Below are 111,730 nucleotides of genomic sequence, written 5' to 3'. Positions count from 1 at the left end.
CCTTCTCTGCTTGGAGCCTCAGCCCTGAGCTGGACAGCCCTATTCTTCCCAGGGTCTTGTGGTGGCCCTGGGCTTTTGCTAGTCACAATGGATCTTTTGACCTTAAGCGTCACCTTCCGAATAAACGGAACAAAGAAGTTACAAAGGGCGGCGAAGCAGAAGAGTGAGGCTAAGGAGAGGAGGTGGGAGGGCCTTTCTGCGCGTTTACAGCTCAGAAATTTAGGTACAAGCCGGGAGGCGGTGTTATGCCCGGCAACTGTCGGGAAAGCCGCTCGCCTCTTTGGGTCGCATTACTACGACGTTAGGCCGAGGGAGGGAACCCAGTCCCCCTGAATGAAAACAAGGCGCTGTTTCCAATCTGAGACAGGCTGCTGGTTCTCTTTTTCCTCTAGGGGCAGGAGAGGTTCCCCGTGGTAAAGTCTGACCTCTCTTTTTTCCACTAGCAGCCCGATCTTTTTTTTATAGAGCACCACCTCTTACAGGCTTCAGAGCATTCCAGCCAGGTCAAGGTGAAATATGCGGGAGTTTCCCTCCTTATTTTTTTTAATAGTTTCCATCTCCATATTTGGAGTAAAAAAACAAGTAGGAGGGTTTCTCGCTCTCTCTCTTTTTTTCTTTCTCTTTTCTAATTGTTAACTGAGTGAATGGAAAGTACCTGGTTAATAAACCACGACGTTAAAAACTCCCCCTTTTCAGGTGTGGACTGCACACTGGGGCCCACGGTATTAGCTAAGCAAGCCAGGAACCTAGTTGGAAAATTACAAGTGTTCTGGATCTACAAAGCAAGTCCTTTTGAGAGACTGAATGAATGACCCAAACTTGAAAAAAAATGATACTTGTAAATATAATTCCACTATTGGAAATGTACTCTAAGTAGATAAAATTAAATTCAGCCCAGCTTCATTTTTTCTTTCCTCACTTCCAAGTTTGAACATCTATAGTTTTGCCTTTGGTGGTCCTAAAGGACAGATCCTGAGAAACAGCTGGAATGGGGGTGAGGATTTGAAATTGGAACACAAAAGGAACATACTGAAGCTCTGATTAGTGACTGTTCGGTGAAGCAGCATGTGTATTTTCCAGAGATTAGTTTTTTGGTTTTCTAAGAAATGCAGCCACCTTTGAGACAGTCCAGTACTACAATAAAGCAAAAAGATCAATCCATAAACTCTGTAAGGATGTGTTAATATAAGTACACTCTGCATTGTTGAGTGACTATCACATCAGAGTTTCATAACATTTTAAAGTCTAACTCTTAATGTGGACATGTAAATGGAAGTTACATATTAAATAAGATATAAATTTATGCAAATAATGAGTGTGAAATTGAGAAGTGAAATTTTTAAACTCTGTATTGTTAGATGTCACTATGCTCTATATACTAAGTCAACACAACTGTGTAGCAAGAGGAATAAAACAAACATAAATCTGTAAGATTGTAAATTTGAAGTCCTTTGGAAAGAGTTTCATATTGTGTTATATGGAGCTCATGCAAATATATGTCAGGATGCCAGTTTTATGGAGACATGGAAGAATAAGCACACCTCCATATATCATCACTCCCCAATTGCAAAGAGGTCATAATCCTGGTTATCAAAATAAGTGAATATTCCAGCTGCAAGACTGTGATCCTTGCAAGCTATTTACTAACAAATTATCTGTACATTTGGGGCTATAAAGACAAAAGTGAATTCTCCCAAATCTTGCAAATCAGCTGTAAGGTTTTCTAAGACCACATATAGCTAGTCGCTTGGGGCAAAGTTTGCTTGTTTACAACAAAAAACTGTCACCACAGCTCACCTTTTTCCTGTAAGAAAATATGTACAGTATTTATTGTGAATAAATGTAGTATTGTTCTCTTCATATATTACCTGAAGAATTCTAAGAAAGAAAAAAATGTTTCAGAAGATAGTGACCTGAGTAATTTTTGTTTCTATCATGTTCTGCTGTCTTTGAAATTTCTGACAGCTGATATTTCATTATTTGTGTTAATGAAAGCAAATGAAATTCATGTATAGTCTAAAAATAACATTTTAGCTATTCATTTTGGGCTTCCTGTAATCAGAATCCTTTAGTTGTAATAAGTCATAAGATTGGATGAATTAAGTTTCTAACCTACTCCTTTAACCTTGATATCTCAGTTTATGGTGAGAAATGAATAAGCTGCAGACAGTAAATAGGAGTGAGAGAGACATCTGAGAGACTGCTCCTTTTAGTGTGTGTTCAGCCTTTAACTGGATATTGCTGCTTCTGCTAAGTAGCTTCAGTTGTGTCTGACTCTGCAACCTTATGGACTGTAGCCCACCAGGCTCCTCTGTCCTTAGGATTCTCCAGGCAGGAATACTGGAGTGGGTTGCCACGCCCTCCTCCAGGGTATCTTCCTAACCCAGGGATCTAACTCGTGTCTCCTGTGGCTCCTGCATTACAGGTGGGTTCTTTACCGCTGAGCCACTGGGGAAGCCCATTGACCCCATGGTTACAACCAAAGCCATATTCACATTTTAATATTGTATCTTCCTGCAGTCGAGATCAAAGATATTCGAAGTTTTATTCAGAGGTTTTAAGTTCATGTTCACATGTTGTCTGTGAACTTGTTTCATCTACAACTTTTCGGAGATGATGAATGATTGAGCCAGTGGGATATATTATTTTGACTGTGATTTCTAGATTCTTCCAATGATAAAGAATAGAAGCCATCAGGAAGTACTTCTCACTGAAATGTTACAGAAAGTAGTGTTCCTCATGCTGTGAACTGAAGATTGTCTATAACATAATCACCTGTAGAGTGATTCTTTACTGTACTATTTCAGGAGATACTGAATTCATAGATGTGGTGTGATGCCCAGCAATATGCATTGTTACTAACTTCTCAAATAGTGCTTTATATACTGTGGCTTAAGAGCCCCTAACATGATAGATTAATGCAGAGACTCCTCAAAGGACTCGTGTGTGCTTATTGATAAACTCTAGTGTCAGATGCAAAGACAAAGAAAAATGAACTGCTAGAGCCAGTGTCTCTTTCCAAGGTAATTTATGGATGAAAATATCCTGGATATTATGGATATTAATTGTATGAGACATTAATATTTTTGGAAATAAGACTTCCATTATTGAGTTTAAGGAGATGCTGGGTTAAGCTTAAATCCTCTGCTGGAAAAATTTTCAGGAACTTAAATAGGCTTCCATGGTGGCTCAGATGGTAAAGAATCTGCCAGCAATTCAGGAGACCCAGGTTTGATTCCTGGGTCAGGAAGAAACACTGGAGAAGGGAATGGCTACCCACTCCAGTATCCTTGCCTGGAGAATTCCATGGCCAAAGAGCCTGGTAGGCTACAGTCCCTAGGGTGGCAGAGTCAGACATAACTGAGCAACCATCACTAAATAGGCCAACATGCAAATAGATTCTCCAAAGGAAGAATCCTTTATTCAGGGAACATCTCACAGACTAATTTTACATAAAGAACACTGCTGAACTAAAACGATTGTAGAAATGTGGAAACAAAAAAAACAGCTTGGTGAAGAGACTGATTTCACTTCTTCAAGAGAACTACTGAGCCGGCATGAGTCAGAGCTCTGATTCTTCACCACCACCTCACATCAGTGATGACTTTTGGTTTCAAGTAAGAGAGTCGGACTATCCATAAGTTAAAAAAAAAGGAAATTATTGCAAGGAAATTGAGAGCTCACAGAATCAGCAGAAGGGTGAGAGCCTAAGATTAAATAAGGCCAGAAACCAGGGAAGATATAAGTAGTAGCAGTTAAGTATCCAAAAAATAAGAATGCTTTATTTTCATCCTTTCGTCTTTGGACCACTTGCTTCGAGGTTCAGAATCCTGGTTGAGAATATCTAATTTTTGAGGTCTTTATTCACATGCCAGTCCTCTGGCTTTCTGAGAGTGGAGAGAAGGAAGGAAAAACTCTTGCCTTCAGCTTCCTTAGTGGAAAATAAAATATTTCAACAAGCTGATAACAAAATTATCTTAGGTTGATGAAGGAAGCCCTGTAAAGTGACAAATACTCATTACTCACATAGCCTGAATTCCATGGACTAGTCCTTTACACTACAATTGGATTTTGTTCATGGTATGGTTATAATTTAGCTACCTTACCTATTAACCAATGCTTTGGTTGGCAGTATTATTTATTTTCATGGGTACTTTAGAATGAAATATTTTATCTGTGCATAGTCAAATTCTAGCTTCCTATTATCTTTCTCTATGTAGCGTGTAGCAAATTAAAGCATAGTTAACCTTTAATTCATTTCCCGGATGATTATAGAGATGTGATGTGTGATTATAGAGATGTGATGTTTTAATTAATTTATTAGCTTTGTGAAAATTTGTATTCATAAAGTTTGTAGCAGACCCCATTGTTAATGACATTCATGTGCCACCACAGGCATATCACTTCATTCTACCCAACCAGAAGTGCTGGGAAATGGACACTTCTGAACACTGTCTCAAGGGCTGACCTGATGGGAAGTGAGATGTAAATACCCCAGCTCCCTTGTTTCTTGAAAGGAGTCACATTGGGCCTTGTGTTCCATGTTAGTGCTTCTCAAACAATTTTGGGGCCAGTTTTTCACTTTCAATCTATCATGGATTGGAAAAAAGTAAAATGAATTACAAAATGATATACAAAAATGTCAAGTTGTTATCAAAGTTTCTAAGTTGTTACTTTTACTTTTTATATATAATTTTTCCTGGATGTGTCCAAACACTGGTACTGTCACCCACTGTATTTTGAGTAACACTGAGCACTATTTCCCTAGGTTGCCTGTAGGACTAGGCTGCAGTTGCCCACAGAGATATGTGTATTCAAACATCCTTCATTCACTGCCTTTCCCTCCTTCCTTTCTCCACTGTTCCCTGATATTTCCTTATCTCAGGGTCCTCTTCTGGAGGAACCTAAACTAAAACAAGTAATAATCAGTCTGGAAACTACTCTGTGGTGTTCTCCATGTGTGAATTTGAGTTTTATTCTTGTCTAGCTAACAGGCAGCCTGCAGAATAAAAATCACAAGGGCTTTGGAATCTGTAAAAAACAATTCTTAATCTGCTACTTAATAGCTGTAGAATCATGGGCAAATTATTTAATTTCCCTGAGACTGAATTTATTCATTTATGCACTGATGAAATTAAAATAGCTATCAAAATTGCAAATTAAAACCAGGTATCATTACAATTCTATTAAAATATTCCAAATCTAAGACACTGGCAACACCAAATGCTTATAAGGATGTAGAGCAACGGAAACCCTCATTCACTACTGGTGGGGATGCAAAATGGCAGAGCCATTTTGGAAGAGTTTGGTGGTTTCTTACAAAACTAAACCACACCCTGCTGACATTATCCGTCACTTGTACTCTTTGCTGTTTATCAAAAGGAGTTGGAAACTTTATCTCCACACAAAAACCTGCACATGGGGCATTTATAGCAGCTTTATTTAATTGTTAAAAGTCAGAAGCAACCAGAATATCCTTCAGATGAATGGATAAATACAGGATGTATATCCAGATGAAGTATTATTCAGCACTAAAAAGAACTGAGTTATCAAGCCATGAAAAGACATGAGGAAACCTTAAATGTATGTTCCTGAGTAAAAGAAGGCAATGTGAAAAGGCTACATACTCTATGATTCCAACCATACAGTATGCTTTGGACAAAGCAGAAGTATGGAGACAGGAAAAAGATGGTTGCCAGGTTAAAAGGGGAGGGAAGGGTAAATTGATGGAACATGGGAGAGTTTTAGAGCAGTGAAACTTCTTTGTATAATGCTACAGTGGTGGATGTATGTCACTGTACATTCCATGCAAAATACAGCAAGAGTGAACTCTAATGTAAGCCTTGGACTTTGGTGATACTGGTACGTCAGTGTAGGTTCATCCATTGGAGTGCTGTGAAATGGAATGTCGATAGTGGGGGAAGCAAAGTATGGGAGGGTATGGAGCAAAAGGGAACCCTCTGTACTTTGTCATGCAGTTTTGCTGGGAACCTAAAACTACTTTAAAAAGAGAATCACAGGGAAATGAAACCTGTTAGAATCCATCACATATTATCCCAAGAGCTTTTGTAATGGTAATTTAGGTTGCTTTAATTTTACAATGTAAACAACATTGAAAATACATAAATACTTATTTCAAGACTTGCATATTGTCATAAAAATAACATCAAATATCTTTGGCTTTGCTGAATACATAACTTTCCTTTTCTGGAACTATACAATTCTTTACCCACATTAATAGATGTAGTGAGCATGCCTTTATATAGAAGTTTGTAATCCTAGCATTCTTTATGATGGTCTAGTTTAATGTCTCCTTAATCAAACAGATTGTTTCGCAGTCTTTTCAGCCTGAAGTCATCCTGTACAATTTGATATAATAACTGTGTGAAAGTTTCACATATTTGTACATGACAGGGACAACATACTTAATACTGATTTTATTTAACATTTAGCACGTTTAAACTCAAATGCACTCAGGAGGAGAAATGAATATATATTTTAAATCTTATTGCTTTATTGCTCAATACTCTAAATGTATAGCAGTGTTAAGGATTCACAGCTGGTTCTCCCAAATAAAGGTATCAGCAGACATTGTAAAGACAACATTTCACCATTGACATTGTTCATCTGTTGAGCCACAATGGTATGTGGACTGATTTGCACATCATTACACAGCTTAAAGCTTTTCTGAGCTTTGGTAATTCAGAGTAAGCCCACGACTAAATTCCCTCTCTCAGTATTTTCTCATGATCACATCGCCTCTGGAGAATGAAGTCACTACAAAATTTAAATTATTCTAATCAAATTCACATGGCATTTTTAAACTTGGAATGCTTCCATTTTCATCCCCCTTCTCCAATTTCAAAATTACTTCATGTTTCACCTTGAAGAATGTAACCTTTTACAGTGCTGAGGAAATTCTTTGCAAATTGCATGCAGGATATTAAATTTAAACATTTATGTAATAAATATGTTAATATTTATTGAACATTTACTACATGTAAAGTGATAGGGCCTATGGAAAATACAAGCATTAGTAAAACCCAGTCCCTTTTCTCAAAGATATTAGAACCTGATTTGGAAGTGATATGCAAAAATAAAAAAAAGATGACTGAGTTGGTAAATAGAATAGCTTAGAAATAGGATCTAATAACCATGATAATGTAATTTAACAGAAAATATACTTGGAATATCAATGCAGAGAGAGTGAAAAATAGTGTTGGGACAGTTGTGAGTTATTTAAGAAAAAAGCACCATGGATTTGTAAACATTGCATTTTTTAATTTTAATTTTTCCATGTGAAACTAAGCCTTTTCTTTCTTTTTTTTTCAATTGAAGTATAGTTGATTTACAGTATTATATTAATTTCAGGTGTACACCATAGTGATTCAATATTTTATGTATTAAACTCTACTGCCTACAATGCAGGAGACCTGGGTTCGATCCCTGGATTGGGAAGATCCCCTGGAGAAGAGAAAGCCTACTCACTCCAGTATTCTGGCCTGGAGAACTCCATGGACTGTATAGTCCATGGGGTCGCAAAGAGTAGGACACGACTGAGTGACTTTCAAAAAAAAAAGTTGTTATAAAATAATGGCTAAATTTCCATGTGTTATAGAATATATCCTGTTGCTTAACTATTTCGTACTAGAAACTTACTTTATACCAAAATGCATTCATGATGGATTAAAGCTTAGTGTAAAACTTTTAAGACAACATATACACACATATATATTTTTTTTTCTGGCATTGGTACTAAAAGTTCTTTCTAAAAATAGTGTATCTAATTTCAAAAGAACAAATCAACAATTTTGATGATGATTCTTTAAAACTTAGGTGTTTATAAATATTTTTTAAAAAGGTAAAAATACTTAACACAGACTATGTTCATACAAATGGATAAGAAAATATGTAGTCTACAGTAGACTAGACATATATGCAAAAAAGCATCAGCATATGTTTTAAGGATAGGGAATACAAGTGCTTAAAAACATGGGGGAAGGTTCAGGGTTATCTGTTATCCAAAAATTATTAATGAAAAAACAGATGCCATTTTTACGCATTAAATGCTCAAAGAATTTTTAAATGACAAGACTTAGTCTAACAGTAGAAGGTTGAAATAGGAACTCATTAATGTTAGAATGGTAAATTGACTCAGATTTTCTTGCAATTAGTTGGCAACGTGTAATAAAATCTGGCAAAGAGCCGACTCATTTGAAAAGACCCTGATGCTGGGAAAGATTGAAGGCAGGAGGAGAAGGGGACGACAGAGGATGAGATGGTTGGATGGAATCACCCACTCAATGGACATGAGTTTGGGTAAATTCCGGGAGTTGGTGATGAACTGAGAAGCCTGGCGTGCTGTGGTCCATGGGGTTGCAAAGAGTTGGACACGACTGAGCAAGTGAACTGAACTGAACTGAATAAAATCTGGCTCAGATGGTAAAGAATCTGCCTGCAATGCAGGAAACAAAGCAAGGTTCAATCCCTGGGTTGGGGAGATCCCCTGGAGATAAAATATCTGAAACATTAATTTCTATCTGGAAAATTTGCCTCCTAAAGAGTCATAAATAAAGTTTTTTATAAAGATGCACATTTCAGTATGATATAAATCACAACAACAACGAAATGCAAACTGTTTTTCACTCACTAAAAGAACCCTTTTCAAAGCTAAAGTAGCAGAGTATCCTGTTTTAGACATGCCCTAGGTATTACTGTTCTCTCAGAAATATATGCTGTATAACCCCTGTCTTCCATTAGTTAACAAATTTTATTAATCCCACCGTAGTGAAGTTTCTGCAGTCTTTTCCTTCTTGTGGAATTCCTTTATTGCTGCCTTAGTTCAGGCTTTTCTCATCTTTCTCTTGAACTTCCAGATATCTCATTCCCACAGTGCTATGAGAGTTTTCCTTCTAAAATACAAATCTAAACTCAAGATTGCTTTGACTATTTGGTGTTCTTTGTGTTTCCATACAAATTTTAAGATTTTTTGTTCTAGCTCTGTGAAAATGCCATTGGTAATTTGATAGGGATTGTGTTGAATCTGTAGATTGTTTTGGGTAGTATAGTCATTTTAACAATATTGTTTCTTCCAATCTAAGAACATAGTATATCTTTCCATCTGATTGTGTCATCTTCAGTTTCTTTCATCAGTGTCTTTTAGTTTTCTATGTAAGGGTTCTTGCATCCTTAGGTAGGTTTATTCCTCAGTATTTTATTCTTTTTGATGCAGTGGTAAAAATGGGATTGTTTCCTTAATTTCTCTTTCTGATTTTTTGTTATTAGTATATAGAAATGTAACCAGTTTCTGTATGTTAATTTTGTATCCTAAAACTTTACTGAATTAATTGATGAGTTCTAGTAGTTTTCTGGAAGAATCTTTGGGATTTTCTGTGTTTAGTATCATGTCATCTGCCAACACTGTTTTACTACTAGTTTTACTTCTTCTTTTCCAATTTGGATTCCATTTCTTTCTTTTTCTTTTTTTTTATTATCTGATTACTGCGGCTAGGACTTCCAAAACTATGTTGAATAAAAGTGGCTAGAGTGGGCATCATTGTCTTGTTCCTGAAATTAGAGGAAAAGCTTTCAGCTTTTAATCACTGAGTATGATGTTAGCTCTTGGCTTGTCATATATGGCCTTTATTATGTTGAGGTATGTTTCCTCTGTGCTCACTTTCTGGAGAATTTTTATTGTAAGTGGATGTTGAATTTTATCAAAAGCTTTTTTCTGCATATATTGAGATGATCATTTGGTTTTCATTCTTCAACTTGATAATGTGGTGTATCACACTGATTTGTGGGTATTGAAAAATCTTTCCATCCTTGAATAAATCCCACTTGACCATAGTGTATGGTACTTTTAATGCATTATTTAGGCTCAGTTCGCTAGTATTTAGTGGAGGATTTTTGCACCTATGTTCATCAATGATATCAGTCTATAATTTTCTCTTTTTTTAATATCTGTGTCTAGTTTTGGTATCAGGGTGATGGTGGCCTCATAGAATGAGTTCAGAAGTGTTTCTTCCTCTGCAATTTTTTAGCATAGTTTCAGAAGGATAGGCATAATTCTTCCCTAAATGTTCGCTATGATTTTCCTGTGAAGCTATCTGGTCCTGGACTTTGGTTTGTTGGGAACTTTTTAATCACAGGTTCAAATTTAGTACTTGTAATTGGCATTGTTTGTATTTTCTACTTCTTCCTGATTTGATCTTGGGAGATTGTACTTTTCTAAGAATTTGTTCTTTACTTCTAGGTTGTTCATTTTATTGGCATACAGTTGCTTATAGCAGATGCTTATGGTTATTTGTATTTCTGTGATATCAGTTGTCACTTCTCTTTTTCATTTCTGATTTTATTGATTTGAGCTCTTTTTTCCCTGATGAGTCTGGCTAAAGGTTTCAATTTTGTTTATCTTTTCAGAGAACCAGCTTTTAATTTCATTTACCTCTTTCATTTTTTGGTGTCGATTTTATTTCTTTCTGCTTTGATCTTTGTGATTTTTCCCTTATTCTAACTTTGGGTTTTGTTTGTTCTTCTTTCTCTAGTTCCTTTAGGTGTAAAATTATATTGTTTATTTGGGGTTTTCCTTGTTTCCTGAGGAAAGGTTTTATTGTTATAAACTTCCATCTTAGACCACTTTTCTTTCATCCCATAGGTTTCGGATTGTCTTTTCATTGTCATTTATATCTAGATATTTTTTGATTTCCTTTTTGATTTATATTCATTGATCCATTGGTCGTTCAGTAGCATATGGCTTAGCCACCACATGTTTGTGTTTTTTTTAAAGCTTTTTTCTTGTAGTTGATTTCTAATCCCATAGCATTGTGGTTAGAAAAGGTGGTTGAAATGATTTCAACTTTCTTAAATTTACTGAGGCTTGCTTTATGGCCCAGCATGTGATATCTCCTGAAGAATGTTTCATGTGCACTTGAAAGAATGTGTATTCTGCTGCTTTTGGATGGAATGTCCTATAAATATCAGTTAAGTCTATCTGGTATAATGTGTTATTTAAGACTTGTGTTTCCTGATTAATTTTCTGTCTGGATAATCTGTCCATTGGTGTAAGTGGGGTGTTAAATTTTCCCCCTGTGATTGTGTTACTGTTGATTTCTCATTTTATGGTGTTAGTATTTGTCTTATATATTGAGGTGCTCCTATGTTGGGTGCATATATATTTATAATTATGTTGTTGTTATTAAATATATCTTCCTCTTGGATTGATCCCTTGATCATAATGTCATGTCCTTCTTTGTCTTTTATAACAGACTTTATTTTAAAGTCTATTTTGTATGATGTAAGTGTTGCTACTCCAGTTATCTTTTGACTTCCATTTGCATGGAAAATGGAACTGGAGGAATCAGGCTTCCTGACTTCATACTATTCTATGAAAATAAACTCACATACTTATGATCAATTAATCTGTGACAAAGGGGGTAAGAATATACAACGGAGAAGAGACAATCTCTTCAATGACTTGTGCTGGGTAAACGAGACTACTATGCGTAAAATAATGAAAGTAGGATACTCCCTAACACCATATACAAAAATAAGTGCAAAATGGATTAAAGACATGAGTGTAAGACTGGATACTATAAAACTCCTTGAGGAAAGCATAGGCAGAACAATCTGATATAAAACACAGAGTATCTTTTTGTATCAATATCCTAGGGTAGTGGAAATAGAAACAAAAGTAAATAAAGGAGACCTAATTAAACTTTTAAAAGCTTTTGCACAGCAGAGGAAACCATAAATAAAATGACAAGACTGCCTATAGAATAGGAGAAAATATTTTTAAATGATCCAACCACAAAGGATTAATCTCCAAAATATACAAATAGCTCATGCAGCTCAACAGCAAAAAAAAAAAAAAAAAAAAAAAAAGCCAATCAAAAAATGCGTAGAAGGTCTAAAAAGTTATTTCTCCGAAGAAGACATACAGATGACCAAAGGCACATGAAAAGATGCTCAATATTGCTAATTAGTAGAGAAGAGAAACAGAGTCAAAACTACAATAAGGTATCATCTCCCATCGATCAGAATCATCAAAAAATCTACAAATAATAATTGCTGGAGAGGGTGTGGACAAAAGGAACCCCTCTGCACTGTTGGTGGAATGCAAACTGGTGCAGTCACTATAGAGAATAGTATGGAAATTCCATAAAAAACTAAAAAGGGAGCTAACATATGATCCTGTAGCCCCACTCCTGTGCGTATACCTGGAGCAAACTGTAATTCAAAAAGATAGAGGCACCCAGTGTTCATAGCAGCACTGTTTATGGCAGCAAAGACAAACCCGCCGAAGTATCCATTGACAGATGAGTGGATAAAGAAGATACGGTGTCTGTACACAATGGTATATTACTCAGTCATAAAAAAGAATGAAATGATGTCATTTGTAGCAACATAGTCTTAGAGATTATCATACTAAGTGAAGTAAGCCAGACAGAGAAAGACAGATATTACATGATATTGATTATATGTAGAATCTAAAAAAATGATATAAATGAACTTATTTACAAAGCAGAAATAGACCTATAGACATAGAAAGCAGATTTATGCTTACCAAAGAGGAAAGTAAAGAGAGGTATAAATTAGGAGTTTGGGATTAACATATACATACTACTATATAGAACAAATAGCCAAAAAGGACCTACTGAATAACACAGGAAACTATACTCAATACTTTGTAATAACCTGTAAGGGAAAAGAATCTGAAAAGCAGTATGTATGTGTGTGTGTGTGTGTATGTATGTATGTATGTATATATGTGTGTGTGTGTGTGTATGTATCTATATCTGAATCACTTTACTATACATCCTGCCTGAAACTTGCACAACATTATAAGTAAACTGTATTTCAATTAAAAAGTAAATTAAATAAGACTCTTGGCAAAGAGAAAATGATTTAGTAAATAAGTAAATAAACTTGTTATTCTTTTCTTAAACCTATCTATGGTTCATTTTATGCCATTCCCAACCTCTCTCCAAGCCATGAAAGACCCTTAGCCTCAGGTATGAAACTCTGAATTTTCTGAAAGCACATTCTAGGTACTACTTTCAGTGGCATGCTCCTTGCCTCCTTCTGTTTCCAGCTACATGCTGTACAGAACAGAATCTTGAGTTTTATACAAGCACTTCTGCTTGGTTTTTTTGTAGTGTTTTCCCTCAGCTGAACATTTTTTTTTTCCTGATTTTTCTTCTTTGTCCTACTCTATTCTCAAGAATTATTTCTATTGCCATGTCTACATCTTTCTAGATTGCTGCTGCTGCTGCTGCTAAGTCACTTCAGTCGTGTCCAACTCTTCGCGACCCAATGGACTGCAGCCTACCAGGCTCCTCTGTCCATGGGATTTTCCAGGCAAGAGTACTGGAGTGGGTTGTCACTCCCTTCTCCACTTTCTGGATTCCTCTAAGCATAATCTAAAATGTTTTTCACTTTGAAGTAATCTTTAAAGGAAAATTTTTATTTAAAATGTTATGTGTTTTTATAACAGAAAATATGAAGAACATATTACATTTGCATGGTGAATTTCATTTGCTTTATTTTTATGTAGTTTTGTTCATACTGGATTTACAGGTTTTGTTGTAAATCTCTTTCTATGTTGTATATTATTGTTAAGTGAGTTTGTAGTTCAGTCTACTTAAATACATTCCTGATTCCACTAGATTTTTGGCAGTGAAATAGACAGTATGCTTAAACCGGGTAATTTGAAGAGTATTTGACAATAAAAGGACTATTCACAAACATGGGGATAGAGTCCAGTAATAGTGTTTTATCCTTGAGTTAGAAACTGTGGGGAGATACATCATTATCCTTAGGCTTCAAGGGGCAAAAGAAGGGTGTATTGCTGGACCTCAGAAGTACTTAGTGTGTGGATATTTCTTGACAAGTTCTGTCATCTTTGTTGAAAAGTCAAAGCCAGCCTGAGGTCATCTTCAGGGAGGGACAGGAAGAATAACTACCCCTACTTCATTCTCTCCCTCTTCTCTGATCAAGACACATAATTGGCAAAACCCATCCTTTAGCCAGGCAGTAGTGGATTCTAGAAAGACTAGCACCTCAAGGCAGAGAGCAAAGTATAGTGGGAAACTGGTGGGACACACAAAACAGGGACTTGGCATACTCCTAAGATAGGATGTGAATTGTTTATTGTTTTTCTGCTACTTTAATAATAAACAGATTTGCATAAACATTTATTCAAATTCTTGAATAATAAGATTCTTCCTTAACAAATTTCCAAGGTGAAGCTTTGCTTTTTTCAAAGGACCCAGAAAAATAAGAATTAAAGGGCTTGATGAGAAGCTTTGCCCAGTTGAAATCCCAACCCTGGGAAATGATTGTGACTTTTAAAATGACATCTTAAGGCAGGCTCCCAGCAGGAAATAGAAAGCACAGTTAAGCTAGGTAATTGAAGTTTGCAGGATGGGTTTTATGGAAGGGAGCAAGTGATGGTATAGTCCCTTGGGCCTTATAACAGTGGGGAGCCTTTAGGACCCTTGTCTTGAAGGGTCAGGAGGAGGAAATAGTTCAAGAAATGCATCCACAAAGGGCATGGAAGATCTGTGTATAGACGGCCTCCAGATCAAGAGAAAGGAGCTAATCAGTGAGCCAGCAGGGAATAAGCAAGGCAAATAAATGCCCAGATGTCAGTTTCTTCCTATCCTCCAAACTCCTGCCACACAAACACTGTAGAAGCCAGAGATGAAGTAACTCTTTAATGCAGTCCACACTGACCAGCTTTCTGGGACACACAGAGGGTAGAGAAGGGGGCTGGATGGGTGAATGGAAAATATCCAACACATTTAGCTTTAAAAGAGATCAAATGACCAAGGGAAAGGAGAGTGGCTTTATTAAGATAGTCTTAATCTATCTTGGCAAGATTAGCAAAAGAAACATGAGACTTGCTCTTTAGTCTGAATTTCACATCCTTGCCTGATGGTTACACTTTTGTATTTTTGTTAGCTGAGGTCTTTTCCTCTAAAATACACCCCTATTTATGCTTGGATTTCCTGAATCGTCTAGTCTGTGAAACACAAGTTTCAGCATCAAATATGAACACATTTTGTTTGGCCCTCATACTATCCACTCATAGAGTGGTTCAAAGAATTATTGCTTTTTGTGTGTGTGTGAAATGTTTTAAAATCAAGAGATTTCAAAAAACCCTACTCCAGCTTCTCTTGGACAATCAGAATGTGGGGCACAACTAGGCTTACATTTCTTCAAGGCAGTGAGCTAGAATTGCATATTTGCTGCCACCTAAGGAGCCGAGGCTCCCCAGTTTGCTTCAGTCTTCACCATTCCCTGTTGTTTCTTTGAGAGTCAGTTACCATTTTTCACTGTAATCATGTTACTGCTTTTCATTTACCTAGACTGGATTTGCTTATCTATGTTACATGTCAGAGTCCTGAGGACATTTAAGTTTGATACTTGCACCAAGATAAGTTTGACCCAGGGCTTCCCTGGTAGCTCAGTTGGTAAAGAATCCCCCCGCAATGCAGGAGATGCTGGCTCAATTCCTGGGCTGGGAAGATGCACTGGAGATGGGATGGGCTACTCAGCCCAGTATTCTTGGGCTTCCCTGGTGGCTCAGCTGGTGAAGAATCCAACTGCAATGTGGGAGACCTGGGTTTGATCCCTGGGTTGGGAAGATCCCCTGGAGAAGGGAATGGCTGGCTACCCACTCCAGTATTCTAGCCTGGAGAATTCCATGGACTGTGTAGTCCATGGGGTCACAAAGTGTCAGACACTCAAGCAAAGATATACATATGACAGGTCTGTACAAGTTTTGTTATTTACATAAAGTGTTCAGTAAGACACTGGGCCTGGCACCTTTAAGAAACTATTTATAAGTATTTTTTTTGAGTGTTAGAAAGGTTAAAAGATAATAGGAGTTTAAAGAACTTAAAGGTTCATTTTACCCAGATAGCTAACAATGTGTTTCTAGATAAGGGAGAGATGTAACAACTCGAAGCATAATTGCCATACAACCTTCTTTAGAAGGATAGCAAGAGCTTGAAAAACCATTCCAGAAACCTTACTCTGTTTTGGTTTTCTCTTATCTATTTTAGGTCCTAGGACAGAAGATTTCAAGATATACACATACATTTGTGTTTTAAAGAGGGTGAAAAAATAATTTTACTCAGTAAAAAAACACATTAAAGATTCTTTCTGGCTTTGGGTTTAATGGGAAAAATTAAAAACAGTAAAGTTAGAACTTGATAATTTTTGAGAAATTTAATTTATTAAATTAGTGTTTTCCTTCAACAAATACATTTTTAAAAGAAAAACATTGTTTTGATTTTTTTCTTTTTACCACAAGTGTAATGCAATAATAACATGTTCAGAAAAGCTTATTGTCATGACAAAATAACACAGTTATGCCAAAGTAATTATTATAATAATAGCCTATTTCACTTTTTTCCCTTCTCCACCCAACTCTTTTTTTTAATGAGCAGATTTCCATTGCTTAGCATCTGAGGCAGATGACCATGCATTCACTGACCTAGTGTCTCTTTTTTGGGGGGTGGGGCAAGACAAGTCCCAGGTAGAAGGAGATGAATCACAGCATGACAACGTCCTATCAAAAGCTTCTGTCTCATCTTGAATTATGTAAATTGTATATATTATTTGATTGATCTTGACATTAAGGTGGTAAAATTCTAAGAATACTGACTGATATTTTTATATCTACCTTCTAATGAAAATCTAGTAAAGGTACATAGCAGAGTGATCCTATTATACTTGAACTGGCTGTTCAACATTTACTAAATGGTGCTTCTTGCTGGCCTAACAAGCATTAACTGAGTCTTAGGATGTGCTTCAGTCCCAAAGAAGTGCAGAAGAGTAAGCTGAGAGTCTGGCACAGGTACTTTTCTTGCCATAACATGGCAGGCTAAGTGCCCGAGAGTGCTTAGGCCAAAGTTTGTCAGTAGGCAACGAGGAAGGGGAGTGCTGACATAATCACCTGTGAGGATTTTCCTATTTCACTCTTTAGACTCCACCTATACACACACACACACACACACGCACACACACACACATATGTATATATACATACATATATATATAGGAGTCACAATCTCCAGGTAAAGAGGCTAATATTCTACATGCTAGAATCACGTAAGTAAATTTTAAAAACTCCTGCCATCCAGCATTCTTTGAATCAGAATCTCTTGAGTTAGAGGTTGAGCTGATATTTAAATACAGTTGGTATTTCAAAAGAAAAAAGAAACCTGACAAATTATTCTAATTTATAGCCAGGTTTAAGCACCACAGTCTCACTTGTGTAGGTTGAGAATATTTACAGATAATCCTGATGTTCCAACTCTAGTGCCCCTGTTCATCCTTTTCCTCCATTGCTTATTGAGAAATCCAGACCTATATAATGAAGAGAATCATGGGGAAGAATGGGGTATCTCATTGCTGGGCCAAGGTCAGGGTCCAAGGCCTCAATCTGCTATTTAATCTCGATAATACTTTTTTGGAGTAAGAGGGACTGTGCCGTGCATTGTACAATGTTTACCAGCATCCGTAGCTTTTACCTGCTAGATGTCAGTTGCGTTTTCTCCGCAGTTGTGGCAAAAATTAACTGTGTCCAGACATTGCCAAAGGTCCCTTGAGAGGCAAAATCACTCCTGGTTGAGAACCGCAGGTCTAGGCAATAAACTAAAGCAAGACCTAGCAAGTAGGCCTGGGACTGGGGGAGACCTGGCTGGATATAATTTGAAATTCTTAAATGCAAACCAGAATGTGTGAAGATTTACCTGGGGCTTTATGTTTCATCTGAAGAAGCCACATATCATTTTGAATTTGTTCTGGTTATTTATTGCCGTGTAAAAAGCTACTGTATCTTAGTGGCTTAGAACAGTGACAACATTAATTTTATTCACAAATCTGAAATTTGACCATGGCTAGGTGAGAGACCTTGATTTTGCTTTACTGGGGTGGCCAAAAAGTGGAGAACAAGAATCATCTAAAAGCTCACTAACATGTGTAATGGTCGATGGCTAGCTGTCAGTTGGGGCTGTAGTGGGAGCTATGGCTGAAAAATCTGCATGTGGCCCTTCCATGTGGCAGTGTGGCTTTCTCACAGCATGATGATTGGATTCTAAGGACAAGCATACCAGGAGAATTAGGTAGAAGCTGTACTGCATTTATGAGTTGTCTTGAGAGTCATATAACATCATTTCCACTGTAGCCAAAGTCTGCCCGGATTCAAGAAGGAACATAAAACCTATCTTTATGTTCAGATGAACAGATGCCAATGTCACCTTATAGGAAGAGCATTTAAGATGGTGTGCATTGGTACAGTCATCTTTGGAAAATTCAAAGGCAGATCGTTTAGGATTGCTTACCTGGTGTCTATCACAGAGCTAGCTAAATATTGTTCTATGAAATACCTATATCGATAAGCTGGGGAATTTTTGTTTCAGATGCCAATTTCTGGACCTTTCCCTTGAGGACTCTCATTTATTAGGTCAACTTTAGACATCTGGTTTTTCAATAAGTCCTCAAAATAATTCTTATGTATATTAATGATGTTCTTTGTTTATACAGATGCTTTCATCATTTACACATTTCCATTACTCCTTTACACATTTTCTTCCATGAAACAAGGTGGAGATACAGAGAGAGGAATGTAGCTAACTAGAAGAACTGTTTCAAACATGTCTTTGGGGTTGTAATATGCATATATTGCTTGTCAAAAGACACTGTGAAAGTAGTGTTGCTGACTGGAGTTTTGTGAACATTTGATTTGTTTTAGTTCTCATGCATGTCAAAATGAAAAGAGGAAAGAGATAACATTATAGTCCAAGTCAATAGATATGGGATTTTCTTTAGTCTATAGTTTTGTAGTCAAATTTTATAAGATTTTATGTTACATGTAAAACTATACTTTCAGCATCAAACAAAAAATGCAGTGTTTATAATGATGGAGTTGTGTCATAAGGAAGGATCCTTTGTAGATACTTAAAAAATGATAATGTATATGGTAATGTGAATACCATTTTCAAGGAGCATCATGAGAAATGTGGGAAATGAAATGCTAATATAGGGACATTTCCTTGACTTAAATTTTGCTGATCAAGCAACTTCAGTGACCTAAAATATACTTGAGAAAACAGCTTGTCAAAAAAGCCTCTGTGCAATCAGAATACAAAAGTTCCTACTTTACTTGAAGTCTGCATACTATTAACTTGCATGAAAATCTATCAAATAGTAGGTCTCCCAGCTCTCAGCAAAAGAAAATGTATAGAATGGGTCAGAAGTGGATGTCTTCAGATTGGCACAATGAGGACAAGGACAACTAAGACAGCAATAACACAAAACTTCATGATTTTGAAGGAAAATAGTTTTCAGATTTTTAGAGTAGAGAAAACCCACTTTTATATCTCATTATTTTAGGGGTGTCACTAGGTACAGCAACTACTTTTCATCATGGGGAGCCTGAGTTTTTGAAAAGCTTCAATTATTTTAATTATATACTAGAAAAATATTTAACAGCTTTAGAAAAAAATTCTCATAATCGGTTAAAATTAAATAAACTTTGGTACTTTGTGTAGATAAACCTCCATTATTCATAAAATTATTTTTTATAGATTGCTTCCTTTGCAGAAAATGCTAGATAAGAAGTGTTTATTGATGTACTCATTCTATTAAAATATTTTCTTTTTAAAAATTATTTGTGTATTATTTATTTTTTGCTGCACTGGTTCTTCACTGCTGCCTCTGGGCTTTCTCTGGTTGTGGCAAGTGGGGGCAACTCTCCACTGCAGTGCATGGGCTTCTCATTGTGGTGACTTCTCTTGTTGCAAAGCACAGGCTCCAGAGCTCGCAGGCTTCAGTAGTTGTGGCAAGTGGGCTCACTAGTTGCAGCTCACCGGCTCTAGAGTTTTGATAATTAGGTTTAATTGCTCCATGGCACGTGGAATCCTCCCAGACCTGGGATCAAACCCACATCCCCTGCACTGCCAGGACTCCCAACCACTGGGCCATGAGAGAAGTCCAAGATAATTAAAAAAAAAAAAAAAGACTTTTATTTTTTTTACGAAATTAAAACCTTGTATGTGACATAAAATCTAACTTAGATGTCTAACGTGGAGAACTATATCAGCCTTTCAGTTATATTCATATCTGGGAGGGAACAGAACCAAGTAGAACCAAGCAGAATGAAGGGTCATTTAGCCTACCACCAAGTTCTATTGAGTCTACCTCCAAAATTCATCTTCAATGTGTTCATTTCTCTTGCTTCCGCTGTCACTACCCTTGTTCATGTCACATCAGCCCTCCCATCTGTGCTTCTGTAGTAGGCTGTTATCTATCTCCCTCTTCACTTGGCCCATTCCAACCCCTTTTTCATGAAGTCATCAGATCAAGTTACTTCCTTCTCTAATATGCTAATGTGGCTTTTCATTCTATTTCAAGTAAAACCCAGCATCCTTACTCTGACTCTTAAGGCCCTGTATGATCCAGTTCCTTCATACTTCTCTAATCCCATCTCACAAAACTCCCCTTTGCTCATTATGCTCTGTGTCCCTTGGCTGGAGATAGTTTTGCCTGATTCAATCAGGTGTTTCTTAGGAGGCGAGTAAAGGAAGTGAGAATAGGATATGGAACAGGGAATTATTAACTCTGGTATCTCATTTACCCTTAAATATACTCAAGAGATTACACCCGTTATTTCTGTATTCTATGGAATTTGAAAGATTTAGCACACACATTACATTCAGCAGTGGTTCAATAAACAGGTTAATTGCATTTACCTTGGAAAGCTGGAAATGAGAAACATTTTCTTTATTCAGGCTTCTTCTTTATTTACTCCATGTCATCCAACTAATGATAATTTTAATACACATTATGACAAAAAGAAGCCAGTTTCTTAAAGCATCAATAACTGCTACATTTTTCTTGAAGCCAGAAACCGTGACTTAAATATTTTTATCTGTAAGATGAGCTTAGGAGTGGAAGTGATACATAATAAGGGCACAGTATTTCTTTAATGAATAGAAAATTTCAAACCACTCAGAGGACCTAGTTTAAATTGCCTTTAAGTACCAAATAGATTAAGAAGTGGTTATAATTATATAGGCTGCTGATGCATGTATACAAAAGTGAAAATACCTTGTGAAATAAGTCTTTTTACCCTATACTTATGTGAAAGTATGTGATGTTGCAGGCAAAAGTTTTATTATTTATTATTACATAAGACCTACTGTCTTATGTAGGTCTTATGTAAAATAAAACAAAAAAGAAGCCTTTAGGTGGCGGCCAAGAGCTATGATTATGAATTCCATAGCCTGCTTTTATGAGAATTTATGATCTTGTTTGAAAGTGGTCATGTTAAACCACAAAAATTCAGTGCAAAGCAAGTACAAGAAATAAAAATAGGCCTGAAAGGAATGGATTTGAATGAGAATATTGCAATCAATCAATCAAATCTCTAATTTTGATTAAAAAGTTGGTATTTTGATTATGAATATTAGGAAAGATAATTGTATTGGTATTGAGTCACGGAATTTATTATTCTTGGCAGTTAAATAATTGTTTTAATTTTGAAAGAAATCATCTTCAAACAAAATGGTAGCCTTTTAAGAACTCAGAGAGTGTAATAAAGATGTCAAAACTGTCCAGATGCTCATTGTGCATTTGGAAACTCCACTCAAATTTGACAAAAAGTCTCAAAGAAAAAAAAAAGAGGTCAATGAGCTAATTCATTCTTGCAACATCTGCCAAGCAATGGCTTCTTGGAGCATAATGTATTCTTTTTTTCTTCTTTTGCTGCTCTCTCAAATGAAGAGGTGACCAAATCCATTAGACACCTCTTTCAGTTCTAGAAAAAAAGAAGGAAAACTGAAATACATTTTTTTAAAGCATTATGATTTTCTGATGGTGTGCACTAGTTTTTCTTCTCTGCTTATTCATTTCTTCAGTATGCACTAAGTTAAAGAAGAAACAGTTTTAAACATCGCTATTAGATATTGCTCTATATAAGGTATAATTTTAAAGTTTTTACATTAATGATTAGTTCTGTTAGCATTTAGATTCATTATGTACATTTTTGACAATGTTTTTGGCAACATAGACTTTAGATATTTGCTTTCATTTAATCAGAACTTTGGTGATGAATTGTCTCTAATTCAGTTCTTATCCACCTCAGTAGCACACATTTAACATCAACAGTATGCACAGAAGCATGGAGGAGAGAAAACAAAAGACAGATTCAGTATCTATGGAAATTGATAAGCTTTTCAGATGCAACAAGAGAACAGAAACAAGTAAAAACAATATAGCAAAAACCATACATTGTTTTTGAGCAATAAGAAAGGAGAGAAGGAAAAATATGAGTTGATATTATTTAAGAAAAGCTCTATAGAGAAGATAAAATTAAACTGGTATTAATAGTTTCCCAGTACATTATTGGGAAAGTAAATATTTTAATTCATAAGAAACTTTATTTTAATTACTTAATGTTAATATTCCAAAATTATACTGTAGTAATGTAGATGTAACAATAGCATTGAACAGTTTCTTTTCTAAATATTCTTCACTGTGTTAGTCAATGGAGATGGTGACAGTTCAGTCGCTCAGTCTTGTCCAACTCTTTGTGACCCCATGGAAGCACGCCAGGCTTCCCTGTTCATCACCAACTCCCGGAACTTACTCAAACTCATGTCCATCGAGTTGGTAATATCATCCAACCATCTCATCCTCTGTCGTCTCCTTCTCCTGTCTTCAATCTTTCCCAGCATCAGGGTCTTTTCCAGTGAGTCAGTTCTTCATATCAAGTGGCCAAAGTATTGGAGTTTCAGCTTCAGCATCAGTCCTTCCAATGAACACCCAGGATTGATTTCCCTTGGGATTGACTGGTTGGATCTCCTTGCAGTCCAAGGGACTCTCAAGAGTCTTCTCCAACACCACAGTTCAAAGCATCAATCCTTCGGTGCTCAGCTTTCTTTATGAGCTTTCAATATAAGAACCCCATGAAGAGAAGGAAAAAGGAGATGGTGACAGCCCCACTCAAAAAAGCATTTAGTGTGTGGCTGGATTACACAGAAAGCTGCACAAGGAGGACTACTCCGAAATTATCTTAGTCCTTTAGCAGTTTGCAATGTAAAACTGTCTAGGAGTAAAATTAGGCTGAAAATCTGAAAAGTGAATGTATGGGATTTATAGAAATATTTTCTATATCACTATGAAGGTATTCAAAATTATATTCTTGAAGCTAGAAATCCGAGAGTTGGCTCTTACACTGTCTCTCATGGTGAATATGGTGATAAAGTTGTGGTCAGAGTACATCATTTCTCTGGAAGTATCTTCTTTCTATGTAACATGAAAGAGGAAAACTATGTCTCTAAATTTCCTCTTAACTCTAAAATGTTACATTCAAGGATTTTTAGAGACTAAAACCCAAACATAATTCAACATTATCAAAGTAGAAATTTTTTTCCATCTCATGAGTAAAAGCATGGCATTGTTTCAGTGAGAACTGCAAAATAAATCTAACTGTATATAGTACCCATGCATAGGTCAAGAATGACTCCCTAGCATTGTGCAATGTTCAGCCTGCATGACTTGTATGTTGGCTTTATATCAATAATAAGGAAAAGAAGGTATAGAAAATTCCTCTGCAGTAAAAATTTTATTATAGCAGAATATAGAATTTTATAAATTTGGTTTTGTTTCCAAGTCATGGTCCTTTTTAGAATCTGAAGTCTTTAAGCAAGATAAAAACTGTTAAATGCAAAAGCAGTAACCTGAAGAAAACAGAAAGGGCAGATACTTTACCTATGGTGAGTGATAATGATTGACCAAGGTTTTGAGTGCTATAAAACCAGTAGATATCATGGGGCATGAGTGTTTTCTGATGGGCTTAAAAGGCTGAAAATTAATCAGTGACTGAGTGTGACTTTTAGGTGCTTAATAAATATAATTTACATTAAAAATTAATTTCAAGTATGACAAAGCAAGCATACATGAATAATCTGCCACTGTGCTAACAGATATATTGTAAACTGCAAGTGGATCGAAATTTGGCTACTTTGGTTGAATGGGAAGGAAAGTTGATAGCCTCAGTTGGTTACATCTTTATTCTGCTTTGTCAGTCGACCAACCGTATATGAAAGTTATTTTATCTTGAGTGGCAGCAACTCAGCATGCTGAACTTACTAATTTCAAAGTTCTGTTCTTCTTTACATGATTAGGGTGAATAATGCCTGACCTAGGCAAATAAAAGTGACAAATCTCATTGATTCTACTCACTGCGAACTTACAGGGAGGACAAAGAGACTGGTTAACAAGAAAGCAGTCTACTATTTAAGATGCTATTTCCTAAAGCTGAGTTTTTCTTCCACTTTTATCATAATAAATTGCTCCAGTCATAATCTTTGGCAGAAAGTCTGGGATTCAAAGAATCAGGAAAAAGTAATACATGGAAAGAGAGAGAAAAAGAATTAATCCAGAAACAATACATAATAATAAAAAAAAAGATAGAGCAAAATTTACAAATTTCTAGGAGAAGAGGAGGAACAAAGAGAAAAAGAAAGGGTAGCAAGAATGAAAATAAAGGCAGGTAAGGAGGCTGAAAATAAGGATAATACAGAATAGGTAAAGATTGAAGAGGAAAGACAATAAGAAACAAGAATGAAGCCAGTGAAAAGAGTGACAAAAATGTAGAGCAGGAACAGCAGAACAAAATGGGGAAAAGGAGGTCAAAGCTTAAGAGCAAAAGCACAAAATGGCTAGAGGACAGCAGGCAAAGAAGTGAGAAGCAAATGGAGAAGGTGCAGTTGTCTGGATTATAAAGTTGGAAGAAAAGAAGGCAGACAGGAAGGCTGGAGGTTGCAAAACAGAAAGCCACCAGAGCCAGTGGTTTTCCTTTGTCTTTTTATTAGTGGACTTCATGCCACTTGAATGGAACTTGCAGATGCATGTGAATTATTTTACTGGTATCATTTATCATTCCAAGTCCTGCTATAATGATGTTAGGGATTTGGCATAGGGGTGTGAGCCTTAACTGAGGCTATCAACTTCCCTTCACATTCAACCAAAGCTGTCAAATTTCTGTCTACTTGCTGTTTACAAGCTCTATTCAAATGGCATAAACTGGCAGTAGGTTGACTAGTCAAAATCTGGACATTAAAATAAAGAACAAAAAATGATCTGTTTGTATTAAAAAGATAGTTGTATGCTCATTTGCTCAGTCTGATTGTTAGTGTATAGGTTGGGTTGGTTGGTTGTTTCTCAAATCAAGTTGACTTAAATTTAGGCAGTTTCATGAAAATTCCCCAAATTCTTGAAACATGTAATACAAATTGTCACTATGAGAGCCAGCCAAATTGTTAAAATAAAACAAACCATCCAGTCACTATTTTAAAAGGCCTTTTGCCCAGGTAGTGAGTTTTAAAAACTGATTTGGGGAAAAAAGTCTACTTAAGGTTGCAATTAAGGATACCAAGAATGATTTGTTATTAGCAGGTCAAAAGAGATCAGAAGTAGTTTGTTAGCTTTTAACTGCAACTTGAAACCTAGATATATTTTCTGCTTTTCTGTCTTTTCATTTTGCTCTTTAATAGCCACTGAACAAACTATCCATCCTGTGAAGTTTTATATCTTCAAGTTCATCTCTGTTTAGGTGTTCATTTTTATTTCTCCATGGGAACAACTGTGTTGCCAGGGAAACTGGACAGCCCAGAATATAGATAGTACAGAAAGCTTTGTAGGAAGAATCAAGCTCCTAACACACAGTAAGCTACATAATGCAAATACTTTTAACACTTAACAGATTATGGCATCTCAGAAATAATAATTTGATCCTATGGCTTATCAAAATTTGTAAAAATAAGAGGAAATTTTACTCTTTTCTTATTAGAAAAAATATGAAGATTTATTTTTCATTAAAAATAGAAACTGTCAAACAGATTAATTGTGGTGATTATTTTCACTGAATAAAAAAGATGCCTTCAAAGATTTTCTTTATGAGTGTTTTTTGTACACTGACATTGTCATCCCACACCACATCTATGGTGAAGTATGCCAGACCTCAGATCAGGGTAAGAAAAGTAAGCAGGAGAAGAGGGGGCTGGGATCAAGGATCTAAAGTGGGTAGGTGACCAGCATTCCTAATTGTAATATCGGAGGTTAGGAAAACTAGGATTGTAGTCCAGAAATGATTTATAAGGGGTTGGAATCTGGTGGAAGAGAACATGGCAACAGTTCCTGGCAGTGCTATCTTTTAGCTCCAGGCAAGGGAAGGAAGGAGCTCATTTAGTTGGAAAGCAGAGCTCTGGTCAGTGTCCAGGGAGCGGGTGTGAGATGCCAGGCCAGATTCTAGTCAAGGGCAGGTCCCTTGTTAAACCAGCGGTAATTTAGCTTAGAACACTGGTTGCAACCCCAGGTGTGGAGGATGTTAGCAGGGACAGGAGTCCCATAATGCAGACTGGACAACAGAATTGTTGAGTGGGAGAGTGGCTACAGCTTTCTGGGAGCATGAATGCCTAGGACACTCCACAGACACTGGATTCTGGGCTCAGTAATTCATGTTTAATTCCAGCCTCTACTTAATGGTTTTGAACAGAGCTCTTAATAATTTGCCTGGTTGCTTTAGGATTGACTTGGAGACTGAGAGGGGCAGAGACTGAAACAGCAAAGTTTTAGGCAACTGGAGAGGCAGATACAGTGATTGAAAACAAGATGAGACTTGATATGCTGCGAATCAACCCATAATAATAATTGTACATTCACGATTTAATGTTAGTACAACTGTGTGTAGGAAACATTTGTAATTCAGTGGCAAAAGGAGAATGTTCACACAGACCCCACATTTAGTTTCAAGTTTTCAGTGGTATGTCATCCCAGCAATAATTTTATATTACCTTTAAGTAAGCAAAATATCTGATGTGACAATGACCCCTTTAATAAGTAACAAAATAAACTTTAGTGAAAGAGTTGACTTTCTAAACATATGCTTAGGTACCATCTCCTTAACCTTGTATTTTCCAGTCCTACGGTAGCTATTTAGCAGAAGCTCAAAGCTACTGTAGGGAATCAATGTGAGCGCACCTTGGTTCATGAAGTCTGGGATCAACAGACTGTCAGCTCAACTCTAAAGCTTTCTGAAATAATGTAGTCATGCTGTGTGTGCCTCATTGCACTTTGAGGTTATGGTTCATTCAATTTTGTGGAATAAAGCAGGTTTCTATGTAAAGTAGCATTTTCACCTATAAGCTAGTAGCAGTAAAAAAAAAAACAAACCTAATTTTTAAGTAAAATCCAGTGTCTCACATAACTTGCATGTAAATTCCCCATGCCACAGTTAGAAAAATCCTCTTACTAATATAAAACAAAAAAAAAAATGTGGAAAGTAATAGACAATTGTTATTTTTAAAGGAAGTGAACATCCAAAAGAGGAAGATGTGAGGTTAAAGGAAACATTGGAATTAAAAATGATACTGGCAAAGCTAAGAAAGAATGAAAATAAGCTGATGAAGATTAAAAATTATTTTTAAATTGTAAAGCTTAATATATTGTGTGATGTCCCTCTTATGATGTGTAGGTTGAGACAAAAACCAATGCAATATGTTAGATCCTTTTTCCTCATGGCCCTGCCTGTTCACTGTAGTCAGATAACAATGTTCTCCCTTTCTCTGTATGCAGTTATTTAAAGATTTCTTTCAAAGAATTGTTGCCTCAGTGGTGGATAAGTATCTGTGTGACAAAATACTATTTAGTGATTTCATACATAGTATATATGTGTGTGTGTGTATATATATATATATATATCTGTACAGAAATCTGACAAAATACTGTTTAATCATTTTACTTTATTAACCTGTGAGCAAAAAATAGTTTGCCATTTCTAACATGGGCAACACTGTACAGGTACTGATCTGGGCACTTGGAATATATAAATGAGTACAACATAGCAAGTAAGAGGGATAGTTCAAGATTTACAAAGTTGAATTAGAAGCAGATATGAAGTGCTGTCAGAAATAAACAAAGGCAGACACTAAGGGGTAAACATAGATTTTAACCAGTAATAGCTATTGCAATAGGGAAAGCAGTCCAGCATGCACTGCTGCTGCTGAGTCGCTTCAGTCGTGTCCGACTCTGTGCGACCCCACAGACGGCAGCCCACCAGGCTCCCCGGTCCCTGGGATTCTCCAGGCAAGAACACTGGAGTGGGTTGCCATTTCCTTCTCCAGAGCATGAAAGTGAAAAGTGAAAGTGAAGTCGCTCAGTCATGTCCTACTCTTAGCGACCTCATAGACTGCAGCCTACCAGGCTCCTCTGTCCATGGGATTTTCCAGGCAAGAGTACTGGAGGGGGGTGCCATTGCCTTCTCCGGCATGCACTGCACTCAACTTTAATTTGTACACAAGTGGTTCAGGGTTTTAAATGGAGAATGAGGGAGTAGGGAAGAGAGTGATAGAATTTTTTCAGGGAAGTAAAGAAAAATTATAGAAGAAAGAAGGGAGCAATGGTCCATGTGAAATCCATTTGGGTTTGCTACCTGGCACTTATCAAAATTAGGGTCCTACCCTCCCACAGAGACAGGGAGATGGGGCCCCTGTTTTCAGCTGTTGGCTGGAACAAGTAGTGATTTCCTTTGGCAGTATTGAGCTTTTTTGGGCAGGTACTTTGAGGGAACTAGGGTCATCCCAGGGATGCGGCCTTGAGCTGTTAGAAACTATACTAGTGTTTATTCAAGTCCTATAGGCCAAGGTTGAAACCTCATTGAGCAGAGGACTCAGAGGAACCTGACTAGAACTGAGTCAATGAGAAACGTCTGTGCTAGGGAGAAATGTGCCTGGGAGGTCCCTCAAGACTCCATGTCTGAAACCGCTAGAGTGAGGCATTAATTTTGACAAGAGACACAGTGGGGAAATTAATGGGGCCAAATTTAGTCAGGGCAGGTGGCTTGTGGAGTGGCAGGAAATTAGGTTGAAAGGTAATCAGGAGTGAGATAATATCAAGAGTTGGGATTTTATCCCATAGTCAAGTGCTTCCCAAAGGGTGGGGCTGGTCTACAAATGACCTTTTGATGGTACAGGGGTGCTGCATTAAATCATAATTAAGTCACACAATGAAAAAATAATTTCCTTTGCAATTATCATTTAATCTCTCTAAGGAGGAAAACTTAGGTTGATACTAATCTGTGTCAAATGGTATTTGCTAATCGTCATTTTGAAAAAGGAGTGGATTTCTACGAAAAATCTATTGGCATTGCTTTATTTTTATTGAATTTTTTTTACATTATTTTTTTTCCGCTTATTTTTATTAGTTGGAGGCTAATTACTTTACAATATTGTAGTGGTTTTTGTCACACATTGACATGAATCAGCCATGGATTTACATGTATTCCCCCATCCCGATCCCCCCTCCCACCTCCCTCTCTACCCAATCCCTCTGGGTCTTCCCAGTGCACCAGGCCCGAGCACTTGTCTCATGCATCCAACCTGGGCTGGTGATCTCTTTCACTATAGATAATATACATGTTTCGATGCTGTTCTCTTGAAACATCCCACCCTCGCCTTCTCCCACAGAGTCCAAAAGTCTGTTCTGTACATCTGTGTCTCTTTTTCTGTTTTGCATATAGGGTTATCGTTACCATCTTTCTAAATTCCATATATATGTGTTAGTATACTGTAATGTTCTTTATCTTTCTGGCTTACTTCACTCTGTATAATGGGCTCCAGTTTCATCCATCTCATTAGAACTGATTCAAATGAATTCTTTTTAATGGCTGAGTAATATTCCATGGTGTATATGTACCACAGCTTCCTTATCCATTCGTCTGCTGATGGGCATCTAGGTTGCTTCCATGTCCTGGCTATTATAAACAGTGCTGCGATGAACATTGGGGTGCATGTGTCTCTTTCAGATCTGGTTTCCTTGGTGTGTATGCCCAGGAGTGGTATTGCTGGGTCATATGGCAGTTCTACTTCCAGTTTTTTAAGAAATCTCCACACTGTTCTCCATAGCGGCTGTACTAGTTTGCATTCCCACCAACAGTGTAGGAGGGTTCCCTTTTCTCCACACCCTCTCCAGCATTTATTGCTTGTAGACTTTTGGATAGCAGCCATCCTGACTGACGTGTAATGGTACCTCATTGTGGTTTTGATTTTATTTTCATTGAATTTTTAAAGGTAATTTCTTTTATAGTAACTAGTGGAGGTTTTCATATTAATAACATGAAGATTGCTTTTTTTTTTTGGAAGACTGCTTTTTAAATACTTACCAGTTAAAAATGCTGAGTCCATCGAAAGGCAAATATTAAATACACTAGCAGAAGAGTCAAGATGTATTCCTTTTCTTGGAATTGCTCAAGGGAGAGAATGGTGATGTCATTCATTAACTAAGATAGAAATTACAGAAAAATGACCAGTGTGAAATAAAGAAAATTTATTTCAAAACCAAGAATAAGAAATGTCTTGCCAGTTGTTACTCGATGTCCAAAAAAATTTATTTAGACCTGTTGTCTTCCAAGGTCCCATTGCTTTAAGATGAGAGCCAACATACCCTCACATTCTTTGCTATACAGTCAATAAAAGCAAGCCATGAAAACAGCCTTATTGCAAAACCTGCCTTCTCACTACTTTGCTTTACCTACATCATGCTCAGGTAGTTTTTCTTTCTGCCAGGCATTAAGTCCAGACTATGTCTTTGGTTTCTAGTGTACTTTGGCCTTAAACTTTAGGATTTTCTTTGGTCCTTATTTTACCACTTTCACTTTGGGGCATTTCTGAATACTGTCCCTAGCCATGCCTTGAACCTTTGTATATCAGATCCTGGCACTCGTTCTCCTGCAGTAAAATACTGTCTTGTATATGTGTGCTCTGTGTTACAGGATGATCCCTCCCTCTTGCATGCCAGCTTAGTAGTGGAACTTTGTAACACATAGCTTTTTGTGTGTTATTCATTAAGGTATCTGGGGTAACAAATGCCAAAGTTTTCTTCATCTTTGGATATCAGCCATTTTCTTTTCTTATTTTTTAGGGGGGGCAGTAGTTTAAAGCAAAATCTCTGTTGGGAGCAAGACCTCAAATTTTTTTTCTTTGTTTTGAAATAGATTTCTTTTTCTTTTGAGTTTCTCTTTGAGGCATGTTTCTAAAGCTATTCTCTCTGTCTTCTGAGATGCTGTGTTTTATCATATAAAAACACATATCGTATATGGCTGTCATCACCTTGAAGATGACTTTTCTTTGCTGAATTGCTGTGGTGAGGTCAGCATGCCTTTTAGTTTAAATGGGTCCCTTCAAATTGAGTCTTAGATTATCTAAGACTTTAAATGAAAAATTCACACAGTTATATTTTAAATTCTTTTTGTAATCAAATTAAGTACTTTGTGGTTTCTCATTTTCAACATTTTTGGAAATTTTGTTACATTTGGAGATAAGGTAATACATGCACATTTTAAAATAAGTTTTAAATTTTCATATGAAACTTATAAGTATAATTAAACCCAATAATAGATGCTCCTTTCTACTGCTTATTTTTCAATTATGGGCTTACTTCTACTGAAATATTGACATAGGTGCCTAAGAATTAAAGGCCTGAAAATAGATAAGACTTGTAAAAACACAAGTACATACTTCCTGAAACATATGTAAAGAAATATTTCGTCTTGACATATTTTATGTTAACTTTAACACTTCCACTTTTTAAATAGATGAGTCATTTCCTCTGTCTGGAGGATGACTGAGTGGTAAAGGTCTGGATAACTATATTAAGGTCACAGACATTTGTCAGAGTACAGGATCCAAGTTCAATTTCCAATTTCATCTTGACTTAAAATAAGGTGATGCTGTTATTAAGATAAATCAATGAAGGAATAACTGACTTCAGTTCAGTTCAGTTTAGTCGCTCAGTCGTGTCCAACCCTTTGTGACCCCATGGACTGCAGCACGCCAGGCCTCCCTGTCCATCACCAACTCCCGGAGTTTACCCAAACTCATGTCCACTGAGTCGGTGATGCCATCCAACCATCTCATCCTCTGTCGTCTCCTTCTCCTCCTGCCTTCAATCTTTCCCAGCATCAGGGTCTCTTCAAAAGAGTCAGTTCTTTGCATGAGGTGGCCAAAGCATTGGAGTTTCAACTTCAACATCAGTCCTTCCAATGAACACTCAGGACTGATTTCCTTTAGGATGGACTGGTTGGATCTCCTTGCAGTCCAAGGGACTCTCAAGAGTCTTCTCCAACACCACAGTTCAAAAGCATCAAATCTTCAGTGCTCAGCTTTCTTTATAGTCCAGTTCTCACATCTGTACATGACTATTGGAAAGACTATAGCCTTGACTAGACGAACTTTTGTTGGCAAAGTAATGTCTCTGCTTTTTAATATGCTATCTAGGTTTGTCTTAACCTTCCTTCTAAGGAGTAAGCGTCTTTTACTTTCATGGCTGCAATCACGATCTGCAGTGATTTTGGAGCCCAGAAAAATAAAGTCAGCCACTGTTTCCACTGTTTCCCCATCTATTTGCCCTGAAGTGATGGGACCAAATGCCATGATCTTAGTTTTCTGAATGCTGAGCTTTAAGCCAACTTTTTCACTCTCCTCTTTCACTTTCATCAGTAGGCTCTTCTTCACTTTCTGCCATTAAGGTGGTGTCATCTGCATATCTGAGGTTATGATATTTCTCCCAGGAATCTTGATTCCAGCTTGTGCTTCATCCAGCCCAGCATTTCTCATGATGTACTCTGCATATAAGTTAAATAAGCATGGTGACAATATACAGCCTTGACGTACTCCTTTTCCTATTTGGAACCAGTCTGTTGTTCCATGTCCAGTTCTAACTGTTGCTTCCTGATCTACATCCAGATTTCTTAAGAGGCATGTCAGATGGTCTGGTATTCCACCTGACCCCCATTAGAACGTCTGTTTCAGAATTTTCCATGGTTTGTTGTGATCCACACAGTCAAAGGCTTTGGCATAGTCAATAATGCAGAAGTAGATGTTTTTCTGGAATTCTCTTGCTTTTTCGATGATCCACCGGATGTTGGCTATTTGATCTCTGATTCCTCTGCCTTTTCTAAATTCAGCTTGAACATCTGGAAGTTCATGGTTCATGTATTGTTGAAGCCTGGGTTGGAGAATTTTGAACATTACTTTGCTAGCATGTGAGATGAGTTCAGTTATGCGGTAGTTTGAGCATTCCTTGGCATTGCCTTTCTTAGGGATTGGAATGAAAACTGACCTTTTCCAGTCCTGTGGCCAGTGCTGAATTTTCCAAATTTGCTGGCATATTGAGTGCAGCACTTTCACAGCATCATCTTTCAGGATTTGAAATAGCTCAACTGGAATTCCATCACCTCCACTAGCTTTGTTTGTAGTGATGCTTCCTAAGGCCCACCTGACTTCACATTCCAGAATGTCTGACTTTAGGTGAGTGATCACACCATTGTGATTATCTGGGTCGTGAAGATCTTTTTTGTACAGTTCTTCTGTGTATTCTTCCCACCTCTTCTTAATATCATCTGCTTCTGTTAGGTCCATACCATTTCTGTCCTTTATTGAGCCCATCTTTGCAGGAAATATTCCCTTGGTATCTCTAATTTTCTTGAAGAGATCTCTAGTCTTTCCCATTCTGTTGTTTTCCTCTATTTCTTTGCATTGATTACTGAGGAAGGCTTTCTTTTTTTTTTTTTCATTTATTTTTATTAGTTGGAGGCTAATCACTTTACAATACCACAGTGGGTCTTGTCATACATTGACATGAATCAGCCATGGAGTTACATGTATTCCCCATCCCGATCCCCCCTCCCACCTCCCTCTCTACCCAATCCCTCTGGGTCTTCCCAGTGCACCAGGCCCGAGCACTTGTCTCATGCATCCAACCTGGGCTGGTGATCTCTTTCACCCTAGATAATATACGTGTTTCGATGCTGTTCTCTCGAAACATCCCACCCTCGCCTTCTCCCACAGAGTCCAAAAGTCTGTTCTGTACATCTGTGTCTCTTTTTCTGTTTTGCATATAGGGTTATCATTACCATCTTTCTAAATTCCATATATATGTGTTAGTATGCTGTAATGTTCTTTATCTTTCTGGCTTACTTCACTCTGTATAATGGGCTCCAGTTTCATCCATCTCATTAGAACTGATTCAAATGAATTCTTTTTAATGGCTGAGTAATATTCCATGGTGTATATGTACCACAGCTTCCTTATCCATTCGTCTGCTGATGGGCATCTAGGTTGCTTCCATGTCCTGGCTATTATAAACAGTGCTGCGATGAACATTGGGGTGCATGTGTCTCTTTCAGATCTGGTTTCCTTGGTGTGTATGCCCAGGAGTGGTATTGCTGGGTCATATGGCAGTTCTACTTCCAGTTTTTTAAGAAATCTCCACACTGTTCTCCATAGCGGCTGTACTAGTTTGCATTCCCACCAACAGTGTAGGAGGGTTCCCTTTTCTCCACACCCTCTCCAGCATTTATTGCTTGTAGACTTTTGGATAGCAGCCATCCTGACTGGCGAGTAATGGTACCTCATTGTGGTTTTGATTTGCATTTCTCTGATGACAAGTGATGTTGAGCATCTTTCATGTGTTTGTTAGCCGTCTGTATGTCTTCTTTGGAGAAATGTCTGTTTAGTTCTTTGGCCCATTTTTTGATTGGGTCATTTATTTTTCTGGAATTGAGCTTCAGGAATTGCTTGTATATTTTTGAGATTAATCCTTTGTCTGTTTCTTCATTTGCTATTATTTTCTCCCAATCTGAGGGCTGTCTTTTCACCTTGCTTATAGTTTCCTTTGTTGTGCAAAAGCTTTTACGTTTCATTAGGTCCCATTTGTTTATTTTTGCTTTTATTTCCAATATTCTGGGAGGTGGGTCATAGAGGATCCTGCTATGATTTATGTCGGAGAGTGTTTTCCCTATATCCTCCTCTAGGAGTTTTATAGTTTCTCGTCTTACATTTAGATCTTTAATCCATTTTGAGTTTATTTTTGTGTTAGAAAAATAATGTTGTTAGAAACACAACAAAAAAATGGTGTTAGAAAGTGTTCTAGTTTCATTCTTTTACAAGTGGTTGACCAGTTTTCCCAGCACCACTTGTTAAAGAGGTTGTCTTTTTTCCATTGTATATCCTTGCCTCCTTTGTCGAAGATAAGGTGTCCATAGGTTCGTGGATTTATCTCAGGGCTTTCTATTCTGTTCCATTGATCTATATTTCTGTCTTTGTACCAGTACCATACTTTCTTGATGACTGTGGCTTTGTAGTATAGTCTGAAGTCAGGCAGGTTGATTCCTGCAGTTCCATTCTTCTTTCTCAAGGTTACTTTGGCTATTCGAGTTTTTTGTATTTCCATACAAATTGAGAAATTATTTGTTCTAGTTCTGTGAAAAATACAGTTGATAGCTTGATAGGGATTGCATTGAATCTATAGATTGCTTTGGGTAGAATAGCCATTTTGACAATATTGATTCTCCCAATCCATGAACACGGTATGTTTCTCCATCTGTTTGTGTCCTCTTTGATTTCTTTCATCAGTGTTTTATAGTTTTCTATGTATAGGTCTTTTGTTTCTTTAGGTAGATATACTCCTAAGTATTTTATTCTTTTTGTTGCAATGGTGAATGGTATTGTTTCCTTAATTTCTCTTTCTGTTTTCTGATTGTTAGTGTATAGGAATGCAAGGGATTTCTGTGTGTTAATTTTATATTCTGCAACTTTACTCTATTCGTTGATTAGCTCTAGTAAATTTCTGGTAGAGTCTTTAGGGTTTTCTATGTAGAGGATCATGTCATCTGCAAACAGCGAGAGTTTCACTTCTTCTTTTCCTATCTGGATTCCTTTTACTTCTTTTTCTGCTCTGATTGCTGTGGCCAAAACTTCCAAAACTATGTTGAATAGTAGTGGTGAGAGTGGGCACCCTTGTCTTGTTCCTGATTTTAGGGGAAATGCTTGCAGTTTTTCACCATTGAGGGTAATGCTTGCTGTGGGTTTGTCATATATAGCTTTTATTATGTTGAGGTATGTTCCTTCTATTCCTGCTTTCTGGAGAGTTTTAATCATAAATGGGTGTTGAATTTTGTCAAAGGCTTTCTCTGCATCTATTGAGATAATCATATGGTTTTTATCTTTCAGTTTGTTAATGTGGTGTATTACATTGATTGATTTGCGGATATTAAAGAATCCTTGCATTCCTGGGATAAAGCCCACTTGGTCATGGTGTATGATTTTTTTAATATGTTGTTGGATTCTGTTTGCTAGAATTTTGTTAAGGATTTTTGCATCTATGTTCATCAGTGATATTGGCCTGTAGTTTTCTTTTTTTGTGGCATCTTTGTCTGGTTTTGGAATTAGGGTGATGGGGGCCTCATAGAATGAGTTTGGAAGTTTACCTTCTTCTGCAATTTTCTGGAAGAGTTTGAGTAAGGTAGGTGTTAGCTCTTCTCTAAATTTTTGGTAGAATTCAGGTGTGAAGCCATCTGGTCCTGGGCTTTTGTTTGCTAGAAGATTTTTGATTACAGTTTCGATTTCCTTGCTTGTGATGGGTCTGTTAAGATCTTCTATTTCTTCCTGGTTCAGTTTTGGAAAGTTATACTTTTCTAAGAATTTGTCCATTTCTGAGGAAGGCTTTCTTATCTCTGCTTGCTCTTCTTTGGAACTCTGCATTCAAATGAGTATATCTTTCCTTTTTGCTTCTCTTCTTTTCACAGCTATTTGTAAGGCTCTCTCAGACAAACATTTTGCCTTTTTGCATTTCATTTTCTTGGGGATGGTCTTGCTCCCTGTCTCCTGTACAATGTCATGAACCTCCATCCATAGTTCATCAGGCACTCTATCAGATCTAGTCTCTTAAATCTATTTCTCACTTCCACTGTATAATTGTTAGGGATTTGATTTAGGTCATACCTGAATGGTCTAGTGGTTTTCCCTACTTTTTTAAATTTAAATCTGAATTTGGCAATAAGGAGTTCATGATCTGAGCCACAGTCAGCTCCCTGTCTTGTTTTTGCTGACTGTATAGAGCTTCTCCATTTTTGGCTATAAAGAATATAATTAATCTGATTTTGGTGTTGTTATGTACTAATAACTGACTTAGTATATAACAATTTAACTCTTTCCCATGTTACCATATCCACTAGAAACAGGTGATATCTCAAGTTTTGAGTTTCTGAAATTCTCTTACATGAGACTGTAATGAGCTTAAATTCTTACAAAGGCATAGCTTCCTTGCTTAAATTTTGGCTAGTTTGAACATGAAGGACCAAGAATTTAGGTTGAAGAGTGGTGTCATAGCTCTAACAAAAGAAATGTTAAAGAAAACTCATATATCTATGCCAATCTGTAGTCCAGCATTTTAGCAAAATAAATGTGAACTTCACCTACCCAACTTAATAGATGTTGTGAAGTCGAGAAAGTTAGTTATCTTTCAGTTTCAGGATTCTTGTCCCATTCATTTGTTGTGAAGGTTCGATTAAAAAGTTTGTTGAATATAGTAATATTTGTAAAGTGCCTTAGATATCACCTGGCATATAGTTGTTTTTAATTTTCCCAAATCACCTGTCTTGTTCCTCATTCCTTCCTTGAAAGAGAGAGAAAATATTTTTCTTCTCAGTGTCACCCATTTCTTGATAGAAGATGATACATTAAAATCTATGAAGATGAATGGTAAATAATGACAGATAATGGCAAAAAGCAAGCAGATTATGATCTGGGTGAAATATCAGACCCTATTAGGCAAGACTGTTTCCTGCATTCACATGTATTACACATATGAGACAGAACAGTTTTTATTTGCTTAGCAGATGTAGAACACAGTTTGGACAGTTCTTGAGAAGTTCTTATATGAGGTAAGTTTTTGCAGGCATAGTGTTGGCCTTACCAGGGGTTTAGGAGTAATGTGTGTGATATAGAGATAAGGTTGTTTGAATAAAAGGGAGCAGAGGACAGAATGAAGAGATGAGAGGGATGAGAATGGGAACAAAGCAGAGGAAACAGGAGATAGAAGAAAGTCATTCTGTGAATAATATTACTTTCCTCAAAACCAGTGAAGTTACTATACTCCCAGAATGTTTATTGTGTGTGTTTTTTTGTGGATATCAGAAAAGTGACATGCCTAAATCTATGGTAGGCCGACAGGCTGTATGGATTTAAGAATGGAAGCAACAGGGACTTAAAAAAGTAAACCCTAAGAGATTTATGGGCTTCCAAAGTAGATGCTAGTGGTGAGGAATCTGCCTGCCAGTGCAAGAGACGTGAGACACGGGTTTGATCTCTGGATCAGGACAACCCCCTGGAGGAGGGCAATGGCAGCCCACTCCAGTATTCTTGCTGGGAGATCCCACAGTCAAGAGAGTCTGGTGGGCTACAGTCCATAGAATCGCAAAGAGTCGGACATGACTGAAGCGATTTAGCATTCACAAGAGATTTATAGGTATAGTAATAATCTTCACAAGGAGGATTTGGAGCATCAAACTGAAACCAATGGTTTGACTGAGACTCATTTGGGTCTCTGTGTGTGAGAGTCTCAGGTAACACTGGCTTTATACATGGCCATGTAATATTTCAGATGTTAATATGTAGAGTTATGATTTATATTAGTGCATATTTGATAATCTGTGATGTACATGCCATCATTAGACATTATTATGAATTAGAATTATTATGAAATAGAATTTTCAAGTTCTTAATTTTTTGTAGTAAATATCTTCTTCATATATTAATATGAAGCAAAATCCTTTAATGGAATCCTAATTCTGATTTATTCTAGAGGTCACATTATATTTTTCTTTCATGACAACAGATCTAGTAATGGAGATCCCACCCTTGTTCCCATTTACCATCATTTTAACGATATTTAATATTTAATCTTTGCTGTATTCATGAAAGCTCTGTTATGTACACTGACAAAAGATTGTTCAAGACTTACATATATACCTATAAAGGCAAAGATAACCAAATGAACAGCAAGGCTATCAAATGAAACCTATCATAGTGGAATGAGAAAAAGCTGTTGCAGAGAGTGACTTTTGGAAGAAAACATAGAATTGGTTGATTTCAGTGCCATGGCTGATGGGAAAAAATTTGTTTACATGTATTCTATTAAGCATACTTGACTGACTTTTAAAATAATGTGCATTTTCATATGATGTTTAAATCAAAAGAATCTGAGAAGTGTTGGATTCTTACTCTGAATCTTAACAGATCTGCATGGAAAAGACATAATTTTTGTGCTTAAGGACACTCTAGAAAATGGCACATGCCTTCTTTTTCTCTCTCACTGACCTGGCTCAGATGACAAACTTCTGGGTTTCTGTGACAGTCTCATAGTCATCTTTCTGTCTCTAATATTTCTCTCCTATGATTTATTCTCCATGACTCTGTGAGTGATGTTTTGCAATACATTGCTATTAGGTGAAGTAACTCAGTTGTGTGTGACTCTTTGCGACCCTATGGACTGTAGCCTACCAGGCTCCTCCATCCATGGGATTTTCCAGGCAAGAGTACTGGAGTGGGTTGCCTTTCCTTCTCCAGGGAATCCTCCCGACCCAGGGATCGAACTCGGGTCTCCCGCATCGTAGGCAGACGCTTTACCGTCTGAGCCAGAAAAGGTCATAATACATTGCTATTAGGATTAAAACAAAAATCTTTACAAGGCTCATTGTTCATCAGTCTCCTTTGCTTGTGGGCAGATCCTTTACCATCTGAGCCACCAGGAAAGCCCAACATAGGTCTGTTTAAATGCAGTGCTCCTGTGTCTTCATTAGCCATTTCCTTCTCCAGGGGATATTCCCAAGCCAGGGATCAAATCCAGGTCTTCCACATTGCAGGCAGATTCTTTTCCATCTGAACTACCAGGGAAACTTTGTTTATCCATACAGATATAATTGCAATTCACAATGCATGTGCTATGGATGCTGTCTCATCTTTGGGCTTTTATGTAAGCATTCAGAACTTTCTTTCCCATCTCCGCAGTGCCAGAAGTGGGGGTAAGGGATTAAAAAATAGTCTGAGTGGTAGTTGGGAGACAAGTTTTTGGCTAGGTGGAAATTAATGAATTGGAGACAATCAGAGCAACAAAATAGTCTTAAAGGTAAAATAATCCTTGACAGTATAGAAGATAGCTATAAGAAAAATACAGGTAATTAATGCTTGTAAGATTTCAAGAAATTTTTTTTTCTTTAAACTTTGGGTGGAATGTATTGAAGGGAATATTGGATGATGACTGTGTGTTAGTTGGGTCATGGCTGGAAACAAAATTCCTCTCAAATGATTCAAATGAAGAGACGTTGATGCAGTGGTTCTTAACCTTGGCTGTGTTTAAAACACTTAGGGAGCTTTAAGAAAACTGATGCCTGTATGCTGACCCCAAAGGTTCTGGTTTAGTTCGTCTGGTTTATGGACTGGCCATTGGTAATTTTAAAATCTTTCCAGCTGATTCTAATATGCACTTCAAATTGAGAATCTCCGCTTTAATGAAAGGACTGATTTCAGAGGTGTGAGTTGTATCAAGAAAGGATGGTAACACACCAGAGACTAGTAGTGAGGAGGAGGAAGAATCATTACTACCCTTATAGCCAAGGGACAAAGAACATAATAGAAACATGATGACCCAGTGAGAGTTGGACTTGTGGAAAAGGGGCCGTTTTTCCAGAGTGTAGTTTGAGGAAGACACAGCTACTTCTAGACACATTGCTGAAGCAGGGTGTATTTGTCAAGGTTTTCCAGAGAAACAATACTAATAGGATCTCTATGTCTCTGTCTCTACCCCAGTATATACACACATACAGATTTATTTTAAGAAATTGATTTGTGATTATGGAGGCCAATAAGTGGGTCTCCAATACTCTAATACTTTGGCCACATGATGTGAACAAATGACTCATTGGAAAAGAAGACCCTGATGATGGGACAGATTAAGGGCAGAAGGAGAAGAGGGTGACAGAGAATGAGATGGTTGGACGGCATCACAAATTTAATGGCTATGAATTTGAGCACACTCTGGGAGATGGTGAGGGACAGGGAAGCCTGGCATGCTGCAGTCCGTGGGGTCATGAAGAGTCAGGCATGACGTGGTTACTGAATAACAAAAAGTGGGTCTCCAGCCTGTAGACCTGGAAGAGCCTGTGTTGCTGTTCAAATCTGAAGTCTGTCAGCTGGCTGAATCCCCTTTTATTAGGGAGAAATCAGTCTCTTATTCTATTTAGGCTTTCAGTTGATTGGATGAAGTCCACCCACATTGTGGAGGGTGGTATGCTTTAATCAAAGCCCACCAATTTAAATGTTAAGTGAAAGTGAAAGTTGCTCAGTCGTGTCCTACTCTTTGTGACCCCATGGACTATAGAGTCCATGGAACTCTCTGGGCCAGAATACTGGAGTGGGTAGCCTTTCCCTTCTCCAGGGGATCTTCCCAACCCAGGGATCGAACCCAGGTGTCCCACGTTGCAGGTGAATTCTTTACCAGCTTAGCCACCAGGGAAGCCCAAGAATACTGGAGTGGGTAGCCTATCCCTTCTCCAGGGGATCTTCCTGACCCAGGAATCAAACCAGGGTCTTCTGCGCTGCAGGCGGATTCTTTACCAACTGAGCTATCAGGGAAGCCTAATTTAAATGTTGACCTCATCTAAAAACCATCTCACAGAAACATCCAGAAAATGTTTGTCAACATATCTGGGCACTGTTGCCAAATTGATACATGAAGTTAATGGTCACAAAGAGAGGGATTAGAAAAGTAGCCCAACTTCTTTCTCTCCCTCTTCTCTTCCTTTGGTGAAACAGCCTCCAAAACAATATGGAAAAGAATGAAAAATGGATCTGAAGAGGCAAATGGAAGATGTTCTGCACATACCACTAACTCATTTATCATGATTTTACCATTATTTTGGCAATGTCTTTTCTATTGTTATTATTCCAGTTTAGCTTGAGCAATATTGTAACATTTTATTTATAAAATGTTTTTATGTTTAAAATGAAAACATAAAAAAAAATAAAAACAAGCTTTATGTTTAAAAAACATCTTATTTATAAAATGCTTTTATTTGTATTTATAAAATTTATTAAAACATTTTATTTTTAAAAAAGCATAGTAATGATCTAGTGGTTTCTAAAATGATTTTCTAATGATCTTTGCTAGAATAGTTTCTCTTTAGACTAGGGTAACATAAGGAGGCTTGTGTCATAAGCACTAGTGTGGTTTTTATTAACCAGTAAGAGTAGTATTGAAATTTATTGTCAGTTTAAATGAATGTACTATCCTATTAAATTTTATGTTACATGGTGTGACTATTTTCAGGTTTTTAGGAAAAAATTATTGTGTATTATATACTTGATTATGTTCAGAGTAAAAAATATGTCTGTGTATAAAGTTGTAAAGAAATAGTATTTGCTATACTACCTAGATGGTGGTTGCAATAATTCAGGTGAGAAATAATTGGTGTCCAACTATGCAGCTATAGAAGTGAAAAACAGAGCTTTGATTTAGTCTAGCAGTCTCACCTATTTCTTGCTTGTGTGTTACAATGGACTCAATAAATGGAGGAAGAACATGTTGATAATGATGTATCTATAATACATTGAATAGGAGATAGTTGAGGAGCAAAGGAAAATCTTCTTGAATCTTGGAAGAGCATTGTGGGATTGTTGTTTATAGATTGGACAGTCATTGTACGCCAATGATGGATGTAATAATGGCCATGTAAGGGCTGTTTTCAAAGAGTGTGCTGAAAGAAAGCAAACACACATTAAACTTTGGGAGCCACTAATATTTAAAGAGTGTACAGAGAACTAAATGAGGAATGCTCAGAGAAGTGAGAGATAAACTAAAAAATAAGAGGACTCAAGAAAACGAAACTAAGAAAGGATTTCAAATATGAAGTATTATCAAGTGATAAGAAGTTAACCTTAGTGAGAACAGTTTCCAGTGTTGAGGTGGAAACTGAACTATAACAGGCTGAAGAAAGAGTGTGAAGTGAGGAAATGGAGACTGTGGGCAGATAATTCTGTTAAGAAGTGTGGCTGTGAAAAAAAGGAAATGGAGCAGCAGCTGGAGAGGATGAATGGAACTTTCTCCCTCCCTCCCTCTCCCCCTCCCTCCCTCCCTTCTTTCTTTTTCTTCTCTTGTGTGTGTGTGTGTGTGTTTAATGGAACAAAAGAGTTAAAATAGTGCTTTGTACTCAGAGTTTAATATTCTTGTGTGCTAAGTCGCTTCAGCCGTGTCTGGCTCTGCAACCCTATGGATTGTAGTCTGTCAGGCTCCTCTGTCTATGAGTTCTCTAGGCAAGAATACTGGAGTGGGTTGCCATCCCCTCCTCCAGGACATCTTCCCAAACCAGAGATCTAACCCCCATCTCTTAGATCTCCTGCATTGGCAGGCAAGCTCTTTACCACTAGCGCCGCCTGGGAAACCCTTGAGGTGAGTTAATTTTAGAGTTTGACTAGACCCAGGCTATGACTTGTGGAAGTTAAATGATGGTAAAGATCTTTGGGATAGAGGAGGTCAGTTGTATAGCTCAGATGTGGAATAGGATGTTGTATAGGAAGGGATGAAGAATGTAGGTCACATAACAATATTATCATTACATGGCAGGGAATTACCCAAGGGTTAGAAGATGAGAGCTGCAGGTTCAGGTAAATGGATGTAAAACCACACAGCATGAGCTTAAAACAAGAGGGGCTTCTTGAATGAAAATAAATGTGTGACAAATAGTAAGTGGCAGTAGGTAGCCAGGAGGATGCCAGCGCTGCCATAAGGGCTGAGATGTTTATGTTGACATATGGGAGAATGCAGAGTTGCTGCTACAGAAGTCAGCACGAGAAGAATTGACCTCCCTTTGAGGTTAGGTTGCTATTTAAAAAAAAACAAAAACAAAAAAACCGCCATTCAGGACATGTCCTGGGAGAGGTTAAAGATGTAAAGATATAGAGGATTTGGATTTGCTTGCTTCTTTTTCAGAGTGAAGAGTTCCAAAGACCTATGGAAGGATGTGGAATGAGGGCAGAACTGGAGGGAAAGGAGCAGAAGGAAGATGGCCCACTAGGGCTAATGGTCTTACCTGTGATATCTAAGATGGAGAGGGGGGTAAAAATTTGTAGGTTTGCCAAAAGTGACATAGGTGGGATTCCATTTATTAATGGAAAAAAATTTGATTTCTAGTAATTTTGGTAGTGGCTTGAACCCAAGTTTCCAGTTATCTGATTTCATAGACAGCTTGCTTCGTATAGATCCTAAGATGATCTAGCCTGCCAGGAAGCCATGGTGATCAATTAAGGCCTGTTGTTGCTTCTTAGCCTCTAGCATGTGTCAGATGGGTCTAAACTTTAGGAGGAATGAATAGTTGTTATAGTCAGTGGCAGTCATTATAGGAAGCATGACTAAATGTAGTGATTCCATTATTCTCACTTAGCCCTCAGCAGGATATTTTGGAATCTGAGAGATGCTTATGGGAAACCTGTGGTTCATCAGTGGGATTGTTGAGGAATGCTTGTTTCCATCTCTTTCCTCATAGGAGTTAGCTGAAATTCCCCAGTGGCCTCATAGCACAGAGTTAGTCCCTTTCAGTTCTAAGAGGGAAGAAGTAGGGATTTTCCAGGAGAAAGGAGAATCCCCAGACTCAGTCCCACTATTCTTTATTATCATGAACAAAGGGACAAAATTCCTGAGGTCACTGTATGTATTTTCATGCCTCTCACTAGAACTTCCAGAGAAGGCAATGGCAACCCACTCCAGTGTTCTTGCCTGGAAAATCCCAGGGACGGGGGAGCCTGGTGGGCTGCCATCTATGGGGTCGCACAGAGTCGGACACGACTGAAGTGACTTAGCAGTAGCAGCAGCAGTACTAGAACTTCACAGGGCATGTATTTTTATAATCCACGTCCTATCATCTCAGCAACTACATCTGGGTGTTTGTATCTTATTGCAGTTTTGTGCATTCATTTCATTCTTACCTAACAGATTATAACTCTCTTAAAAACAGTTTTTTGGACATTTTTTTTTAGAATATGATTCAAAGTATATTTAATTCTTGATTTTTACTTCTTGTTTTCCCCCAATATCTAAGTTGTGACTATGAGAGTAAATATTTTGGATTCTGAAGGCATATTGCCAAGTTAGGATAATTATTCTTGTCAATAGGCATTTATGGAACACACAGGGGATGTATACTCCTATTGTATTTGAGATGAAGAATGACTAAGTAAAGAATAATCCATAAGAAAGAATACTGGAAATGAAAATTATTGAAAATTCTTCAATATCAATTATTCAACATATCTATTAGAACATATTTTGAAACCACTGAAAAAAGAATCAAAATCGTACAAATGTATTGCGAAAAGAGTAGAACAATATGTTCCAGCATCATATTTCATCTTCAATTTAGAAATTCTTTTAGGAAAATTATATTTGCATTTTAATGAGGCATTGTATTGACAGCAAGTTCAGTGCTATTGATGACCACTAAGAAGGTTTACCTGGGCATAATATGATTCTGGGGAAATGGTGAAGTAGGAGGCACCAAGGGATCATCCCACCCAGGCAGTAGTTACACAGACAGAATTTGGCTGATGTAACTGTTTTGAAACCCTGGAGTCTAATGAAGGCTTGCTGCTTTTAGGGGAAGGCTTGGACATTAAATCATGCTTTGTTGCAATTTCAGCATTTAAGAACTACCCATCCCACACTCCTCAGCCCAATGGCAGATAACTGTGCACGTGTTTTTGAAGCAGCTTACGCATAGCTTGCAGGAGCCAGAGTGGCGATAAGAACTCTGTCCCTCAAATATCAGGGATTTATATTCTGGTTGCTGATTGCTATTTCTGATCATGAATGTGCAGACACAGAGGTGGGCAGCTGTATTTGTTGCACCACATCTTATTGTTGGAAGCCCCTCCTGCTTCCAGATGAAGTGAATTCCAGGAGAATTAAAGGGCCAGCATCCCCCTGCTCTACACTTTATTTTTCTTTTCTTCACATTTTAGGAGCCAAAGATTAAAGATAAGACTATTCAAAAGCAACCGTGTATATAGGGAAAATTAGAAAGCCGCCATGCACTCCCAGAGTTCCAGAGAATAGCAAGGAGAGATAAGAAAGTCTTCTTAAGTGAACAATGCAAAGAAATAGAGGAAAACAGTAGAATGGGAAAGACTAGAGATCTCTTCAAGAAAGTTGAAGATAGCAAGGGAAAGTTTCATGCAAACATGGGCACAATAAAGGACAGAAATGGCAAGGACCTAACAGAAGCAGAAGAGATTAAGAAGAAGTGACAAGAATACAGAGACGAACTATATAAAAAAGGTCTTAATGACTGGGGTAACCACAATAGTGTGGTGACTCATCTAGAGCCAGACACCCCAGAGTGTGAAGACAAGTAGGTGTCAGGAAGCATTACTACGAGCAAAGCTTCTGGAGGGATAAAATTTCAGCTGAACTACTTCAATTCCTGAAAGATGATGGTGTTAAAGTGCTGAGCTCCATATGCCAGCAAATTTGGAAAACTAAGCAGTGGCCACAGGAATGGAAAAGGTCAGTTTTCACTCCAATCCCAAAGAAAGGCAATGCCAAAGAATGTTCAGACTACTGTATGATTGCACTCATTTCCCATGGTAGCAAGTTAATGCTCAAAATCCTTCAAGCTAGTCTTCAACAGTGCATGAGCTGAAAATTCCCAGCTGTACAAGCTGGGTTTAAAAAATGCCAGAGGAACAAAAGATAAAATTGCCAAAATTCGTTGGATCATAGAAAAAGAAAAGGAATTTTAAAAAATCTACTTCTGCTTCATTGACTATATTAAAGCCTTTGACTGTATGGATTACAACAAACTGTGGAAGATTCTTAAAAAGATGGAATACAAAACCACCTTACTTATCTCCTGAGAAACCTGTATGCAGGACAAGAAGCAACAGTTAGAACTAGACATGAAACACTGGACTGGTTCAAAATTGGGAAAGGAGTATGTCAAGGCCGTATATTGTCACCCTGCTTATTTAACTTACATGCAGAGTACATCACGTGAAATACTGGGCTGGATGACTCACAAGCTGGAATCAAGATTGCCTGGAGAAATATCAAGAACCTCAGATATGCAGATGATACCACTCTTATGGCAGAAAGTGAAGAGGAACTAAAGAACCACTTGATGAGGGTGAAAGAGGAAAGTATAAAAGCTGGCTTAAAATTCAACATTCAAAAAACTAAGATCATGGCATCTGGTCATCACTTCATGGCAAAGAGAAGGGAAAAAAGTGGAAACAGTGACAAATTTTATTTTCTTGGTCTCCAAAATTAGTGCAGATGGTGACTGCAACCATGAAATTACAAGATGCTCGCTCCTTGGAAGAAAAGCTATGCCAGACCTAGACAGTGTATTAAAAAGCAGAGACATCACTTTGCCGACACAGGTCCATATAGTCAAAGCCATAGTTTTTTCCAGTGGTCATATACAGATGTGAGAGTTGGACAGTAAAGAAGGCTGAGTGCCGAGTAAATGATGTTTTCGAACTGGAGAATACTCTTGAGAGTCCTTTGGACTGCAAGGAGATCAAACCAGTCAGTCCTAAAGGAAATTAATCCTGAATATTCATTGGAAGAACTGATGCTGAAGCTGAAGTTCCAATACTTTGGCTATCTGATGTGAAGAGCCAACTCATTGGAAAAGACCCTGATGCTGGGAAAGATTGAAGGCAAAAGAAGAAGGGAGTGACAGAGGATGAGATGGTTAGATAGCATCACTGACATAGTGGACATGAATTTGAGCAAACTCTGGGAGATACTGAAGGACAGGGGAACCTGGCATGCTGCATTCCATGGGGCTGCAAAGAGTTGGACATAACTTTGCGACTGAACAAGAACAACAATGATTCAGTAATCCTACTTCTGGGTATACATACAAAGTAAATGAAAGAAAAGTCTTGAGGAGTTATTTGTACCCTCATATTCATAGCAACAGTATTCATACCAGCTAAAACAGGAAAGAAACAGAGTCCATCAACGTATGAATGGATGTGTACAATGTGTTATATCCATACAATGGGGTATTCAGTTCAACCTCAAAAAGAAAGGCTGTTCTGGCACACATTCCAACACATTCCAGCATGTTCCTGCACAGTTCCAGCATGCAATCAATCCTGACGACACTACGCTTAGTGAAATAAACCAATCACAAAAAGAGAAATAGTGTATGATTCCACTTATGTGAGTTACTTAGAGTAATCAAAAATCATAGTGAAAGAAAATAGAAAGATGGTAACCAGGGACTAAAGTATAGGGAACTGTGATGGCAAGATGTTGTTTAATGGGTATAAAGTTTCTGTTTTGCAAGAAGAAAATCGTCTGGAGATGGATGGTGGTGATCATTGCACACCAACATGAATGTGCTTAATAATATTGAATGTTTTTTTTACTAAAAAAAGGATTAGTTCTGAGTTAGACATAATGTTTTAGAGTCATTGAGTAGATGAACTGTGGAAGCCACTTATTGAATTAGGTCACTTGGAGAGAGGAGGTACAGTGAGAAAGCAGAGCATGAACCAAAGTTTTCACAGTCCAATTGAGAAAGAGAAGCTTATGAAAATATCTGAAAAATAATTACCAGAGTAAAAGGAAGAAAACTACTGGGCAATAGGTAGTGGCAGGCAAGCCTGGAGAAAAAGAGATGGCTTTAGTAAGCTCAGTAAAATCATATATATGAAATAATCATACATAGGAAATATATGTAGCCTAATACGGCTACATATTCTCTTTTTACATATGTGCTTAGTTTATTCCTGAAAACTAACTTTCAGTAAAATTCATATTACAGTATTTATACAAGTTATACATATATCTCTGCAGCCTTGGGTATATCTCTGCAGCCTTGGGTATATCTATAGCTATGTTAATATCAGCACTTATATTTATGTCTATATTTTAAAATATATTGTATATTTATATATACCAATCTCTAAAAAATTCTGGGAAATATATTTTTGTTTTTTTGTTTTTTGGGGGTAGCAACATGTTTTATCAAAAGGAAGGATGACCCTTATAAACCAAAGTATAATAAACCAAAGAATAATACCTTCAAGAAAGAGCTGTTGTAAATATTATCGACGTTCTACAAATTAAATAAGTTGGAAATGGAAAACTGGTTGTATATAAGATTGTCACAAGATAATTGGTGAGCTATAGAAGATGACTTTTAGAGGAGTGGTGACAGAAGTCAAACTCAATGGATTGAGGAATGAAGGAACCTGAGAAGTAATGAAGATAAACCATGTAACACTTTCAAGAAGGTCAATGGTAAAGACAAGGAAGGAAATCAACAATAGTTTTTATAGTGTGTGGGAGGAAGGATTTTCTTTATCTGAGTACAAAAATTTAACATTTGTGGGATGAGGGAAGCTGACACTGGAAAAAGCCATATTTAAAATAGAGGTGATAAGATAAATGGCTAGACTAACATCTCAGAGGAGATAAGAATATTTAGATTTAGAACACAGATTAGCCCACCACAGATAGAGTACTCTTTCGTACAAGGTAGGTTGCAAGATTATGAAAATGGGTGTCATTACTGGAAAGTTAGATGTGTAGAGGGGGAAGCTTGAAGATCCTCATATGTGATGGCCTATAGATGTCTGTGAAATGGGAAACAGAAGTTTGTGCTGAAGATGAGAGTGAGAGTCATGATCCTCAAACAGTGCTAGAGATTTGGGACAGTCCCTCAGAGAATGTGAAAGGGAGTTTACCAGGAATAAGACAAATGAAAATGAAAGGATTGATGATGAAAGCTATCATGTTTCTAAGTTACAATCATCTATCAAAAACTAATTTGAAAAGGCAAGCACTTCTGCTACACTGAAAAAAATCACTAGATTTGGAATATGAAAAATTCTTTTTAGTAACATATAATATGCTTTATTTAAGTCATATTGATGTTTCTATCTACAACTCTGACCCACATTATATGAAAAGTCAGTGGCATATTTGCCCACCATGAAAAAAAAATGGCAGAAATGGAAAATATAAGAGTAGATGTGTTGATGATCTCTTAATTCCTGAAAAATAAAATTAACTGAAATAATTAATTTAGAAGCAAGCTCTGTAGATGGACAGACTGAATTTGAATTTGAAGCTTCAGTAATTGTTAGGCAAACCTTGTCATTGCTCTTCTCCTTGTATCTGCAAGAGTTAAAAAAAAAATGCCATCTTCAGTGGGTTTTTTGAGACCTATGAAATAATGCAAAATGCTTTTTTTAAAAAATAATAGTTGACATAATAAATGTTGAATGAATTTTAGCTATTTAAAATTTTTTCCTAATATCAGTTCTCAGGTAAAATGAGGACAGAAATCTTTGTCCTCTACTGAGAGGTTCATCCAAATAGTATTTCCTTTGTTCTTGCTATGTTCTAACATTTGTTACATTATGGAAAGTCTAACACCAAGTATGACAATAGAAAGTGATATTTTCCTTTGGGCTAGATGCAGCGGCCAGTAAGGAAGAAGAAGGAAGGAAAAACTTCCTCGTCCACTTCCTTAAAGATAAATCACAGTACTTGCATGGATTTCAAAGGGAAAAAAGATTCATGGTGAACCCATAATTTTAATTTGCTAGAAATGAGTGATGCTGGGAAAGATCAAAGGCAGGAGGATAACGGGACAACAGAGGACGAGATGGTTGGATGGCATCACTGACTCAGTGGACATGAGTTTGAGCAACTCCTGGGTGATGGTGAAGGACAGGGAAGCCTGGTGTGCAGCAGTCCTTTGGATTGCAAAGAGTCGGACAGACTGAGTCACTGAACAGCAGAAAAATCAGTAGGTCAATGAGTAGAGCTTTGGCTTTCTATAAGAGTAGGAGAGCCGAGAATAAAAGTCAGTTTTCTTAACTTCTCAAGTACTGGATGAAATGTAGAAGAAAACAAATAATGAACCAGAAGGCACAGAGGTGAAGTTTTGTACAGTGAGAAGTACATTCAAGATAACATGACCTGAGCAACACTTGGAAATTCATTTATCTACAATTAACCTCGACTGTGCTTCTTACACCTAAAGTTTCTTACAAGTTTTTGTTCAAATAATGAGCATTGTTATCATTGTTATTTATTTATTTTTCTTTTATTTCTTTCTTTTATTTTCTTTTCACCATGAGCTAGTGGTACATTCAAATTAATAGGATTCTACCCCTGGCATTTACTGACCCATGTCTGGAGAGATCTAATCTTCTTGGATCATAGTAAAACTTCTTCCCCATTATGGAATAGAGCAATTGATAAAATGTCAAACACTCTGCTTCCTCTAATTAAGAAGACAGTGTAGAAAACCAGCACATTTATTAGATATAGAGTTAGAAGACTTTCTTAGACTCAACTGTGTGGTTTCACTCAAAAGTCACTTTCTCCCACAGCTCAAAAAAGCAAAACAATATTTACTCCTAGGATTGTGAAGTTCAAGCAGGATAATGTGTTTATGAAAGTGTATCATATCTGAAAGGCTATAAACCATGAAGTATTATTGTAATAATATCTATTTATATCTAGCTTTAAAACAGCTCTCCACTTTAAGAAATGATCCCCCCCAAAAGTTTTCCTCTAGTAAAAATATCAGTGTCAAAATTAAACTTTCAAAAATACACAGGAAATAGTTTTCAGTGACTTTTGTAACAATAAAACCGAACATATTCACAGATTCCGATTACTGGTAATTTTTTGTAGCCTAAATATTATGGATGTAAGTTTGCAAAATTAATCAGCAACTTTCAGATAAAAATGGCAATCTAAGAATATGTGCTTCTCCAGTTTTCCTACAGGGCACTGAAATGACAGAACGAAAAGCTATAAACAAGGGAGTAAATCTATAACCACTCTAGGATGGAGTAGAGGGCCAACAGTCAAAAATTTCTGCAGATTAGAAAGGATTTGGATTTAGTTACAAGAAGAAACCAGAGCAAATACATTCTCCAGTAGAGACAGGAAAGTACTGCTAAAGAAAAGTAACAGTTAGTGGGTTTTTTTCCCCCAGTGCATCCTAGAGAAATTTCAAGCTTGTAGTTACCAAGAACAAGATGGCATTTACTCTCTGGATCTCAAAATCCTGGGAGAACAGCATTATAGAAACAGTGAGAATCTTCTAGGGGGAAGAAAAAAGGAGGATCTTATAGAAGCGGGGATGGAGGAAGATAAGAAAAGCATGTTCAGAATACCGTTAAAGACTCAAGTAAAAGAAAAGTAGAAAAGGCACAGTTTTTCAGCTTCTTTGCTATTGAAATTTTAGACTGGGTGTATTTTTGTTGTGGTGGACTGTTTTGTGCATTATAGGATGTTTGCTATCCTCTTTGGACTGTATTCACTAGATGCCAGGAGCTCTTCCACCCCCACTGCCCATAAAAATGTCCATAGACATTAATGCCCCCACTAAAAATGTCCATGGACCTTGCCTTCAGATTTAGATGTTAGAGATGTTTTTCTATTTCTTTAACATTTGTTAGATGTTGCTAGTTATTTATTGCAATATTATAATTTATATAAATCATATGATTTATAAAAAATATACATTTGGTCCAGATGACCAAAATATATATTTCTTCTTTGGTCTTTATCCATAATTCCTTGCTTATAGCTCCCCAAACCCTTGGAATTTCCTAAGTGTTAAGAGTGATTAGAGTGGCTTTTGATAAGCATCTTAGGATGGGTTGCCAAAGAAACCAGCCTTGTGTTTAGAGGGTGGTCCTCCTACCTCCGACCTCAGGGGAGGGGAAACAGGCTAGAGGTTGAATCAATCACCAGTGGCCAATGAGTTAATCAATCATGCTTATGTAATGAAGTCTCCATAAAAACCCAAAAAGTAGAGGATTCTGAGAGTTTCCATATAAGAACACTTATATGTGCCTCAGTGCCAGGCCCCAAGCTCCACAAGGACAGAGGCGCCTTTGTCTAAGGTTTCACTTTATCTGTGTTTCATTTGGCTGTTGATTACTATCCTTTAATATCCTTTGTAATAAATCAGTTATTTAATGAGTAGATGGGTTTTCCTGAGTTCTTGAGCTGTCCCAGCTGTTCTAGCAAATTAGTCTAACCCAAGGAAGGGACCATGGAATCTCTGAAGTACAGACTTCAGTCAGAAGTACAGGTAACCTGGGCTTGCTATTGGGGTCTGAAGTAGAGGGTGGACTTGGCGTGAGCCTTTCACTTGTGTAATCTTGATTCAGTCTCCAGGTGGATAGTGTCAGAACTGAGTTGAACTCTCAGACACCTGGTTGATATCAGTCCAAGAATTGCTTGTTGATATGGGGATATATGGGCTTCCTGTTGTGGCTTAATGGTAAAGAATCCACCTGCAATGCAGGAGCCACAGGAGACATGGGTTCAATCCCTGAGTCAGGAAGATCCCCTGGAGGAGGGCACGGCAACCCACTCTGGTATTCCTGCCTGGAGAATCCCCTGGACAGAGGAGCCTGGAGGGCTGCAGTCCATAGGGTCGCAGAGTTGGACACTACTGAAGTGACTTAGTAGGCACACCACATGGGGATAAACAAACACACACATTGAGATTAAGTCCAGGAGTCTAATGTATTAATCTTGATCATATTCTTGGTTTTTCTTAAATATTCTGTGATTTTTCATTACCTCTTCATACTTTTCACTGATTTACTAGGTTGATTGGTAATCAGCTGACACAAATTTTGTCTACAATTCTATAAGTACATTTCCCCAGTTGGCCTCTTACCTGAGGGCTGTTATGGGCACTGTGTCAATGAGGGCAAAGTATAGCCTTGAAGAGTTCCTCTCTGGTAAACATAAAGTAGAGTGGAAGTCTTGAGCATCTCACAATTAGTAAAAAAAAAAAAAAGGAGTTTAATCTGAAGGTAGAGAGCTTCAGTATTTATCACTTGTAAGCAAGTTTCTTTCCTTTTTAAAGTTATTCTTCCTCACCCATTGTGGACTTTACCCTCCCCCTCCAACTTTGTTTTTTTTCAGGATTTCCATATCTGGCATGGTACCCCACCCCATGAGTCCTATTAGAAAAGACTCTGCATTTTAATTTTAGAGCAGATTACAAACACTGTCCCTACAGGCAAACAACTACTACTGATAGCTCAGTGTGATGAGCTGGGAGGAGGTATTTCTACTCCAGCTATCTAGTAAAGATACCTTTAATTAAATTATCTTTACTTAATTAGTTCATATATAAATATAGAGTATAATTAGTTATAAATTAATTTGGTTAATTGGATAATAGCTACTCAGTTCACACCTCTTTCCTGTGCTCATTCAATCCAAGATTGGAGTTTTTCTGAGTCTCCATTAGAAAGACAGTTCTCACCTCAGTAGTTTTTCCTTTAGACTGGGTTGCTCTATTTTGGTTTCTCTGTCCATTTTATTCCATCTCCCTTCTGTCTATAAAGCTCGTTTTGCTTTTACAAACTGCTGAATGAACCCCATTTGCTCTCAGAGCTTGGACTCTACTACTTTCCTTCTTTTCTAGTCTTCCAGTTATCTTCAAGTCCTCACCACCGTGAGACCATCAGCATCTGAAGAAAAATAAAATAGAAATAAAGAACCCAAAAAAGTCAAAGAAAGTACCCAAATTCCAAAGCCAAATAAACATACTTGCAATAAGAATGTTTAAACAAGATATAAAATCAATGTATATTCCCCAGACCATTTATATCAAGGTGAAAAAGTTATTTCTTCAGTTTCTTTAGAATAAGCACTATAACTTGAATGTCCAAGGAAGAGAGAAAATAGTTGAATTACATTAGACTCTTGATATTCTTTAAGTTACAATTGAAAATGAGTTTTTTCTACAAAGTTTCTGTTGTCTTGAGAGACTGTGATTTTTTTATCTGTAGTTTGTCCTCTCCTCGATAATTTGATTGGTAGTAGATATGGTTTGTTAATTATCGGCTGCATCCAAGTGTTTTTAGGTTGCCCATTGCTTTCTTTTTTATTAACTCATTTGTTACTATAGACAGAACTTAAGGGTAGGCTAGGCAAATAGCAAGTAAACTTTATTAGATTTTACGCATGAGGAAATAAATTATTCTATATTACAAAGTATTCCAAGGTATATATTTAACAAATTATAGCAGACATTCTAATTATTTTCTACTTACTCACAGCTCCAGTTGATGATTCTATTTAACTACAGTCACAGTTGGCTGACCAGATGTTTATGATAATCTGCAGTTACAGACAGACTCTGGGAAGAGTAAAAGAGAGGAATAATCAATTAAAAGTTTGGAATTAAAGTACTGAGGAAACTGGGTCAGTCAGAATTCAGCCAAGAATTTATTGGTGATTATACAGAGCTGGACTTTTAGCCATGTTAGGCTGTGGTAAAGATGGGTAAGCAGAGGAAGATGATAAAAATATTACAGATTGAACATATTCATAGAATAAAGTAAATACATAGTGTACACAGTTCTGAAAGAGGGAGTAATTTTAGTTTCTAATCTTGTAAGCCCAGCTATACTTCATTTCTGTCTTAGTATTCTGAGATATTTCATATTGTCTAATTGACCTATTTTTGAATTTTGTTAGTTTGAATATGATTTGCTTCTTGCAAATAAAGGAACCTGGTTGGCAGCAATGATCTGATTATCCAATGCTAGTAACAACATCACTGGATAAGTGTTGGTGATGAAGGTGATGAAGACAACCAATATTACATATTAAAAAGGAGCAATGAGATGACCAATAGATTCAAGAAATTAAATCTGGCAGACAGAGTGCCTGAAGAACTATGGATAAAGGTTTGTAACATTGTACAGGAAGCAGTGACCAAAACCATTCCAAAGAAAAAGAAGTGCAGGAAGGCAGAGTGGTAGTCTGAGGAGGCTTTACAAATAGCTGAGGAAAGAAGAGAAGCAAAAAGCAATGGAGAAAGGAAAAGATATACTCAACTGAATGTAGAGTTCCAGAGAATAGCAAGAAGAGATAAGAAGGTCTTCTCAACTGAGCAATGCAAAGAAACAGAGGGAAAAATTAGATGGGAAAGACTAGATATCTCTTCAAGAAAATTGGAGGTATCAAGGGAATATTTCATGCAAGAATGGGCATGATAAAGGACAGAAACTGTAAGGACCAAACAGAAGCAAAAGAGTTTAAGAAGAGGTGGCAAGGATACCCAGAAGAACTATACAAAAAAGGTATAATGACCAGGATGACCACAATGGTGTGGTCACTGACCTAGAGTCAGACATCCTGGAGTGTGAAGGCAAGGGGGCATTAGGAAGCATTACTGCAAACTAAGCTAGTGGAGGTAATGGAATTCCAGCTGAGCTATTTCAAATCCTAAAAGATGATGCTGATAAAGTGCGGCATTCAATATGTCAGCAAATTTGGAAAACTCAGCAGTGGCCACAGGACTGGAAAATTCAGTTTTCGTCCCAATCCCAAAGAAAGGCAATGCCAGAGAATGTTCAAACTACGGTACAATTGCACTCATTTAACATGGTAGCAAGGTAGAGTTCAAGCTAGACTTCAGCAGTACATGAACTGAGAACTTCCAGATGTATAAGGTGGGTTTAGAAAAGGCAGAGAAACCAATGATTAAATTGTCAATATTCCTGTTGTGTCATAGAGAACGCAAGAGAATTCTAGAAAAATGTCTACTTCTGCTTTATTAATTATTATAAAGCCTTTGACTGTGTGGATCACAATGAACTGTGGGAAGTTGTTAAAAGTGGGAATACCAGATGGCTTTACCTGTCTGCTTAGAAACCTGCATGTGGGTGAAGAAGCAACAGTTAGAACCAGACATGGAACAACAGACTGGTTCAAAATTAAGAAAGAAGTATGTTAAGGCAATATATTGTCACCCTGCTTGTTTAACTTCTATGTAGAGTACATCCTATGAAATGTAGGACTGGGTGAATCACAAGCTGGAATCAAGATTGCTTGGAGAAATATCAGCAATCTCAGATATGGAGATGATACCATTCTAATGGCAGAAATTGAAGAGGATCTAAAGAGCCTCTTGAGAGTGAACGAGAAGAGTGAAAAAGCTGGCTTAAAAGTCAACATTCAAAAAACTAAGATCATGATCATTCCATCACTTCATGGCAAATAAAAGGGGAAAAAGTGGAAACAGTGATGGATTTTATTTTCTTGGTCTCCAAAATCAGTGTGGATGGTGACTGTCACCATGAGATTAAAAGACACTTGCTCCTTGGAAGAAAAGCTATGACAAACTTAGACAGCATATTAAGAAGCAGAGACATTATTTCGCCAACAAAGATCTGTATAGTCAAAGCTGCAGACAGTATATTAAAAAGCAGAGACATTTCTTTGCTGACAAAGGTCCGTCTAGTCAATGCTGTGGTTTTTCCAATAGTCATGTAAGGATGTGAGAGTTGGACCCTAAGGAAGACTGAGCACCGAAGAATTGATGCTTTCAAAAATTAAATAATAAATAAGGGACTTCCTTGGTGGTCTAGTGGTTAAGAATTTGCCTTACAAAGCAGGGGATTCAGGCTTAATCCTTAGTTATGAAACCAAGATTCCACCTGTTACAGAGTCCCTAATCCAAGTGCTGCAACTACTGAGCCTGCATACTCTGGAGCTTGAGTGCCACAACTAGAGTCTGTGTGTTGCAACTGAGAACCACAACTAAGACCCAACAGAGCCAACTAAATAATATTTTTTTTAAAGAAAATAATATTTAACTGGATCCAGCAATAAAAGCAAGCCTATATATTTAAAAATCCACAAGTGATATCATATTTTTTGTTTCTCTTTTATTGTTTCCTGTTTTACCCATAAAGAAGAATTGGGTAAGTTATGGAGCTGTTAGAATCATTCATGCTTCAGTATATATTCTTTGAAATTATTTCTTAGGAAATTATACATACTGAGACATACATAATAAAATGAGGATTGTCTAGAATGTTGAAAAGCAAAATGTTCCTCTCTCAGAACACGTAGAAAATTTTAGCAACTGTTATTGATGAAACATGCCTATATCATTGAAACCAAGTCCACCTGAAACTGAGTTCCCAGCTGAGTTTATGATTAATCTCTATCCAGAACTTTGTTCACTTTCCTGTCTTGCCTGTTCCCCTCTGGATTGAGGATTAACAAGGAGAAGGGAGGGGTACTAAAACCAATCAAGACATTGTGAGGTCTTCCCAGGTATAAAAGCTCCTCCTGTCCCACATTACTTGTTTGGAGAAAAAAAATAAAAGTCTTCCTAGTCCTTCTTCGAGTTCCAAAGAGCAGGCTCAAGCACTTAATAATTAGAACACTAGAGTCACAGAACTCCTAATTCCTCCTGAAGGGATATAGATGGCAATCTGATGTATATCTTTGCGTTGTTCTGTAGAAACTAAGATTCCACCCATGTGGAAGATGGTCACTACATGCTGACCTCAAGCACTTAGACTCCTGAGTGCTTGGAACCCGAAGGCTGAGATTCCCAGAACATCACCCCATTACCTCACCACCAACCAGAAGAAAGTCCATGAGCTGGTTACATATCCTCCAACCCTCTACCCTCACACTGTCTTTAAAAACCATAGCCTGAAAGCCAGTGGGGAGTTTGAGTCTTTTGAGCGTGAACATTCTTCTTGCTCGGTGCCCTGCAAATAAAGACTTCCTATCCATGCGTGTGTGCCAGTCGTGTCCACCTCTTTGTGACCCCATGGGCTGTAGTCCGCTTGAAGCCCTTACTTTGTTGCCAACACCTACTTTCAATTTTCAATCCATAACATCACCAATAAGCAAATCATCCACAAAGCCAACAGCACTTCAAGTACACACATAGTAAGTTTATTTAGTGATCTGATTTCCTGTCCCTTTCTTGGAATACATTGGTTTCAACCTCTGGATTTTCCCTAAGATTCCTCCACCATGTGTTTAAACATCTTTTGGTAAAAAGTTGTTGGCTATTTTTAAAGGAATATGTTTATAAGAGTAAGATTGAGTAAATGCGTATCAGGAAGGGCAGAAAAATTTGTACCTCGCTAATCTTGGGGGAAAAAATATTTTATCTATACATTAGATTTAGATTTACCAATCTGAGTCCTTTTGAGGACTTTTACTCTATGATATGAATAAAACTAATTTGGGTTTTGAGACTCACGGAGTAAGTGCCTCCCTTTCCTTCCTGATATTTGTGTTGGAGGAGATGAAAAGCCTTGGGTGAGATGTGGTACTTTACACAGCTCTGGCTTCTTGATCTGTAAGACAGTAACTTTATTGTCCATCATTCTTGAGTTCTTTTTTTAGATATTAACATAAAACTACTTAAAATCAATGTATTTCTTACATCCTGAAAAATTTAAGTGAAAATAGGTGGGCAAAAATAGTTAACAACACATGAATATAGAATAAAAGAAACAAGTAAAGGAATGATTATTATGTTTGAATGACCTTATCAATGAAGTTACAATTGCTTCTCTGTAGTCAAGGCAAAGACTGAACCCTAATAGTTTACATATAATTGTCATTATTATTAGTTTATTAAACACCTAGTTTTTCAGGACTTGTAATCCATACCCACTCCCTGCTGGAAGCACTTGAAAAATTATCAAGAAGATCTTTATTTGGGGAACATAAATGGAATATGTATTCTTTTTTGTGTGTGTGTGATTTTAGTAATTTAATAATATGGCCTTTGATAAAAAACTTGGAACTTAAAGTTATATTTTCAACCTGTAAAGAAACTTATATAGGACACTTGTTTATTACAATTTGCAAATATTTAAAATTTCAGAAACAATCTAAGTTTAAAACAAGTTCAGTGGAAACATATTATATGTTTGTGGGAGATTGTTTCTCACCATGATCACAGCAGCCCCTGGTATCCTCTGTACTCTTTTGCAATGCGACTTTGGCCCTTCACACATCAAGAGATAGTCTACGTACTTTTTTCTTGACCTCAGCCTTTGGATTTATTTTGGCCAATAGGATGCAACTTTTAAGCTTAGTACTTAAGGGAACTTGTGGATTCTTTTTCATTCATTTAGAAGCCAGTCACCATCTAGAGAAATTGAAGATACTCTATGTGAAAGGGAGGTAGAAAGAGGCCCTTGAGGATAAAGGCCAAATAGAAGAGAAAAGGAGGGATCTTAGCTGAAGCCAGCAGCAACTACTAAGATGTAAATGAAGACATCTTGGATGTCCCAGCCCTAACTGAATTGCCAGCTGATTTGCCAACTAAAATGCCACATGAATGATCCCAGTCAAAAGTAAGTGGAGCAGAAAATCAACCCATAGAATTGAAAGAAAGAAAAGATCATAGTTGTGTAACTGATTTTTAGGATTGCGTATTTTTTGCAGATATAGATAACTTACATGGATTTTTTGTAAACATTTTCCCCCCAGCATTTGACTTGTTTTATCATCTTGTTAACCTGTCTTTTGCAGAGCAGAAAATTTTAATTTTTATGAAGTCCAGCTTATCAATTCTTTCCTTCATGAATCATGCCTTTGGTGTTATGTCTAAAAAGTCATCATCAAACCCAAGGTTATCTAGATTTTCTGTTATGTTATCTCTAAGGAGTTTTGTAGCTTTGTGTTTTACATTTAGGTTTATAATCCACTTTGAGTGAATTTTTGTGAAGGGTGTAAGATCTGTATCTAGATTCATGTGTATGTGTTTGCGTGTCTTTGTGTATGGATGTACAGTTAGTTGTTCCAACATCCGTTGTTGAAAAGACTACCTTTTCCCCATTGTATCCTGAAAGAGACTGTTTGAATTAAAAAACAGCATGACAAACAAAACAGGTAAACTTTCTGTGGTGATGGTATGAGGAAATATAGATATAGTACCAATCAATGAAGTACCAACTTCTGAAGATATATCTGAAGAATGGCAGACACAGATAACCACTGGGCTATACTTACAGGATATCCAGTGAAAAGTTCATGATGATAGTTCCTGAGTCTCTTCAGTGTAACGCAAATTAAATCTTGTCATTCGTGTGAGTTAAGAGATGGAAGCTATAAATGGAAATGTCCTAGAGATTTTTCAGTCTTTAATTTCTCCTTTATTTTGTTAAGCAATGAAGAGCTTTCTAGATTTCCCCACCTTGGCAGTGTTCTCAATTTTTGTTTCCAACCCTGAAGAAGGCAATTAAGAAACCCATGGGGCTCCCCATGGAGGGAATGTGAGCTGAGATCCCCAACAGAAATGGGGACATCCAGTGGGAATTCACCCCCTTCCAAGGGAGTGTCCCTTTCCACCTGGGGAATACCTGGGGTGTTACTCGCCCAATTCTAAACCAGTGGGGTGTATGTGGATATACATAAGGTTTTCTTGAACTTGTGATGGTGCCTAACTGCTCCATGTTGCCAAAGTCTGATTATGACTTCAGATGGCAAAGTTCCTGATTGTAGAGTTGACTAGTATTTATTTTCTCCTTCCGCCCTACGGTTGTGAGACATGAAGTGCCCAGCTTTGGTCTACATCTTAGTTTCTACTTCCTCAAAGACTCAAGAAAGAAAAAAAGAAAAAAACAAGGATGGAAGGAAGGAAGGGGTAAAGAAAGTTAATAATCAGTGAGTAAGGAGATGATGAGCAATCTGAGTTCATATGTATGTTTAGATTTTGTGTGCTAGGCTGCCTCTAACTTGTCAAGTTATTATGGTTTCTTTGCCAAATCCCCAAAATATGAATTAAAAATAGTGTGTTGCTTTAATGTGCATTATTGCTGAGTTGTTTTGTGGCTTCATCATGAAAATCTGGTTTCAAAAACAGTATGAAAGTGAGGGTTCTCAGCAGGATTGTGAGTTTTCATTTAAAAACCAGAAATGGAAACAAGGAAGAATAACACACCACCAAAGAAAAATGAAACCACTATATACAATATGACCTAGCCAAAAACAAAAGTAGAAATGCATTTTATAATTTGTCAGAGACTTAAGAGACATACAGCAAGTGTATTTTTGACCCCAAATTAGCTGAATTTCATCTTGTTTCAGATTTAAAAATGAAATACTTTCTCACAGATCTGGTTTAGAGTTCTTGAAACCAGTAAATGCTGTATGTTTTGTATTCATTTGGCAGATAAATAGACACATTCCTAAGTATTTGTATAAACAAAATTATTCAACTAAAAATTCCCTGTGCTTAACTAGAGTACCATTTCTTCAGATGTTTTTCCCTTTGAAGTAAAATGTTGGGAAGAAAATGCCATTGATATAACTATCACTGTAAATAACTCATTGTTGCGTATTTGTAAGTTTAAAGTTCCTAGCCTTATGACTGTATGTTTTATGCACATTCTTGTAGCTACCAAATAATGAATATAGCATAGTAGGTCCTTAGGATAAGAAAATTTGATTTTTTGAGAGTAGACAATAGTTTGGATTTTCCAATATAACTTAGTACTTTTATAAAACTTTTAATTTAGATATTGTTTCACACTTCCAAATATTGTAATACTAGTGCAAAATTTACAAATTGTTTATATTTTGCCCTATTTATAACTTTCTCTTGCTTCTGTTTCTGTGTGTGTGTATAGATATATACATATACATGTATATACACATATAAAGGAATTTATATGTGTACATACATGTATATATGTATATACATGTATATCTATATAGATACATATACTCTTTATGTATGTATATTTATATAAGTATGTATGTATACATATATATATATGTATGAGGATGTAAGAGTTGTCAAGTGTATATAGGATTTCTATATGGAAAAATTCAAAGCTTATGTTCTTTGGCTTATAGTGATCAGATAATCAATATATTGTGTACAACTTTGAGGTGGGCTTTCATGTCCGACTCAATGAACATGAATTAGAGCAAATTCCAGGAGAGAGTGGAGGACAGAGGAGCCTGGAGTGCTGCAATCCGTGAAGTTGTAAGGAGTCAGACACGATTTTGCAGCTTAGCAACTGAGCAACAGGCTTTGCTTTAATATAAGGAGGCATTTTTCAGCATCTCAACTGACATAGATATGATACTTTGTTGACAAATAAATGCCTCTGTTACTAGATGCTGAGGCATAATTCATTTTTATTGAGGATATGTAAGAGAAGAATTAGATATTTTCTCAGTTCCTGTAATGATAGGAAAGAAAACCATTTACATTTACAAAAGAGCCTCCTAGTTTTTGACTTACGAGTTCGATTTGTGGAGAAGTGGGGTAGATATCTTATGTGACACTCTGTATTTTAAATTTATATGAGAAAGTGGCAAATACAATGGAAACAAATGATTGTCAATAAATTACTTTCCAAAACACCTTCAGATCATGATATGGAGTTAGTATAAACTCTTACATCTGTCACACCTCTGAAGGGAAAAAAAATATTTATAAGTACTGTCTTAAAGAATTATAAGTTCCTAAAATTTAACCAAAAAAATAAATCAGTACTTAGCAGAGAGCTAAGAAAAGAGTAAGTTACTTATAAATAATTGTTGAAATAAAAATGAATTAATCACCTTGGTAAGTTTTAGTCTTAAATGGATTTTGTAGTATTTTAAATGTTTTTAAATGAATAATCCATGTTTGGATTTTTATACTAACACTCTATTAATTAGAACATTTGATTTGAACCTTATTCTTGAAACATGCCAGATAAAGCTAACTTAGCTCCTCTTTTTTAAATCTGCCAAAAAAAATTATCTAACAAACTAACTTCTGTTTTGTGTCATAGAGTGGCTCACTCTCTTTATGGGCCTCTGCCCTCAGCATGCCCAGCGTCAAGAACTCACACTAGTGCGCACCACTGTTGTATTTTGCCCATGCCATATATACACATATATGCGTATACATGTATAGCTGCATATGCAAATACTTGTATAATATTTATGTGTATCTATATCTAATACTGGGCTTCCCTGGTAGCTCAGATGGTAAAGTGTCTGCCTACAATGCGGGAGACCCAGGTTCGATCCCTGGGTCGGGAAGATCCCCTGGAGAAGGAAATGGCAACCCACTCCAGTATTCTTGCCAGGAAAATTCCATGGAATGAGGATCCTGGTAGGCTACAGTCCATGGGGTCGCAAAGAGTCGGACACGACTGAGCGACTTCACTTCACTTCATATTTAATACAGAGAGAGAGGGGTTGTTATTAGCTGGATCTTCTAATATAATAAGACTTGACAGTTGCTGAGTATTTACTGAGTGCTAAGCAATATGCCAAGTCTTTAAATGCTTTTCTTTCTAAATGTTCATAAATGTTTGAAATCCTATTGTTACCATCATTTGAAAGATCTCAAAGCTAATATGTGGTAGAAGTTAAGTTCACAATGTGAACTTCTGGCTATTCACAGTGTGATTCTGGCTATTCTTAACCATTGTACCTTATGACCCACACAAAGACAGTCTTCACCATTTTCATACCTAGACACAGTTTCATGTCTCCATATCACAGTATTCTCCTATGTTTATCTATTTCTATGTCTGTCAAGAGTAGTAGTTGTCTAATGGGGGTAATTTTGCCCCTCTGATATAATCAGCAATATCTGGAGACTATTTTCATTATTATATCTGAGAGGGTATTATTGGCAGAGGCCAAGGATATTGTGACTGTCCTAAAATACACAGACTAGCTCCCCACCCTGACAAACACATAGCAAAGAATTTCCTGACCCAATATGTTAATAGTGACAAGATTGAGAAACCCTCAACTGGAGAGATAAATATTTGAAGAGAAATGTAAATGTTTATATGTGTATTTTTACATAATTATGTTTCTTTAGAGGACTGTTTGAGTTGTTAGAAGACAATGGCCTTTAAAATGTTTTAGAATTCTCTGAACAGGTTATTTTGACCCACAAAACACATAACTTTATTTCTAATTCAGAGAACAGTATTGCCACGTTATCCTTGATACTGAACTGTGTTATATGTCCCAAATATCTTGACTTAGTGTTGTCGACTATGCTCATTAAAAACAAAAAGAAAACCAAGAAACTTCAAGCATGTACAAGAAACCTGTCATGAATTGATCTTTATCGTAGTCTATCTGGTATTATTTGACCTATATTGTGTTGAGAATGAGGTGAAATAGCCATCAGTAAATAAACAAGTCTTCTCTACACAGTCATTTACTGCTTTTAAATGGCTTGAGGCCATCTCCATTCCCTTAATTGGCTACAGCAGACCACAGTTCACAATTCAAAAGGACCAAGTCATCATCAAATTGCAGTGCCCTCTGGCCTGTCAAATTTCTAGTAATGTAAATTTCCTGAAATCAGGTTCATATTTGCAGTGTGGGTCATCAACAACCATAAACAACTCTGAAGGAAGAGTTATTGGGAATGAAAAAAAGAACTAAGAAGTATGGAAAAGGTATATATGAGTATAAATTGATGCATATGCAATAGTCAAAAATTGATGTTTTCCTCTATAAATATGGCAATTTCACATAATTAGACCTAAATTAGTTTTGGTACTTGAACATATAAGGCATAGTGGCTCTGCATTAACTTGTTAGTTGTTCAGATTGTGGTTCTACATCTTCTTGCTTCTGAACTTGAGACCATTGTATAACCTGTTTAAATCTCAGTGCCTGGAGCCTTCAGTTTGCACATTTATTGAATAAGCATATTTTATTTGTCTTTACAGCAGCAGGGAACTTACCTAGTTTTTTATAGTTCCATTCCCATTCATTAGACAATGTTGACCAGAGTGGTAGTGGCCAATATATTTTGAACATTTGTTGAATGAATGAATTCATGGAGAACAATAGCATTTATCTCATGGACTTGTTATAAAGCTTCAGTGAGGTTATGTATGTTAAAGTCCTAAGTATATATAGTAAATGTTAAATGTTAGCTGTGATTATTATTAATTCAAACAGAAAAAAAAGATTCCAGATAAATTTCAGAAGTTGTTTATTTTTCATGTATTTTCATCTTCACTTTGAAAATACATTTTTTGGTTCATTTTCATTAGTTTAAACTTCTCTCTGATCCTGGTGAATTTGTGTGTCAGACTCTCATACCACACTTTGAGAAATGTGGCCCTAATTCTTTTGTGCATATAACACTGTGTAAATTGTTTAGTAAATGAATAAATAAATAAGTTCACTTCCCCTTTTCTCTTTAGTATTTCTACTCTAGACTGTGGGAGATTAAATTTTCTTCAAAAATATCTGTAACTAGGCAGGTTTCCATTGCAAATAGACACAGTTCCAAGAAACCATCTAGTATCTTAAGGTTTTAGCCACATTCTCTCTTACAAAGAGTCCCATGGTTCCTTGGCCACAACGGCCACATCAGTCTTCTTGAAGCATGTTTATCTTGGGCAGTATCACATCTCTCTGTGCATCATGTAAGGGTGATGATGGCATTGCAGTATTCACTGATTCATAGCTTGTTTAAAACCGGTATTCCCTGTGGTAGACCAGGGAGTATTTTTCAAGCTTTTGAGAAAACAAAGCAGTTGGGGCTTCCCCAGTGGCTCAGACAGTAAAGAATTGGCCTGCGATGCAGGAGACCTGGGTTCGATCCCTGCGTTGGGAAGATCCTCTGGAAGAGGGCATGGCAACCCACTCAAGTATTCTTGCCTGAATAATCCCCATGACCAAAAGAGGCCGGTGGGCTACAGTCCATGGGGACGCAAAGAGTCAGACATGACTGAGCGACTAAGCACAGCACATTAATGAATCGACTCTCAAAATTTTACACTCACCTTTACTATTGCTTTATTTTGTTTCACTGAGGTTGTTTTTAATAGAAAATTCCATACCCTGCAGCCATCCCTGGACCATTTAAAAGAGTGGTTAGTATTCAGAGTTGTCTAGTTTCATAATCATTTGTAGAATTTAAAGAAATTACACCTGCTAGGCTCAATCCAATGGAAATTGTGACTCAGTAGGTATAGGAAGGGGGTCCAAGTATCTAAACATAGATGGCATGTTGTTGTTCAGTTGCCAAGTTGTATCTGACTCTTTGCGACCCCATGGACTTCAGCACGCATCAGACTTCTCTGTCTTTCATTATCTCCTAGAGTTTGTTCAAATTCATGTCCATTGAGTCAACTGTCTCATCCTCTGTCTCCCACTTCTCCTCCTGCCCTCAATCTGGATGGTATAACATCTTTGTTATAATCTTTTCCTAGAACAGGGCTTCATTAAACTTAAACTGAATACTAATTACCTGTGGAACTTATTAACAACATGGATACCCAGGCCCTATCCTCAGTGAACCTAATGAAGTAGTTCCAAGACGAAGCAGCCAAATCTGCATTTTAAGTAAGTGACATGGTCAACTTGTGTTTCACATTCTCTTAGCACATTTTAAGAAATGTGGTCCTAAATTTTTGCACATGTAGCACTTTGCAGATTGTTGGATGGATGAGGGAATACATGCACTTATTAAAACTGTTGTGAGACTTAAAAGGGATATGTAGATAGTGTGCTAATTAAATACACTAAATGTTCATTGTTAGCTCTAATTATGATTTATATGTAAAAGCATAGACCCAGATGTTTGGAACTATTTTTTCTTCTCCACATTTATCATTGTTATTCTCATCAGTTTTACCCTTCAAGTCTAGTAAGTCAAAATTAACCAAATAATTACATAAATTATTATTTGACTCATTTTAATAATGCAATAAGTTAAACATTTAAGATACTATGGTAATGAATAAAGGAACAGGGCTGAATGAATCTAGTTTAAGGATTTGGGCAGGTTTTCTGGAGAAAGAAAAGTATTTTTTTAACTAGAACTTGATATGGTGAATAGGAACAAGCCAGGTGAAAAAGTAGAGGAAGAGTCTGAAGTGGCAAAATCTGAACAGGCAAAATCCATTTCTTAGTATAATTGCTTAGAGATGGACAAGAGAGGACGAAGGCCACAAGGAGACTGTTTCATTAATCCATGTAAGGGATGACGGGGACCTGGACTAGGAGGCAGCAGTATTGTGAGTATAATGTGGAGAGATTCATAAACTGTATGGTTTTCAGTGATGTATTAGCAGAGGGCAGTGGTGAGGAAATAAAGGCGTTGGGTTGATTTCTACATTTCTGGCATAAACCAATGAGTACTGGTTCTTAACAACGTATAATCACCTGGAAGCTTTTGGAAAAAAAAAAAAAATAACCCACACCTGGATCCCACTTCTAGATATTCTGTATTTGGGTGGGGCTCAGGCATAGATGGTCACTAATAGGAGCTACTTGTTTTCTGATAGTGCAGTATTTGCTATATTAAAACCTGGAACACACTGAGGAAAGTACAAAAGGTGTCCTTTACTGAATCAGGTAATATTTTCTTTACTTAGTTCTCAAGAAAATGATATTTTCTCATATGTTGAATATGGGTAGCCATTCCCTTCTCCAGGGATATATATATATGTATACACACACCATAAAATATATTAATATATTTGCAAAATATCCTTTAGAAAATAAAATTTTTTATTTAGTTAATAGGCACATAGTCCAGTTATGTTTACTGCCCCTCAGCTCCAAATTCATCCTTTTTTTCTTCTACTCTGTGATAAAAGTGGGCCTGGTTGAACGCTGTAATAGAGAGTGTTGAGGGGACAATAGAGGAAAGAGTGGCCTTCTTCCAGGTTCAGGTGTACTCATTTAGTTGAACTCCTGAAGAGTGAATTGGCTTTTTTTTAGTGGTTTTCTAGCATCAAATAGCAAGTGGCACCTCCCCAACTTTCCTCCACACCAGCCACATCTTAGGTGGTTTCCAGCAGTAAGTCTGATGGCGCTCCTAAGGGCAGCTAGCAAGTGCTATGGATTCACCCGCTGTTTCCCAGTGAATCGTCAGCAACCCTTTCTCACAGCCCTGCTACTTCCAGGTGACTTTCTATGAGTCCAGATAGAACCCAAACTGGCTTTCCAGTAAGTCAGTAACAACCTAAGCTGGTAGCTTCTCAGCTACCCTCTTTGGGTTGGAATAACCCAGCCAACTTTTCCAGAAGCCAGTGGAATTCAACTGTACCCTCTGTAGTGAGATCTGAGTCCTGGCTTTGGGGAAGCATTCTTTCCCTCCAAGTTTGTCCTTTCCTTGAGTACTCTCCCTCAGTAGCACTTGAGTATCCCTTAGAGTCCACATACCCACCCCCTGACCTTTAACCAATTCCCTATTCCTTCAGTCTTCTGTTGCTATTTCTTTATACTAAATTTTCCCACTTTCAAATACTGTGTAGTTTCTGTCTTGTGATTGGAAGGTAACTAATACTCTAGAGAACTAAGAAAAAACATTTTATCTGGTAGGCAAATTCAGTTTTTGCAAGTACAGAGAGTCCAGGAATTGAATAGACTTTTGGAAAAGACTTTAAATGAAGTTACTGAATCATTTTCTACTTCTGAATATGATCCCTTTGGTACACGAGAGTACTTCTGGGAATTATTGTGAACAATAACAGTGGGGCCAAGAAAGCATTCCTAATTCTCTCAGTACCTAGAGATAGCAAGGGCATACATGGAAGTTTTCTAGCTTTGGTCTTCTGTGTTGAAAATCTTGTTTGAGTTCTGCTTTATCTCTTAGTTCTTACATATTGGCCAGAGTTCTTTGTATCATTCCATGAGAATATTATGACATCTTTCCTTCTCTCCTGGTCCATCTCTGTGTAGGAAAGAGACTAATCTGTAGTTGGGAGAGACTGTTTCCCAAAACTCCATCTCCATGCCACTCCTGCCCAAAAACAAAGTCAGTGTTGAGGAACTTTGTTACGTAAAGACATAAAGTCTTCGTCCCCTTCTGTCCTTTTCTGTTGTGAACTGTCTTCTTTCAAGTCCTTCACTTTATTCCCTGTAGTCTCTCTAGGTAAGTACATCTTTTGAAACCTCGTATTCAAAGGCTGTCTGTCATACTGTCTCCTGTTTATTTGTCAAACTGTCAGGTATTTCTTATATCTGTAGTATCTGCTCTAGATTATCTGCATTTAAATCTTCAGGTTAAAATTTCTTTGAATGGGATCAGTATACAATGTATTGGATTGGCAAAAAAAGTTCCTTTGGGTTTTTCCATAACGTTGTACAGAAAAAAACCTGAACAAACTTTTTGGCCGACCCAATATAAAAATGTAGATTCCTGGATCCTATTCTAGAATTACTGAATCAGAATCCTGAGAGCGCCAGGATCCAGAATAATGGATTTCTAATAATGTTTCTTCCATCCTAAAATGCTAGCCTCGTTAATAATAGTTTACAGTGTCGCCCCCAATAGATATTTGCATATCAGTGTGGTGCTTCTAGCTGTGAAAGCCATTTTCCACTGATTCTAGTACAGATTAGAACAGAGTACAAACCTGGGCATTTTATTATTAGGGACCTCGGAGCCTTTGCATGAAGATTGACTACAGACCCCTTTAGTGCTGGAGGCTTAAGTCCCTAGGCTCAAAGGGTTTTGAAGGGTGGGGTTCACACTGAACTGCTGAAAGCAATTTTGGGGTTGTTTATTTCCATTCCAGGCAACACAAATGTCTATAGAGCAGTGGAATAATGATGGAAGTTGCTGATACTGAGGAGATCCAGAAGCTGTAAGGCCACAGTGTTGATGGGCTTTCAATGGAAACAGAGAGTGTCCAGGATAGATAGGATGTGGAAATGAGTAGAGAATTCAGACACAGGGGTAAATCTGTTTAATCATGTCTGTGTGGGGAAGTGGGTGTGGGACACAAAATGGACAGATACTTAGTGTTCCTCTAACTCCCACAACTCCTAGAAATGTCACAGTAATTGAGTAATGCTCTATCAAAAAGAAATTATTTAAAAATGTCCTGTAACTTCTGTACAAGTATTGTACTGTGGAGTCAAGTGGTTGCCAAATATAGCAGCACATCACAATTATCTCAAGTGCTAACTTAAAAATGTGGATTATTGGATCTCACTCCACTTTTTTCTTTCTTTTTATTTTTAATTGAAGGATAGTTACCATATTGTGTTGGTTTCTGCCATAAATCAACTTGGATCAGCCATGGATATACATATGTCCCCTCCCTTGTGAGCCTCCCTCCCACCACCCACCCCCTCCCAGCCCTCTAGGTTGTCACAGCACCCGGGGCCTTCCCATTATGGTGGCTTCTTCTTTTGTTGCAGAGCATGGGCTCTGGGGCACGCGCGCTCCATGCGCTTTAATAGTTGGAACAAATGGACTCAGTAGTTGCGACTCCCAGGCTCTAGAGCACCAGCTAGATAGTTGTGGCCCACGGGCTTAGTTGCTCCTTGGCCTGTGGGATCTTCCTGCTCAGGGGTCGAACCTCTGTCTCCTACATTGACAGGTGGATTCTTTACCACTGAACCACCAGGGAAGCCTGGAATATTTATTTTTATAAGCTCTCTGGATGATGATTATTCAGTTAGCTGGAAATGTAATGAATAAAGGAATGAGTTCAAGGAAATGGGTTAACGTGACTATTTGCAATCCTGGACTATTTAGCAACCTAAAATTATCCTTTATCTACCCATACATTAAACAATTCATTTGCTGCTCTGATTAGAGGAAAGATTCCCAATACATCATTGACATTCTTTAATTATTAACATTTTCCTCTTTCTTTTGAGGTTTTTAATCCCTCATTCATTGAACCAGTCCATACTGAAGACTTTTTCTTCAAGTTTCTCTGTCACCTCATACCAATACTTTGCAGAGGAATGAAAGTAAGAGATGTTGGAAAAGCGAATTTGTTTTGACTAGTACTGTACAAGTAGCTGCGGAAATTTTTGTATCTTTCTTTTGAAATGGATTCTGTCTCTAAAAAGTTTGTCTCATTCTGCCTTGCTTTTCATTCCCCTTGTGCTACAATTATTTCATAATAGTGGCATTAAATTAAAAGAATTCCCCCTTGTGACAAGTCATTCAGCTATTACTCAGTTCTTATCATCTCAGTGTAATTTTAACTGTTAGGAAGTATTGGTGCTAGTCTTATTCTGCCATTTACTGGTTATTTGACCTTGGCCAACAAACTTAACCTGTCTGATTTAACATTATCATCATAAGAACAAAATGTTTGCCAACTTACCTGTTAATGCACAGGGCTGATTTTGTGTAATCCAAAATGCACTGTGTTAACTGTGAAATAAAGTAAATATTAGTTGATGAGATTAAGAATAATGAGAATAATGGTTAGCAATTTTCAGCAGGAATCTCTGCTTTTGGGGGAAGTGAGTTCTGTTGTTGTTTTTTTCTTCTTTCTGCCCCATGTATCTTTTTTTTTTTTCTTTTCAAACTCAAACTAGAAGTTCTTTGATGGCTTCCCTGGTGACGCAGACAGTAAAGAATCTGACTGCAAGGCAGGAGACATGGGTTTTATCCCTGAGTTGGGAAGATCCCCTGGAAGAGGGCATGGCGACCCACTCCAGTATTCTTGCCTGGAGAATCCCCAGGGATGAAGGAGCCTGGTGGGCTGCAGTCTGTGGGGTCGAAAAGAATCAGACATGACTGAGCGACTAAGCACAGCATATTAATGAGTCAACTCTCAAAACTTTACACTCATCTTTACTATTGACTTACCTTGTTTCACTGAAGTTGTTTTTAATATGAAATTTCATGCCCTGAAGCCACCCCTGCACCATCTGAAAGAGTGGTTAGTATTCAGAGGTGTCTGGTTTCACAGGATTCAACTGAGCAGATAAGCACAGCACAGCACCGAAGTTCTTTAAAGTTATATGTATACCATACAATTTCATGATAGAATTAGGCATGTTATTTAAATTATGTAAATTCTCACTCTCTTTCCTAAGTTATATAAAAAACTCATAGGCACTCTTTCCAGTTGGTAATGACAAGAATGATGGTACTTGAGTAATTAAACTTCACAAAACACCTATATATTATCCTCCTGAAGATGTTCCTGGAAAGCTATTGGGCCACATCTAACAAAAATCTCTTCAGTCAGCATGTTAGACAATTCTGAGTTAGCATCACTCTTAGGACCATTTTGACCATCCTTATAACAACGGGAGTGATTTTCCTGAAGAAATTGAAGAGTGACCTGCTGCTTGTGACTGGACCTCTGATCTTCAATCTAGTTTCTCTGCATAGAACATACCAGAAATTTGTTATCACCGCCTTCATCAGTGATGTGAAAAGCCCAAAGCATCTCACCCATGCTTACTTCAAAGAAGAAGAAACTTCTGAAGCTCAGGCACCAGGAAGATAAGATCCTCACAGAGGAGAAATAAGAGTTTATTGAGCAGTTCCAGGCTAATCAGAAGGCTGTGGACTCGAAAATTCTGCCAAAACAAAGGTGTTTCTCAGCTCCAGGGCTATCTCTGCTCTGTGTTTTGTCTCCCAAATGGAGTTTATTCTCACAAATTGGTGTTCTAAATTTCTTACAAAAACCTAATAAAATAACTGATACATTATACTATAGTATCCAGCAGGTTCATTCATTTTTTACTTTACTGGAATAAGAAAGAAGCCTCAGGAAAGGAAGTTAGGTGGAATGCCTTTGTGACTAAGAGCTTAATAGTTTAAGGGAACATGTGAGAAATCTTTCAATCAACAGGACTTTCCATGGTTACCACTCGTGGAAAAGATGGTTCATCCTGTTTCTCTAAACAGATGCCCTGCTGTCCCCTCTGTATTATTGGTCCCAGGCACTTTGAGTTCACAGAAGCCTTCCTGATAGATGTTCTCATCATTCCATGGAAATAAGCATTCCTGTGTGGGAGAAGATCATAAGTGATGTAAAATGTGAATAAGCAGCAGCATCCTTATTGTTGGGTGTATCTTCTGTGTTTAGCAATTCTCCATTTTTCATAAAAACTCAGAAAATATTTATGTAGAAGTTCACTGTGCTGACACACTTTTTCAGTTGAAATAAACAAGGGAAGAAAAGCAAGAGAGCTTGGATAATGTAAAATACATTTTTGGCTTTATTTTAATCCAAAATAAACCTGAAGGAACTTTAATGAATACCCATCCTTGGATTCCTTCATTCAATAAATATTAAATCAATTGTTTCTTGTATATTCTTCCATTTATCCATCCACCTGTCTTCTGAAGTAATTCATACTTATTTTGTAGTCTGTTACTTTAGGTATTATTCTCAGTTATATGGGACTGTACAATAAATTTCCTCCAAGTATAGCAGCTTATAAAAATAGACATTTATTATCTTCATTTCAGGGGTCTCGATGCAGTTTAGTGGGGGATCTCTGGTTCAGAGTCTCTCACAAGATTGTAATCCAGTGTCCCCTGGCCTGCAGTCATCTCAAGGTTTTCTAGGAGTAGGATTGGGAGCTCTCAAGCTCAGCCACGGTCATGTGGCTGTTGGCTGGAGATAACACTTTCTTGTCACACGGACTTCTCCATAAGTCACTCCCAACATGGCAGGTGACTTTCCTCAAAATGAGCAAGTATGTTAGTCACTCAGTCGTGTCTGACTCTTTGCTACTCCATAGACTGTAGCCCTCCAGTCTCCTCTGTTCATGGAATTCCCCATGAATATTGGAGTGGGTTGCCATTTCCTACTCCAGGAAAAGCGAGCAAGGGAGAGAGCAAGAGAAAAAGAGAAAGACAGAAGCCATAGTCTTCTGTAACTTGTTTTTGGAAACAACACCGTGTCATTTTTACTTTTCAATTTGTAAGAGGTGATACTAGGTCCAGCCCAGGTTCACGAGAAGAGAATTATACAAGGGAATGAATAGCAGAAGTAGGGATCACCTAGTAGCCACCACAGTGCTGTCCCAAGGATGCACAATGTGGTTCCTTGCCTTAAGGCATTTGCCAGCTGTAGAAAGTAAACATTTGCAAAAGAGTAACTTACAAGGCAGTGAGTAGATCATAGAGTTAGTGGATAGTAGAAATGTTCTTAGGAGGAAGTCTGTTTGAGGCAGTCAGGGAGGTTATGGTATAACAGGCTTCATATTTTGGCCTGGTTGTGTGGATAGACATTGGTTGTGTCCACAGAAAGAGAAAACATCCTTGAGGTTTCAGAATAAGCAGTTGCAAAATTTGGAAGAATCTTTGGGATTTAAAGTGACTAATTATATTCTCTCTAGGATTAAGTTTAAATGCCTTACTGGTTTGTGTGTGTGTGTGTGTGTGTGTGTGTATTAGTATATATGTGTGTGTGTGTATGGATAGATAGTTAGAAAGATAATCTCCATGGCTCTTCCACTAGTACCTCTGAATATGTGTCCTACGATCTGATCATGCACTGTTTCAAGTGAGCCCTGGTTTCCTCACTTATATGCACTTCTAGAGAGTATTCTCTTTAGGCTCTCTTATTCTCCATAATTTGCTTTGCTAATATCAATAAGCACCTATATCATTAAGCACTATTTTCTAAAATGTTTCCAGCTGAAGAAGTAAGAGGAAGCCATGTCCTAACTCTCTCAGCAAGACTTGCCTCTCTTCCCTCGGGGATATTCCACCTCCATGCTCACCTTATCAAGACATATTGTTTTGTACTTGCTCATCGCCCCTTTTACAAGGTAGCTCTTCCAGGATAAGAACTATGCTTTAATTTCTATTTATGACTGATGTAGTGCCTACTGTTTAATAGGAGCTCTTTTTGTCACTAAAAGAAAGAACATAATCCAATTAATGAGATAAACCAATTGGAATAGAGGGGCTGGCCTAGGGAGACATGATATTGTTGAAAATAACCATTGACAGAAGTAGTAAAGTCAGGTAAGAGACTCTCCCTCTCTCTCTCCCTGTATCCCTCTTTTTTCCCTCTCTTCCCTTCCCTCCCTCCCTCACTTTCTCTCTCTCTTCTTGGTGGTAACTTAGATGTGCCCTTGACTGAGATAAGTAGTTTTCTGCTTGTATAAGTAAGTAAGTAAATGTTGCTCAGTCGTGTCCCGACTCTTTGCGACCCCATGGACTGTAGCCTACCAGGTTTCTCTGTCCATGGGATTCTCCAGGCAAAAATACTGGAGTGGGTTGCCATTTCCTTCTCATATATTATACGGTAAAAGAGAGATGTTTTGGTTTAATGGAGCATTTCCCAAAATGTATTTTATCAATATAAGCTAATACTAAACTAACAAACAAAAGATGCTACAGGAAATGATGTTGAGTTAAATAAACAAAATTTTTGCTACTGTTTTTAATTACAGGATTTCGCAAAACCTGTAATGTATGCATTGTTTATCTATGGAGGCACATTTAGTATGGGAGATTGCTCAAATATATACACTAAGAAACTGTTTTTTACAAAAGTATCTCTTGGAGCCCACTAAGGAACTGTTTTTACAAAAGTAATTCTTCAAAAAATTCTGGTTTAGTGTATTTTACCCTTAACAGAGGTCTAAATCTTACTGTCCTGTGTGTTTTACTTGCTTCTGGTATGACATTCAGCACCTAACCAAGCTTTACTCTACTTTCCAGCCTGTAAATGAAAATAAAACCTGACCTTCCCCAACCTCTGAGGGAATATTGTAAAACTGAATAAAATATATACAGCAAAATATGAAAAGCAGATGTTACCCTTGCTCTCTATTGGATCTTCAATAGTAACATGCCACAGAGCAACATTTCCTAGCGCTACTTTTTAAATCACTTGGAAAAAAAATCAGATTCTAGATTATACTAAAACTCCTTCAGTGCATTTAAAAGGAACTTTAGCGAAGTAAGAGACAGAGATGTATACTTGCACGTAGCTATGAGAGAGAAGGACCAGAGGAGAGAAGTTCCACCTTTTTTTTGTTGTTGTTGTTAGTTCTTGCTGTGTCTTTCAAAGATTGTGTGAGGACTGAAGAGAGGGGTCACCTTGAGTAAATTTATTCTACTGAAAGGAGAGTGCTTCTCTCCAGAACCTATTCAAGTCCTGCTGAGATACTTTCTCTAAAGAGACTACTTTTTAAATACAAGTTGTCTATTCATTGATGAACTGACTGAAGTATCAGTTGGCTTGAATAGAAGTCAACCAGTGCTAAATCTCAGATAACAAGAAGCAAAAGCTGAATTTAAAGTGTAAGTTTAGAGGTGAAAGTGTAGTTTGTATTGGTACTATATTTGGCAGTGTTGGAACTTGCTTCTAATTCCTCAGCCCCCAGAGGAAGACTGTGGAGCAATTTCATGAACTTGCTTTACTCCTAATTTGAGGGATTTGTTGACTGCCAGAATTGAGTCCAGTTGTACCTCTGCTTGTGATTGTGGCCCCCATTTCTTCATCTCTAAATATGAAATTTTGCTGCCTTTGCAGAGTTGTTGTGAGAACTAAATGAGGTAATATAGATTCAACCAAAGGCCCTTAGCATCCACTCAATACATGGTAGCCTTGAGTTTTCCTTGATTCACAGGGTTCATCAGATAACACATTTCAGTCCTGATCTTGGGGCAGCTCTGAAATCTATCATAACTGCCCTTTGACAATAGAAAGATGTAATTCTTAGAGGTTTTCCCAGTGATTTATGTAGCAACTCTTTGTTGATTAGTTCATTTATATTTTATATAAATACTTAAGATTCTTTCTTCATATACTTATTATTCAAGTATGAATTTTATTTTCGTTTTACTCTACTACGTGTAACAGAAAAACTCTTCTGTTTTAAAACATATGTGCTATATGTAATTAGCTGTTATGGTTATTGTCCAGTTAAGGTATTAGTAAACTGTGCTCTTGTAATAGATAAGGTCATATGCTTTAGATGAGATAGTGTCTCTGATATCAGCTTCTATAACTTTGCCAGTTATTCACTGAGAGGGAGCATCTGTGGATGCTGGATTTTGATTCTTTATCCTTGCCTTGAAGGCCAAGTGTGTCCAGCAATTATGTTTACATCGTGGTAAATATGTAGCATCGAGGGGTAAATGGGGAGATGGAAGTATTATAGAGATACTAGTTTTGAGGTGTCAAATCAGTGTGCTTTAGTTTTCAGTCAGTTCCCGTTCCTAGGAATCCAGTTCTCCAAATCACTGAATCAATAGCATGCCTGGCTTTATGGGAGAAAGCATAGCCCTCTTAAAACCAGGGATATATTGGCATAGAATTTTAAAGTGGGAATTTTTTTTTAATAGTCTGAAAGTAAAGACTTCTGATTGTTGAGAATGCCTGATTTGCTTGAGAAGGAAATGATTTTTTCAGAACCTTCTGAAGCAGATATTCAGCTTGGAGAGGATCAGGCAATTTATATGATGGGACTACAGACTGGGAGAAGAAAGTTGCAATGCAAGGAAATGTTTTGACACATAGGAAGAGGAAAGCTCATGTGGATATAGAGAGATGTAGCCTGGGAATGAGATGAAGAGAAGAACCAAAGATTGGGCCCTAGTATTCTGATTCTCCCCTTAAGAGTGAATCCCAGAGAAGGTGTTAGCAACAACCAAGTGAGTTTGAGGATGCCAGAGACTGAGGATCTGATGTCCTGCTTTTCTGGACATAGCCTAGAACAGTGGAAAATTTTGCAAAGAGGTCCCATGCATGTGAAATACCAGGAGTATTTACATAGCAGTAATTGAGGACATATCATATAGGGTGGGCCTGAGTGAAGGTTCACTTTGAAATGGTGTGGAGAAAACAAATAAAAAGCCCTAGGTCCCCAAGACCATCTATATGTGCTATATATTCTGGTAATCAGCAGGAAGATGACTGTAGCCATATAAAGCAGGGAATATAGGATTTCTTTGTAACTGGAGGCTACAGCCAAGTCCGTGTGCGTTTGCAGTGGTAACAGGATGCACGCCAAACACCAAGCTGGACAGCGCAAGTCAGAAGTATACTCGGTGGCCACATGGTTACAACGCTATAGAAGCAGCGACAACCAGAGGGCAGCTCAGAGACCAAGCAGGATGTGATATACCACCTGGAGGCTTGGATGCTCCACCTCCACTTGTGCAGACATGTCACCTTCATTCTGCAACCAGATACTATATTTGGAAGGAGAATGGAAAGAATTTAAACCATGAGAGAATCTTAAATACAAGATAAAAATATATATTCTGACTTCTGTGATAAGGGATGTCTAGAATAGATAGAACACATAATGCTTGTAAAACTAATATGCATTTTTGATATTCGAATGTATGTTTATTAAATTCATATCTGTCTAGTAGGCAAGAGAGCTGTGAAGCTGAGTAAGATCTTTTAGGATACAATTCATTTATCTGGGAATAAAAATCTTAAAATATGGAAAGTTAACTAAAAATGATTAGGATAGTTTATAACTGATGTGTTTTGTTTCCTCCTTGAAAGTTTAAAATTATCCTCTGTGTGTCGGGGTAGCTGAGGCCTGAGTTTTTCAAAGGAGATTAGTGTCTTTATAGGCTGCATGTGAGCTTGTGGGAATCATAGTGAGAAAATTCTGATGCCAACATTATAGTCTGTGGAAACACTCTAAGAACTTCATTTGTGGAATCTCGTATAGCTCATATCTGCTCAGTCTTGAAGGCATTTTCATATTGCTTATTCATGGAGGCCTTTTCCTTATCATCTTCATGGCAATGGTGAACTCTTCTCTAATCAACCTTCTCTAGCCATAGTCTCCTGAGTGGTTATAGAGGAAAAGCCAAGGGTGATTGTAAGTGTAATGCATGGATGGTCACAGGACTGAATTTAGGAGGAGTCAATAATTGAGTTCTAGTTAGACACAGAGGGTCTGGAATATAACATGCTTAGGTAGGTAGGGAAGATGAAGTCCAAAAAGCTGTTATTAGACTTGAAGAAGTAGCCAAGCATGAGGGAGGCCTGTTCTTTAGTATGTCCAACTCCAGGTAAGAGGTTTTGATTTTGACTTAATTTAAGCAAAAGCCTGGGGGAGACAGTAAACCCCAATTTGCTTCTTTCTCACTTCTAGAAATAGAATAAGTAAGGATGGACCTGCGAGGAAAAAAAAAAAACAGAAATGAGGCATAAAGAAGGGAGTACTAAGATCATGGCATCCAGTCCCATCACTTCATGGCAAATAGATGGGGAAACAATGGAAACAGTGACAGACTTTATTTTCTTGGGCTCCAAAATCACTGCAGATGGTGAGTACACTCATGAAATTAAAAGACACTTGCTCCTTGTAAGAAGAACTCTGACAAACGTAGACAGCATATTAAAAAGCAGCAACTTTACTTTGCCCACAAAGGTCTGTATAGTCAAAGCTATGGTTTTTCCAGTAGTCATGTATGGATGTAAAAGTTGGACCATAAGGAAGGCTGAGTGCTGAAGAATTGATGCTTTTGAACTGTGGTGTTGGAGAAGACTCTTGAGAGTCCCTTAGATTTCAAGAAGATCAAATCAGCCCTGAATATTCATTGGCACAACTGATGCTGAAGCTCTAGTATGGCCATCTGATGGGAAGAGTCGACTTATTAGGAAAGATCCTCATGCTGGGAAAGATTGAAGGCAGGAGAAGGGGATGACAGAGGACGAGATAGTTGAATGGTATCGCCGACCCAATGGACATGAGTTTGAGCAAGCTCCAGGAGATGGTGAAGGACAGGGAAACTGGGTACGCTGCATGCAGTCCATGGGGTCACAAAGAGTTGGAAACGGTTGAGTGCAGCTGAATAAATGAACCCTGTGGCATGGTGAATGGTTTCTGTTTTTTTTTTTTTTTTTCTCAAACAAGGCATGTCTAGAGCCAGGAATGGTAAGATAGACCTCTTTACCTTTCAGGACCAACGTAATCCACTGGGCAGATAAATCTGTATGATTGTTATCCTTAGGTACCCTGGTTGTTGACTGGTTCTTGCCTTATATTTATTCCCAATACTGATTAATAGGGTTCCACTTGTTTGCTGTGCCTGGAGACTCTCATTGATAACTATCCATGCCAGCTGCCTTGTGCCAGGATTCTATTTCGTTCTTACTGTAACTCTCCCCAGTACCTTTAGCCTGGCCCTCAAAGTGGTTTGTTCTGGGTATTGATAGTGGTGATGGCGGCATGCCCTGTTACCTAATGCTTTCAAGCTCATAGTGGTTACAACATTCACATGCGATTTTTACATTAGAGAAATGGAAAACAACACCACTATATAAATTTGTTAGTTGTATATGTGGTGTTAACAGACATCAATAATAGTAAGCTTTTTAAATAGTATTCTGTAATAGTTCATAAAAAGCTAAGTATTCAAGAAGTATATATATTAGGGTCACTGAGTAAGTCAATGACTGAACAGTGATTAGTTCAAACTCTTAACTTTTCAGAGTTTTAAGGCATCTCTTTATATTTCTCAGAATGACACTTTTCTTCAAAAATAAGTCTCTCTTGGCTGCTTCTAATCCTCTTTCCTAATTGTGAAAGAAAACCAAACAGGAAGTTACTACTTCTCTTTGTGCCAACTCTCTCAGACCACACAGAAGCAAAAGCTAGATGATTTGGCAGCGCTCTCAGACCTGAGGAAAATTTGGCATAGGCAATAGTATGAGTGAAAGGGAAGTTGACTGTGGTGTCACTAGGCCACAGTGGAGTGGTTGCAGGCAGTGCTGGTGAACTGCCTACACCCTGGGTGGGAGCAGCTGGGCTGGGAATTTGACCCGCCGAGGGAAGAGAGAACATGTTGGTCCACTTGATGTCGGGATAAAATGGAAGTTGGCATTTTAGGGAGTTATTGAAACTACAAAGATTGCTTGTGGATGAGGAAGGAGTAGTGTAGGCAGAATGCTTGTGATCTATTCTAGGTTGCTTTAAATACTTGATACTACTACTTTCTAGGATTGAGGCCACGTAAGGTAATGCTATCTGAATATTTTGTTGGGATCAAGTCCTAACTTAGAAAAAACACCAAAACATTAAAAAAAATAGAATTAGATGCAAAGATACTTTCTTGAATAAGTTTGTTTATATTATGGTTAACTTTGGAGAAATTAGATTTACCTATTTAAAAATTACTTTAAAGCACTTTCATATGCTGGGTGAGATAGATCCTGTAATGGCATAGCATTATTGTTATGGTCATTAGAAGTAAGCGCAATATAAAGCAAAAAATGTACAACCCTGCATATTCTGTGAAATAGGAATAATAATAACAGTTAATTTTCATTGAACGCTCACTCTGATCCAGGCACAGTGTGTGGTGCTTTAAGTTTATGCTCTTTTTAAAGTTCAAAACAAAATCTGAGCAAGGTTCTGCTTGTATTGTGGCTTGCAGAGGAGAAACTCAAGGCATAGGGAAGCTAAGACGACTTGTTCACAGTCACGCATATACAGCCATACCTCGTTTTATTGCACTACAGTTCATTGATACTGCTCTTATTACAAATAGATTCATGGCAGCCCTGCATTAAGCAAATACATAGCGACATTTTTTCCAACAGCATTTGCTCACATCATGTTTGTGTCACATTTTAGTAATTCTCCTAAGATTTCAAACTTTTTCATTATTATTATATTTGTTATGGTGAGCTGTGATCAGTAATCTTTTATGATACTATCACAAAAAGATTACCAATCGCCCAGATAATGGTTAGTATTTTTTAGCAATAATGTATTTTTAATTAAGGTAAAACTAATGCATAATGTTATTACACAATAAATAGACTTACTCAGTGACCCTAATATATATACTTCTTGAATATTTAGCTTTTTATGAACTATTACAGAATACTATTTAAAAAGCTTATTATTATGGTCACACAGAAAATTACCAGTGGCTATCTGTTTTACATATGGTAGTGTGTATGCGTCAATGTTACTGTTTCAATTTGTCCCTCCCTGTTTCTCTCATGTGTCCACTAGTCTGGTCTCTATGACTTCGTCTCCACTGCTGCCCTGCAAAAAGGTTTATCAGTACCATCTATCCACATTCCATGTGTATGTGTCAATATACAATATTTGATTGTCTCTTTATGACTTACTTCACTTTGTATGATAGGTTCTAGGTTCATCCACCTCATTAGAACTGACTCAAATGTGTTCCTTTTTATGGCTGAGTACAAAAAAGATCTTCACGACCCAGATAACCACGATGGTGTGATCACTCACCTAGAGCCAGACATGCTGGAATGTGAAGTCAAGTGGGCCTTAGGAAACATCACTACGAACAAAGCTAGTGGAGGTGATGGAATTCCAGTTGAGCTATTTCACATCCTGAAAGATGACGCTGTGAAAGTGCTGCACTCAATATGCCAGCAAATTTGGAAAACTCAGCGGTGGCCACAGGACTAGAAAAGGTCAGTTTTCATTTCAATCCCAGAGAAAGGCAATGCCAAAGAATGCTCAAACTACCACACAATTACACTCATCTTACACCCTAGTAAAGTAATGCTCAAAATTCTCTAAGCCAGGCTTCAGCAATATGTGAACCGTGAACTTCCAGATGTTCAAGCTGGTTTTAGAAAAGGCAGAGGAACAAGAGATAAAGTTGCCAACATCCACTGGATCATCAAAAAAGCAAGAGAGCTCCAGGAAAACATCTACTTCCGCATTATTGACTATGCCAAAGCCTTTGACTGTGTGGATCACAATAAACTGTGGAAAATTCTGAAAGATGGGAATACCAGACTGCCTGACCTGCCTCTTGAGAAACCTGTATGCAGGTCAGGAAGCAACAATTAGAACTGGAAATGGAACAACAGACTGGTTCCAAATAGGAAAAGGAGTACGTCAAGGCTGTATATTGTCACCCTGCTTATTTAACTTATATGCAGAGTACATCATGAGAAACGCTGGGCTGGAGAAAGCACAAGCTGGAATCAAGATTGCTGGTAGAAATATCAATAACCTCAGATATGCAAATGACACCATCCTTATGGCAGAAAGTGAAGAAGAACTAAAAAGCCTCTTGATGAAAGTGAAAGAAGAGAGTGAAAAAGTTGGCTTAAAGCTCCACATTCAGAAAACTAAGATCACGGCATCTGGTCCCATCACTTCATGGGAAATAGACAGGGAAATAGTAGAAACAGTGGCTGACTATTTACTTTGGGGGCTCCAAAATTACTGCAGATGGTGATTTCAGCCATGGAATTAAAAGACGCTTACTCCTTGGAAGGAAAGTTATGACCAACCTAGACAGCATATTAAAAAGCAGAGACATTACTGTATCAACAAAGGTCCGTCTAGTCAAGGCTATGGTTTTTCCAGTGGTCGTGTATGGATGTGAGAGTTGGACTATAAAGAAAGCTGAGCACCGAAGAATTGATGCTTTTGAACTGTGGTGTTGGATAAGACTCTTGAGCATCCCTTGAACTGCAAGGAGATCCAACCAGTCCATCCTAAAGGAGATGAGTCCTGGGTGTTCATTGGAAGGACTGATGCTGAAGCTGAAACTTCAATACTTTGGCCACCTGATGCAAAGAGCTGACTCATTTGAAAAGACCCTGATGCTGGGAAAGATTGTGGGCAGGAGGAGAAGGGGATGACAGAGGATGAGATTGGTTGGATGGCATCACTGACTTAATGAACATGGGTCTGGGTGGACTCCAGGAGTTGGTGATGGACAGGGGGAGGCCTGGTGTGCTGAGGTTCATGGGGTCACAGAGAGCTGGACACGACTGAGCAACTGAACTGAACTGAACTGAATATTTCATTGTATGTATGTACAACAACTTCTTTATCCATTCATAGTCGATGGGCATCTAAGTAGCTTCCATGTCTGAGCAACTGTAAATAGTGCTGCAGTGAACATTATGGTACAAGTGTCTTTTTCAATTCTAGTTTCCTCAGGGTATATGATCATTAGTGGGATTGTTGGGTCATATGGTAGTTTTGGAGAAGGCAGTGGCACCCCCACTCCAGTACTCTTGCCTGGAAAATCCCATGGACGGAGGAGCCTGGTAGGCTGCAGTCCATGGGGTCGTGAAGAGTCAGACACGACTGAACGACTTCACTTTCATGCATTGGAGAAGGAAATGGCAACCCACTCCAGTGTTCTCGCCTGGAGAATCCCCGGGACGGCGGAGACTGGTGGGCTGCTGTCTATGGGGTCGCGAAGAGTCAGACACGACTGAAGAGACTCAGCAGCAGCAGCAGCAGCAGCAGCATGGTAGTTTTATTCCTAATTTTTTAAAGAAATCTCTATACTGTTCTCCATAGTAGCTGTATCAATTTACATTCCCACCAATAATGCAAGAGGGTTCCCATTTCTTCACACTCTCTCCAACATTTATTGTTCATAAATTTTTTTGATAATGGCCATTCTGACCAGTGTGTGGTGATACCTCATTGTGGTTTTGATTTGCATTTCTCTAATAATAAGCAATGTTGAGTATCTTTTCATGTTTCTTAGCCATCTGTATATCTTTGGAGAAATGTCTGCTTAGGTCTTCTGCCTACTTTTTGACCAGGTTGTTTGCTTTTCTGATATTGAGCTGCATAAGCTACTTGTATTTTTGGAGATTCTACTGTCAATCATTTTAACTAGGATTCTCAGTTGCTAGTCTAGTCCTCTTCAAAACTGTTGCCCGAATGCAAATTAGAACAACAATGTAAATCACTACATACTTGCTGAAATGACTAAAATTTAAAAAGACTGACATATGGTGCAACTGAAATTCTTATATACCGCTGGTATAGTATAGAAGGGTACAAACTATTTGGAGAACAGTTTGAGTGTTGCAGGTACAGTTTGCATACACTTACGTAACCCTATAATTCATTTCTTAGGTATTTACCAAGAGAAATGAAAATCTACTTATATTTAATGTTAATATCAACTTTATTTATAGTATTCAAAAACTGAAAATAATCCAAATGTCTATTAACTTGTGAGTGGATAGACCATTTGTGATAATACATAAGTAAGTAAGTAAGTAAGTGAAGTCGCTCAGTCGTGTCCGACTCTTTGCGGCCCCATGGACTGTAGCCCTCAGGCTCCTCGGTCCATGGGAATTTCCAGGCATGAATACTGGAGTGGGTTGCTATTTCCTTCTCCAGGGGAATGTTCCCGACCCAGGGATCAAACCTGGGTCTCCCACCTTGTAGGCAGATGCATTACCATCTGAGCTACCAAGGGGAATATTAATCAGCAATAAAAAGGAATAGACTATTGATATTTGCAACTATATGGGTAAGTCTTAAAAGTGTTATAGTGAGAAAAAGACAGACAAAAAATTGCACATAGTGTATGATTTCATGTATGTGAAGTTCTAGAATAGGCAGAACTAATCCGAGGTGATATAAAGTGGTTAACTAGGACTGAGAAAGTAGAATTAACTTAATAGGGATACCAGCGAAATTTTGAATAATACAAATTTCTTTATCTTCATTGTGTTGGTGGTCACACAGGTTTATGGATTTGTCAAAACTTATTGAACAGTACACTTAAAATGAGTGTATCATATCATACATAAATTATCTCAGAATAAAATTGATTTTAAAATATCTTAAGTCTCTATTGCCTAGGGATTCCGAGACTATTTCTTTGAACTTCCTGCCCATTCCAACATGTTTATGTGAGTATGTATATACGTATAGTAGTTTGCATTAATTTATTTATGAGATTGTGTACCAACTTGCTTATAGACTAGATCACTTCACGAAATTGAATTCTATGTATTTTTCTGTTTTTTTCTTATATTTGTCTGTTTATTCTTCTTTTGCTGACTGAATCAGTTATAACGCCTTTTATTAATTTGATTATGTAAAAAACTATATATACCCTGCCATAATTTTCAAAATACAGTGCATAGTGTCAAATATTCAGGCTTAAGTAAAGTGAAAATTTCAATTAACTAATAATATTTATTAATTTTCTATTAACCAAAAAAGCCTCTTAAATTAGCACCTCACATATGTGAAACAAATGGAAGTCTTTAATGGTGACTTTAAAATGATAACTCCTAAATTATCATCTAATCATCTCACATAGATTGACTGTAGTTTTTTCAAGTTTTCCTTACAATTGAAAGTCAGCATGCTATCTTAGGGAGAATTTAAATGTTGAAGTCAGATGCATGGCTTGAATTTGAATCTGAGTTTCACTCCTTACCTGCTGGGTGACAATGGGCAACTAACTGCATAGGTTTTTTGATCATCAATTTACATATCTGGAAAAAACAGAAATAATCTTATGGGATTATGACAGATAGGAAAACTGTATGGCATATAATGGCTGCTTATATCTAATATGCCTGATTGCTATTACTTATTGTATTAAATGTAGTATAATAAAAAGAATGCTAGTTTTAAAGTTGATTCCAACTTTAAGTGGATAAACTTCAGATTCCTGAAGTTTAATTCCCTAAACTTAATTCACCAGCTTGGTGCCTGAGACAATCTTCTAGACAATGATCTAGAAGATAAAAATGGTTATAATAGCAACTACATTGGTTTGTTATGATGTTCAAATGAAACTTTATAAATTGAGGCATATAGAATACCTGGTACAGAATAGAACTCCATAAATGTTATTTGTTTTGAAATCCAACTTTTATTGAAATTCTCCCATAAAATGAGTAATAACTCAACTAAATAAGTATTAATGGTAGTACTCTATTCATGAGGTGTACCTAAAGATAGGTATTGCATAACCTTAGCTTAAGAGAAAAGAAAGACTGAGATCATAGGCCGAACCGTTTTCATTTTATCCAGATCTTTGACATTTTAAAGATACAGCTAAACAAGTGGCCATATAATGCAGAAGGTACTTTATGATCCTGCATTTCAGTTTCTTGCTTCTGTTTTTTATTAGATTTCTATGCAAGTCTAGAAGGTGGGAAACAGAAGGCAATGCAACCAAGAATAGTACAATACTGATCTTTTTTTTTTTTTTGATAGTGCAACTGTTTCATCATACCTTGTTATTAAGCAGAGGAATTAAGCAGATGTCCAAATAGACTTGAAGCTCCAGGGACTCCGGCTCTGTAAAATTATTCACAATACAAATTAAAGTGAGTTTTTTCCATGATGAAAATAATGTTATGAATTATTCTTCTACCGAGAGTGTCTATTTCCAATTGGATATTCAAAATCAGAGATAATAAATAACATATAAACACACATCATACTTAAACAAATACATCTTTTTTGAAAACAAGAAAGTAAAACTCTTAAGAAAATAAAGCATAATAATTAAGCCATATATTCTTTAAAAAATGAGCATAGAAATATTCACACATTGTCTTGTGAAAGTGTTGATAGCAGCATATCTTCCAAATTTTGAATTAGAAAATAATGTACAGATGTGTCATGGCACAAAGCCAAAAAGATCCGACAAGAGATCTACTTTTCTACATTAACTCTACCTGTCTACCTGCAGGTATAATTATTCTGATTTTAGAATCAGTATATTGTTGGATGTCAAGATGTGTTGGCAATGTCATTATTTTTAGTTAAATAGATGCGTTCATGTGAGATCTTTCAATTTCCAAGACCTTATTTTTCATATTTAATTAAAGAATTATCTTGCATAATTTTAAAATCTTGCCTGAAAAATTGAGTTTATTTCATATAAAATGATAGAAATGTAACCATTGGTATTTAAAATAATATAGTTTGATTCATTCAAATGTAGCTTAAATAAGAAATTAAACCTCACATATAGTTATCTTCTAAATAAGTTACAAAAATAATAGCTTCCCTCATCATACTTGTTACTACCATCTCATTCTTTTTGCATTCAAAAAGGACAAACCATAGCATTATATAGAGGGCATTTTCTACTTTGTGTATGTACAAGTTCCATAATAAAACAGTTGTAATGGGCTTGTAAGACATAAACAGAAATAAATTAATCAGAACAAAGTAACTGAATAATGACAAAAGAATACTAGCTAAATAAGAATTATCTGTGAGGAGCAGAATTATAAATTATAAATGTATTATGGAGATAACCCTTTGTTTTATAAATCTATGTTGACTTTTAGAACTACTTTTCACATAAATATCCTTTGGGCTATAGTGCAATTTTTGAAAGAAGTTTCTTGCCTGGGATTGCATGGTTTTAATATGCTAAAGTTTTTTATTGAAACAAAAACATTCTGACTTTGTATTTACTGATCTTTTTTCTGTATTGTATATAACCAAAAGCACACAAAACTGAGATTACTTAACCAAAGGATTATTCAACTTTTGAAATAATTTTGAAAATTTATGTTTTTCAAGTAATTTGGGTGGGGGATTAGGTTCAGATTTACTGTCTAGCCAGCAGTTTATTGCTTATACTCATAAATATTCATATTTAACAAACCTACATTTCATATATTTATGCCTTAAATGAGAATACCTCATCTTTGAGTCATTGTTAATAACTGAAAATGGAGCTATATCAGTAATACCATTTCATTTTAATGGTAAATTTTTATGAACTAAAATCACCCAATTATTTTCTAGGTTAAAAAAAGGAACTTTTAATAGTATTTGAAAGAAAAAAAACCTCAATGAACTGTGAATAATTCATATATAATTTAATTACCCTTATTTCTGATTAATTCCACAAGAAGTTAGAATATAGGCATAGCAGACAGTCATTACATTTCTGCCTACCTGGTATCCATATGCCTTTCTTTTGGTGTAACAACATCTTGACTTTATTTTGGGGAGCCACATGTCCCTACTTTTAGTCTAAGCTCTAGGTATTATTAGGAATGAAGAGCTGTTTCTCATTTGGGGCTTGCTAACAAAGAATTGATGCATTTGAACTGTGGTGTTGGAGAAGACTCTTGAGAGTCCCTTGGACTGCAAGGAGATCCAACCAGTCCATCCTAAAGCAGATCAGTCCTGGGGGTTCATTGGAAGGACTGCTGCTGAAGCTGAAACTCCAGTACTTTGGCCACCTCATGCAAAGAGTTGACTCATTGGAAAAGACCCCGATACTGGGAGGGATCGGGGGCAGAAGGAGAAGGGGATGACAGAGGATGAGATGGCTGAATGGCATCACCGACTCGATGGGCATGAGTTTGAGTAAACTCCGGGAGTTGGTGATGGACAGGGAGGCCTGGCATGCTGCGATTCATGGGGTCGCAAAGAGTTGGACACGACTGAGCGACTGAACTGAACCGAACTGAAGGATGAATGAAGCACAAGCTGGAATCAGGATTGCCAGGAGAAATATCAGTAACCTCAGATATGCAGATGACACCACCCTTATGGCAAAAAGCAAAGAGGAAGCCTCTTGGTGCAGGTGAAAAAGGAGAGTGAAAAAGCTGGCTTTAAACTAAGATTCAGAAAACTAAGATCATGGCATCCGTTCCTATCACTTTATGGCAAATAGATGGGGAAACAATGGAAACACTGAGATTATTTTCTTGGGCTCCAAAATCACTGAAGATGGTGACTGCAGCCATGAAATTAAAAGACACTTGCTCCTTGGAAGAAAAGCTCTGACAAACCTAGACAGCATATTAAAAAGCAGAGACATTACTTTGCCCACAAATGTCCCATATAGTTAAAGATACGTTTTTTCCAATAGTCATGTATGGATATGAGAGGTGGACCATAAAGAAAGCTGAGTGCCAAAGAATTGATGCTTTTGAACTGTGGTGTTGGAGAAGACTCTTGAGAATGTCTTGAACTGCAAGAAAATCAAACCAGTCAATCCTAAAGGAAATCAGCCCTGAATATTCACTGGAACAACTGATGCTGAAGCTCCAGTAGTTTGACCACCTGGTGCTAAGAGCTGACTCATTAGGAAAGACCCTAATGCTGGGAAAGATTGAAGGCAGGAGGAGAAGTGGACAACAAAGAATGAGATGGTCGGATGGCATCACCGACTCAATGGACATGAGTTTGAGCAAGCTCTGGGAAATGATGAAGGACAGGGAAGCCTGGTGTGCTGCAGTTCATGAGGTCACAAAGAGTCGAACACAACTAAGTGACAGAAACAACAAAGTGGAGGAAACCTAGCCTGTAGCGAATGGGTCCATCTTGCTACCAGATGGAGAGAGCTTGATGAAGTCAACACAGAGAAAAGGAAAGCTAAGAAATGGAGTGATATAGGTTCCTAATAGCATTTCTTCACACCAATTGTAGCCAACTTTACTTCTGCACTTTAGTGAAATGAGCCAATATTTTGATTGATTGCATAACCCTGTCTCATTTGAGTTTCTGTTACTTGTAACTGAAAATGCACTAATAAATACATTATATAGATAGATGATCATAACTTCAGTTCTTCAACATGAGAGTTCAAAGTTAACAACCCTGGAAAATTCATGAAAGTATATGTTGAACCTCGAGCATAAAGGGCCTTAAATATGTATCTATTCTATGTAAATAGAATCATGCATGGGATTCTTCATGCAAGAATACTGGAGTGGGTTGCCGTGCCCTCCTGTGTGATGCAAGTGACTCATTCATGCAACTATGCCATGTGCTGTGCTTAGTCACCTGGTCATGTCCGACTCTGCGGCCCCATGGACTGTAGCCCACCAGGCTCCTCTGTCCATGGGGATTCTCCAGGCAAGAAAATTGGAGTTGGTTGCCATGCCCTCATCCAGGGGATCTTCCCAACTCAGGGATCAAACCCAGGGATCATTGCAAGCAGATTCTTTACCATCTGAGCCACCACGGAAGCCCATTCAACTATACCTTCTGGTAAACCAGAAATATGGATAGCTATTCTAGTATGCCAGTTCAGTGTTATACAAAGAAAAATAGCATTTCCTTTGAGAATAGCAGATAAACATTGTTCAGTCACTAAGTCGTGTCTGATTGTGCAACCTCATGGACTGTGGCACACCAGACATGCAAGTAAAGTGTACAATGTTCAAATTATATGGCTTAAGGATCAATCAAGCCAAATGGATGTTGTTTACATTTAAAAGTATATGCCATTTTTTTTTTTCTGAAAGTAGGTGGCTTACTATTTGTATCAAATAGTACAAAGGCATTATGTTCCCCTAAAGAGGACAAAACATTTTTTAAAACATTTCAAATTATCTTCTTTAAGATGTGCTGTATTCTAGCTTGGAGAATCCATGAACAGAGGAGCCTGGCGGGCTGCAGTCCGTAGGGTCAAAAGGAGTCGGACACGACTGAAGTGACGGCACCGCACAGCACATCCCTATAGAAAACTGCTGCTCCTTTAGAAGTGGTGGCCTTCATGTTCTATTTCTAAGCATCTCCTCCCTTGCCTTCCACTCTCTCACAAATATTTGAGAGTTCACTCTATGCCAGACACTGTGCCAAGTGCAAGGGATACAGGAGTAAAGACTGACATGAGTCCTCTTCTTACAGATACTTCTAAATTTTATTATAAAATTAATATAAAAAAGGTACAAAGGTGTTTTAAGGTCTACCAAAATTATAGATGCTTCTATTTTCTAGGCAAGATTGCATTGTATTTATACTCCAGACAATCAGGTAGAAACGGCACAACACCATTTATGTGCTTAGTCGCTCAGTTGTGTCCAACTCTTTGCGACTCCATGGACTGAAGTCTGCCAGGCTCCTCTGTCCATGGGGATTCTCCATGCAAGAGTACTGGAGTGGGTTTCCATGCCCTCCTCAAGAAATGATCCTTAGGAAGCCTCTTTTTAAAAAATAAGATGGGGGTTTCATTTATGTCTTATCCCCTATCAGAGTGAGTACCAAGCAGCACCTGTCACAGGCACTGCTCCTGCCCTGGCCTAAGAAGCTCCTCTCCAAATGTCTGAAAAGCCCTGGGCCCTGAGAGCTGGCTTGACTCACTTGGACGTGAGGATTGGTGTCAGGGCTCCCCATGGTGCCCTGAAAGCATAAGCAGGCAAGCTTACTAAGAAACAAAAGGCAACCTGACCTTTATTACTTTTCTCAGGGAAGACACTTTTGGTCTGGTGACCAAAAAATCTCACAGCCTACTTTAATGAAAATGGATACTGATAAGCAAGTCTTTCCCTATCTATTAAAATAGCATAAAGGACAAACAAGCCAAAATGACTGCCAGGCAGAACAAAGCTAACTTTCATAAAGAATTTGTGGTATGCTATGTTATCCTTCCTCATTGGCAATGTAGGCTATTTCTAGGAAAGTTCATGGTTTTGACATTAAGAACAATATATAGCCGTCATGGTGGTCAATCTCATTAGTTTTCTTTGATAGAAAAAGTACTTTTTATGTGGTGTTGTCAGGTGATTAGGTCCTTTTAAATGATTTTCTCAAGGATTTCCTTAACTTCATGCTTGCTGACCCCATGACCAGTAAATTGTGACTCTAATCCCTTGACTGAATCTTTACTAATTAACCCTCATCTAATCCTCATCTAAGGTTTGCTTATTGATTGGTCTGTTTACTTTGGGACTTCTCAGAGTATTAAATATGATAATAAAAATAATGAGTATTCAATAGGAATAGTATGTAGCATCTCCAAAATTATTTGATCACTGACTGATTTTTCCTTCTCATGAAATTTCTTAACATTAGTGTTCTAGAGAACAATTATCAAAAAGTTAGTTGCTTATTTAGAAATAAGCATTTTCTTTGTTAAAATCAACTAATTGCTTCTATTTCAAATAATATCAGGAGTATTGCCATAGTTAATGTGAAAATTAACAGACTTTGTATGAAGGCAATGACTGTATGTCATTTTTCTTTTTATTTCCAGCTTTGCTGAAATATATAACATGTTGACATATAACATTGTATAAGTGTGATGATTTGGTATGTGTGCATATGACAAAATGATCACTGCAGTGAGTTTTGCTAACATCCTCATTGCCTCACATAATTACCATTTTGTGTGTGTGTTGTGAAAACATTTAAGATGTACTCTCTTAGCATCTTTCAAGTATGTAATACATTATTAACTATAGTTAACTTGCTGTATGGTAAGGTCCTTAGAACTTACATCTTGTAACTGGAAGTTTGTACGCTTTGGTCAACAACTCCCCTTCCCCCCAACTCCTAGCCCCAGCAACCACCATACTTTTTGTTCCTGTAAGTCTAACTTTTTTAGACTCCACATATAAGTGAGATCCTTCAGTATTTGTATTTGTATCTTAATTCTTTCGTGTAGAATAATGCCCTTGTGGGCATCCATGTTGTCCCAAAAGGCAGAAATTTCTTCTGAGTACTATTTCTTCCTCATTGAATATTATTCCATGTGTGTATAATAATACATACATTATTTTATATATATATCACATTTTTCTTTGCATGTATATACCAAATAATATTCCACTGTATCTATATACCAGATGAACACGAATAATGTTGCCAAGAACATGAGGCTGCAGATGCCTTCTCAGGAAAGTGATTTTATTTTTTACAGATATATATATATATATACATATATATATATATATATGTATTCAGAAGAGGGATAGCTGGATAATATAATAGTTCTATTTTTTAATTTTTTGAGGAACCGCCATACTGTTTTCTATAGGAGCTGTGTTATTTTACATTTCCACCAATAGTGCACAAGGCTTCCCTTCTTTTCACATCCTCATTAACACTTGTATACTTGTCATTTTCTTAATAGCCATTCTAATAGATGTGAAATGATATCTCATTATGGTATTGATTTGCATTCCATTGATGATTAGTGATGTTGAAAACTTTTCATGTACTTGTTAGTCATTTATATGTCAAAATTATTTAGGCCCTTGGATCATTTTTTTAAGTTAGATTATTTGGAGTTTGTTGCTATTGAATTGTATGAATTTATTATCTAATTTGTATATTAACTGCCTATCAGACATAGGATTTACAAATATTTTCTCCCATTCCATAGCTTGTCTTTTCCTTATATTTCATTTTGTTCATTGGTTCTTTGCCTATGCAGAAGCATTTTAAGATGATGTACTCTCACTCATTTTCACTTTTGTTGGTTGCAGTTTTGATGTCATATCCAAAAAAATCATTGTAAGGTCCAAATTCAAGGCTTTCTTCCCCCTGGGCATTTTAAGGTTTTAGGTCTTATATTTAATACTTTAATCCATTTTGAGTTAATTTTTGTGAGTGTTGTAAGATAGGGGTCCAGTCCATTGTTTTCTGTGTGGATATCAAGTTTTCCCAGCATAATTTTTTGAAGAGATTGTCTTTCCCACATTGAGCATTTCTGGCAACCTTGTAAAATATTTTACCATATATACATGGATTCATTTCTGGGCTCTCAACTGTGCTCCATTGGCCTATGGATGAACAAGATGAAAAAAATTGATCTTTTTCTAGTACTATATGTTTTATTACTTTAACTTTGTAGTGTAGTTTGAAATCAAGAAGTAGGATGCCTCTAGTTTTGTTATTCTTTCTCAAGATTGTTTTGGATCTTAGGATCTTTTGTGATTCCATATAAACATAAGAATTATTTTTTTTCTATTTCTGTAGAAAAAAATGCCTTTGGCATTTTGATGGAAATTGCATTGAATGAATAGATTGCTTTGGGTAGTGGTGGTGGTGGTGGTTTAGCTCCTAAGTCATGTCAGACTGTTGCAGTCCCGTGGACTGTAACCTGCCAGGCTCCTCTGTCCATGGGATCCTCCAGGGAAGAATACTGGAGTGGGTTGCCATTTCCTTCTCCAGGGGATCTTTCTGACCCAGGAATCGAACCTGGATCTCCTGCATTGCAGGCACATGATTTACCAACTGAGCTATGAGGGAAGCCTTTGGGTAGTATGGATATTTTAACAATATTAATTTTTTCCAATCCATGAACATGGAATTTTTTCCATTTATTTGTGTCTTCTTCAGTTCTATCATCTATATGTTATAGTTTTCAATGTACAAATCTTTCATCTCCTTGGTTAATTTTATTCCTAAGTATTTTGTTGTTGCTGATGCTATTGTAAATAAGATTGTTTTCTTTATCTCTTTTAAGATAGTTCATTGTTAATGTATAGACACATAACTATTTTTTGTATGTTGATTTTCTATCCTATAACATTATTAAATTCATTTGAGTTGAGAATTAATTTTAACACATATTTCTTTGGGTATATTGGCCTGCAGGTTTCTTTTTTCTTATCTGGCTTTCTTTACTTGACTTTGGTATCAAGCTAAGGCTGGCCTCAAAATGAATTGGGAAGTGTTCCCTCCTTTTCAGTATTTTAGAAGAGTTTGAGAAAGTTGGGGTTAACTAGCCTTTAAATATTTGACAAAATTCATCATGGAAACCATTTGTTTTTATTAATGGTATCCTATAATTCTCTCATTCTTTTTTTTTTTTTTTTTACTATTCTGACTAGCTGATTTTAAATGACTCATCTTCCTGCTGACTAATTCTTTTTTCTATTTGGTTGACTCTCTTGTTGAAACTTGCTATTGAATTCTTCAGGGCAGTCACTGTATTCCTCAATTCTAGTGTGTTTGGTTTTTTCTTTTCTTTTTTTTTTTTAATGATTTCTGTTTCGTTGTTGATTCATTTGGTTAATGCAGTATTTTCCTAATTTCTTTTAGTTGTCTGTGCTTCCTTATAGTTCTTTGAAATTCTGAATTCTTTGTCAGATTGTTCATAGATCTCCATTTATCTAAGATCAGTCATTAGAATTTTATTTAAATCCTATGATATTTTAATGTTTCCTTGATTGTTTAATCCTATGACCTTGTGTTGGTATCTGGGCATTGAGGAAGTAGGCACCTCTTCTAGTTTTTATATACTGGCTTAGACAGAGAAGTCCTTTAATGAGTCAACCCAACCAGAGGTTCTAGTGCTTTCTGTGAACAGACTTGCTTCTGAGTCTTTGGGCAGGTAGGTGTTAGCCCAGTTCAGCAGCTGAGCAGATCTGGGGCTCAGGTCTGTGGCTCCTGTCCTAGGTCCTGGGTCCATAGGGGCAGGCCTGGATCCTATGTCTTCAGAGGCTGACTAGGTTCAGGGGCTGACTAGAGGTTGTCCTGGGCCAGTGTCTGCAGGGCCTGCCCCAGTCTGGAGCCTGGGGCCTCGGGAACTGACCTATAGCTTGAGGTCTCAGGGGCCATCCTGAAGGCTTGGGCTATGGAAGCGTCTCTGGTGCTTGGGTGGCCTGAGATCCTAGGACTGTAGGAGTTGCCCTGGCACTGGAGTGGGTTGAGGACCTGGGTCTTGGGAGCCGATCTGGTGCTATGAGAGCATGCCTGGCACTGGGTAGGTTAGGAGTCAAGGACTATTGTATAATAGCTGGCCTAGCATTGGGGTGAGCAAGGAACCTGGGCTTGAGGGAACCTTCCTGGGGTTGGAGAAGTCAGCCTGGCACTGGTGCAGCTAAGTGCTGTGGTCTGTGCTCATTTCATTCTTTCTCCCCTCCAGAAGAATCTCTCTCTCTGCACTGGGCCTAGGAGAGGGGTAATAGGTATAAGGTGAAACTGTCTTTCCTACTTGCTTCAATTCATCTTATATCTGTGCTTTGTCCAAGTACTGTAATTCCTTAACTGAAATCCTTATCTCTTCTGGAGATATTTTCATCCTTGGATAGTTTGTTCACATTGATGTTTCTGTGAGGTGACCAGCACTGGAAAGTCCTGTATCACCATCTTACTGACATCTTTCATGAACCTTCTAAAATACTCTACTCCAACTTTGACCAACAGAAGCTGAGCAGAAAGAGTTTAGAAGTGTATATTATCAAAATCAGAAGTTGGTGGAAGAGGGCAGAGTTCTTTAGAGGCCATCCAGAGAGTCTTTAAGTTTGTTTGTTAAGGAACACTTTTCCTTGGGCTGTTTCTGAATATCAAATTCACTTTTAAAGATAAAGATTTAGTTTTCACTTCTAGCCAAGATGGAATAAGAGAATCCAGATTGTCATCTCACCTATCTGAAGTTTATTCCTTCAGATACTACTGCACCTGCATTCTCCCTCCTCACCCCCTTTTCCTAGGTGGTCTTTTTTTTCTTTCTTTTTTTCCTAAGTGGTCTTTTTTTCTACAGTTAAAGACTACTTTTTCTTGAAGCACAAGAACAGCCTTAGGCAACCTCCACCCTGAGGAATTTCACATAATTGCTCTTTCTGGTTCTGCCTGACTACCTCACTGGAATGGTGGTAGGTAAGAAGAGGTCAAGAGACTTCCCAGGTGGCGCTAGTGGTAAAGACGCTGCCTGCAAATACAGGAGACTTAGCTGGGTTCCATCCCTGTGTTGGGAAGATACCCTGGAGGCATGGCAACCCACTCCAGTATTTTTGCCTGGAGAATCCCATGGACAGTGGAGCCTGGCAAGCTACAACCCATGGGGTCAAAAAGAGTTGGACACAACTAAAGCAACTTAGCACACACATGCAAGAAGAGGTCAAAGCTGGGGTGACCTATAGTTTCTTAAATATAGTAGATTTAAATAACCATTTACAAAGAAGAGAAATAAACGAATGGGTAGTACTAAGGTAATATTTTTACTCTTCCTTCAAACTCTTTTTGACTGTTATGTAGAGGATTGTCCAGCTGATATTCCATGTGTACACTTGTTCAACTGTGAGCAGGTCCTCAGAAGTTCTAGGCTCTCTTTCAATTTCTGTCTTTGCATATATTATTTCCTCCTTCTCAAATATTCCTTACCTCACTTTTCACTGACCTATCTCCTGTCTTCCCTCCAGATATCAGCTCAGATATCATTTCATCCAGGAAATCTTAACAGTTTAAGTTTGGGAAAGATGTTACTTCTATGTGCTTCCCCTAATACATTCTGCTCATACTTGGTGTAGCCCTTAAGATTCTCTGTTGCAGATGCCTCCTTTTCCTATTCTCCTATTAAATTTTAAGCTGTTTTAGGTATGTAATGTCCTGTTTACTCTTTTATAACCAGAGCAGAGCATAGTGCCTGGAAGCTGCTCAGTGCAACTCGGGTGATTAGTCCAAAGTTACATAGCTAATGAGTAGCAGATTTAGGATTCAAATCCAGCTCTCTATCTGCCTATGGGGCATTTGTTTTGAGCTGTTCTGAAAAACACTATTTCTCCCTCCCACCTAAACACACATCTATTAAAAGACTAGAGTCTTTAAAGTATTGCGTGATACAGACTGACAATCTTTGTTAGGGAAAAATCCACAGCTAAAGTAAATTATTTTAAATCCCTCCACTGAAGTGTGACAGAAATTGGCACCACATGTGATGTTTCTACTGCAGGGTGCTTTAGCCAAAGAATGGGCCCTGATGTGTTTCCATGTGGTGGAACAATAATAATACCTATGATCCAGCCATGTGGAATGACTATGTCATGGGTAAATTGCACAAAAATGTCCTTCCCCAATCAAAAAATGTTATTCCATAAAATATATTTAAAATATAGTGACTTATTCATTTATATTAACAGGAGTGAACTGTACTTCTGGTGTTTGTAATAATGAAAAGAATTACGTTTTTAATCTTTTCACTTAAGTGTATTTCACTAATTGTCATTATGTTATAGTTTGTAATGTGTTTGTGCTACAAGACAATTTGTCTTTCAGTATCAACTGCTATGAATTATGCAAAAGTCTCTAAGTATTTTTGTCTTCATTTTGATGTTAACCTTTCAGATTGTGATAGCATTAAAGACTGCTGAACCTGAAAGAAGAAAAACAATTTTGGCAATAATTTCTACAGCTGTACAAAGTATATTTTATACCCTCATTAGAGAGATAGTTTTTTGTAATTCAGATGGCACAGGCTAAACAGATAAGCTGTTCATTGTAATTGTTCAGCCCTTTTAATGGATTTGATGTCTAAAGACCTTAATTGCCAAGTATCTACTTAAAGTGGAGAGAGTCAGTCACATGATGTTATAAAAAGCAATTGAGAAAAAATTTTAATTAGGGCAGACAGCCTCAAAAATACATATTTTTGAGATCTCCTGAAAGATCAGGTGATCTGGGACCAGATGTCTATGCGCACAACATCTTGGATTGAAGTCACTGCTGCCTGTCCCCTTTTAGGCACTTGTATCTCTACTCCCTTACACACACATTTCCTCTCTTTTATATTATCTCCTTGGCCCTCTTGGCATTGATTTCTTGATATCTCGATGAAGAATTCCTATCTATATAAACAATGATAGTTTTGTCAACCAATCAAGTAGATCCAAACAAATTTTACTTTCAAAATTAATAGTGTTATTGAGTTAAAGTTTTTTTTAAAGTGTTGGGGAGTTTAAAAAAAAATAGGATGACATCATGATAGGATTAAGTGAATTTTTGGCCAATATTATTTTGTATATGACAGTTTAGTTCAGTAAGAATTTATTGAGCATCTGTGTAGTCCTGAGGATACAGCCATCTTCCTTCAAGAAACTTATAGACCTTCTCTGCCCGTATCAATCACCTCTTAACAAACCAATAAGAGGACTGTGACTTTGGGGTAAAATATACTGTCACATTTTACATAAAACAGAATTAGAAGAATTCAAAAATTTTAAAGCTTTATATTTAGAACTGTGTTTCGTTTATGAATAGTGTTGACTTTTCATCAAAATTAAAAGAAATATAAATCCTTAAATGATATTCTTCATTAAAAACTCTGTTTTATAAGTAAGCATATTTTTTTTCTTGGAAAAAAAGAGCCCTTGAAAAGTAGGATTCACTTGTTCTCTCACTGAGCTTGGTTATAGAAAGTAGGTCATTGCTTTCCTCACCAAATTAGCTAAATATGTTAGCCCTTGAACTTTACAAAAGGTTTTTTTTTTTTTTTTTTTACTTTGTTAATGCTAGAATGGACATGGTGTTCTTCAGCTACTTCATAGTTGAGAAAGAGCTGTTTACATGTTCTCTGTCCTGCTTTATTGCCTTCAGAATGCTTCAGTGTTTCTTCTGCTTTCAAGACAGAGGAGCACAGAGATTTCCCTATTCTTGGCACTGACTCTTGGTTATGGTCATTATGTGGCATTTGACTTTGGAACATCTCATTCAGTTCAGTTCAGTTCAGTCACTCAGTCGTGCCCGACTCTTTGCAACCCCATGAATTGCAGAACACCAGACCTCCCTGTTCATCACAAACTCCCAGAGTTTACTCAAACTCATGCCCATCGAGTCGGTGATGCCATCCAGCCATCTCATCCTCTATCATCCCCTTCTCTCCTGCCCCCAGTCCCTCCCAGCATCAGGGTCTTTTCCAACGAGTCAACTCTTCACATGAGGTGGCCAAAGTATTGGAGTTTCAGCCTCAGCATCAGTCCTTCCAATGAACACCCAGGACTGATCTCCTTTAGGATGGACTGGTTGGATCTCCTTGCTGTCCAAGGGACTCTCAAGAGACTTCTCCAACACCACAGTTCAAAAGCATCAATTTTTCAGCACTCAGCTTTCTTCACAGTCCAACTCTCACATCCATACATGACCATTGGAAAAACCATAGCCTTGACTAGAAGGATCTTTGTTGGCAAAGTAATGTCTCTGCTTTTTAATATGCTAGCTAGGTTGGTCATAACTTTCCTCCCAAGGAGTAAACATCTTTTAATTTCATGGCTGCACTCACCATCTGCAGTGACTTTGGAGCCCAAAAAAATAAAGTCTGACACTGTTTCCACTGTCTCCCCATCTATTTCCCATGAGGTGATGGGACCAGATGCCATGATCTTAGTTTTCTGCTGCTGCTGCTAAGTCATGTCAGTCATGTCCAACTCTCTGTGACCCCATAGACGGCAGCCCACCAGGCTCCCATCCCTGGGATTCTCCAGGCAAGAATACTGGAGTGGGCTGCCATTTCCTTCTCCAGTGCATGAAAGTGAAAAGTGAAAGTGAAGTCATTCAGTCGTGTCTGACTCTTTGCGACCCCATGGACTGTAGCCTACCAGGCTCCTCTGTCCATGGGATTTTCCAGGCAAGAGTACTGGAGTGGGGTGCCATTGCCTTCTCCATTAGTTTTCTGAATGTTAAGCTTTAAGCCAACTTTTCCACTCTCATCTTTCACTTTCAAGAGACTTTTTATTACTTTTATCTAATTTTTTACAATAATGACAATAATGGTAACAAAATACAGAATAAATAGGCAAAATTATAAATCATTTATCAAAGATGAAGCCTATCAATTTTTTTTTTTTTTACTGCAAAATGTCTTCTTAATCTCCTTTGAATATCAGTTCTTACAACCAATACCTATTCTCTATAAGACAGTACTGGTCTCATAAGTAGCAATTTTATACTTACTATTATTTCTCTACAACCATGTTGACTTTCTTGATGCCTCTAACAAACTCTGCACACAGAAATTAGATTTTTACTCATGAAATAATTAACCCTAGCATAGAACCCAGTACTTTCTTTCGATTCAGTGAATCCTTAACTTTCTGAACAGTAGCACAACTTCTGCTTTCACCATACTACCAGTAGATCTGCTTTAGTTTTTAAGGAGATGCACGTTGACAAATTCAGTAGATTCTCCTCAGTCCTTTGGTTTTTTTTTTTCCTGCTTGATCTTGATCTTGCTTGTTGACCCTCTCTTTGAAACTTGTTACCTTGATTGACACTATAATCTCCTAGTTTCTCCTTCCCTTAGTAGTTGGTTTCACAGAATTTTCTTCCTCTATATATCCTTTAAATAAAATAAATCACATTTTATTTTTGGACCTTTCATGTATTCACCTCTTCCCTGAGTGATTTACTACATGCTTATAGCAAAAGACATATTTTTATGCCACTATTTCGCAAAGCTATGTCTTCAGTGTGGATTTTTGTTTCTTGCCCCACACTTTTCTGCCCAACCCTTGAATATACATACTCATTTATGGAGACTACAGTGCTTCAAATTTAACTTATAGTTTTGCACTTATGCCTGATCATCCTCTTTTATTTCTTATCCTGATAGAAAATACCATTATATATACAAAATCCCAAACTAAAATTTAAGACTAATCCTGATCTTCTTCTCAATCTTGAGTTCAGTCTTTACTCCAGGGATATGAAAAATAGTTTTAGAGACCACTAACATTCTGTTCCAGTGTCCTGCGTTCTATCACACCTGCTGCCATCTTGGAATAGGCTTTCCAGATCTTTCGCTTTGGCAATGTAATTATTCTTAGGATTTGACCCCAGACTTCTTTCACCTCCACTGAAGACCCTGTCATTGACTTTCTTAAAATGCAACACTGTCTCATTGCTCTCAAAACAAAACCAGGAAATACCTTTCACAGACTCATTGCCTGTAACAGAGGTTTTGAAACTTTTTTTTCATAAATGAAACTTAAGTGGAAGACTAAACAGATAAATAAGCTAGGAAACTTTTATTTCCCTGTAAAAATTCTATAATTTGAAAACCACTGGCCTACAATATAAAATCGAAATTCTTCCATATGGTAAACAAGGCCCTCCTTATTTTACTTCCCTCCTTAACCCACCATCTCTCATCCCATTTCAACCTGCTCTCCACCACATTAATCTACCTGCCTTTCCCTAAACTGGCCACTTTTGTTTTGGGCCTCTATACGGTTCCACATCATCCACTGACCGCCTGAATGTTCTTCCTTACATTGTATGACTTACAACATCTGGCTCATCTTTGAGACCCAGTTAAACTGTCCTCTCAGAGGACTATCTCAGTGCTCCCCTTTCCTGACTACACAGTGTTCTCCAAACAACATTTCTTATTCCTGCTTTTGAACACCATAGTATTTTTATATGCATATATTTGTGTATGTTATAAATATACTTTTACTTTATACATACATTTATTCAGTTTGTTTATGAATTAATTTCTTCTATTATGTTGTGAACTTCTTAAAAGTCATTGCCATACTCATCTTTGTATTCCCAGCCTCTAGGAGAATGCTTTGATAAAGTTTAACATCTGGTACCTTTGACAATAATTTTAGGTAGTATTCCTTTATCTAAATATATTATTTATAATATCTACTTTTCTTCCTCAAAAACACAAATGCAACTATCTACTTTTGCATATTTCTTCAGTATTCTACTATAGTTTCTTTAGTTATTATTACCAATAAGTACAAATCCACCTTCATAGATTCTTATCTTAAAATTTGGAAGTGTTCTTTTTTTTGATCATCTATTCATTTGTTAATTCATCCAACAAACATTTATTGAGAACATATACTGCACTAGGCATGGAGAAGTAGAAGTGAGGAGAGAGAGAGAAGCAGGGAGATTCATCAGTGTTTTGCTGTCCATGGTTATAACTCTGAAACTTATCACATTATGGGTCCTTTAGAAAGAAATTAAATTTGGTGTTTAATGCATTAATCCTTAGACTGGATCATGAGATTCAAGAAAGGGAGAATAAAGTTCTGACAATTCTTCTTTTACTTCATTTAAATTGAAGTATAGTTTATTTACAATAGTATATTATTTTCAGGGGTACAGCATAGTGATTTAATATTTTTATAGATTATAAATTATTATAAAATAATGGCTACAATTCCCTGTAGTGTACAATATATCTTTGTTGCTTATCTATTTTATGCATAATAATTTGTATCTCTTAATACTAAGCCCCGAATTTGTCCCTCCCTCCCTTCCCTCTCCCCATTGGTAACATCTAGTTTATTTTCTATGTCTATAAATCTGTTTCTCTTTTGCATATTACATTCATTTGTATTTATTTTTACATTCATCATATAACTGATATCATAGTATTTGTCTTTCTCTATTTGACTTAACTCACTAAGCATAATATTCTCTAGTTCCATCCACATGTTTCATTTCTTTTTCTTGTCTGATTTCTGTGACTAAAACTTCTAGTACTATGTTAAATAGAAGTGGTGAGAGTGGACATCCTTTTCTTTGTTCTAGAATTTAGAAAGGTGTCAGCTTTTCACTCTCGAGAATGATGCTAGCTGTAGGTTTGTCATTTGTTCCTTCTACACCTAATTTGATCAGAATTTTTATCATGAAAGGAAACTGAATTTTATCAGTTGCTTTTTCTATATCTATTGAGGTGCTCATGTAACTTTTATCCTTCTCTTTGTTAATATGGTGTATCATATTGATTTATTTGTGAATATTAAACCAATCTTGTGTCCCTGGAATAAATCCAACTTGATCATGGTTTATGATTCTTTTTATATATTGTTGAGTTTGATTTGATAATATTTTTGTTGAAGATTTTTGCATCTATTAGTCATCGTAGATATTGATGTATAATTTTCTTTCTTTGTAGTATCTTTGTTTGGTTTTGTTTCTTAGGGTAATGATGGCCTTATAGAACGAACCTGGGAGTGTTCCATCCTCTTCAGTTTTTTTAAGAATAGTTTGAGAAAGTCAGGTTTTAGGTTTTCCTTAATTGTTTGGTAGAATTCCCCTGCAAAATCTTAAAGTCCTGGACTTGTTTGATGGGAGTTTTTTTTTTTTTTAATTACAAATTCAATTTCACTACTAGTGATTGTCCTCTTCAAATTTTTTCTGTTTCTTCTTGATTCAGTTTTAGTAAGTTATATTTTTCTAGAAACTTGTCTATTTCTTCTAGGTTGTCTAATTCATTTTCATATAACTATTCATAGTATTCTCTTAGAATTTTTTTGTATTTCTTTGGTGTTGATTGTTTTTTCTCCTCTTTCATTTCTTATTTTGTTTATTTGAGTCCTCTCTCTTTTTTCTTCATGAGCCTGGCTAAGGTTTATTAATATTTTTGTCTTTTCAAAAAAACAGCTCTTGGTAGCATTGATCTTTTTTGTTGATTTTTCTTTGTGTCTGTATTTTATTTATTTTCCCCCTGATTTTTACTATTTCCTCTCTTCTGCCAACTTTGTGTTTTTTTTGTTCTTCTTTAAATCCTTTAAGTGGTAGGTTAGGTTGCTTATTTGAAATTTTTCTTGTTTCTTGAGGAAGGCCCATATCTCTATAAACTTCCCTCTTAAAACTACTTTTGGTACATCCTATAGATTTTGGAGTATTCCAATTTTTACTTGCCTCGAGATATTTGCTGACTTCCTCTTTGATTTCTTCATTGACCATTGGTGTTTCAGTAGCATGTTTTGTACTTTTTGTTTTTCTATTTTTCTTTCTATAGTTGATTTCCTGTACATATCAATTAAGCTTAAGTGGCCTGTTGTGTCATTTAAGACCACGTTGCCTTATTGATTTTCTGTCCTTCTTAACTGAATTTCTGGGTTCAAACTTGTGGCAAGGTGGTTGCAGGGGACCCATCAGCTTCTAGGACAGATCGCTCTCCATCCTGCTGCATGCACTCTCCAGGACCAGAATCCAGGCTTTTCCAGCCTTTCTACCTTACTCAGCAGTCCTCCAGCCAGACAATGGGAATTCCCTCTACCAATTCCAGGACTGGGACATCCAGTATGTGGCTTGACCCCCTCCCTCCTCAGGGTGGGTGTTCAATCGCATAATCTTGATTTCCTCTGAGTCCCCTCCCAGGGGCCCAAGTCCCGACCCTACTGCTTCCCTTCCCTTCCTACTCAACTCTGTGTGTATCTCTCTTACCACTTCACTTTGGTTGTATAGGAGTCCTTCTGCCAGTTTCCAGTTAATTTTCAGTGAGAACTGTTCCACATGTAGATGCATTTTTGATGTGTTAGCAGAGAGAGATGAGCTCTGCATCCTCTTACTCTGCCACACTGATACTTGTCCTGCTTTTACTTTTTAATGTGTCTACTATGTTGAAGTCCATAACACTTCAGAAGACTATACTCACATGATGCAAAACTAAAGCCAGAATTCATCTTATGTTTAAAAATTCTATTGTGTCTTCCTTATATTAAGGTAACTGTGAGGGTTCCTTGAGATTTCAGTATGTTGTATATGTTAGTTATGTATATGAACAAAATCATTATTTTTTTGGTGGGGTCATTGATGTGGCTGAATGTCGTTAAACTAGGAATTAAAAAGTAATTACTGTTGTTATGTCCATAAAAATTGCTGAGTTGATTATTTTTTAAACCCTCTGATTAAAATCATTCATGGGTGCCAAACTCAAGCTATTTATTGCTTGTAAAGTTCAACATTTTATTCAGTAATCATGGAAAACACTTGACTTCCCTTGGACAGCTCTTTATTTTTAGAAAAGGAAAAAGGGAAACTAATATTTGTTGAATGTCAATTATGTACTAGGATGGTGCCAGATATTTTGCCTTTAATCCTCCTACCAAACCTTGAAGCAAGAGGTATTACTTCTACTTTTGCTAATGTGTAAAATAGATCTCAAGGGAAGTGAAATACTCTGTCCCAGATTCCTTACTAGAAATTAGCAGAGTCTAATTTAGGAGTCAACACTCCAGTGTTCATCCATATTCTTGCTTTTTGGAATGCTGCCTCAGTCAACTACTCAAGGCCAGCAATGAATATATATTAACCAAGAAAATGGACTGAAATATATCATTTCAAGATAATATCACTTCAGGACTAACCTTCCTGTTGTGATTTGTCTCATTGGCACACACTATCTGTATATAACTGTGATTCACTTTCCACTATCTCTAGTTCCTTTTGAATTCTTTCCTAAGGCTATAAAGCTTGTTAGAATTGTTTTCATAATGTAAAGTACAGGAACTATAGGTCTAAAAATTAGAAGTCACAATTTAAAAATTAATAGCCATAAAAAGGAACATTTGAGTCAGTTCTAATGAGGTGGAGCCAGTCTGTTGTTCCATGTCCAGATCTAACGATTGCTTCCTGACCTGCAAACAGATTTCTCAGGAGGCAGGTCAGATGGTCTGGTGTTCCCATCTCTTTCAGAATTTTCCAAAATTTGTTGTGATCCACACAGTCAAAGGCTTTGGCATAGTCAAAAAAGCAGAAGCAGATGTTTTTCTGGAACTCTCTTGCTTTTTTGATGATCCAACGGATATTGGCAATTTGATCTCTGGCTCCTCTGCCTTTTCTAAATCCAGCTTGAACATCTGGAAGTTCACGGTTGATGTATTGCTGAAGCCTGCCTTGGAGAATTTTGAGCATTACTTTGCTAGCGTGTGAGATGAGTACAATTGTGTGGTAGTTTGAGCTTTCTTTTGCATTGCCTTTCTTTGGGATTGAAATGAAAACTGACCTTTTCCAGCCCTGTGGCCACTGCTGAGTTTTCCAAATTTGCTGGCATGTTGAGTGCAGCATTTTCACAGCATCATCTTTCAGGATTTGAAATAGCTCAACTGGAATTCCATCACCTCCACTAGCTTTGTTCATAGTGATGCTTCCTAAGGCCTACTTGACTTCACATTCCAGGACGTCTGGCTCTAGGTGAGTGATCATACCATCTTGGTTATCTGGGTCGTGAAGTTTTTTTGTATAGTTCTGCGTATTCTTGCCACCTCTTCTTAGTATCTTCTGCTTCTGTTAGGTCCATACCATTTCTGTCCTTTATTGAGCCCATCTTTGCATGAAATGTTCCCTTGATGTCTCTAATTTTCTTGAGGAGATCTCTAGTCTTTCCCATTCTATTGTTTTCCTCCATTTCTTTGCATTGATCACTGAGGAAGGCTTTCTTATTTCTGCTTGCTCTTCTTTGAAACTCTGCATTCAAATGGGTATATCTTTACTTTTCTCCTTTGCCTTTTGCTTCTCTTCTTTTCACAGCTATTTGTAAGGCCTCCTCAGACAACCATTTTGTCTTTTTGCATTTCGTTTTCTTGGGGATGGTCTTGATCCTTGCCTCTTGTACAATGTCATGAATCTCTGTCCATAGTTCTTCAGGCACTCTATCAGATCTAATCCCTTGAATCTATTTCTCACTGCCACTGTATAATAATAAGGTATTTTATTTAGATCCTACCTGAATGGTCTAGTGATTTTACCTACTTTCTTCAATTTAAGTCTGAATTTGGCAATAAGGAGTTCATGATAGAGCTTCTCCATCTTTGGTTGCAAAGAATATAATCAATCTGATTTTGGTATTGACCATCTATGTTGTCCATGTGTAAAGTCTTCCCTTGTGTTGTTGGAAGAGGGTGTTTGCCATGACCAGCTGCAGTCAAGATTGCTGGGAGAAGTATCAATAACCTCAGATATGCAGATGACACCACCTTTATGGCAGAAAATGAAGAACTAAAGAGCCTCTTGATGAAGTGAAAGAGGAGACTGAAAGAGTTGGTTTAACATTCAACATTCAGAAAACTAAGATCAGGGCATCCATTCCCATCACTTCATGGAAAATAGATGGGGAAGCAATGGAAACAGTGACAGACTTTATTTTTGGGGGCTCCCACATCACTGCAGATGGTGACTGCAGCCAAGAATTTTAAAGATGCTAGCTCCTTGGAAGGAAAGTTATGACCAACCTAGACAGCATATTAAAAGGCAGAGACATTAATTTACCAACAAAGGTCCATCTAGTCAAAGCTATAGTTTTTCCAGTGGTCATGTATGGATGTGATACTTGGACTATAAAGAAAGCTGAGCGCCAAAGAATTTATGCTTTTGACCTGTGGTATTGGAGAAGACCCTTGAGTCCCTTGAACTGCAAGGAGATTCAACCTGTCCATCCTAAAGGAAATCAGTCCTGAATGTTCATTGGTAGGACTGAGGCTGAAGCTGAAACTCCAGTACTTTGGCCACCTGATGTGAAGAACTGACTCATTGGAAAAGACCCTGATGCTGGGAAAGATTGAAGGCAGGAGGAGAAGGGGACAACAGAGGATGAGATGGTTGTATGGCATCACTGACTCAATGGACATGAGTTTGAGTAGACTCTGGGAGTTGGCGATGGACAAGGAGGCCTGGCATGCTGCAGTCCATTGGGTTGTAAAGAGTCAGACACAACTGAACAACTGAACTGAACTGAACTCAATGAGGTGGGTGAACCTAGAGCCTATTATACAGAGTGAAGTAAGTCAGAAAGAGAAAGATAAATATTGTATCCTAACATATATTATATGGAATCTAGAAAGATGGTACTGATGAATTTATTTGCAGGGCTGCAATGGAGAAACAGACATAGAGAACAGACTTATGGGCATGGGGAGAGTGGAGGAGAGGGTGAGATGTATGGAGAGAGTAACATGGGGCCTTACATTACCACATTTAAAATAGATAGCCAGTGGGAATTTTCTCTATGTCTCAGGGAACTCATACAGGGGCTCTGTATCAACCTAGAGGGGTGGGATGGGGAGGGAGATGGGAGAGAGGTTCAGAAGGGAGGGGACATATTGTACATCTATGGCTGATTCATGTTGATGTTTGACAGAAAACAACAAAATTCTATAAAGCAATTACCCTTCAATTAAAAAGTAAATAAATTTAAAAAATTAGTTTGGACGTAATTACAACAAACATGTGCTCTTGTTATTGTATAGAAGGGAGTGTAGAATGAATGATCCCTTTTTCTGCTTTAATTGACCCTGATACAAATTTATTCTTCTGATTTTTTGTTCTTTTAAATTATTGTAAGTTTTGTGGTTACTGCAGCTTTCAGAAGTCTCACATTTTTTGGTGCTGATAAAGTACACTGCAATCCAGTTTATATATATTGGAAAGAGATTTACTGTCCAAGTAAGAGACTGCTATAAGGGAAGGCAGTCCTAGAGCAGAATATAGAATGTGTTAAGGTTTGAACTAATGTCAGCTTTAGTACTTTTTCATTGAATTGGGAACTTTATATTATAATTTTATTTTAAAGAATTAAAATACATTGTATTTGGCATTTCAGTAGTGGAATACTGGATAAAAATTGTAAAAACTGTGTCTCTTACTCTGACTCCCTTTGTATCTCTCTGGATCATATAAAATTACCTCAGTACACATCCTGTTCTCTCTGCTACTCACCAGTAACTTGCTTAATGTAAAGACTTGTCTAAAACACTGACTGTCTCCCCTACTATCCATTGCCTTCCCATGCTGCTGTAATCCAAGCCCCCAGTATAAACTATCTGTTTATAAACTATGAACTGTCTGTTCATAGGCATTAATAAAATATACTTGTTGGTGAACTGAACCAAGCACAGCAGAGAAGAGGTTTCCCTTCTCATCTGTGTCATTCAGCAAATATGAAAACCTGAATTCTCACATTTGGTGGCAGAACCAAGTCTAAAAATCTAGATTTCCAGGCTAATATTTATACCACACACCACTGTTGCTTATACTGAGTTCAACCAGTGATTTGTCTAGAGTCTGTGGTATACATACATAAATATATTGCCTCAATATTTTACAGATTTTAAGAGATACTAATTCTGTCCACAGATATAAATTGAGCAATTATTATGTGCTAGAGATATAGCTATGAATGAAATAGACAAACCCCATGCCTTCCTCAGGGCTTAAATTCTAGTGAGGGAGATAGGCAATAAATAAACTGATAGATCTATTATACAATAATAGATATTCAAATCAGGGTACGAAGATGGAGTACCAAAATACTTCATATATGTATAACTTCATGAATGCATTATGAGGCTGTATTATTTTTTCAAGTGGAGATGGAGTTGAGACATTTGCAGGGGGGGATATTAACAGAAAGTATGCTTTTATCCATCTTGGCTTTGGACTTTATTATATCACATATTCATGAAAATATACATATATGCCCAAACTGTGCATTAGTAAGATTCACACAACAATGACTTCTCTGACAAATTGTTTAAATGCTACTTTATATTCAGATTTATTTCTTTTTATTGTGTTGTCATTGTCTTTTACTCCCCTTTATTTCAATGAAATTGTCATCTAACAGTGTTAACACATTTATAAATGTGGTGTAATATTTGCAAGAACAAAAGAGAGAGTAAAAATACAATAGAATGACTCACAAAACAGAAAACACACTGGGTTGTCCTCAGTACTTCTATGAAAAAGCTTTTCCCATTCCTGGAAAATTCCAGTATATTGTTGCAAAGAAAGGTCTTAGACTCTATGTTATCCTATTTTATCAGGCAAGAGTAATTATGGTATTTATATCTCTTGAATGGTCATGAGGCAAGTGGCAAATTTGTTTCCCCTCTCTACTTTTTGCAAACACTTTTCCTCTATAGTTGAAGAACAGATATCAGGTTGATAAAGAGAATAGCTAATATCCAGCTCAAATCTAACCCTTACTATTTTCCAGGCACTAGAAAGTATTAGTCACTAATAACTTCCTGGTACAGTATATATACAAAGCTCCTCCATCCATGGAATTTTCTAGGCAAGACTACTAGAGTGGGTTGCCATTTCCTTCTCCAGGGATCTTCCCAACCCGGAGATCAAACCCAGGTCTCCTGCATTGCGGACAGACGCTTAACCCTCTGAGCCACCAGGGAATCCCTATATATACACAAAGCACTTTACATGAACTATTTCATTATTGAAAAGAAACACCCATTGAATTAAACATTATTAAGTTCATGTTTTGGGTAGGAGTCCACAGAGGTCGAACATCTTCCTCAAGGTCACACATGTTATTAAGGGAGTCAGACAGGGACCCCAGCAATTG

General features: G+C 37.2%; 1 pseudogene; it reads left to right on the top strand.

The window, feature by feature from the left end:
• Positions 1-3,557: 3,557 nt before the first annotated feature.
• LOC122674728 lies at positions 3,558-73,138 on the top strand (annotated as a pseudogene).
• The last annotated feature ends 38,592 nt before the right edge of the window (positions 73,139-111,730 follow it).

Source organism: Cervus elaphus, chromosome 18, assembly GCF_910594005.1.
Source record: "Cervus elaphus chromosome 18, mCerEla1.1, whole genome shotgun sequence".
NCBI lineage: Eukaryota > Metazoa > Chordata > Mammalia > Artiodactyla > Cervidae > Cervus > Cervus elaphus.
The sequence above is the reverse complement of the archived record's forward strand: the minus strand, read 5'-3'. Positions and strand labels throughout refer to the sequence as shown.